The 144,179-nt window shown below is 39.2% G+C and overlaps 3 protein-coding genes across 10 annotated transcripts in view; 2 read left to right on the top strand and 1 right to left on the bottom strand.

Moving 5' to 3' along the window:
- LOC132094846 (kalirin-like) overlaps window positions 1–16,677 on the bottom strand; it is a 214,968-nt gene extending 198,291 nt beyond the window's left edge. For both annotated transcript variants that reach the window (XM_059499476.1, XM_059499477.1), the window contains exon 1: window positions 16,330–16,677. In XM_059499476.1, the coding sequence (XP_059355459.1) occupies window positions 16,330–16,396 (67 nt within the window). In that variant the 5' untranslated portion in view covers window positions 16,397–16,677. The remainder of the gene's footprint in view (window positions 1–16,329) is intronic.
- Window positions 16,678–23,418: 6,741 nt separating this feature from the next.
- Window positions 23,419–128,610, top strand: LOC132094845 (myosin light chain kinase, smooth muscle-like). The gene is made up of 32 exons (XM_059499475.1): window positions 23,419–23,561; window positions 38,302–38,458; window positions 66,338–66,545; window positions 67,063–67,108; window positions 67,435–67,600; window positions 67,677–67,842; window positions 68,229–68,250; window positions 68,954–69,447; window positions 70,296–70,499; window positions 71,137–71,271; window positions 89,361–89,513; window positions 104,041–104,178; window positions 105,911–106,108; window positions 106,252–106,498; window positions 108,505–108,588; window positions 108,917–109,701; window positions 110,680–110,796; window positions 112,155–112,217; window positions 118,387–118,434; window positions 119,076–119,203; window positions 119,448–119,601; window positions 121,158–121,463; window positions 121,935–121,967; window positions 122,545–122,635; window positions 122,821–123,024; window positions 123,636–123,853; window positions 124,457–124,580; window positions 125,451–125,603; window positions 125,863–125,986; window positions 126,132–126,222; window positions 127,003–127,125; window positions 127,794–128,610. Exons 1-32 carry the CDS (start codon window positions 23,521–23,523, stop codon window positions 128,027–128,029), a joined length of 5,457 nt encoding a protein of 1,818 aa, XP_059355458.1. The 5' UTR covers window positions 23,419–23,520; the 3' UTR covers window positions 128,030–128,610.
- Window positions 128,611–130,378: 1,768 nt separating this feature from the next.
- Window positions 130,379–144,179, top strand: part of fmnl2a (formin-like 2a) — a 60,576-nt gene continuing 46,775 nt past the window's right edge. For 4 of the 7 annotated variants that reach the window (XM_059499471.1, XM_059499473.1, XM_059499469.1 and 1 more), the window contains exon 1: window positions 130,380–130,760. In XM_059499471.1, coding sequence (XP_059355454.1) covers window positions 130,647–130,760 — 114 coding nt within the window. In that variant the 5' untranslated portion in view covers window positions 130,380–130,646. Of the gene's footprint in view, window positions 130,761–144,179 lie in introns of all 7 variants that reach the window. The other 3 variants (XM_059499470.1, XM_059499474.1, XM_059499468.1) reach the window with 1 other exon arrangement.

The raw sequence follows: 144,179 nt of genomic DNA, 5'->3' as shown, positions 1-144,179 counted from the left end.
CACATGAAGGCAACAAGCTACATGACTGATTAGCATATATGTCCAATTCAGATTATTTATATGGTCTATCTTTGTCTGTTTCTCCCAGAAGGGTCAAGGTTGATCTGGTTATTTCCTGCTACCCTGTTGAAAAAAAAAAAAAAAAAAAACCTCTCAGGTTATGCATGTAACCATGGTTCCTCGGGGAATGAGACGCTGTGTCGGAGGACGCTTTGGGAATGCCCTTCATCATGACCGGCTCTGAACCACGTGTGTAATCACGTGGCGAACAGGAAGCTTAAAAGCAAGTGCAGTGAAACCTGCGTCAGCCTCTATAAATGAAGCTAGTGCCGACAGGGAGTATGGCCGAAACGCAGCATCTTGTTCACTCGAAGAACCATGGTTACATGCGTAACCTGAGACGTTCCTCCTCAGGAACTCGAGCTACATCGGAGGACGCTATGGGAAAGACTATGCCCATGCTGCCAGACTTTCAAATCTCGCCCTAGTATAGAAGAGTACAGCTAAAGCGAGAGGAGAAGCCAGGAGCCTGACAAGTAAACGGGGACATCCCGCCCAATGGTCAAACTTCAGAAGGAGTGAGTCTTGACCCCCAAAAGAGGGGAGATCAGAAGACTCGAGGCTTTAGGATAGCATCCTGATCCAACGCTTAGCATAAGCTTCTTCTTGCCGGGAGGCCTCAGCCTCAGTGCACTGCATAGGAAACATGTAACCAGAGGGTGTCTGCCCACTGACTGGCCACCGAGAAGGGCGCGGTAGGCCGCAATGACTGCCACGTAGACCTTAAGGGTGGAGTGAGTCAACTGGCGAGCTCATCGACACCCTCCATATCAATGTCCTTAGAGAAAGACAGGCAGAGTATCGTGCCCTCTCCCTGGGAGGAAGGACCGCAGCACAGACTTCCAAAACTGCGAGGGCGGGCACCGGATCTAATAGTTGAGGAAGAAGATAAGGACTCACCAGTCTACATTCCTTCCACCGGATCTATTGGACTGATTACACACGTGGCTCAGAATCGGTCACGTTGAAAGGCGTTCCCAAAGTATCCTCCGACGCAGCTCGAGTTCCTGAAGAGGAACAGCATATGCTAATTAGGTATGCTTTGAAGCATGGCAGCTGGTTAAGAGCTGGTTTAAGCTGGTCATGTGCTGGTCATAAGCTTGTCCTAAGCAACTAGATCCTGCTCATAACCAGATTATAACCAGCTCAGGACCAGCTTTAACCAACTCAAACCAGCTGCCATGCTTCAAAACATACCTAGCCAGCTGTTTTTTTTTTCAACAGGGTAGTAGATGCTGTAACTACACCATCAGGCTGAAAATAACATATTTATCCATTAACGGACATTCAAAAAGGGCCAAAATATTGTTCATCCATAGATGGAAGGATATATTCAATGGATATGTGCTGTATGAAACCAGAGAGAAACAGTAACAAAACATGAACAGTTATAAACCAGTACAGATTCCAAAACCTCTGAAATGAAGAAGTGCCTGGAGAACATAAAACTTACTAAGTGCACCTTTAAAATCATTCAGCCAACTTCTGCTAATAAAATACAGTGGTACTGTGTGCACAATCTGTTTAGTCAATTGTGGTTCAATGGTCTTTCTCATTCAATGCATCCAGAGCATGTGGTGTGGTTGCCTTGGAGACGGCCACATATAAGAAAATGAGCTTTAATTGCTGGTGGCATCTGTTTTTAAATACACTTTTAGAATCCAGACACATGCATGCTAAAAATGCTGCTTGTTAAAACCAAATGGAGTTGAGAAATCCATCATTTCCCTTTAGTTAAGAAAGTGGAAAAATTCAGTTGGCCAAGTGCTTGCCAACACAATGTAGGGCAGCAGCAGTCAAATGCTACAGACCACCGCAATAAGACATGACTTGACTTGATTCATTGTCAAAAGTAGATTCTTTCCCATGTCATCTTAATACAAGTCAGCATTTCAGGTCTTTTACATCTTTACAACTTTTTCAAAGTAGGAACACACACACACACACACACACACACACACACACACACACACACACACACACACACATGCATGTCTGCCATCCCAACCTCAGTATGAAACAACCAGCATACCACAGACTTCAGCATTATTTCCTTAAAGAAGCAGTGTACCTAAAATTATGTTATTATTTACTAAATCTTATTGCCACATATAACCACATTTTATTTTGCAATTTTTGCATTTTGCAATTGTAGCCACAGTGAATTGCCGTTGTAAGGAAAAGAGCTGCATACAAGTCATTCAAATCATTTCTTCTTTTTAGTTCCACAGTAAAACAGCAGTCATGGGGGAAATAATGGCAATTTTTATATAAGCGGTTCCTTTATGATGGGGTAGGAATGTGTGCGTTTGCCTGACTGTACAACATGAAATCAGTCCTGGAGTGCCGCTCTATCCAAAGCTATTATTTCCCTCACCACATACTTTTAGGATGTAAATTCCAACATTTCAGACACTGGAGATTGTTAAATGCATCACAGTAGCCAGTCTGAATGTTTGCATTGGAGTATGTATTTCCACATATACCAACCAACACACTATCAGTTTTTTTTCAGTTTTTGTGAGATGCAATTTATTAGTTTTTATTGATTTTATTCCTTTGCTCAAGGCACTACACATGTATCATGTTAAGAATCTCAAATGAGTCATATTATAAGTTTTCCAAGTGCAATGTAAGTGCGATCAAACAGCAGATTCCAAATACTGCAGTTTCTTGTGGTTTATATGAACCGTCTGCTCTCTGTTCACTTACTGCCTTCATACAATGACACACTCTCTCACATACTTACAGTTCATAGCAACCATTGTGTCCTCCAAAATACCATAGTCACTACAGTTATTGTTACTATAATATAAAATCTGGTATATTTTATATTGTTTACATCCATGTGTAATACAAAAAAGAGAAATACTATATTTTTCACTTTCAGAAGAAAAAGTAAATGATGCAAAACCTGCCACAGTAGAGTGATTGCCAGGGCAATAATAGGTGGTTGCTAAGGTGTAAGGGTTAGTTGCTAGGTGGTGACTTACTTATCTGAATAAAAAGAGCCCATGAAAATCTGGGGTGCATTTCCCAAAAGCATTGTAAGCTAACTATGGTCACAAGTTCCATCGTAAACAACATTGTTAAATGATTCGGTGTTTCCTGAAACCACAGTTCAAACAAACATTTGCAAATAGCATTGCAAACTTGTATGAAGCAAGATGGCACCAGTGTGTTAGTCGGCTTGCCGTCAGCTCCGTCAACTTCTATGTTTGTTTGTGTTGTCATTTACGCTATGTCGGTACTGTTCCGTTGTTGCTACAAGGTCCTATGATCGGAATACTTTGCTGGATCTCAGAAACGCACTGGTGACCCCTGTTCTTTACAATGGATGTCACCCTCGCGAGTGGTTCTCCTGTACAATCAGGTCTCTGCCAGCTCTCTGAAGCCGTCCTAGGTCGGAAGGATCTCATTTATTAGCACGCCGAGGTCCGTTGGAAAAGGAGGCGGTGTGGCTCTTGTTTTTAGGAACAATTTTAAAATTACGGACACTGTTTGCAGGGACTTTTTCCACTTTCGAACTGCAATGTGTAATTGTAGAATCTGTTATGTCACCATTGGTTTGTGTACTGATCTATAGGCCCCCTAAGCCTGACAAAGACTTTATAACTGAATTCTCTGACTTTCTTTCTCATTTTTTGTCACTGTATGATCGTCTCCTTATACTTGGTGACTTTAATATTCATGTTTGATGTCCGGATAGACCTATGGTTAGCGAATTCTCTGGTGTAATAGATGCCTTTGGCCTTACGCAACATATAGATAAAGCTACTCATAAACTGGGACACACACTTGATTTAATTTTATCATATGGTTTTAATGTCGATAATATTTTGATTGAGGAGGCCACTTTCTCTGATCATAAGCCTATTACATTTGACATCACCCTTTTCAGTTTCCAGCAAACTGTCAGAGTTCAGGATCATTACTGTCGCCAGATAAATTCTCTTACTGCAACTCAGTTTTCTGATAGTTTTTTTGAGTGGAAATGTTGCATCTATTATTGCAACAGAGGCATCGTTCTCCTCTAGTCCGGATGAATTAGTCACCCTTTTTCACTCATCTTGCTCTTCCACACTGAAAAAAAACAATAAGTAAATTTACTTAATTTGTATTTGGCAAGTTTTTGCACAAGCATTTTTCAAGTAAATTTAACACATTTGGAAATTAAGTAAATCTACTTAACTAAGTTAAGTAAAAATAAAAAAAACAAATAAGTACATGTAACTTGACCTGTTAAATTTTATTGAGTAAATTTAAATTAAATAATATTAAATTAAAGCATTTAGCATTTAACTTTTATCCAAAGCGACTTACAGTGCATTCAGGCTAACAATTTTCACCTATCATGTGTTCCCGGGGAATCAAACCCCGAACCTTGCGCTTGCTAAAGCAATGTTCTGCCACTTGAGCTACAGGAACACTTCAAGACCTTGTGAAAAATAAGTCTGTCTGATGTCATTAATGCACATTCTATATTGTTGATACAACATAGTAAAAATGATGGAGATCAGACTCTGTTCAGGAAACAGTTGTGTGCCTAGCTAGTTATGCATTGTACTATGCTGGTTAAGCATGCAGCCAGTTAAACTGTGCTGTACTGGAAATATACACATGGTCTCTACATATGGCTTGATAATTACTACAATGTCATTCTATACTCTTAAGTTATGAACCAAAGCAAGAACTGCACAAATCACATACACTAAATTACTTATTTGGCTTAAAAAAGGTAGCAACTTTGGGACAGTATTCATTTTGTACTTACGATAATTTTTTGGTAATTTGTAAGTTACTAAAAACTCTGAGGAAGCACTGGCACATTCAAACCCTAAACTTGAATTTGGTCATTGTGAATTGCTGCGTTGGCAGACACCACTAACTATTTTGACAGATAGTAGATCTAAACCTTACTGAACTTGGTTACTAATAGTAACAAGGTAAAACTTTCATAAGGGCACTGAATCATTTCTAACCCTACATCTAAAGTGACATGGATCAGGTTGTGTGAAGCTGGCTCTGACAGCTTCTTTGTCTTTCTCTCCATTCTTAAATGCTACATTTAGTTCTTACTGGCAGTCAGCCGTATGGTTTACTGTGCCAAAGCTCCCGGTGAGTTCATTAATATACCAGCTGTGCTCCACAATCCCCCAAATACACACACTATTCACACATCTGAGTAAAAAATAAAGGCTGGGTGCTCCATGCCAGTGACTCAGTCCGACTCAACCATCAATGATTACACCAGTGACAGCCAGAGTGCTCTTATAGTTGAGTGAGGATTTTCCACCCAGAGTGCTGGTCATTTTCTTTGCTTCTCTAAAGAAGAGCGAAGCAGGAGTGAAACAGCACATCACAGAAAGCCTTCTCCAGTGGTCCATGTTCCACAATCACACACTTGTTTTTGGTAGGAAACCAGCTGCATGTTACTTATCTGTAAGACATTTTCCCCACAGGATTTCAACAAGAGGGTCTTTCTCTCTCTCTCTTAGAATGGATAGTTTTTCCAGATGTTTCCAGAAAGCAGAAATATATGAGGGCTTTGGCAGAGTTTGTCAATGGGGAGCGCATTTCTCTCTCTAGACAGACATGAGGAGGGTGATATCATTGCAAACCATCTCAAACACATCTCAGAGTTTTATAACGCCCTGAGAGAAGGAGCAGAGATTTACAGCCCTCTGCACACATCAGTGCACCTGCGTAGAGCCTTCATGTCTCATTTAGAGCTAATGCATAATAATACCTGCATGATTTGTTGATTGACTCTTGTGCTTTGGAAGCACTGAGAAAATTTTGTAACTGTCAGTACAAATTGCAGCATATTTAGACACAAAAATTGCCCACTTACACATCTAAGCAACATGCAGTTGTAACTCCCCTGTTTAAAAAAAAATAAAAATTCAATATGCTGGTTTGTTTTGGAGCATGTCAGCTGGTTTGAGCTGCTTATTTACATTTACTGTATTCATTTAGCAGACACTTTTATCCAAAGCGACTTACAAATGAGAACAATGGAAGCAATCAAAATCAACAAAAGAGAAATTATATGTAAGTGCTATGACAAGCCTCAGTTAGTAAATGCAGGTACAAAAGGAGCAAGTTATAAGCTGGTTATAAGGTTATAAGCTGGTCATGTGCTGGTCCTAAGTTGGTCCTAAGCAACTAGCTCCTGGTTAGGACCAGCTCAGTTCCAGCTTAAACCAGCTGCTATGCTTCAAAACATTACAATTCCTACAATGAGCCACTGATTCACCAAAATGTAAAGTAGCTTTGAATTGCCAAGAGGATATATTGGTTGATACTGTCTTGGGGTTAGTCAAAAGTAAAAAAAAATCAAAGTCAAAAAGTCAAAAGTATTACACCTTAAACAGCAGTTAGAGACACCAAGTTGTACTGTAGTTTCATGTAACAGAAGTGGCTCTGGGCAATTGTTGGCCAGTGTTTTTTACACTGTGAAAATACATTACAACCCCTCTCTGTAACAGAAAAATTTCAGCATTTCAGTCTCATGATGTTCACTTCATGATATTCATGAGATTCTTCAAACCACACTGAATCTCAGGACTGGGTTTGAATGCACTTCACAGAACTGGAGTCATGGAAATAACGTTTTGTAAACATCATAATTGTTGGAAATTTGAAAAACTCACTCCTGACAGCACGGTTTTTCTGTTTTCTGGGATTTTATAAACACAGGCTGTTTATAGATTCAGTGTGCTGCTGAAGAGTGCCAAGAAATAGTCATCCATGTCCACATACAGTACATGCTCGCATACTGCTACGTTCATTGTTTATCGCCTTCAGCTGAGCGGGCGTTGACCCTAGAAAAACATATGCACAACCATGCCAGCTCAACACACTGAAGCCACAATGCTTTACATTAAAACATGCTTCCTCTACTACCTTGGTTAGCTGGTCCTCCAAACTGGTCTGGGACTTGTCAGCTTGGCCTGGCTAATAAACCAGCTGGACCATCGTAAACCAGCCACAGGTTCTGTGTGGTTCTGTCCCCTGCACAAATCCTCTTCCCCTTATTACATATAAAGATATACTTAAGTGGGTAAAAAAGCACTCTAAATTTAGTTAATTGCATATAATATAAAGCATTTTCATTGAATTGCTGTTAACATACAAATATGTGGCAAAAAACATTCTATTTGCTTGGCATATTCTTTTATTATTTTTAAGTACTCTTTCTGAAAGTATGCTAAAGTACTTCTTTTTCAGGAGCAGCCACTGATTGGAGCTCTCTGTCACAGACATCCTCCATCAAGCATCACTGTGTTTATATCTCTCTGTCCACTCGCCTCTCTCCCAGTGAAATATAACGCTCTAAATGCATTAGCCAAGCAGCTCTTCTTGCATCAGACAGTCTGTTCACTTTAGCTGGCTTACCCTACACTTTCATGCTTGTGTGTGAGTCTGTGTGTGTGTGTGTGTGTGTGTGTGTGCTGAACACAGCAGTCTCCTGCCCTGCAGTGCTGAACTCCTCACAATTTCATCTCAACAACAGAGCACTCGAAAATTACTGTACCTGAAAGAACACAACTAGTCTGCATTGCACTGCAGGGTGAAGAAATGATCATATGCAAAATCAGAGAAATTGCATTTTTACATGTTCTTAAGAAGATGAGAGTGTTGCTAAGAGTTCCAGCACATTGCTATGGAGTCATAAAGTGGTCTGAACGGTTTTAAAGTTGGCACGAAATAAAAATCTAGATTTTTATAGGCATGTTATTTATTGTGAAAATTCTTTTATTGAAAATTGATCAATTTTCCAACTGCAAGCGACTCTCTTGTTCTCATTGTCTCTGTCTCTGAAATCATCTCTCTCTCTGTTAGCAGTAGATTAAAAATGCATGAGTACTCTCTGGTTCCCTGCATGAATCCTCGTGGAGCCTGTGGCCATGTGAACGTGTGTGTCTTGCCTAGGTGAGGTTAGCTCATGGTACCCCCCACCCGGTGAAAACAATAAAGAAGGAATCATGTTCTTTCCAATGGAACTGTTTCAATAGGTCAGGTGTTTTCATTTCCTCTTTCTATCAAAGCTGTGCACCCTTCAGAAAAACCTGGCAGACACAGACATCCATAAGAAAGAAACATCTCATATGAGATCTCAACTGCTTCAACTAGACATGAAGATTTAATAAAGTCGAGGCCTTTTGATTCAATTCTACTCTTTCTCAGACTTTCTCATGAGAAACAGATCCTAGTAACCTGCTCATGTGTTTCAGAAGAGATCTCAACGGTGTCTCAAACTAAAAATTTGGACATTATCAATCAAAGTTGGCTAATAAAAGCTAGAGATCTCAATAGGACCTATACTCATGAAATTCTTCCAAGATCAAGTGATCTGAATGATCCTATTCATATTAATTGTATACTCTTACTATATGTCAACATTTGCCTCATTTGTGTCTGTTTATATTTGTACTGGAGCACCAAGGAGAAACATCTTAGACAAAGCGAATACATAAAGAACTGAGAACATAACATATTTGTGTCTGTTCAAATGAAGATGTTTGAATGGTTTTCATTTGTCTGATAGATGCTAGATCAACTTATGAGAAGCTTATGGTGGAGAGTGGGGAGAAAAAATGCATTTCACACATCATTTGACTGCACATATGTTTGGAGTAGATCTGCAGGACTGTGCTTACATCTCAATGCTTCTTTTCAAGATCAATGGGGAGCAACTGAGAAGCAGTTTCAAAAGCCTGGGTGTCTCGTTTCATTAAACAACATAAATCATGAAAGCGTGGATATGTTCTCAAACTTCTCTGTTGATTGACTACAGATTAATTGAAACGTCAAATCCAGCAGAAACAGCTAGAGCAGGTGTTCTGATGAAGTGTAAAATGCATCCAAAATAGACTCTACTTTTTCCACCTGAACCCCTAGATAGTTTTCTGCATTTAAGTGAATAATTTTGTTTATTTAGCAGCAGATATATACTTTTTAAAATAAATGTCCCAACTACAACTAAGGGTTCTACAGGACACATTTACACATCATAGCAGAAAGCAAATTTCCTACAATTTCCACAAGAAATGTTAAACTTTCTAGCTTCAATCTAAGCACACAGTCAAGGCTTTACACAGTTCAGACATCAAAATGCTGATCTGAAGAGCATGCAATGCAACAACAACCCTTACACAGCCAAAAGTGTTTCTTGAGAAGAAGAGGGTCTTATCCATAAGAAAACTAAAATCACAAATGAGATTTATATAATATATCAGTAAAATGAGACTAAAATATAAGTGAGAATTTATATTTTTCACAAAGCAGGATTTGGACTTTATAGGGATTTTCACACTGCATTTAACCCCAGTTTACTGTCGCTTTTAACCTTGGGTAGAGTGTTTTACCTTTGTAATTCAGAAGATAACCTGGGGTTATGAAACCCTGCTCTGGAGTGCGTGTCTTAAATCTCAAACTTTGTACAGTCACAGAAACCCTTTGCACTGAAAAACAGCCAACATTTTGTGTGCTGTAAAACAGCCAGCGTGTCAAAAACATTTCTCACTGATGCAAAAGCGCAACACAACTGGTTATTTAAATCACTCATGTGCTGCATTTATCCAGTCATGGCTGTTGACGCCACAAATATGCAAATAACGTTAACCCACAGCTTAGGATGACTCAGGGTTAACTATTTCAAATGTGTTAACCCGGGGTTAAGAATAATGTCAAAACTTTTGTCAGCACACATCACCTTTGGTCTGATTTATCGTTGAGCCTTTTAAAGGCCTGCAGGTGAGACATGTAGTTGAAATGTGCATGTGTAATAATCTGTCATCACACACTAGGAATAAGCAGAATTAGCTGTTGGAATGGCAAGTGGAGCAGCATCTTTATCAGTGGAGCACAGATGCAGACTCACATGCCTCGAGGGAATAGTTGCCTCAATCCATCTAAAAGCCTCATTCAAAGCCGAGGTTCAGCTAATGAGATCTGACTCCATTAGCCTGCAGTGCTAAGTGTCCGTCCATGCTTACGTAGCGCAGGAACAGACTGCGGAAATGGGGATCCCTCTCACTAAAGCCCAACTCCCTCAACGTCATATCATGACTCTATAATCCACTCAGATCTGCTCTCACTCGCGCTATACACCCACCGCCTCTAACCAGCCAATTAGCCATCTGCCACACTGTGTGTGTGTGTGTGTGTGTTGGGGTTAGGTGTTACTTATAGTTTTAGTTAAGAGAAAACTAAAAAAGATCAAATTGTCCCCAGAAGCGAATTGAAATATCTTGGACACATCCTCATTTGGCAAACGTGTATGTCTGTGTAATTACTTAGCAATGTGTGTGTGATTCCTTAGCTATGGTTTGTGGACAAATGTGTCCCCAGAAGTGAGTTTGGGGACGTCCTGATTTAGAAAAAAATGTGGGTGGGGTTTGTGTTTGGTTAGTCTGAAGTAATAATAGTGATCTTTATATAAAACAATTGAAGTCTAGAGTGTGTTAGCTAGACAAAAGTGTGTGTGTGTGTGTGTGTGTGTTTGTGAAAGAGAGAGATGGAGAGGTAAAGACATTAAATAAATGGAAAATGCAAACTGGGAAACAGAGAAAACCACAAGAAATGAAAAGCAAAAGAGGTGATGTGGCAGACAGACAGACACATGCTGGCCGTCAGTGGAGTGTATTGTGTGTGTGTGTGTGTGTGTGTGTGTGTGTGCACGCTGATGCTGGAGCATCAGGCTCTATTGTTCTTCCTCACAATGAAGCCCAAGGGTGGTGCACAGACAGCATGGTGTGGGGGAAAGGGGGTGTTCACACACACACACACACAAACACACACTCTTTGGCAGGAAGCCAAGGCTTTTTCCAGCACCGGCTGTGCGTGTCTCTTGCTGTGTGTCAGTCTAATCAGGCTGAATCAGACTGTGGCATTGTAGGATTTTATCTGCAGTTTCCAGCCTTGTCTCATGCACATATGAACACATATAGAAGCATTCAAGCAAAGCATGTATATTACAACTGATGTTTGAATTGTTATCTTTCTCTCTATATATATACAAAGATTATAATAAAAATATAAATGAAATACACTTGAAGAGAGTATATTTTCATGACAATGTTTCTTAAAAAACTTAAATATCCCTTTTGTAAATATGTTAATTTAAAAGATATTTCAGTAATAGTAATAAATGCATTACAAAAAAAGTGAGCATAAGAGACTTCTTTTGAAAACATAAAAAAAGAATTGCAACCCACACTTCATCATAGGAATGTATATCACATTTCAAAAGAATTATGTTGCCACTCTTCCCTTGTATGTTTACAGTGAATAGCGGCATTATAACAGTGACTGGCCAACTGGCGAGTATGCTTTATTTACTTGCCAAAGCCAATTTCCACTTTTCCCTTCTGACTTCACTGAGTGGAAACAGATCCAGATCTGCCAAAAACCAAACCAGGTCTGCACCATCAGTGCAGCATCACATTTAGGATAAAGGCTGATTCATGCTTTAAGAACAAATCAATTCTCATTAGCTCACCCTCATAACTAAGCTCTTGCACTATGCTCACACTATGCAGAAATCCAATTAGATTTTCAAATCTAAATTTCCCAAATGTTTTGGTCTGAACAGTTATTGTTTGAGAGTGACCTTTTTTGTGGTTTTCCAATAATCATTTTTACTTTAGTGAAAAGTACAACAACTGTTTGTCCATTGCTGTCACAGTCAAAACATTTTCCAGCTACTGGAACATGTTTGTCAACGTTTTGCCAAAAATTGCCAGTTATGCCAAAATCTTCATTTGTTGCAGAAGGTTATCAAAGTTCTCACCACAAATCAAGTTTTGACTGTCTGCACTGATGAAATCAGATCATTTGTTAAGAAATAGTCAATAATCAGTTGCCTTAGTTATGACACAAGCGTCAGTACAATGTCAAGAGACGTAAGAGAGCATGACATAAACTACAGAGGCACATCAGGCAACATAAGCATCTGTATTTAAACATGCATGCATGCTTATATGAACTCAATCTCAATTCATTACACGGTGAAAGCTACGTGTGAGTGTAAAAGAATGAAATGAGGCACTGATGTACTTTGTCTATGATGTTATAGTCTGGACCGTCTGTTTACTTCCAAAAATCCAGAAATCATTTTTTTTATTGGATTTCAAACCACATACAGCAAAAAGTATTATTATAAAAGAGTAGGAAACGCCAAGAAATTTTTGCTGCCTGCTGAACAAAGCCATCACTAAACCCTGTCAAAAACAATGCAGCGCTTCCAGACTGGATTATTAAATAATCTTCTTCATGGCCCTTAAAGCCAGGCCTACCTCCAACCAATGTATTAATCAGGTGATTAATTATGTAATGAATTAATAATCACTTTACAGGGGACAACAAAACACAGATGCTTCACAACGAAAATCCTTTCATCAGTGCATGATTCGCCTCATCTGATGTTGTGAGGCAGTTTCACACAGTCACTTATTAAGCAGTGCTAAAGAGGACTTCAGAAGGAAGTAAAGGCTTATAACAGGAATGATGATAAAGGAGGAGTCCAAACATGACAATCAACACAGTTATTATGAGAGGAGAGAGGTCGTTCTCTAATTTCTCAGCAGCTAAACTCTTCATACCAAGAATAGCAACCAATTTAAATCAGTACCACAAAATAGAATGTTCATTTGGTTGTAATATATTCCAATATAAAGTATATTCTTTTACATTTATTTCCATAATAAAAACTCTGTTTAAAAGTGTACATAGTCCTGTGCTTGTATAGAGGTTAATCTAACCAGAAATACTGAATACATGTGGCTGAAGGTATAAAACCCTCTTCAGATCGCTGAATGTAGTGCTTGTGAATGGATTACTGTTCACTCAGCCATGTAACATCTTTTTTCTAGGAGGGCAAACACCCACTACAACTGGATGTGGCAAGAAGAGAGAGGATTTATGGCCCCATTCACTCGGTCCCTCTCTTCCTCCATTATTTCCTCCTGTCTTTTTGTTGGCCCCAGGGGCACGGGCTGCCAGGATGTATCTGTATATCCATAGGCTGTGTTCTGCAGGCAGATGTCCTCCCCTCCACCGGGTAAAACCACAGTAAAAACCCCTCTGCTCTTTGAAACCTCACCCAGACCTCCAAACATCTGCAGATCATTGGTACTGGAGATCTCAAAACCATTGCTCTACGCAACTCAACGATGTCTTTATGATCAGGCCTAAAAATAGCCTGCTTTGTTCTTTACTTGCTCTAGGTGAGAAAAAGCCTCTTTTATATTGCCATGGAACTAGGGATGTAACAATTAACCCCGGGCCAGTTGAAAATCGATTAAAAAATGTTACGATTCAAATCGGTTAAGATGCTAAACAAATCACGATTTAATTAGGGGTAGGAGTTTATATAAATGTATGTCTGAGGGGAACTTAATATCTTTAAAAAAGTTTAGATGGTATTTTTTTCTTTTCCTCTTGCCTCTGTATAAAGCATATTAAAGTTCATAAGTGCAGCGCTGCTTTGTTTACAGCGGTAACCGAGGAAACGATTTAAGCGCCACCTGCTGGCAGAGAGTGAATCTGCGTCTCGTTCAGCTCGTCTTCTGTTTCTGTTTCATGCAGATGTTTTTTTTTTATTTTTTTTTATGAATACTGTAGCTTCACAAAACTGAAGTCAAATTATTCTGTTTTTACTTCAAATTTAATCTAATTTAGATTAAAAACTGCTCATGTTGCATCATGTATACAGCATCTTTGTTTGGATCATGATTAAAATGCAGTGGTTGCCTTTAATTTTAAACGGAAAGATCACAGACAAAGCCTTATTTTGTTTATATGAAGATATTTCATTCATTTGTGTTACTTATTTAGTTTGGGGCTTGTTTTAAAATTCTAATTTGTTATTTATATTTACATTATATTTGCATTTTGTTATTTAGCAGACACTTTTATCCAAAGCGATTTACAAATGAGGACGAAAGAAGCAATCAAAACCAACAAAAGAGCAATGATAAGCAAGTGCTATATCAGTATATTATTATAGCATTATATTTCAATTTCACAAAGAAACATGCAGTAGTTTATCCAAGCAATAATAAAATGACATTTAATTTCTAATTTGTCTTAAATCTCATTAAATTTCAATCTTAAAAATGTAAATTGTGAATCGAATCGTGAAATCAAAATCATGAATCGAATCAAATGGTTAGTTGAGTGAATCATTACATCCCTACATGGAACTGATGGTGAACCATTTGTGCAACAGACATGAGAGATATTTAAATCGTGCAGCTTGTTGAGGAAGTTTGCTATTACTTTGTGATTAGTTTTACATACAAAGCAGATTAAATGATAATCCCACTAACATTGATGGAGGGACGCCAGAATATCCAACACATCTCATGGCAATTTGTAACTATTTTACATTTTGGTGAATTGGTGGCTAGTTTACACCCCAGTCATGGTTATTTTTAGGGGTGGACCCTCATGCTTTATGTTTTTCATACAATTCACATTGCACAAATTCATACAACTTCGGCGCCTCATAAAATAGCTACGTTTTCCAATGAATTAGGGATGGAATATTATAGAGACTTTGTTGTGGTCACCTTGAACACACTATCAACCACAAAACAACACCCTGGCAGTGCTTTATTATGGCAGCAAGCTCTGCAAAACCATGAAAGAGAACCTTTAGAATATGAACAAATCTGTTTCAATCTGTCAACATTTCCACACTCCCAATGTCCGTGAATTCCAACTATTATTCTTTCTGTAGTTTGCGGGTTTTCTCTGAAACTCTTTGTTATTTATCAGCCTGTGCTTGAAGATATGACCTTCAGCTCTTAAACTGAGATACTTCACACACTTCCTCCAAAGAACCTCACCTTGAACCACGCTTACATTCAAAAAAGACAGAAATAAAGGCATGCAGCACAGTTGTGTAGATGAGGTAACACATGTAAAAAGTTTGTGATTATATGTTATGCAGTGTGTGTAGATGTGTTTTCTGCTTGTGTGTGTGTGTGTGTAAGAGAGAGAGAGAGTGATTGTAGTGTACCAGAATCCTGACCTATAGCCCGCTGTGTAAAGCTGCAGGGTTTATGCATCACTCCTCAGCAGGGGTCTTACAGCCTGGACCACTTACTTTAACATTAGCATTTCTACCAGCCATTTCCTCTCTGTAAACTCCAGAAACACTGCACATGATACAAGCTCTTGCCTCTATTCTGACCCTGTACGTCAAGGACTGTTGTGACATCATTGCTAATATATGACAACTGCACTCAACTCAACATACACATTATAAATATTTATGTTCACATTGCAAAGAGAATAAGAGCAAGATAAATGACTGAAATACACATTACCATGAATTTGCTTGTTACAATAGGCATGTGGCAACAATTACAGAATTGCAAGACCTAAAATCTGTAAACTCCTGACTTCATTGACTAATCTTTAAAAGACCAAGAGCTCATAGAAGAGACTGATTTTTAAGCAATTTAGCTATAAAAGCCTCTCTTAAACTGGGGTAAAGCACGCATCCCAGCAAAAACTTTGTGGCACTTTCAACACTCACAAGCAATGAGCTTTTAGATAAATGACACCAATTAAACACAGGTGTGTTTGTAATTAGCACCTTCCCAATCCCTGTCCCATGAGCCCAGCATGAAGCCCAGTTAAATACACAAAAGTGACAGTGATTTGACACTTAGTCAGACTTAATATATGGCAAGGAACCAGCTATGTTGTCTACTACAAAATACAAACCGATAACCACAATCCTGAGAAATAATGCATGAGAAGTTATCAAGTGCTGTTCAGGAGATATGGGCTGGGCTGGGTTTTCAGAGCAATGCAGCTTTCAATCCCAACAGGACAACGGTACTGAAGCTCAGCATCCCTCAAGCATCCTTAAACCATGATTTATCCCATTAGTTTCAATTTAGTCTTTTTCTTCAACCTCATTTTGAGTATATTAAAGGTCTATCTCATTCTCAATGCAGTTTCAATTTAGTGTTCTCCACACACACAAAAACTACATTGCCAAAACAGCGCCAAATAAACGAAATACAATAACCAAATGGAATAATTAACAATAAATGTAATAAAATATGACTAAATATCTATGAAAATAAAAACAATGAGCACTTGGTAAATCCAAGAGGAATAGCCGACATTGCGAATGTAACTGGGAGTTTATCATCATGAAGAAAGGATGATAAATAAGACAAGTGCGCCGATATTTGTAATGTGAGAGCTCACGGTCTCTCCATCTCTCCTCTCATCTACCTGTTTTGAAGAAGGCATCCGTGTCTGAATCATTGGGTCCGTCCTCCGCCGCTTCAGCAGAATTCATCTTTTCTCTTAGGTCTCACAGTTCAAGATAACGGGGGATATATCCAGATTCAGCGCTCCATCATCTCTATATTTCTGTGTTTTGACGGCACAGCCCTGGATCGAGCGACAAAGCGCAGCTCCGCATCGCCTTCTATTGTCTCCAGATGCGCCTCTCCTCCTCCGATCGCTCTTTAGGCTTCTTGTGAGTCGGTTCTTTTGAACTGGTTCATCAATCGGACTGATCGCTTCTTTCGCGAATTGATCTGATCCGGTCGGAGCGGTTCTCAAAAGCACTGAACTGTTGTTTCGGTCCTGTCCGACGCTGATTGAGTCAAGAGCTGCTGAACATGATCCTCATTGCTCGAGTTTTCAGATGTGTTGATTAATGGGGTGCAGAGTAAGTGAATAGAGTTAAGAAATAGCAGGATTTGTATAGGAAACAACTTATCTCAGTGTTATTTTCAATTTGCAAAGAATTAAACAAGACTTAATGGTAATCTCGATTAGTGTGAACTATAAAACACATAAAAAATAATGCTGTAGGTGAATTAAGGCTGACACAGCAGGCTAAAACACAATAAATAATTGCATTGCATACATTGTTTAAAGATTTCCAAATGTTAAATGGTACGGGTCGGGTGTGACGTAAATTACCGATGATGATGATGATGATGATGATGATGATTTTTTGAATCTCTACATTTAAATGAACTGTTCAAAAGAACCGATTCGCGAAAAACGAGTCGGATCAGCTCCACACAAAGCGGCGCGCGGTCTGAGTGTGTCAGACGGGACAGAGCGAGATCCTGACCGTCAAAGCGAATGATGTCATGAATCCTGAATAGTGTGAGCGGTCTTATTGGTCACTCTTTTCCTCTCTTATAAATATTTCTTTAAAAAGTTAATGAGATATTTTAGAAACATAAGCATACTCGCTCAGATGGCCTCCCGGAGCGCCAGAGACTGTGCTATTTTTCCAACAATGGAAAGTAGAAGGGAAATGTGTGTGTGTGTGTGTGTGTGTGTGTGCCCTCCCTCTGTATCACGCCCCCTTCACTCAAGCAATCTTCAGGCTGTTGATGAATCCTAATGCTGAGAACATGTATTTTCATAATAAATAAGAAGCACGTGTGCATTGTGTTGTACGTTCGTGTGCGCTGTTACTCTACAAAAATGAAATAAAATAAAATAAAATAAACACACACACACATACACATAGCCTATAGGCTACAGTAGGTGAAAAAAATATTGGACACCATTTTTCTCAGTAAATATATTTCTATAATACTTTTTCCCTGGGTCATTCCACTTATTACACAGAACGTAACTTCTGAAGTTATTAATCTGGTGAAAAATGGCAACAGCACCTTTATAAATCTGTTTACTGTGTGTTTTATCTCAGTACATAGATTTAATGGTATGGTTATTATTACTTCATAAGCTATAGTAGCTAATAATGGGGAAAAAGTGCAATTTGTTTTGAATAGATTTTTTTTTTTGTAGTTTTTGTTTTGTTTTGTAGAATTAATATTTAAAATACATTTCGTAAATGCATTTTAAAATAACGGTTTGATTATTTAGTGTTGAAAGCTGTTTGTTTCTGAAAACATTTCAAACTCTGTGGGGTCGCTTTAGAGGAGCGATATTGAGGATTTACTGCCCCCTGGCGACTGACACTAAACATCACAGTTGAAATCAATTATTTTGGGTGGTTTAGAAGCACTGTGCACCTTATTTGTAAATGTCTCCAAGCATCAAATCGTTAACTAGAACGATATAAAGCTAGGTACAAAGACTAGGTAAAAACTATATGTGTCCCTGGAGCACAAAAGCAGTCATGAGTTTTACGGTATTTTTGTAGCAATAGCCATAAATACAGTGAATAGGTCACAATTATTGATTTTTCTTTTATGTCAAAAATCATTAGGATATTAAGTAAAGATCATGTTCCATGAAGATATTTTGAAAATGTCATACCATAGTTATAGTTTTATATATATATATATATATATACATATATATATATATATATATATATATATATATATATACATATATATATATATATATATATATATATATATATATATATATACATATATATATATATATAATTTTTGATTAGTAATATGCATTGCTAGGACTTTATTCAGACAACTTTAAAGGTTCAGATTCCAGATTTTCAAATAGTTGTATCCTAGAAATACATCAGTGAAAAGCATATTTATTCAGATGATGTATAAATCTCAGTTTTGAAAAATTTAATCCAGTTAATGCCAGTTTGAACTGTAATAAACGAAAGAAATAAACCCTTGTTTACTTCGTTTCTTCTTAATTTCTTTTTTTTCAGTTATGATTAGGATTCTGCTATTTTTTTATTGTGATATAAACACTTTTGTATTTAAAGTTAAGCAAATATTATACAAATAAAATAAAACATAAATAAAATAAAATAAAAAAATTCAGATCAATATTAGTAATTTCACCTAGACGCATTGTAAATTTATCTTGCAAACCATTATTGATTTTTTTTTCATGATAGATAAATACATACATACATACATACATACATACATAATGGTTTTACAATAATTATATACACAGTGTTTAAATATATATACAATGTATCCTGTTTTTGATCAGGACCAAAATGGGAACCCGATGTGATAACTCAACAAACGTCTCGACATTTTGCTTCCAGTTCTTCCTGTTACCATGGACACTTTTGGCAGTGTATTCTACAGTGTGTGTGTGTGTGTGTGTGTGCGTGTGTGTGTGTGTGTGTGTGTGTGCGTGCGTGTGTGTGTGTGTGTGTGTGTGTGCGTGCGTGTGTGTGTGTGTGTGTGTGTGCGTGTGTGTGTGTTTGTGTGTGTGTGCGTGTGTGTGCGCGCGCGCGCGCGCGTGTGTGTGTGTGTGTGTGTGTGTGTGTGTGTGTGTGTGTGTGCGTGTGTGTGTGCGTGTGTGTGCGCGCGTGTGTGTGTCTGTGTGTGTGTGTGTGTGCGTGCGTGTGTGTGTGTGTGTGTGTGTGTGTGTGTGTGTGCGTGCGTGCGTGCGTGTGTGTGTGCGTGTGTGTGTGTGTGTGCCAGGAGATCTGTTGCAAGCTGACTCTAAGCGGGCACAATACCAGCTTCCTTCAGCCACCCAACAGGCCCCTGTAACTCAAACATTCAGCAGATGGTTTAGCTATTTAAATGCCAGAATTATACACCACTTCACATACAAGACTCTATCTAGCTGAAATCTCTGACAAAATACTGCAGTATTCAAATAAAACGATAATGTCTGAGTGATTTGCATTATGTTTTTTAAACTAAAGGTATTTCTTGAAGCAGGTGGACTTCTGAGAAAGCGAATCGAACACTCTAGTGCTTATCAAGTGACTTTCTACATGCTTTGGTTTTCTTCAGCACAGTTTTCACACCATAAACTCCAGTATATGGGAAGGTTAAAGCGAGTGCTGACCCGCATCGGTTCGCTGTGAGAGATGAGCCGTGCTGAACAGAAGCAATGACATGTTTATGGTCAGGTGTTGAGGAATGGCTCCCCGGGTGAGTTTACTGTTATTGGGTGAGATACTCAGAGAAGTGTTTCATCACAAACATCTGTTCATTCTTTCTCTCATTCTCCCCCTGATACAGTTGTTTCTCATCATGTCCATCACAGCAGTCTTACCTTCTTTATTTAATAGTGTTGTACTATATTGATGTGAATGGGTGTACAATGTTCGATCTATTACTATAAACTCCAATTTACATCACCAGTTATGATGACTATAATGTTCAATATGGAGTACTATATGGTGACTATAAATATATGCAATCTGACTGTATACTACAACCAGGTCCCTTACCCTTTTTGAAACATACATTTAAGAGACCGCAGTGGGTCTCTGTGTCTCTTGAATCGTTCCCGATTCAAAGGTGCTTTATGTGGCATTCCTGTAGTTCAAACAATAGAATATGACGCTCTAAAGGTCACTGATTCGATTCCCACAGAATTAACTGATCAAATGTGAACCATGAATGCATGTACTGTAAGTGGCTTTGGAGAACAAAGCTGTTCAAAAATACAGCGGAAGGGAAGAAATAGTTGAGGAATATCCTATATTGTAAAATATGTGGCCAGGTTTATTTCTGTCGATCATGTTACACAGCAACAAGATTTGAGTTTTGTTTAGTTTCTGTACTCGAGTGCCTTTAACTGTATTGAATGTACACTGTACAGAGGGAATGAATTCTTAAAAGCAAACTTAAGAAAACTGCATTAATGTAATATTAATTGAAGGGGCACTTATTGAACGAGAGTGCATGTTTAATCACATTTTAAATAATTATGATTTAACAATCTTTTGTCATGCTTTGAAGTACACTTATTTTGATGTGTTGACTAGCATACTGGACATCTGTGATATGAGCAACATTAATTATAATGTTAACTACAGCATGCTTTTCAAAAAATAAATCCTAAGTTAATATATTTTTAATGTACTGAATAGCTAATTCATAATTACAAATTTATTTAAATACAAGTTTCAAAAGATCAAATACACTTAGTGTATACACTTGGTCATTTTAGTGTATCAAATACACTTTAGTGCATTTTAATTTACTCGAAATGCTTGTCGGCACATTCAGCAGCACACTTGTTGTAGCATGTTTCATGGTACGAGTTTCAAATATAATAGAAATATTTGCAAAATTACATGTAAAGAAATGTTTCTTACATACAGAAGTAAAGAGATGGAAAAGTTTCAGCTTTTAATAGAAATCTAAGCTTTTTTAACTATTTATTTAAAATTTGCAATGATTGTGTAGTTCAGTTGTCAAAAACAACTTATTCTCCAATAAGTACTATTTTTAAAAGTATGCTAAAGTGTCCTTTTTTGTTTTTTTTTAGAAGGGTCAGCTTCACATTACTCTTCCACTTGTTTCAAACTTGGTATTTAATACTTTTTGACAAACAGAGTCACTATTAATTTGTGTTATAAGCAAAGGACTGTGTAAAAAACAGGAACATCAGTGTGTGTATAATGACAGATTTTGTAACTTTTTGACCACTGTATCACTTTATTTTACTGTATGAATGCAAGATCAGCAAGTTACCGTGGCTGTTATCAGAAGTAATCAAACCTGGCAGCACTGCTGACTCAGGCTGGAAATCTCTGTGGGAACTGCAGTGATAAGTAGATAAACGAGAATCAAAGCACTAACCACAACCAGAGCCAACAGGAAGACAATTAAATCTGAACTGTGGAGCCTGAAGATACAAGAAAGAAGTCCCAGTGTGCTGAAGTCCCAATACGAACAACAAGTCAAAGCTTTTCTTTGTTCCCTAGTTGGTTTACTGTTTATTGTCACCTGTGTCTTATTCAGTTCCATTGCTAATGGCAATAACAGTTTAACAATTATGTTATCTGAATAATTAACACACTGTTTGTCTTTAGACATATAACAAACACTAGAGTCACATGTAAACAGTGTTAAAAAGACAAGGGGTCTTTAAATAATTTAGCATATGAACATTTAAATAAATACTTAAGCCATGACTGTACACTTCTGCCATTATATACTCATCCTCATTTTTGAGTGTACTGTCTCTTTAAATGTACAGAATCGCCATATAATCCTCTATCAGTCCATCAGTTTTTTTCTCTCTCTTCCAGGCAGATGTTTTGTTTAGGGTCCAGGGCAGTTCTCCCAGTGAGTGTTTACTTTCTGTTTCCTGTGGACGCTTTGTGTCCCTCGAAGTGCAGCCCATGCTGGGGAGCCTCCTCTTACTGGAACACATTTGCAGATAAGAGTCTCCACACGCCTATGTTTACAATAAACACCCAAATAATGTAAACTACACGCTTTCAAAAGAGACTACATTTGGTGAACTCACATTCTTTGATGGTGCTCTTTGTTTGAATGCCAGTATTTCTTGAAATCCTCCAGGTGGCGCAATAGTTTCCTCAGTAAAGATTCTCAAGAACTCTGTATATCTGAGCATCAGCAGTGTGTTTATGAATGTAAGTGTGATGCTTGTGGATGTACAGTAATTGCAATCTCATCATTTTTGTAGGAACTAATCCTTTAATTCTCATATAGTCATTATCAATGGCTGACTGCTCCTTCACACCAACAAATCTGTTTTATCAGTTTGTACACTGATATATTGAAGCCATCATTCAGAGAGTTCTTATTTTGCATGACACACAGTCACTTCTGTTTTTTGCACAAGTCTTTCTGTCCTGCCATTAGTCAGTGTTGACAGGAAGGACCGTGTGGCTGGCGACGTTTAAGATCCCTCAGGTAAGAGACTTCAGCAGGTGTTTTTTTTTTGTTTCGTTTTCAGTCAAAATCCATACGAACCCAAACACACGGAGACATACAGTACACAAGATGGCTATTCCACAACATTTTTATTTTTCAATCTTTATACTGTCACTTTGAATCAATCAAATGCATCTAAGCTGAATAAAAGTATTATTTTATTTTAACTTTTAACTTAACCATGAACTTTCAAATATACATAACAAAGTTTTTGACAGTATTAGATACATAATATAATACACTGCTATATAATGCTATAATAAATACTGGTCACACTTTAGTTTAATGTCCAATTCAACTATTAACTATGACTTTTGCCTCGATAAACTCAGTTTTTTTTTTTTTTTAATAGTTAGAAAGTAGTTGTTAAGTTTAGGTATAGGGTTAAGTTAATATATAGAATATGGTCATGCAGAATAAGACATTAATGCTGTATGTAATTCATAAGTACTAATAAAGAGGCAATATGCATGCTAATAAGCAACTAGTTAAAGTGAGAACTGGTCCCTAAACTAAAGTGTTACCTAAACACTGCTTCATACACATATCCAAAGGAAGCCTTAGGTATGAATATTGCATAGCCCATGAAAATCATGTACTATATTCACATTCCTCTGGCTTTAAAGAAAAACAGAAAAGCAGCAAGGCACACATCTCATTTTTAGTGTGTGCAGTGTTCAGTCCTCCCCCTTCTGCTATAACCTGGGACCAATGAGGAACTCTCAGCCTGCGATGTTAGGATCCATGCCAGCAAGTCGGGTGCCGACAGGGAGAACACGTTGAGAGCAGATCAGAGTCAGGACCACTGTGTCCCGCTGAACTCCTGTGAATGACGGACACTAATCTCTCCAGTCTAACACAGCTGTCTGGGTGAGTTTACTCTGACTCTTTATGTCCTCAGCTTAACATGGGATGACGTTTCCCTGTAAGTAATCTTAATCTCACACTCAGATATTGGTACAGCTAATGCACTTCTTGAAGGGAGAGGAGACTGAGTACTTTTTGGAGAGTTTGGAAGTTTGACATTAACATTAGAAAGTTTGGCTTTTTTATGTATTTATTTATTTTTTTTAGTCAATAAGAATTTTACATAAGATGTTCATTATGATACAAGGTGAAATGTACATCGGAATGCTGTTTTGTTACATGCTGAGTTTTAGAATAACTGTAACTGTGTCACCAAAACTCACTTAAGACACACTTTAAAATTTCACATGTTATTGCAAATGTCTATAGTTAATGTGATACTCCACACCTCTGTATACACAAAAGAAAGAAAGAAAGAAAGAAAGAAAGAAAGAAAGAAAGAAAAGTTTAGAAGTACCATTAATCCTTAGCCATTTTTTTTTCTCTCGGTGTAGTCAATTGAAAAATCAACAAAAAAAAACAGCTTCTTAAAAGTCACTGAAGCAAAAAATGATTAAGAAAATTAGTTAGGAGACAAGGTCCTGCATCATAGATGCTTACTTTGCTATTTAAAATCTAGTTCATATTTAAGTGTGAAAAAAAGTTTTGATTTTGATGAACGCATGAAATATGTGGATGTCTCACAATAGACTGTAAGAGGTATATCATGTGGTCACATTGCAACATTATCATGTATAATTACTCCTAATCAACATAAATGTGACGTTGATTCCGGTCGGATGTCTTTGATCCAATGCTGTGGTTAAATTCCCAGAACAGGAAAAGTGTCCCAGTGAATGCATGATGTACAACAATGCCCATGAGGATGAATGAAGCCTCTGTTTCACGAGGTTAATGAATAGACTTTTGCTCTTTATTGAGTTGATTATGTACAGTATTAAGGGTGAGTTGTATTAGAGGGCGTTGCTTACTATAATGCCCCTTCCTGCTGTAATTACCCTGAACTGTGACTGGTATGATCAGTTTTTAGTAGCCTCCCCTCCCTCCAGATGTGTTAGATTCAATGCTTTAAATGGTCATCTGCAGGTCAGGTGCTGCTCTTTATTGTGTTTCAGAGCTGGTGTGATCAGAGGACAGCATCAGGCTCATTCATGTCTTTTATCTGTATGTGTTGTGAGTCAATGAATACAACTGTTTCCTCTTGTTATGTGTAGACAAATCTATACAAATTGCATTTTGCAAGTCGCCTCACTACCAGTTTGTGCTTTCTCTCAGGACAGGGCATTTTTGGGGCTTGATTACATTGTTTTACCTGAGGCAGAACCACACATCATTCAGAGCATGTTTAACCCTCGTACCCTCAACAGTCAACAACAGTCATACTACAACTTTTTTTACATTTTATTTTTTTACATAATACAGCATAAACAACAATCATCTGGTCGTCACCAGCTTCTATAATTATACAACTCTATGTCTCGGATAACACATAACAGATTTTGTTGTTATTATTTATCCAGAAGCAAAGGAAGCCAAAATGCTGAAACCATGACTGAGCCACGTTCTGCTCCCTAGTTTCCCTGTTGTGAATCAGAACAACATGAATTTGGATAAATCAACAAAGAAGGTTGTCATCAGTCTGACTAGAAATATAAGGCCATTTCTGAACGATTTGAAATCAATCATTCTTTATTTTCTGCATTCTTCGGGATGATTTACAAACAGAGAACACTGATGAAAATGGAAAACTCCTGTCGGGAGCTTAAGTCTTTGAAAATTCACAGCTTGGTGGGTGTGTGACAGAGAGAGAAAGAGAGAGAGACATGATAGACATTTTTAATGTTACAAAATATTTTAATAAAAAATTTTTTTATTATGGTTTCCCAAAAATATTGCATAGCACAACTTTTTTCACCATCAAAAATACTAAGAAATATTTTTTGAGCAGCAAATCCTCAGACTAGAATGATTTCTGAAGGATCATGTGACACTGAAGACAGAAATAATGATCCTGATACTTCGGCTTTAACCTCACGGGAGTAAATTATATTTTAAAGTATATTAAAATACAACAGTCTAAATTGTAAATTGTACTGTATTTTAATTTAATAATTGCAGCCTTTGTGAACATGACTTTCAAAAACATTAAAAACACTCATTCAAACTATTGACTAGTAATGTACATTAAAATAATATTTCATTATTTAATGTTAAAAACATTGAACCAACCCTAAATGGTTAGTAGTGTATCTTAGATGTTAAAGTACAATCCAGAAAAGACCGTGAGGGAGGATAAAGCCTGTTCTCTGGCAGCTCTGGTTTGCGTTCTTAAAGTTACATTTGAACAATCCACAATATTTGTAGAACAATGTCATGAGAACAGACTGAACGGTCATTATACTCTGTTTCTCCACAAACACTTCAAACCTACTGTCAAACACTGTGCTGCATGGAAGGGAGACAATTTGGCCTTGTTATGCTGCCAAAGGATCCTAAAACCTTGCTGTCATCGAGTCACCCATGAACTCCCTCTTTACACTGAAGTACCCAAGAGACAAATATGATGTCATCTGTCTGATGGCCAAAACTGATGATTCCAAGGACAACGGACAATTCGACAACTGAGGGAGATGGAATAACCATTGAAAGATGAAACATTCATTCATTCACTGAAATATTCCCTCTCTTGGTCATTTAGGAGATTTATAAACCATGAGATCTAAAGTGTCACTTGTTCACTCATTCAGAGCTGAAATCTGGACTAATCATGCTTTGAGGATTGATTTGGACTTGATTTCATACTGAGATCATCATCTTGACATTTGTGTTATAGGAATGCCATACTAATCTGCAATCACGCTTCTGGTTCTGATTATAATTTAATTTTACTTGAATGTTGCGTTAACAGTTAATGAGCAGAGAGTGTGTGTATGTGGCATCCAGGAACTAAGTGTTGCAGAGAGAGTAAGATGTGTGCTCTCTCATTCTTTCACAGTGACCTCACTCAGTTCAGGTCTTTAACCTGTGCTGTGGATGAACAGACTCCTGTGTGTGAATGGTTTGCCTCGTGTGATCACACTAGCTCTGGGAGGTAAATGACCTGACGGTCAATAAAAACCCCACTGAAAATACATTTAGGCTACATTTACACGACAACGGAGTAGTAAAAAACTGAAACATTTTTGCATTTTTTTTTTGCACCCTTGCATTTTTACAAAGTTTTATTGTATACACAACATTTTCAAATTGATTCACATTTACACATACATGTATCCACGAAAACGACCAAAAAATGCTGTATTACGTACACCAGGCCAGTAGTTGGCGCTGTCACTTGTTAGTAAACAGTACCTGTAGGGAATGGAAGATTATATGTGGTATATGATGCGTCTCTGCTGTTGGTGAAGTAAATCCACACTTTGCTGAAGAAGTGTTAGTATGTTCGTTCACACTTGCCTTTGAAATCGACACGTACTGCGCATGTCTACATACCTAACACATATTACACACACGTATGATGTCTCTGTGTTCAGAGATTCCTGTATTGGGTGTTCACATGGAAACGATAACGGTGGCGTTTTCAAAAACATGCACTTTGAAACATGTTTCAAATATACTGTGTGTTTTCAGTCCCCAAAACACCATTGTCGAGCACCGAGGTGCGAGGACCCTCTTGTATCTGATTTGTTTATTATTAGGGCCCGAGCACCAATGGTGTGAGGACCCTATTGTATCTGCTCTGTTTCTTATTATTATTCTTCCGCTTCTCCAAAATGAATCGCATTTTTGAGGGCTTAAACATGCTCAAAAAGTCATGAAACTTTGCACACGCGTCAAACCTGGTGAAAACTTTCGTCTAATATAGGATTCAGAAGAGGGTGTGGCGAAATGGCTCAACGGCGCCACCTATACTAAGAAAATCAACAGCCTTCCAGCTATGTTTCACGTACATGCACGAAAATTGGCACACACATGTAACACACCAATACCTACAAAAAACACTCTTGGACCAAAATTCTAAACCCAACAGGAAGTCGGTTATTTTTAATATTATGAGCAAATTTTGTGTCATTTTTGTCATTTCCATGCGTTGTATTTTAACAAACTCCTCCTAGAGATTTATTCAGATCAACACCAAATATGGTATGCCTAATCTAAAGGCCTTTGCGATGTTAAATTGTGAAGATCTTGAGTTTTCGTTGAAGGGCGTGTCTGTGGCGGCCTGGCGAATTTCGATGATTCGCCATGAAAAATAAAGTTGCTCTAACTCAGACATACAATGTGCAATCTGCCCCAAACTTCACATGTTTGATAAGACTCCGAACCTGAACAGATTGACATGCCCACATTCAGTTATAGTCACAGCGCCACCTATTGGCAACAGGAAGTGACATATTTTACACTGTGACGAACTACTCCTAGAAATTTTATGACATCAATGTCTTTTTTATGGTCAGTCTAATCTAAAGGCCTGTGCAAAGTTCAGTTGTGAAGATCTTGAGTTTTCGTTAAAAGGCGTGTCCATGGCGCCGTGACGAAGTTCGATGTCTCGCCATGGGAATAAAAGATGTTATAACTCAGGGATAAAATATCCGATCTTCCCCAAACTTCACATGTTTGATAAGAGTCCTGGCCTGAACAGATCTGAAGGCCAATATTCCATCGGGTGTGGCAAAATGGCTCGATAGCGCCACCTATACACTTTCAACGTAGTGCGCCTCGAGCTATGTTTCATGTACATGTACGAAAATCGGTACACACGTGTAACACACCAATACCTACAAAAAAGTCTCTTGGTACGAAATCTCTAATCCCAACAGGAAGTCGGTTATTTTGAATTTTCTCTGGAAAATTTGTGTTGTTTTTGCCATTTCCAGGGATTGTACTTTAACGAACTCCTCCTAGAGATTTATCAGATTGACCAGTCTAGTGTGCATGTCAGAGACCCCACTGTGTATTAGAAAACTGTATGTGAATGATAAACACAAACAAACAAACAAAACAAAGTGTCACTAAATGTACAATTTATTTATGTACCTTTAAAGTACTAATATGTCATATTTAAGCTCAGGGTACCACTCCAGTGACATCTTTGCATTTATTTATTTTAAAGAAGCACTTATTTTTTTATGTGTTTCTAACATATTAAAGCACATGTCGAGTACTTGATTATCATTTTAACTATGTTATCTGATATTACAAGTTTATATATTTTACAATTATAAATGCAATTGTGTACATTTCAATAGAAATGAAATAATTTGCATTTTCATTTCAGATTTTAGCGTACATTAAATGCTTTCCAGTACATAGATACAGTTCAAGTAATCATGAAATTACATATAGAGATGTACTTAACTGAAAAAAAACCTCAATTGCATTAAATATACATTTAAAATATAATAGACACTTACTTTTTAATTGTAATTGACATTCATTGGTCTTCAAGCTGGCGCCGATACAGGATGGCTGCCTCCGTGACATGCTCTGCATATGTTTTTGTCTTTTTGTTAGTTTGTCCTGTCTTTAGTTATATTCCTGCAATCAGTTTCACCAGGGATGAACTGCTGAACATTCGGCAGAACGCACCACAAGATGTTTTTCCGGATTTCAATTATTCAGACGTTTTACTGAATATTGTTATCGGAGGAGCAGCGGCGCTGATCAAACGCTTCAGGACGCGCAGGCGGGGAAAGCGAGCTGGCGCGCTCGTCAGACTCAGGAAGCGCGGATTTCGAATGCCGTTGCCTAGCATCCATCTGGCAAATCTACGCTCTCTACCCAACAAAACGGACGAACTCCTTCTGCTTTCTCTGACAAATAAGGATTTCTCTCACTCTGCTGCTCCGTGTTTCACGGAAACCTGGCTGAATGACGCCATACCGGACAGCGCGCTCCATCTGCCGGGCTTTCAGCTGTTTAGAGCGGATCGCGACGTAGAATCAACGGGGAAATCGCGCGGCGGCGGGACATGCTTTTACATCAATGAACGTTGGTGTACAGATGTAACTGTGTTAAAGAAGATGTGCTGTCCTGATCTAGAAACGCAGTTTGTCAACTGCAAGCCGTTCTATTCGCCGCGGGAGTTTCACTCGTTCATTCTGGTTAGTGTTTACATTCCCCCGCAAGCGCAAGTAAGTCTGGCTTTACAGAAACTCGCTGAGCAGATCACAGAGACAGAACAACAACACCCGGACTCTGTTTTAATCATTCTCAGGGACTTTAATAAAGCCAATCTCTCCCGTGAACTGCCAAAATACAGACAGCATGTTACCTGTCCCACCAGAGACAGTAATATATTGGATCACTGTTACACAACAATAAAGGATGCATATCACTGTGTTCCACGAGCAGCTTTGGGACGTTCTGATCACCTTCTGGTTCATCTTATACCGACCTACAGGCAGAAACTAAAATCAGCTAAACCTGTATTAAGGACTGTAAAAAGATGGACTAATGAAGCAGAGCAGGATTTACAATCTTGTTTTGACCTCACTGATTGGAGTGTTTTTGAAGCTGCTGCCACCGATCTGGATGAACTCACAGAGACCGTAACATCATATATCAGTTTCTGTGAGGATATGTGTATTCCTACCAAGACTCAACTAAATTACAACAATGACAAACCGTGGTTCACTGCAAAACTCAGACAGCTCCGTCAGGCCAAAGAAGATGCTTACAGGAAGGGGGACAATGTCTTGTATAAACAGGCTAAATACACACTGGAAAAGGAGATCAGAGTGGCAAAGAGGAATTATTCTGAAAAAATAAGGACTCAGTTCACTTCGAACGACTCAGCATCAGTGTGGAAAAGTCTAAAGAAGATCACCAATTACAAGACACCACCCCCCAGCACTGTGGAGAATCAACGACTGGCAGACGATCTGAACGAGTTTTACTGCAGGTTTGAAAGAACACCCATCACCTGCCCTGAACACCTCTCCACACAACCGGTCACACCATTAACAGCTCCTGCAACCCATCCTGAACACCTCTCCAATCAAGCACTCTCACCATTCACACCTCCTGCATCCCCCCTCTCCCCCACACCTGCAATACAGATCAGCAAGGATGCAGTGCGTCAGGTCTTCCGGAAGCAGAAAAGGAAAAAAGCACCAGGTCCAAATCCTGTGATGACCAGCTGGCCCACATCTTCAAAAAGATCTTCAACAGATCGCTGGAGCTGTGCGAAGTCCCTTCATGCTTCAAACGCTCCACCATCATCCCCATCCCAAAGAAACCCAAAATTACAGCACTAAATGACTACAGGCCTGTGGCTTTAACATCCGTAGTCATGAAGTCATTTGAAAAACTGGTGCTGGCCCACCTGAAGGACATCACTGGACCCTTGCTGGATCCTCTTCAGTTTGCCTACAGAGCAAACAGGTCTGTGGACGATGCAGTAAACATTGGACTGCATTATGTTCTGCAACACCTAGACAGACCGGGAACCTATGTGAGGATCCTGTTTGTGGACTTCAGCTCGGCTTTTAACACGATCATGCCAAACCTCCTCCTGCCCAAACTAACTCAGCTCTCCGTGCCCACCTCCGTCTGTCAGTGGATCAACAGCTTCCTGACAGACAGGCAGCAGCTAGTGAGGCTGGGAAAATACACATCCAGCACCCGTACAATCAGCACCGGAGCTCCCCAGTGCTGCGTTCTCTCCCCACTGCTCTTCTCCCTGTACACTAATGATTGCACATCTAAGGACCCCTCTGTCAAGCTCCTGAAGTTTGCAGATGACACCACACTCATCGGCCTCATTCAGGACAGTGACGAGTCTGCTTACAGACAGGAGGTTAAAGAGCTGGCTGTCTGGTGCACTCTCAACAACCTGGAGCTTAACACGCTCAAAACAGTGGAGATGACTGTGGACTTCAGGAGAAACCCCCCTGCACTCCCCCCACTCACCATCATGAACAGCACTGTGACTGCAGTGGAGTCATTCAGGTTCCTGGGCACCACTATCTCTCAGGACCTGAAGTGGGACATTCACATTGACTCCATTGTGAAAAAGGCCCAGCAGAGGTTGTACTTCCTTCGCCAGCTGAGGAAGTTTAACCTGCCACATGATCTGCTGAAACAGTTCTACTCCACCATCATCGAATCCATCCTCTGCACTTCAGTAACTGTCTGGTTCAGCTCAGCTTCTAAATCTGACCTCAGAAGACTACAGAGGGTAGTCCGGACTGCTGAGCGAATTATCGGTACAACCCTCCCATCTATTCAAGAACTGTACTTATCCAGAGTGAGCAAAAGGGCTGTTAAAATCACTCTGGACTCCTCACATCCAGCACACTCCCTCTTTGAACTGTTGCCATCTGGTCGACTCTACAGAGCACTGAGCACCAGAACGACCAGACACAGGAACAGTTTCTTCCCTCAGGCAATCCATCTTATGAACAGCTGATACACACTGAACACACTGAACACACTACACTTTATATTTATATACACATACACTTAATTTATCTAACACACATACTTAGTATACACTTACATTTTGCACATAATATACATGTACATACATAACTGCATTTTTGTAATATACCTGCCTACAATTGTCAATTTGTATATTGTCATTCCTTATCTACGTATTTGTATTTTTTGGATTTTTATATTCTTTTATTATGTGTTTTATGTTCTGTCGCTGTCATTCTGTTGTACTGCGGAGCTTCTGTCATGAAAACAAATTCCTCGTATGTGTAAACATGCCTGGCAATAAAGCTCATTCTGATTCTGATTCTGATTCTGACATGCAACAATTTAGTGTTGACAAATTCAGAATATTCAGTTTGCACTTAAATATATTATTTTAAAGTTTTTCACTTGAATCATAATAGTTTCAACATAAAGTAGATGTTTTACCAGTGCCAAGTGGTTTTGTAGGGTTCTTAGCAGTGTGAATATATATATATATATATATATATATATATATATATATATATATATATATATATATATATATATATATATATATATATATATACCTGTATATATTTAAAATGTTTGAGAATGTCCATGTTCTTGTGGCAGCAGCAGCCAATCGCTGCTGTCATGACGTTATTTTTCTGTAGCTCAAGTCACATGGCATTTGCATTACGTTACTGGATGTATCTATAGTCCAGATTAAACATTTGTAACCAGGTGAAGAGTGATTTCAGATTTTTTGATCCACATATCATGATGTTTTGTTAAACACTTTCCTTTCCTGAAAGTCCTGGCCTCACAGCCTGCAGATAATATCATTAATATGTTTGTTGAATCAGGTCATTATTGACTGGGAGCCATTCTAAACAGCATCAGCACAACCCCCCCCCCCCCCCCCCCACACACACACACACACACACAGAGTCAGTGAAATATGTACTGTGCAGTGGTAAAGTGATAAAGCTCTGGCTCTGTTCATGTTATCAGTGCCTAAACAGACACCTAGAAACAAAAAACATATAACTGACTGAGGCTTTGCTGATAATACACCATTATTTCTAAAGAATGGCATGTTTACAGTCACATACAAAAATACACCTCACCATATATGGCCATATAATTTACAAACATGTTGTTTGTCTGGTTAGAAATTAATGTTGTAGTTTTGCATCCATAGAGTAGTGGTTTCAAGACTTGTGTGCTGAATTTGTACCAGCTAGTTAATACGCAGTAGTTCTCAGTTGATGAGTGACTAGATAGGGTCATGAACAGCAGCTAAATACAGTCACAACTGTAAATGATAAAAGGCAACTAAATATACAATCTGAAAAGATTTTAAAACAGGCATCATATACTTGCTGACCTTGTCTATTTTTTATAGAGAAACACAAGGAGGTCTATATCAGGTGGAGAAATCTATCCATTAGCATTTGTATTCATCTCTCATCGCAGTTGCTTTTCTGATGCATGAATCACTGGAAGTGCTGGATATGGAATCTGACATCTTTGCTCATGGGACCACAGAACTTTCTGAGCCAATCACCAGGGCCATAAATGCCACGTGAAAGGAAAATAACATCAGTGAATACAATCAGTCTACAGGATAGGAGGAAAAAAAACCTGTTTTTTTTTTTTTTTTTTTAATTTAAAGTTTTGTATGTACATAACTCCTGAATAAAAATTAAAATAGTTTGGACTGATTTAAAAAAAAAAAGTTTTGAACAAATTTGATTGGTTTGTCGATAGTGAGCGCAAATGCAGGTGAAGCGGTTTTATAAAGCGAGTCATTGAGTCGTTCATTTTAAACGATTCGTTCAAACGGCCGATTCATCAAGAATGAGACAGATGTTTTTGAATGGGTCATTGAATCTTTGACTCAAACGATTTGTTCAAAACACAAATCGTAGCGCCCCAGTGCAGTGATGGGGACACTATACAGTCAACAAGCACCGTCCTTCGGATGAGTCATTAAACCGATGTCCTGACTCTCTGTGGTCAGTAAAAATCCCAGGATGTCTTTCGAAAAGAGTGGAAGTGTGACCTTGGCATCCTGGCTAAATTCGCCCATTGGCCACGGACCATCATGTACTCCTAACAATCCCCATATCTGCTGATTGGCTTCATCACTCTGTCTCCTCTCCACCAGTAAGCTGATGTGGTGTGTGGTGGGCGTTCTGGCGCAATATGGCTGCCGTTGCATTATCCAGGTGGATACTGCACACTGGTGGTAGATGAGGAGATACCCCCCTGACAATTTAAGCGCTTCGTGTGCCTAGAAAAGCGCTATATAAATGTAATGAATTAAATAGACCAAAACAGTCATTATTTCGTCTAAAATGTAAGTGACTTAATATTATTAACTTGTTTGTTAAACTGTCTTATCAGTGTCACATTTTCAATCGCGAGGTGATGGTAAATTAAGTGATGGTCAATTGTCAGCTCTCTTGGTCGTCAGGTCGTGTGATGTATGTTGCTGAACTGTATTCAAATGTTATAAATATAAAAACACCACATATTGAAATTTAACTGCAGTATGTCAATTTATTTTACTTGTGTGTGCTGCGCTCATAGACTTTAGAAAACGGCGCTCATTTGTTTGATTTCTTCTCGAGAAGCTGCGCAAGCCTCAAAAGTTTAAGGTCCTTGCACCCTGACTGAGTCCGAAATTGTCGCATTCGTCGGATGCGAAAAATGCAGAAAATCGAACACCCGAATTAATTTTTATGACGGACGGAAGTTTCAGAGGCTGCAAACGTATAAACCGTGAGGTCGTATTTAGTTATAAATATATATATATATATATATATATATATATATATATATATATATATGATGTTGTCAGGGCACGAACAGCTGCTTCTGCATACTGAAGTTCGCTGGCTCTCCAGGGGGCGGGTGTTACAGTGGTTGCATGAGCTGCGAGAGGAGGTGAAGTGGTTTTTGACAGAAATCAAATCAGATCTGGTGAAGCATCTGGATGACACTGTGGCTTGCATCTCTGTCCTATTTGGTCGATATATTTGACCGCTTGAATGGCCTCAACCTGTCTTTGCAAGTCTGCGAAACTCATATATTGCTCCTTGCAGACAAAGTGCACGCCTTCACACAAAAACTAGACCTCTGGCATGGCCGCATCAGTCGAGGGAACTGCGACATGTGTGCACAGCAAACGATCAATTGATATGCAGGAACAGCTTATTGAGCTGAAGACTGACAGTAGACTGAAGGAACTCTTTAGCTCCTGCCCTCTTTCGTCATTCTGGGCAGCATTGATGCAGGAATACCCTCAACTCTGTGACGTTCCCTTGAAGATTCTCCTTCCTTTCGCGTCAACATATTTGTGTGAGGCAGGATTCTCAAAAATGACTGCACTCAAAACGAAATACCGCAATCGTGCACAAATTGAGGATGATTTGAGGCTATGTTTATCAAACATTGAGCCAAGAATTGAGGATCTTTGCAAGGCAAAGCAGGCTCAGGTCTCACATTAACATCACCTACCTGCAAGCTTCTGTACAAAATGCAGATGATGCCTACTATTAGGCCTAGTAATAATAATAATAAAGCATAAATTAATATCAGAGTTCTGATGCAATTACCAATTATAGCAATAGCCTAGTAATGATAATAGGCCTACTGTTGATAATAATAATAATAATAATAATAATAATAATAATAATAATAATAATAGCAACAATAAAGCATGTAACCTCATATAATTAAATAACAATAGCCTAATGATAATAGGCCTACTGTTGATAATAATAATAACAACAATAAAGCATGTAACCTCATATAATTATAAAGCAATAGCATAGTAATGATAACAGTCCTACTGATGATAATAATAATAATAATAATAATAATAATAATAATAATAATAATAATAATAATAATAATAATAATAATAATAATAATAATAACAACAACAATAAAGCATATAACCTCATATAATTATATAGCAATAGCTTAGTAATGATAATAGGCCTACTGTTGATGATGATAATAATAATAATAATAATAATAATAATAATAATAATAATAATAATAACATAATAACAATAATACAGAAATGCTTTGCTGATAGATTTTGCTCCATCCCATAGCACGAAGTCACACGACTTTTTGATTGTGAATTTATTCGCAAAGTGCATTTCCATCTCCCATTATTCGCATTAACCCTTTTTCCGGACAAGTCAAAAACCACCTCAGGCGAATGTAAAAACTTTGTTTCTTAATTGAAGCATTTTTATTCAAAATTCAGCATTTCCATCACTCGATTCTGATGTGCATAAAAGCAGGGTGATGGAAACCCAGCTATTGATTGCAACAAGCTTTTGAATGGAACACATAAGGTATGAGAGATTAGACAGAGTAATATTGTAATATAAGGCTTTAACTGAGGTTCCTTTTAGTTAAATAGTAAAGAAACATAACAAAGTAAAGTAGCTCACTCATTTAAATTTGTAATAGAGTACTTAATGCAGGTTTCGGAGATGTTTCTATTTGCTGGACTGGAATTATAGGGTGCTGGACAGTGTCTTTGCCATAAGGAGTTTTTAATGTGTTTACAGGTCCAAATAAGTATACACTCTTGCAAAATATATAAATATAAATGCAAAATATTCCTAGATCTACACAGTTGCCTTGCAATTGGTGGTTACTTAATATAACTACCACAAATCACTTTGTATGAGCTCAAGTAGTAGTTGAGAACAGGCTGAAGATTGACCAGTTGGCCGTATCAAGAGTTCAGCATAACACTGGCATGTATGACTCAAAAACAACCATGTGAAAGCATGTCTGGTGTCTGCCAATAAGCACAATGGTGAAAAATCTGAACAGAGAGAGGCAGAGAGAAAGGAAAGCCCATTAAACATCCAGCTGTATTTACCTATCCTGTGAGGTTGCATGCCTTGCATGCATGCTGTACTCTGTCACATTTAAACCCTTTAATTAAAGTTATAAAACATCATTTCGGGAGATCCAGATGAAGGAATAATTAATGCACGGTGACTTATTAAGGGTGCATTCAGATTGGAGCTTTTTATACAAGTCTGTTTGTTATCAGAGTTAAGTTTGTTTTGGTTATAAAAGTACTCTTCAGAATTCGGATGCTAGTCACTCATGGTGGTAGTAGATTGATTCTGTTGATTACCCAAATAAATCAAATGTAAAACATCCTCTATGTAAGTCTGAAGTACACAACCTGTGCTGACTGCTCACTGCGACTGGCTAATGTGTTGTGGTCACCCCATGTGTTACAATCTGCAGACCTTAAAGAGGAAATGGCTGTGTTTTCACTCTCTGTTTAACATGCATTGAGTGTGCCTGTGCTTGTATGTGTAAAATATGCAACGAAATTTGTCACGGTATAGTCTGTCCACTGGATTTAGGAAAGTCCTACCATATGGTTACACTTTAACTTAGAGGTCAAATGTGACATGTTTCAGCATAGATCTTTTTGCTGCATGCTCATAAATCAGCTTAAATTTTCGGTTGTGAATGAGTTCCTGACTTTTTAAGGGAAGATGCAGATTTATGAGTACCGTACGTATTGTATCACTTGGTCTGTGGTCAGCTAGAAGGTTTCCTTGGATAATGAAGTGAAATTCAGGTTTAAACTTGACTACATGTTTGTGCTAGGTAATATAATTTTTTTCATAAGGGTTGATTAATAAATATTTTTAACGTTATAACTTTCATGTTATAGCACATACTAGTTTTTAGTGTTAGTGTAAATGGGACATGTTTGTGCCACTAGCATTACCAACTGGAATTCAAATGGGTTTCTCCAAACACTTCTCCATCAACCATTAATTCAACCAATCAGTGAATCACTTATTGTCTTCACATTAAGCTGCAAGGAGAAAGCATAGAAAAAGAGAAAGGAGACAGTGGTTATGTGACAACAAATACATGCAATAAATAAATAAATGAATAAATAAATAAATAAACAAATCCTTATGACCACTATATAGTAACTGCATTATGAAAAACACATTGCTCTAGAAGGCCTATTAAAAGGATAAACATATATAGTCCTTAATTCTCTGTGTGAACATGATGAATTTAGTATAGGTCATGTGACATTCATAACAATCCTGAAACTCAATGGAGGGATCATTATCCATGTAAAAAAAAAATTCTATGTAAACTACAGTTGGTTCATCATTTTAATTAATGAATTGTCTTTTTATTGAGAATGCATTGTATTTTTGTACCTGTTTAGTTTTATTTTTAGTCTTTCTACTACTTAAATTAACTTGAAATTAAATTTAAAACTCTTCTGATGTTCTTGTGTTTGCAGAACGATGGGTGATGTTCAGTTTGTTACGGGATCTCATGTCTCCAAGACGACTCTGACTCTGGGACGAGGTTCCCCCGGCAAAGAGCCCCCTGTTTTTACCCTCCCGCCACGTAATACCCGCATCTGCCAAGGGGGTACCGCACGCCTTGAAGGGAAGGTGAGAGAGATTCTTTATAGCCATCCTAGTCCGCCAGAAACTGATCCCCAGTAGTGTAATGAAGCAAACACTGTGTCTGCAAATGATTTTCATTCAAGACTCCCAACAATAATCTATTTTAGAAACTAACTCTATTCCAACACCTAGAGATCTGCCTTGCTGTCTGCAGCACATATAACAGAAGGCAGTAGTCAACAGATGGCCCTATTTTTCTAGTAGTTTACAAAAATATGTGACCCTTCTTTTGAAATATCAAGCCGTCCTCCCTTGTCCTTAGCTGATAGCAGAGAAATATAAAATATTATGCAAGATTATATGATGAGTTTTTCTTTTGAAGATTCTTATCAGACACACATCTGTGTTTCATTACACTCTGACAGTGCGGACAGGAGGAGATGCGTTTGGACACTTCTTTGCGGTCTCAGACTGACACAGCAGGCAAATACAGGAGAAAGCTGCAGTGTGTGCTGTAAAGTCTCAAAAATAAAGCTTCCAAAACTCTGTTTTTGCAGTGATGCCATTCACCTTTCAGGTGTCAATCATTTCCAGTTACTCCACCGGCCTCGACCCGTTCCCACGGCTCTTGGCCCCGCCCCACTCGTCACACCCACCAATTCACTATCTCTGCAAATTAGAATACTTCATAAGACCAATAAAAGTATGTTCATTTACTGTACCTGTACTCAATACTTGGTAGGGGCTCCTTTTGCTTTAATTACTGCCTCAATTCGGCGTGGCATGAAGGTAATCAGTTTGTGGCACTGCTGAGGTGGTATGGAAGCCCAGGTTTCTTTGACAGTGCCCTTCAGCTCATCTGCATTTTTTGGTCTCTTGTTTCTAATTTTTCTCTTGACAATAGCCCATAGATTCTCTCTGGGGTTCAGGTCTGGTGAGTTTGCTGGCCAGTCAAGCACACCAACACCATGGTCATTTAACCAACTTTTGGTGCTTTTGGTAAATGGGTGCAGTGGTTTTCAAAAAACTCAATGGACCAACACCAGCAGATGATATTGCACCCAAAATCATTACAGAGTGTGGAATCTTAACACTGGACCCTCAAGCAACTTGGGCTATGAGCTTCTCCACCCTTCCGCTAGAATCTAGGACCCTAGGACATTAGGTTTCCAAATAAAATACAAAACTTGCTCTCATCTGAAAAGAGGACTTTGGACCTCTGGGCAACAGTCCAGTTGTTCTTCTTCTTAGCCCAGGGAAAGACGCCTTTGACGTTGTCTGTGGTTTAGAAGTGGCTTAACAAGAGGAATACGAAAATTGTAGCCAAATTTCCTGACACGTCTGTATGCCTTGACCCCAGCCCCTGTCCATTCCTTGTGAAGTTCACTGGAATTCTTGAATAGATTTTGCTTGACAATCCTCACAAGGCTGCGGTTCTCTTGGTTGGTTATCATCTCATCTTTTTCTTCCACACTTCTTCCTTCAACTCAACTTTCTGTTAACATGCTTGGATACAGCACTCTGTGAACAGCCAGCTTCATTGGCAATGAATGTTTGTGGCTTACCCTCCTTGTGAATGGTGTCAATGATTGTCTTCTGGACAACTGTCAGATCAGCAGTCTTTCCCATGATTGTGTAGTCTAGTGAACCAAACTGATAGACCATTTTGATGGCTCAGGAAACCTTTGCAGATGTTTTGAATTGATTAACTGATTAGCATGTTACCATATTCTAATTTGTTGAGATAGTGAATAGGTGGGTTTTTGTTAAATGTGACTAAATGTGGCTGAAGTAAACAGAATGGCATGTCACCCCATGGAAGAGAGGGGCAGAGTGAGCAGAGCTCAAATGCATTTAAAGAGGGGGGTTTGGCGTAGTAGGGCTCCAGCCATAGAGGCTGAGGTGGAGGCTGGGGCTGTGGCCTCAGAGGGTGCTTTGCCATGGCCTCCCGAGTCCTATGCTCCGCCATGGCGCCCCAAACAGGTACCACTCTTGGAGGGCCACTGTCCCATGTGTGTCCTTAGGGACCTCCAGAGTGGCTACCCCCCCTCCCCTTTGGATGTTATGGCATGAGGACACGTCTTCTGAGGGGGGCATTATGTCATACTCCAGCCCCAGAGTTCGCTCCAGTGTCGGATCCAGCCCCAAAACTCATTCCAGTGCCAGCTCCTCAAAAGTGCTTTGCTGTGCCTGCTCCTCCAGAGCGCTTTCCAGTGCTAGCAACACATAAGCACTATCCTGATCCCCAGTTCAGCCCAGGAAGGGCTCATATTCCAGAGTTAAACCCACGGGGCTCCTGATCCCGAGTTAAGCCCAGGGAGGGCTCCTGTTTCACCCTTTAACCCAAAAAGGTCTCCCGTTTCCCCTGTTTGGTTGTCCGGTATTGTTGATGACAACTTTGTGCCACCTGACGGTAGTTTAGTGAACGTCTTTAACACACGATTAACATGCAGTTAAAGGTGGGGAAGCGATTTCTTGTAGCCAATGTGGAGATTTGAAATCACCAATACAAACACGCCCCTATTTTGATAGCTTCACTCCACACATACATACGCAACCCTGGCAACGATTTTTTTTTTCTGTGAAACAAAAACAAAACCAATGTTACTACATGTCTACATTGATCGCAAGTGGCATGGCGTGATAAAATTCTATAGAACTCATTATAATCAGTGAGGCTGTCTACACTATGATATATGTCTACACTATGATATATATATACCAATCTATGGTCTAAACTGGATACGGTGCGGCACGAAATGACAAATACGACAGAAAACTGCAGCTGCATTCTTTTTATGATGTATTGACACAAATTTCAAATGATTTTCAACAGTTGCTTTGTCGCGTCCAGTGTACTAGACAGACTTTAGCTGTCACATTGTTACAGTCGCAGACACAGTGTTACTTACCTATCGAGAAGAAACAAAGCAACCTCAGCATCTGATCGCAGGCCTTCTGCTCCTTGAGTTCTCTACAGCACTGGAAAGCTGATCTGAAATTTACACGGGTCCTACTTCTTGCCTTAAGCCTTCTTTTTTTCTGCAGACATTTTCCTCTTTTGTTTTTTATCTGCCATCTCTATCTTTCTGTCGCTTGGCTCTGCTAATGTTCCTCCTGAGCACTGAATGCTCTCTCCTCCACATCATGAGTAAACCCGCCCCTTACTGCTGATTGGCTACAATTTTGTTTTGCCCAAATCAGTTTTCTGAAGTGTTTTTGAAATATCTCTTACCCCACCTTTAATGCCGTGGCCCTGCTGCAGCCATACACACGGCAGTAATAGTAATTTTGGTTGTCCACCTACTGTATGCAAATTCTGCACAGGCAATTTCATTGGCTTTTTCTCAAAGATGTCAGATGTGTTTGGGCCACCAAGAGTGAGCCATAGTGTCTTACACTGGACACAACATCGGAGTGAATGACAGAAAGGGAAATCGAGTTGTCTTTCTTATTTAGTGTAATTTTTTGACATTCAGAATATCAGACATTCAATTTAAGGTCACACAGTCTTGAGTTTCTAAGAGTTTTTGCTACCTGTAGTATTTCCATATGGCATGGGTTTTCTGCAAGTATAACTCATAATTGCTCCTCAAGCGTAAAGTGTTCTAGCAGACACAGGAAACCCCTGAGCACAGATACTGCTGCTGATTGGAGTGAATTTGTTAAGGCTGTCAGTGGAAAGTCTGTCAGGATCTCCTCTATCTTCATGTATTAGCACTTTGGCAGAATTTATATCCATTTTTACACAGACGGTGTCTGTTTTTGTTCTTAGCTAACATTCCTAGGCTGAGAACAGCACCTGAAAACAATCTTTCTTAATTTCATTTCAGCTGTTGACTGAAGTCAGTTTTTTATTTGAATTTGTAGCAGCTTAAAGGTGCAACAAAAAATATTAATTCTAATATTAATTAGGATACAATAATAATAAATGGTGATAAATACACATCTGTTCCCCTAATCTACACTGTCTGCATCAGGAAGTGATGCTTGTGGAAGTTTGAAACAAGTTATTTTTGCAGTTTAATAATAATAAAAAAAAATATTCCTCATATTAAAGGGCTGAATGTAACTTTGAGATTGTGAGTTCTCATTTTGTTGTGGTCTGTTCTAGCAGTTATGTGAGACAGCAGAAAGAGCACAAACAGGGATTAAAATACCTTTGTCTTGTGACTCCTTCCTGTTTTCTTTCAGGGCACTGAGAGGTGAAGTCAGGCATCAAAAGTTACACTGACGCATGGTTTCACTGCAGTATTATATCATATGAATTCATTTGACAAAACATATGACCTTTTTGGAGTCAACTCAAGTCACCTTTATTTATATAGCGCTTTATACAATACAGAATGTGTCAAAACAGCTTTACAGTGTTAATCAGGAAAGTAGTTTATCGATAATGCAAGAGGACTGATAATACATTTTTCAGTTAAAGTCAGTTCATCATTGATTAACATCATTGATGTCATCATCCAGCTCAGTTCAGTTCAAATAGTACTTGTGCAATCAAGTCGACAATATTGCCAGAAATTAAGTGTCTTTAATTAAGTAATGCTTCCTGCATTAAAGTTTTGACCACACAATGTGGACACTGATGCCCATCTGTGGAATTGCTAAGGTGTATAAAGTATATACAAATAATAAACTAGTTTAATAAACTCAATAAATTAGCTTAAACAATGAAATATGGTTGTTCTGTTGTCCACAATGGAAAGTTTTGAGTGCTTCTCTGGACTATAAGAAGAGACAATAGATGCTGGTAATAATCAATGAATACTAACGAAAGTTTAATGTGCCACTATGGGTAATGAAAGGTTCATATTTTGGTTTTGGATTTCCCAATAAAATTTCAAAATGCATGCATGGTCAAAAACATTTCATTGTCTAATAATATGCATTCATTTTACCTTACTTGCTCAACAACTCCAATGATTTTCATTTCATTACACCAATGTTCTTTTTAGCAACATATGACCCCTTTAAGTTAATTTAATAGTTTAATCAATTGAAAATACATGTAAATGGCTTAAATGATGCGACTATAATATCTCTTTAATAACAACAACAATAAAATAGGCTAATAATAATAAAAGAAGGAAGGAATAATTGACAATGTGCTGTTGAATTACAGAAAAAACAAACAAACAGACAAAAAAAACAACGTACCATCACAAAGTTATTGTTTTGCAAAGTTAATATAAGCTATTCTATGTCTTAAGACAAGTTCATTTAGAACAAGTTCAATAAAACATCTTTATTTTATTTTTATGGGCAGAGGAGAATAGCCAAAATAAACAGAAACAAAGAAAAAACAATGCAACACCTCCTGATCGCCTGACTAATGCACATTTTAATCGCTACATGCACAAATTAGCAAACTTTTTCAAATAGTGTAAATAAGGAATTGCACAGAACCTTGTTCATCGGTAGCTGTGTGTGTGGGCATCGTGAAATGCAGCAAATTGTGAAAATGAAGTCTCAAAATCCAAATGAACAGATCAAGATTGACTCAAGCAAGATGTCAATAAATGCACGCATGTCACCTGATGCACAAATGCACTGATTCCTTTTTCGTGAGCAATTTATTATATATTAATGCAGAACAGAACATTTTAATTCGCAAACATGTCTGTATTTGTTTAAATCGCTGCACAATCATTTAATCCCGAATTCCACAGACTCGAACTGAATAGCATTTGTTTGTAGTTTGTAAGGTACATGAATAGAATTTATGTAGTACATGGATTATTGTGTGTTTGAGTCTAATAGCATCCCATAAATGTCCTCCTGACTACCAGCTATGGAGTTTTGTCATCTGTAGAGGATATTATGTTTTAGCGATTTCTCTCAAATGTTACATGCCACAGTTACAGTCTGGATGTCCTGTACAGAGCACATTTTTCGGGGCTTTTCAGACATACCAAATGATTGGATGTTTCACCATGACCACTCCCTTTCCTTGGTCTTTAAAAATGACTGACATTAATTTAGTGAGCAAGTGTAACACCCTTATGGAAATGTTTTAAATCTGACTAATTTTCAAATTGCTTGTCATAAATCAACATCTCAGGAAGAAGTTATGGGGTTTCAAATCAAAATATGACCTTCTGTAATGGAACAGGACATTGATTTCATACATGAACATTCATACAGGACACCAGAACTTAAAGCATGTTTATTACATTTTGGGGATACACAACAATTGGGTAGAGAACAAATCATATATCAATATTCCTATTAAATAATAAATATTAGATGTTATAATGAAAATCTTGCTAATTGTTACTCCCATTATTGCACTTATTTGTTCATTCCATGTTGCCTCAAAACAATATTCAAATTAGATACAGTTTATAGGCACATTGTATACAATGAAAAAAAAAACTGTTTATGGCCATTTTACACACATTTTGCATAAAGAAAAATGAAAAAAAAAAAAAAAATTATATATATATATATATATATATATATATATATATATTTTTTTTTTATGTATATTTTTCAAAAAATATATTTTTAATTGTTTTGTTATGCCCTTAATGTAAAGACATGACAAAATACTAAATTCACAATTTTCTTTTTTTTTTTTTCTGGTAGTCAGGATAATATAGTAGTGTTTCATGTTGACGTCAACATGAAAGAGCTTGGGATTTGTTTTAAAAAATTACTCATTTAAATAATTCAGAGTCGACTCTTTCTTTTGAGAAACAATAACTTTATACTCGGTGCACTTTTAGATTTAAAACTTTGCAGGATGTTTTCATTCACAGTGTTACACATTGCATGAAATGTAATTTAAAAAAATTATTTTCAGCATTGTACCAGATTCAAACAACCTAGGCATGGAAACCTATCAAGTTTCATCACAAATATCTTAATTTGTGTTTCAAAGATCAACCATAGTCTGTCACAGTGTCTGGGTTGTGTTCCCTGTTTTGCCTTAAGCAGGTTGTGTTTCCACTAGGTGTCCTCCTTTTCTCACGGTGTCTGTCTCCTTATCACTTCCTGCTCCCTTATTTGGTCACCTTCCTCCTGTTTAGTAATTGATTGTTCCCCACCTGTCTCCTGTTCCCTCATTATCCTTCTGTGTATTTATACCCGGTCTGTCTGAGTCTGTGTTGCGTGTCTGAGACTGTGTCTGAGTCCGTGTTTAATGTTTGAAACTCATGTCCGTCAGCTCTTGTCCTTGCCTTGTGTTCGTGTCTTGTTTATGTTTGGATTTGGATATTCTGGTTTTGACCCTAACTGGACTGTTTACCCCTTTTGGATTATCCCTAAATAAACACCTTACCTGCAATTGGTTCCCTCTCCTGTGTTGTCTGTAACACCGAACATGACAGAAGGACTCCGTCACACTAAGGAACCAGCGGTATGTCATTTTTCCGTTCCCCAGCCAAGATGGCGGAGCGGCGAACCAAGTACCTTCGGTTGACCGCCCTCCGCCAAGAGGGCAATGAAGTGGGTGCCCTGGCTCAGTTGTTCTGGTCCCTGGCCGAGGGCATGGGCTACAACGATGCGGCCCTCAAGGACTATTTCAATGGTGGGCTGGATGATCCAGTGTCTGAGGAGGAGATGGCACAGTTAGAGACACTGGAATTCTGGGAATTCGTGCGCTACCTGCAGCATCGGCTTCGGTGGGATGCCCCAGCCACTTCTGTCTCTTCCGGCGGGGTGGTCGTCAGCCCAGCACCACTGCCCAGGATGGCAACCAGCCAAGCGCCACAACCCAAGATGGCCGCCAGTCCAGCACCACAGCCCAGGATGGCCGTCAGTCCAGCGCCACAGCACAAGATGGCCGTCAGTCAAGCACCACAGCACAAGATGGTCGCTAACCCAGCGCCAATGCCCAAATTGGCCACCGGTTCAGTGCCACAGCCCAAGATGGCCGTCAGCCTAGCGCCACAGCCCAAGATGGCCGTCAGCCTAGCGCCACAGCACAAGATGGCCGTCAGTCCAGCGCCACAGCACAAGATGGCCGTCAGTCCAGCGCCACAGCACAAGATGGCCGTCAGTCCAGCGCCACAGCACAAGATGGCCGCTAACCCAGCACCAATGCCCAAATTGGCCACCGGTCCAGCACCACAGTACTAGATGGCCGCCAGTCCAGCGCCACAACCCCAGATGGCCGCCAGCCCAGCACCACAGTATCAGCGTCAGGGCCAGTCACCGATGACCGTCCAGCGTCAGGGCCAGTCACCGCTGACCGTCCAGCGTCAGGGCCAGTCACCGCTGACCGTCCAGCGTCAGGGCCAGTCACCGCTGACCGTCCAGCATCAGGGCCAGTCACCGCTGACCGTCCAGAGCCAGGGCTAGTCATCGTGGACTTTTCTGAGTCAGGTCAAATCACTGGGTGGCCTTCTGCTCCGCCCTGTTGGACTCCGGCATCGACCACAGGGGCGTGGTGGTCATCTGCTCCTCCCTGGGGGACTCTGGCGTCGACCACGAGAACGTGGTGGTCCTCTGCTCCGCCCTGGGGGGCTTCCGCTCTGACCACACGGACATGGTGGTCTTCTGCTCCGCCCTGGGGGGTGCTTGCCCTGACTACACGGTTGTGGTGGTCTTCTGCTCCGCCCTGGAGGACTCTGGCCTTGACCACAAGGGTGTGGTGGTCTTCTGCTCCGCCCTGGGGGGCTTTATGTTGTTTTTTCCTTTTGTTTTTGTGTTAATTTCTGTCCCTGTTCCTTTCTGTTAGTCTGGCCCTCCGTCCCTCCCCTGAACCTCCTCCGGTCCTCCTGTTTTGTGTTTACATTCTGGTGCCTGTTCCCCATGTTTTTCTTTTCTGGCCCTCCGTCCCTCCCCCTGAGCCTCCACCTGTCCGCCTCCCTCCTGGTCTCTGTTTTGTTTCTGTCTTGGAGCGTCTGGGAGCCGCTCCGTAGAGGGGGGGTCCTGTCACAGTGTCTGGGTTGTGTTCCCTGGGTTTCCACTAGGTGTCCTCCTTTCTCACGGTGTCTGTCTCCTTATCACTTCCTGCTCCCTTATTTGGTCACCTTCCTCCTGTTTAGTAATTGATTGTTCCCCACCTGTCTCCTGTTCCCTCATTATCCTTCTGTGTATTTATACCTGGTCTGTCTGAGTCTGTGTTACGGAGTCCTTGTTTAATGTTTGAAACTCATGTCCGTCAGCTCTTGTCCTTGCCTTGTGTTCGTGTCTTGTTTATGTTTGGATTTGGATATTCTGGTTTTGACCCTGCCTGGACTGTTTACCCCTTTTGGATTATCCCTAATTAAACACCTTACCTGCAATTGGTTCCCTCTCCTGTGTTTTCTGTAACACCGGACGTGACATAGTCTTGCAGTTTTGGATCAACATAAGGGTAAGTAAAATTATGACTAAATCTTCATTCATGGATCAACTATCCCTTTAACATGTACAGTCAAAATAATCTTTCTGAAAAAGCAGTGATTAATGTTTGATGTTTAATGTTTGATAATGAGGTTATGTATATATGCACACACACTTTGAAATGTTTTAAATGTTTTTGGCATGTACTTTGGGAATCCTTGAACCCCATGAACCTTGGGAACCCCACATATACTTTTTCTTTTTGCTAGATTTATTGTGGAGTGTAAAAGTTCAGGGCACCATGTGCAGAGACCTTTTTCTAGTTCTCATGAGAACATGTTACATTGAGATCTAACACATCTCACCGAATCAGACTTGAGGACTTTAGTTTATCTGTTCAAGAGCCGCCCTATTAAACAGGAAATGACTGTCTGACTGACATGTGAAGTGTTCATCAAAAATCTGTATATGTTTTATAATACTCTTAAGGGTGGGTTTTTCTTAAATTGATTATAGTAGAATATAGTACAAAGTTAAAAATCTTATTGTAGCATATGTTTTTGACATTTTACAAGATGCATCAGCAGTGCGTAAACAGACTGTGCAGTCTGTGTCCATGTTGTCTGAGATCACTGACCACACACACACACACACAGAGGGACAAGGACAAAACCATAAGAAACTACATTATTACTTTGATAGTGTAGAGGGAGACATGCTTTAAAACTCTTCATAGGACCTCAGCAAGATCCAGTTCAGCAGCAATCTAATCAGGAAGGAGAATCCACAATAAACCTGCCAGACACCTCTCTCACAGGGACGGAGAGGCACATAGCTCATTTCTTATGGCTGGAAAGAGCAACAGTGGCAACAATACATCATGTTTCAGACGTTAGGTCTTATTTTAATTTTGGAAGACTGGAAGTGTCTGCGGTTATTCCATCTATATTGTATAGAAAAAACGTTCTGAAGATAAACAATATCAGTCATTATGCTGTAAGTATTTGGGAGTGGTGTCTAATATTTTGAAACAGGTTTGGTTTTGTTGATTTTGAAACTTTAGTTGGTGAGGGGCCCTTAAACAGACTGGGGAGGTAGAGGGTAAAATCAGGGTGACCAAAGAAGACACCTAGCTCCGCCCCACTTATAATATTAGATTCTTGCAGCAAGCGTTAATTATATATGTGATTGCTTAAAACAGCTCGCCTCTTCTCAAAATGGAACATACTTTTAGGATAATTAATGCACTTATAACATGCAAGCATAAGTTTAATACTATAAGTGTGTCACTAACCTGTACAAGCCATAGTGACAGTAGTAATGATCACTCTGTGAAAGGCAGTGAGACACTTGACTTTCTGAAAATTGGGACTGAACAGGAGCTTATTGGAAACAGATGTGGTCGACTTTTACTTCCATTAACTTATTGCTTTTCCTCTCTCTTTCTCACTCTCTTATTCATCCTTTTCTGTCCTTTTTCATCACAGCAGTTCTAATACATCAGTTGTTTCTAATTTCTCACTAATACTTGTTCACCAAAATATGTTGATATATATACAGTATATTATTAAGTAAGGATAAATATTAATAGTATAATATATAATATAATAATAGATTTTAAAACATGCCATTGTTAGGAAATCTAAACAATAATATATCTGTAGCAATATCTAAAGTCAGCTGACTACCTAGACACCTTTTTAAGGGCAGAAACATACTCCAATACTCAAGGGGGCAATAGAGTTCACCTGAACAAAATCTGTTATTATGGAGTTAGTTAACTAGAAATTTAAATGATTTGTCTGATTCCGTGAATTATCTGTTACCATTACAGCAATTGGCCTAAACCAGAAATTGTTCACAACAATATTACTTAGAGTATGTTTTAGTAACAGAAATGCTCCTGGTGCAAAGGGCAAAGGTTGATCCATAAAGAAAAGAAAAGGAAATATAAATATATAAACCCATAACTTTTAAACTGCATTGAAGGAGTTCACTTGTATGCTACTCTAACTCACCCATTACAAAAATTCTAATGCGTTTTTGTAAAGAAATGTGAACATACATTTAGTTCAAAAGGTTTTACATTAATGAGAATCATAAATTCACTCTAATGTGTTCAAACATAGTGTACCTAATGATGCATTTATATAATAATCATTGTGCTCCGATATTTTTTTTTTTTTACATGAATATTAATAAGCAAGCTATTTTGGTAATATCTATACAGAAAAGAGCCTGAGTTCTGTGTAAGAGAGAGGAGCATGTGTTAATAATATCAGTGTGTTTGAGTGCTCTGGGAGCCTTTGGACTGATTGTGCTGCAGTATTTCAGGTGTGTGACCTCGTCAGGTTTACTACAGTTTCACTAACAGTGAAGGTGAAGCCAGGAAAAAGTGATAACCGGAAAGAGAGAGGGAGAGAGAAACATGAGGTTGAGTTCACTGTCAAACAACAGCCTGATGTTTCGGCCCACTACTCAGTGGAATGTGAGCGGTGTGTATCAGTTTACTGCATAAACCTTCATGACCTGAGGGGCGTTCAGAGCGACCGTGTGCCACCCGTTGGAGCTATGAGAGGCGTTCACAATGCATGAAAGGGAGGACTGTATTAAATTAATCTCAGTTCTGCTTTCCTTCCTCAGCACTAATTCAGCTTAAACCATTTAATGCATTTGTTTTCATTTTTGGTTGTGCATACCCTAAAGCCTCATCAGTCATGCTAAGTACCCCTGAACTCCACCAAACTAAAAATGAAACGTGTTATAATAAAACTTGCATAAAAAAAAAAATAAATTGCCACAGTAAATAACATGCAACAAACCATTTGTTTTCCAAACGGATACAGTACATTCAAGCCAAAATATTAAAACGTTGCCAGATTTACATTCATCTGTTTAAGTGAATATAAGCAAATTTTTACTGCAACTCACTGGACATTTCATGCTGAATGCTGAAAGCTGAAATGTCACCACGGGCATGTTTTTCCAATGAGGTTTCCAATGAAAGTGAAAACTTTCACTCATATAAGACAAATGGTTTAGTAAATGCAAGTCTAGTTTATAATCCTAATAGTCCGATTACACTTCGTTCATAAAGCTGTGAGTGGATTGTTTATCAGAGTGTGTGGCATGTGTACATTACTGAACGGACAGCTCAGAATACACTAAATTGAGCATACAGTGACTCTTTTATGATATGTGGTTAGTAGCTATGTGCTATGTAAAGTTTTGGCTGTATTTCAGTAACAGCAGGTCATTAGTGAATATTTGTCTGAGGCCTCATAATGAGAGTCAGGTGGGACATCCCCAATACTGACTCCAGATCAGTTCAGAGAACGTCCGAACTTTGCATGGAGTATCAGTCTGCACTCTTATTTATGAAATCACATCTCAGACTCCAGAACAACATCCATCAAAATTGTTTTAGTTGGGTGGTTGTCATCATGTTTAGACTACAAACAAGAGATGTCTGTTGAAAAACAAATTATATCCCATTAAAAAGCATGCAAGTAAGAACATTAAAAAAACAAAACAAAACAAAAAAAACTTTCCAGCTGGACATTCTCTGCATTGTGTCTCGGTTTGGCTTCTAGATGAGAAATCTTGTGAGACGCCTCGGAGCATGTCTGAGCAGTTCGATGTTCCCTGGAATGCATTTTGGGCAGCGGTTTAAAAGGCTCATTAAAAGATGAGTGGGATTTGATTACTTGTGATCCTGTAGCATAAGAAAATAAAAATAATAAGAAAACATTTATTATTGATATATTAGAACAAGCTGAGTATGTGGTCTTGTCTTATGCTGTTGTTTTTGTGGTTGAATGTACACATACAGTGTCCCTGAGAAGTATTTGACCACTTACTGTAAGTCACAATGCATTAATCTCAAAGCACTAGACACAGAGAGTGCATTTAGTAGTGTTTATTAAGGTTTGCTAAGCTATTAGTACTGTATGAGCATAATTGTTTCATGTTACATTTACTATTATAATAACTAAAAATATATAATACATAATTACATGCAAGTAACCCTATAAATAAAACCCTAATTCTAAGTACATGTAGTTATTAATACTACTCAGAACATCTATACATTACACCGTAAATGGGACGAACCACTATTTTTTTCAGCATGTAACTCTTCCTGCATTGACAGAGATTATAACTCATGCAGTTTTTTTTTTTTTTTGAAGAGAGGTGTGATATTAGTTTTCTAGCATTTCCCAAGGTCATCTAGAGACCAGAATATGATACAGGCTTGGGTAACAGACTTACACCAGTAAAAAATCACCCAGGACACTGTCAGCCCAACACTTTGCAAATTGTTCAAAGCAATTCTCTGCCAACTGCCTAGGGGTGTGTTTCCCAAAAGCATTGTTAGCCGATTATTATAACTTATTACTAATATAGTGTCATGGTTATGCTCTGTTCAGTTCTGTTTTTCAGAAGGGGCAGTAGGGTGGCCTAATGGTTAGAGAGTTGGACTTGTAACTCAATAGGTTGCAGGTAGAGAGGTTGCACTCCTGCGGGACCAAACGCAACAGAGTGTGGAGTGGGACAACGTTATATTTGTAACACGTGTTTAAAGGGGTTGTGCAATGTAGCTAATCACAGACTCCGTTGATTTCTGGAATGCAATGGCCAATCAGAGGTGATTAAGTTAGAATCTACTCACCGCAGTGCTGAAATTGCGTGCTCATGAATCCTCTCATTTTAACACACTAGACAATGTGAAAGATTAATTGTGCATATATTTATTGTGTTATAGCAACACAATAAATATATGCACAATGAATCTTTCACAGTGTCTACGCTAAGTGTGTTGAAATGAGAGGATTCATGAGCCTTTATAAGATTGCGAACAACTGAGATGTCAGCTTTTAGTGATAATAAAGGGAGCACAATGCTCGCATTCTGCCATGCCAAACCATGCACACAGCAGCCAATGCTTGTTTTTCTTTTAAAAATAACAGTGGTTTGTGAATGTTGATGCTTAGCCTAAATAACAAATATTTTATCAGGACTGTTTATGCTGGGATGTTGTGGAGCTTAGGAGATGTTACAGAAACATTTCATGTAAATTTCTTCGATGTACTTAAAAAAAAAATCTATATAGATTACTTTTATGCGAGAGGGACAAAACATGAATGTTGCAGACGGGAATGGGATCAGAGAAGATATATTTCTGCAGGAGTTGGTGGGGCAGTAAATGACCAGTGCTCTCTTCCACCCTCAATACCCCTTCCCTTTCCTTTCCTTTCCTTTCCTTTCCTTTCCTTTCCTTTCCTTTCCTTTCCTTTCCTTTCCTTTCCTTTCCTTTCCTTTCCTTTCCTTTCCTTTCCTTTCCTTTCCTTTCCTTTCCTTTCCTTTCCTTTCCTTTCAGAGGTCTTGTCAGTTTCTATACCTATTAGTAAATTATGCAGTTCATCTGCTGTTAATTTTTTTCATTAGTTCCCTTGTTTATTCTGTTTAGGCTATATGTACTCCCTGTGTCTTTCAGTTTTTTTGTCTTATCTCGTCAGTGTTCCTACTCCCTCATCTGTTGCATACTACAACCCAGTTATGACATATTTCAACAATTCCGAATTTCCCAAAACCATGCTCCCAACAAACATTTACAAATAGTGTGACAAGTTGTGTTGTTGGAAATCCAGCTCTCTATTTAGATCGTTAGTAAAAAGCAAAATAAGTAAGGAATAATTGCAGATGGGCCGCTGAATTCTTAGATAATAATGCATGTCCAAGGTGATGATGTGACCATGACGCGACGCGAAGCGGAGTAGGATTATTTTCTTCCACATTTCATACAGCGCCTCCATTGCTAATTCCAAAATATAATTTTAGACCTAGTAACAGAGGCTTGAAATGTTGATAGCAGACTAATGCAGTTACTAATATATTCGGGAGAGAGAGAGAGAGAGAGAGAGAGTACCTCTGTGAGTCTGTGTGTCTCTCAAAAGTGTTCGGAAGCAATGTCTTTACTTATAGTGAAATTTTATGTTAATTTTATTCAATGAACAGCGCCATTGTTGTTACCTCATTTGTGAGAATACATGGAGTTTTTAATTTGTTAAACTATGTTACTGATAAAATTCCCAGAGTAGCGCTAACAACATTAGGGTCTATGTTAACGTGTTCAAACTATGTGCGTCTATAAGGGAGAGGTAGAGTAGGCTATTTTTTCCGTACATAATAAAACATAATTTAATGGCAAAAACATGGAAATGATCTGTCATTTTTATCCTATTCTTTACTATAACTATATAGTTATATACTATATACTATATTCTACTTCTTGTTACAAGTATGGAAGAACCATCACTTCTAACACAAAAGACTGCTTTTTAAGTTATCTTCCTGATGTATCCAAATTCCTTAGCATATCCAAAACCTCAGAACAATGATGTAACAGAAACTATGGACTCTCTCTTTTCTAGCACTTTAAATAAAGTTGCTCCTTTACGCTTGAGGAAGGTTAAGGAAAACAGTCTGACACCATGATATAATGAGCATACTCGCACCCTAAAGAGAGCAGCCCGAAAAATGGAGCGCAGCTGGAGGAAAACAAAACTAGAGGTATTTCGTATTGCTTGGCGGTAAAGTAACATATCCTACAGAAAAGCATTAAAAACTGCTAGATCCGATTACTTTTCTTCTCTTTTAGAAGAAAACAAACATAACCCCAGGTATTTATTCAATACAGTGGCTAAATTAACGAAAAATAAAGCCTCAACAAGTGTTGACATTTCCCAACACCACAGCAGTAATGACTTTATGAACTACTTTACTTCTAAAATCGATACTATTAGAGATAAAATTGCAACCATTCAGCCGTCAGCTACAGTATCACATCATACAGTGCACTATAGACCCCCTGAGGAACAGTTCCACTCATTCTCTACTATAGGAGAGGAAGAATTGTATAAACTTGTTAAATCATCTAAACCAACAACATGTATGTTAGACCCTATACCATCTAAGCTCCTAAAAGAGGTGCTTCCAGAAGTCATAGATCCTCTTCTGACTATTATTAATTCCTCATTGTCATTAGGATATGTCCCCAAAACCTTCAAACTGGCTGTTATTAAGCCTCTCATCAAAAAACCACAACTTGACCCCAAAGAACTAGTTAATTATAGACCAATCTCGAATCTCCCTTTTCTGTCCAAGATACTAGAAAAGGTGGTATCCACACAATTATATTCCTTCTTAGAGAAAAATGGTATATGTGAGGATTTCCAGTCAGGATTTAGACCGTATCATAGTACTGAGACTGCTCTTCTTAGAGTTACAAATGATCTGCTCTTATCATCTGATCGTGGGTGTATCTCTCTATTAGTTTTCTTGGATCTTAGTGCGGCGTTTGACACAATTGACCACAACATTCTTTTGCATACACTTGAACACTTTGTTGGCATCAGTGGAAGTGCATTAGCATGGTTTAAATCGTACTTATATGACCGCCATCAGTTCGTAGTAGTGAATGTAGATGTGTCCTATCGATCACAAGTGCAGTATGGAGTACCTCAAGGCTCAGTACTAGGGCCGCTACTCTTCACGCTTTATATGTTATCCTTGGGAGATATCATCAAGAAACATGGTGTTAGCTTTCACTGTTATGCTGATGATACCCAGCTCTATATTTCTTCGCAGCCCGGTGAAACACACCAATTTGAAAAACTAATGGATTGCATAGTCGATATAAAAAACTGGATGACGAGTAATTTCTTACTGCTAAATTCTGAAAAAACAGAGGTGTTAATTATAGGACCTAAAAACTCTGCTTGTAATAACCTAGAACACTGTCTAAGACTTGATGGTTGACCTGTCAATTCTTCGTCATCAGTTAGGAACCTAGGTGTGCTATTTGATCGCAATCTTTCTTTAGAATGCCACGTTTCTAGAATTTGTAAAACTGCATTTTTCCATCTCAAAAATATATCTAAATTACGGCCTATGCTCTCAATGTCAAATGCAGAATTACTGGTTTCGTCTGGTCAGAGGAGAACTGGCCCCCCAACTGAGCCTGGTTTCTCCCAAGGTTTTTTTCTCCATTCTGTCACCGATGGAGTTTCGGTTCCTTGCCGTTGTCGCCTCTGGCTTGCTTAGCTGGGGACACTTCATCTACAGCGACATCGTTGACTTGATTGCAAATAAATGCACAGACACTATTTAACTGAACAGAGATGACATAACTGAATCCAATGATGAACTGCCTTTAACTATCATTTTTGCATTATTGACACTGTTTTCCTAATGAATGTTGTTCAGTTGCTTTGACGCAATGTATTTTGTTTAAAGCGCTATATAAATAAAGGTGACTTTGACTTTGACTATATTTATTTGTTTGGCCAGTGTCGTTGTGGGTTTTGTTCTTTTACTGTTTTAGGCTGTAAGGACCTTTGACATAACTCAAATCATATGGCGAAGTGATACAGACATGTAATGCACTCGAGATTTGCCAGGAACTATGTTCGCTGTGCGTTTCCCTGAAAATGATTTCACACCTTAGAACGTTCATCAGCCAATCAGATTCAAGCATTCAATGGCCATGTAATGTAAGTAAGCTATGTGCTGATATATCGTGCACAATCTTTCTTTCTGTATATATGCAAATTTTATTTGAATCCTTTTAGCTTGTCAAAAGAGTAGTAACCATGTCCTCTAGTTTAGAGCCCCTGGGGAATCCCAAAAGTATGACTTAGTAGGATGCCACAGTGGAATCATACTTCTGGAAAGAAATAGTTCATGAAATAATTAGGGCAATATATTTCTCCACCACCTGTATAACATCATTAGCAACAGTTCTATTGTTAGCTACAGTTTCTATCGTCTAGCTCTGCTGAAGACTTACTTGCCCTACTTGTGCTGTCAGTATGAATTGTGTGAGAGAAAACAAACAAAAAAGCAGTTTTTGTTCAAGCAACCCTTTGTTTTTCTTCCCCTCAGCATAAGATATGAGATTTTTGAGGTAGAGATCCTGACCACAAGTCTTCAAACTGAGAGTGTGTTCACAAGAAAAACCAGCAGCCGACAGAGGAAATTCCAGCGCTGCTCTGATTCAATAGAGAATTCAGAGCTAATATTGCTATTTTTGGGCAAATCTACACTAAAGTGGACCTGTCACCAGGAGGTAACTTTTGACTGAAAGGAAGAACGGCTAGTCTTAACATGCTACTAGAAACCCTGGCTGTATGGTAAAGTTTTTCTTCTCATCTTAGTCTTGGAATTTTGGAAGGGCATCTGGAATCAATCTATTGTCTACTAAGCCATCAAACCGTATAAATTTGTATATTCGATCTGAAATCCATTGCAGCTTGGAGTGGTTACCAGTTTCCTCTGATTTTTGTTTAATGTAAAGTGGATGTTCAATACTGCTTGTTTGCACATGGAGAGGAAGGTTGTGTTTTGCGATTTTACTCTGGTTCTCTTCCAATGTGCAATGTTAAACAATTTCACTGAGATCTGTGGAAATGTGACATGCCAGCATTGGTAAAAGAGAGGCTGAATGGAGGAAGATCATACATATGGTGTCTTTATTAGACATGTTCAGCATGCAGATTTGTAATGATTGACAGAACTGAAAGAAAAAAGCAAAAAGAGATCCGTGAAGTGAAAATGAGAGTGTATGAGCTCTGAAGCACAGTTGTACTGCTTCCATCCTAATGACTCAGGCATTTGTGCTTGTTCTATTATAGACGGATCAGGTGCTCCTTTCATCGTGCTGATCTATAACCGATAGACATTTCAATGCTGCAAAAGACAAATACTTCTCTGGATGAATAAAAATAATGCATGGATAGTGTAGTACATGCTAAGGCAAGTTCAGTCCTAATTTCATTAAACAAGTTGAGAAGGTTTGCAATGCTATTCAGTCATAACGTCAATTTATACTTAACAGAACATTTCTGCAGCTGTGTAACAATCTGGTTAGGTTTAAAAAGGAATGTATATATTTCAGCATGAAAGTGCATATATGGAATTATTATAGCATTACTGTATTACCCTAGTGGTACCGTAGTCTTTGAAGAAGTGCCCTGCTTCTGGAGGGCCAGCATGCCAGCAAGCTCCAGCCCTGATTAGATTCCTGCAACGGGTCGGGTACCCACGGATACCCGCATAAAAGTGGCTGAAACGGGTGGATTTTGACCTTCCTAAAATTCACGGGCGGGATGCGGGCAGATGAAAAATATGTACAATATTTGTATGTCTAAATTACCATTACACAAATGCAACAACGATATGACATTTGACCCATCACGTCACCACCACTGCGATAGTGAGACAGCGCTGCGAGAGAGAGAGACTTTTCCACAGCTGGATTTGTAATTCAAGAACGGAGAACGCAACTAAAACCTGGGACTGTGGACGGTATCCTTTTCCTGCACATTAACCTTAAGGGAAATTAAATGCATAGTTTTTGAGCGACAGGCTCAGGATGTATTTTTTCTTGTTCTTTTTTTTTTTTTCATTAATAGATCTATTTGCGTATAGTTATCAGGTTCCATAGCCTTCTTAGGTGCCGATGGTAGGCTAGCCTACTTGATGGGCACCAAACAAATGCACTTTCGTTTCATTAGCACATGTTGAGAGAGGTGCGAGATAAAAAATAAAGCACTTTAATTGGAATTATTTTAGCGTGTGTGATTTATCGCGGGTGGATCGGGTAACGGGCCAAATATTAATGGGTCTGGGCGGGTGTGGATTTAATTTTTATATTATCACGGATGACGAGTCAGATCTGGTGCTGAAATTTGCTGGTACCGGCGGGCACGGGTCTCCAAAAATGGACCCGTGAAGGACTCTAGCCCTGATTAAACACACCTAAACTAGCTATCAAGGTCTTTTAAATTACAACAAACATCCAGGCCCATCTGAAAGCTGAAAAAATAATATCCCACTGTCTTGTGCTTTCCAGTCTGTGATTTTTGAAATTAAATCTAAAAGTTGTGCTTGGTGGCCAGTTTGTGTGTTAATGTATGATTTTGAACAACTTTCTGTTGTAATTTTGAGCATGAAGTTAGAATTGTAGTCATTTTTGTTTATCACCAACAATTTCTATGCTGCTTCATAGTGCTCAATAGTTCATAGTTCAAGTCCTCCTGGGAAGTTCGTATTTATGAGTTGACAAGTTGAAATTATGATGCAAGTGCTCTTCAAGTCACTTTGGTAGGAAAAAGATGGCGATTTAACTTTTCTACAAACAATTCAATCATTGTTTTAAACTCTACATCTACATTACAATGAATAAAGAATGTGCATCATTGTGTTTTTGCTTTTTTTCTGTTTTTAGTCAAGTTATGAAGGTGATGTAAACTGAATTAATATGTTCTATGGTAATTATACAAAACTATAAAATGATGTATAACTTTCATAGTTTTATTTTATATGGCAAAAAAATTAATATTGATTCCAACAAAATTACTGTTAAAAAGGAAGCTACATATCTATAGTATTTGGCTGCATCCCACTCAGTAATGCTAGGCTTAAAGGAAATTTTGAGTTTCCCACTCATAATAATGACTTGTGGTGTCATTCATGGGTGTTCAACTCATAAATATGATCTATCCAACTTCAATGCATCATCAGAAGTCTGTCCAAAATAAATTCAGGGAGTTACCTTTGGGTGCAAACAAGGCAGTGAGGCAACAAGTCATCTGGCTAAGCTTTTAGACATACAGTAGCCTTGGATTACAGAAAAAAAAAACTTCCAGGCTGTTGTGTTATAGCAGGCTGGAGCTTAACTCTGGAAGAATTTGATCCCCCAGGAGCTGGATTGGTGCACCTCTGGTATTATTATAGCACTTTATCCAACAATCCATGGTCGTAATTCTACCATGATTCATTTTTGGCACTTTTTCATAAGTATTTATTTTTATTTCAGGCATAACCATACATACTTAAAGAGAGGTGCTACATCTGATATGAAATTTCAATAACACTTTAGAAGTGTATGTTTCCAAATATCTCAAATGTGTTATGTCCCTCGTTAATTTGATGTTATTTTTTTAGCATGTGTGTGTATTAAGATGGTTAAGTGTTTGCAAAAGAGAGAAAAAAGGAAAAGACAACAACCACTTATTAATGATGAGTGAAATAAAGCAATCCAATAATGAAAATGTAAAATATTTACCACTCAACTAGTAAATCAACAAACATTGTGGTGGAGAGAAAAATTAACTGTTACAAACGTGGAACCCTTATGGCTCTGGGCTCAAAGTACAACGTTGGAATACCGGAATCAGCAAGATGTGACCTTTGATTACTAAGTGGACAAAACCTCACCATGGTGTTGTAAGACCCAGCTATCCGGGGACGGAGGCATTGGAAGCAAACCAAAATCTTCACAATTAAAAGAACCAAAGACTTAAACTAATTCAGTCTATTTGCATTGAATTTTATTATATTATAAAAGTTTCACAATTTGAGTTGAATTACTGAAATGAACTTTTCCATGACATTCTAATTTATTGAGATGCACCTGTATATGTTGCAATCAAACTTGTTGCAGAATTTGGTCATTTATTTTGTACCAGGGTTGGCATCTTCTAAGGTCCCCTGAGGGGTTGGCATCATCTCTTCTCATGTGTTCTGGATCAAGACTGAAGCTTGTGTAAATCCTAGTTACCACTGGATGTCAATCCAGTGGCAGAAACAAATAGAGACATAATAAGCGTAGCTGCTGTTTTAACCAATCAAAAATGATTTGTTCAACTTCAAACCTAGTTAAGTAATAATAATGTGCATTTGATCAGATACAACTGCAGTCCAAGATTATGAGATGCATTATTTGAATGACTGGCCAAAGAGAGACTGCCCTAACCATCTCTGGATAGAGATTGAATCTGGTGGCTACGGTGACTTCAGAATAAGAGAGAAACATAATATTAGTGTAGGTGCCATTCTTCTAATGATGTAGCAAGTACATTGTGTGTTATGGGAAGTGTTCCCGGTTCCAGTTTTCCTAATTAATGCAGCCTATGTGTAAGCCAGGTTAAAGAGGTGGGTATTTAATCTAGATTTGAACAGAGAGAGTGTGTCTGAACCCCGAACATTATCAGGAAGGCTATTCCAGAGTTTGGGAGCCAAATGCGAAAAGCTCTACCTACTTTGGTGGACTTTGCTATCCTAGGTACTACCAAAAGTCCAGAGTTTTGCGATCTTGGCGCGTGACGGTGTGGTAGAAGACTAGTTAGCTATGCTCCTTCATGGCTCCTAAGCCATTAAGGGCCTTAAGTAATACTATTCTGTAACTGATACAGAACTTAATAGGTAGCCAGTGCAGAGACTGTAAAATTGGGCTTATATGATCATATTTTCTTGACCTGGTAAGGACTCTAGCCGCTGCATTTTGGACTACCTGTAGATTGTTTACTGAAGATGCAGGAAAAACACCCAGCTGTGCATTACGATAGACCAGTCTAGAGGACATTAATGTATGAACTAGCTTTTTTGAAGGTGATGTAACATGTTTCATAGCCTTGATTAAAGACCCACCTCTTTAACCTGGCTTACACATAGGCTGCATTAATTAGGAAAACTGGAGCTGAGCACTTCCCATAACACACAATGTACTTGCTACATCATTAGAAGAATGGCATCTACGCTAATATTATGTTTCTCTCTTATTCTGAGGTCACCGTAGCCACCAGATCCAATCTGTATCCAGAGATGGTCAGTGCAGTTACCTGGATCCAGCCCAGATGGTGGATCAGCACCAAGAGAGGACCTCTACAGCCCTGAATGTTAGCGGAGACCAGGACAACTAGATCAGCCCCAGAGACATATCCACAGTAAAGACTTTGTCTCCCAGATGGCCACTAGGACAAGACAACAGGTAAGAGATGATTTTTCTGCACAATCTGACTTTGCTGCAGCCTACAATAGAACTGCTGGTTTCGTCTGGCCAGAGAAAACATATGGCCCCCAGACTGAGCGTGGTTTCTCCCAAGGTTTTTTCTCCATTCTGTCACCAATGGAGTTTTGGTTCCTTGCCGCTGTCGCCTCTGGCTTGCTAAGTTGGGGACACTAAATTTCCAGCGATTTTGTCTACTTGATTGCACAGATAATATTTAAACAGAACTGAGCTGAATGATGAATTCAATCATTGAATTCAATGATGACCTGCCATTTTGCTTTATTGACAAACTATTTTCCTATTTAATGCTGTTTAGTTGCTTTGTTACAATCTGTATTGTTAAAAGTGCTATATAAATAAAGGTGACTTGACTTGACTTGTAATCTGCACCTTTGATAGCTCAGCTGGTAGAGCGGAGAACTGTAGTTTGAGTGTTGGCAATCCTTAGGTCGCTGGTTCAACTCCGGCTCGAAGGAGGTCTTTGGGTGGTGTTGGCGCAGTCAAGTCACCTTTATTTATATAGCGCTTTAAAGAAAATAAACTGCGTCAAAGCAACTGAACAACATTCATTAGCAAAACAGTGTGTCAATAATGCAAAATGACAGTTAAAGGCAGTTCATAATTGAATTCAGTGATGTCATCTCAGTTTAAATAGTGTCTGTGCATTTATTTGCAATCAAGTCAACGATATCGCTGCAGATTAAGTGACCCCAACTAAGCAAGCCAGAGGCGACAGCGGCAAGGAACCGAAACTCCATCGGTGACAGAATGGAGAAAAAAAAACTTTGGTAGAAACCAGGCTCAGTTCAGTGGCCAGTTCTCCTCTGACCAGACAAAACCAGTAGTTCAATTCCAGGCTGCAGCAAAGTCAGATTGTGCAGAAGAATCATCTGTTTCCTGTGGTCTTGTCCTGATGGTCATCTGAGACAAGGTCTTTACAGGGGATCTGTATCTGGGGCTCTAGTTGTCCTGGTCTCCGCTGTCTTTCAGGGATGTAGAGGTCCTTTCTAGGTGCTGATCCTTCTAGGCAGTGACCCACTGATCTGGATACAGACTGGATCTGGTGGCTACGGTGACCTCGGAATAAGAGAGAAACAGACTAATATTAGCATAGATGCCATTCTTCTAATGATGTAGCAAGTACATCGGGTGGTATGGGAAGTGTTCCCGGTTCCGGTTTACCTAATTAATGCAGCCTAAAAATCCTTTAATGGATTTGGATATTAAAAGCATATTAGTATGTTATGTGTAAGCCAGGTTAAAGGGATGGGTCTTTAATCTAGATTTAAACTGCAAGAGTGTGTCTGCCTCCCGAACAATGTTAGGTAGGTTATTCCAGAGTTTAGATGCCAAATAGGAAAAGGATCTGCCGCCCGCAGTTGATTTTGATATTCTAGGTATTAGAAATTGCCTGAGTTTTGAGAACGTAGCGGACTTAGAGGATTATAATGTAAAAGGAGCTCATTCAAATACTGAGGTGCTAAACCATTCAGGGCTTTATGAGTAATAAGCAATATTTTAAAATCTATACAATGTTTCATAGGGAGCCAGTGCAGTGTTGACAGGACCGGGCTAATATGGTCATACTTCCTGGTTCTAGTAAGAACTCTTGCTGCTGCATTTTGGACTAGCTGTAGTTTGTTTACTAAGCGTGCAGAACAACCACTCAATAAAGCATTACAATAATCTGACCTTGAGGTCATAAATGCATGGATTAACATTCCTGACATTTGACATTTGACATTGAGAGCATAGGCCGTAATTTAGATATTTTTTTGAGATGGAAAAATGCAGTTTTACAAATTCTAGAAACGTGGCATTCTAAGGAAAGATTGCGATCAAATAGCACACCTAGGTTCCTAACTGATGACAAATAATTGACAGAGCAGCCATCAAGTCTTAGACAGTGTTCTAGGTTATTACATGCAGAGTTTTTAGGTCCTATAATTAACACCTCTGTTTTTTTTTCAGAATTTAACAGTAAGAAATTACTTGTCATGCAGTTTTTTATATCGACTATGCATTCCATTAGTTTTTCAAATTGGTGTGTTTCACCGGGCCGCGAAGAAATATAGAGCTGAGTATCATCAGCATAACAGTGAAAGCTAACACCATGTTTCCTGATGATATCTCCCAAGGGTAACATATAAAGCGTGAAGAGTAGCGGCCCTAGTACTGAGCCTTGATGTACTCTATACTGCACTTGTGATCGATATGATACATCTTCATTCACTGCTACGAACTGATGGCGGTCATATAAGTATGATTTAAACCATGCTAATGCACTTCCATTAATGCCAACAAAGTGTTCAAGTCTATGCAAAAGAATGTTGTGGTCAATTGTGTCAAATGCAGCACTAAGATCCAATAAAACTAATAGAGAGATACAACCACGATCAGATGATCGTGGAGACCAACTCTAAAGAGAGCAGTCTCAGTACTGTGTTACGGTCTAAATCCTGACTGGAAATCCTCACATATACCATTTTTCTCTAAGAAGGAATATAATTGTGAGGATACCACCGTTTCTAGTATCTTGGACAGAAAAGGGAGATTCGAGATTGGTCTATAATTAACTAGTTCTTTGGGGTCAAGTTGTGGTTTTTCGATGAGAGGCTTAATAACAGCCAGTTTGAAGGTTTTGGGGACATATCCTAATGACAATGAGGAATTAATAATAGAAGAGGATCTATGACTTCTGGAAGCACCTCTTTTAGGAGCTTAGATGGTATAGGGTCTAACATACATGTTGTTGGTTTAGATGATTTAACAAGTTTATACAATTCTTCCTCTCCTATAGTAGAGAATGAGTGGAACTGTTCCTCAGGGGGTCTATAGTGCATTGTCTGATGAGATACTGTAGCTAACGGCTGAATGGTTACAATTTTATCTCTAATAGTATCGATTTTAGAAGTAAAGTAGTTCATAAAGTCATTAAGCTGTGATGTTGGGAAATGGCAACACTTGTTGAGGCTTTATTTTTTGTTAATTTAGCCATTGTGTTGAATAAATACCTGGGGTTATGTTTGTTTTCTTCTAAAAGAGAAGAAAAGTAATCGGACCTAGCAGTTTTTAATGCTTTTCTGTAGGATAGGTTACTTTCCCGCCAAGCGATACAAAATACTTCTAGTTTTGTTTTCCTCCAGCTGCACTCCATTTTTCGGGCTGCTCTCTTTAGGGTGCAAGTATGCTCATTATACCATGGTGCCATACTGGTTTCCTTAACCTTCCTTAAAGGAGCAACTGTATTTAAAATGCTAGAAAAGAGATCGTCCATAGTTTCTGTTACATCATCAAGTTGTTCTGAGGTTTTGGATATGCTAAGGAATTTGGATACATCAGGAAGATAACTTAAAAAAAGCAGTCTTTTGTGGTAGAAGTGATGGTTCTTTAATACTTGTAACAAGAAGTAGAATTTACAATTTTGGCTATATGAAGTTTGCACAAAACTAAATAATGATCTGAGATATCATCACTTGGCTGCATAATTTCAACACTATCAACATCAATTCCATGTGACAGTATTAAATCTAGAGTATGATTTCGACAGTGGATAAGTCACATGCCTATGGTGTGAGAGACCCGGGTTCGAATCCACTGTGAGACACCAATGTGTCCCTGAGCAAGACACTTAACCCCTAGTTGCTCCAGAGGCGTGTGACCTCTGACATATATATAGCAATTGTAAGTCGCTTTGGATAAAAGTGTCAGATAAATGTAAATCATAGAGATTCTTTGTACTGCTTTTTGGTCCAATAAGTAATATCTCTGTCTCATCCGAATTCAATAGGAGAGTAATATTGATCATCCTATTTATTTATAGATAATTAGATAATTTTGAAGTTTCATTTGGTCTTGTTGAGATATATAGTTGAGTATCATCAGTATAACAATGTAAATAAATTCCGTATTTTCTAATAATATTTCCAAGGAGTAACATGTATATAGAAAATAGCAGAGGACCTAGGACAGATCCTTGTGGCATTCCATACTTTACTGGTGATAATTTAGATGACTACTCATTAAAGTCAACAAAGTGGTAGCAATTGGACAGGATCTAAACCATCTTAAAGCCTGCCCTTGAATACCCATATAGTTCTGTAATTGATCTATGAGTATGTCATTCTCTATGGTGTTGAACGCAACAATAAGATCAAGTTAAACTAGCAATGAGATGCAGCCTTGGTCTTATGAAAGAAACAAGTAATTTGTCATTTGAATATGTGCTTAATTTGTACTAATAAATGGCTTATATTCTAGTAATATTCATGCTACTAAGCAACTAGTTAAGATACCCTAAAATAAGTATTACTGAAATTTCTCTTGTTCATCCAACAACACACACCCATGCAGTGCTCTCATAACATAAGTAGCATAACTCTCTGCCATTTGGTCTATACGCAGGACAACACTGATAATCAGTTACTGAGTAACTAATAATGAAGGCTGTTCCCATTTCTGTTCATTGGGTTTTAAGCATGTCCAAAATGCTGTTCATATTTGTCTCATTGGAACTTTCAATTATGGAACACAGTCTTGGCTTGCTTTAAACACCCACCAACTTCCTTTGGTCAGACTTAGGAATGTTAGTGACAGGATACTTGGCATATATCTGTGTCTCACTCGTTTGCTTGGACAGTTGTGTTGATTAATTACTGCTGATCTAATCACTGCGTTTATGCGGTTGAGTGCCTTTGCAACAGAGAAAGACATAATTACCTTTATGTATGTTTTGACTAATTTTACATTTCTTGGAGAGTTTATCTGTGTGTATATGTGATCTCTGTCAGGTGCGTGGTTTTCCAGAGCCCCAGGTTTGCTGGTTTAGGAATGAGAAGCTACTGATAGCAGGAGATCATTATTCTATGGAACAAAGTGCCCGTGGAAGCTTTAGTCTGGTGGTCCAGGATGTCCAGGATGACGATGGAGGACGGTACACCTGTGAAGCCGTCAATGATGCTGGGAGCTGCCAGGTCACAGTGGAGATCATTGTGGAAGGTAAAGCATCACCTTGATAGGACTCAGGTTTATCTTGAGTGGGTGCTCTAGAAAGAGATGGGAAAACAATGCATGTTAGGATTAAAACATAATCTATTCCATAGACTAAGAAATAAGTAAATGAATACAAATAAGATAACACATTTTCAGAAAGTATATACTGATTTAGGTTTATTTATAAGTTTATTTCTCATTTTACACTCATTTTGCCAACAGTAAATATATCCACATTCAGAGATGCAGCACATCTGTACTGATTTATAGACTAATAAATCCTTAATAAACTTCCTCCAGCATACCTCACAAAAACACAAACATATGGAACTATTCAAGTATTTTACAACAAGCAGCAGATAATAGCAGCCCTGCTCAAGCCATGTTTACAGAGGAAGGAGAAACTGAGAAAGAAGAGTGGGGGATATTTGCTTTTTATGTTTCTAATGAATTCTGTGTGTTTATGGACAAGTGTATACTTTCTATTTAGAGTATAATGAATATTCTTTTCCATCCCACACAGGGAATGCAGGGAAAAAAAACAGTCTTCCTTCCTTTAACAGAGCAGGGTGAGATACATACTGCCTGAAAAGAGAAAATTGCATGCTTGAATATGACACACACAACACACCGAATCATTGATTGATTGATTGGTTGGTTGGTTGGCTGATTGATTGGTTGGTTGACTGATTGCTGGTACTGTCATTTTTTTTCATTGCTGATATGATTTGATGATTTGCAGTGATTCATGAGATGACAGCAAATATGTTTTATGTTTTTTTTTTTTTTGAAGAACAAGAAACAGCATATTAATGTAATACATTTGTATTCCTCTATTTAGTCTTCTGAAGTACTAGTCTTACTGTTTCTAATGTTTTCTTTCTTCTGTCGGCAGTGGATCTCTGGGTATTCCTGCGGTAGAGAACAGACCCAGTATCTGGGGTGAAAGCCCCCCAAAGTTTGTGACTAAACCTTCTCGCTTGTATCTCAAATTGGGACAGAGCGGCAAATTCTCAGTCAAGATCACGGGACGACCCCAGCCACTGGTGCAGTGGTATAAGGTGAGGCACTATTAAAGATCATCTGAAGTCACAGGTTTGGTCGTAGTATTTTTCTCCACTGCATTTCCTCTTTCAGGGAGAAGAGAAGATCCAGCAGTCAGATCACTTTAACATATTTGAGAGGTCAGGAATGCATTTCCTGGAGATACGCCACATGTGCTCAGAGGACGCTGGTGTCTACACTTGTCTGGTGGCCAACAGTGCTGGGAAAGCCTCTGCAGCCGCTGAACTCATTGCTCAAGGTAACACAGAAGGATATACTGTAGAGTGATAGAGAATCAGATAAGGCTGAGCGCCAATTTCTCCAGGGGCTTTGATTAAAAACGTTTGCTATCTTTTGTGAAGTGTTTTGTAAATGAATAATTAATTCTCAATATTTCAGCTCACAGTTTATTGCAACTTTGTTTTTTTCATATTTTGAAAAGAGTTGTTTGCATATTACATCTCACAATTGCAATCAGAGAGGGCCGCCAATAAGGCCGGTGCCTCGGGTCCTTTTTGGTAACCGAACAGATGTCAGAGCAATAACTACAGTGTATGGGTTTCATTACTGTCTATCTAGCTCAGCGAAACAGCTAACAGTTCAGATTCTGAAGTTTTTATAGTTTATTCTGTTGTTCTTTTGCAGATGGAGTCACTGAAACAGTCACGTAAGTAAAGATCTTTTATTTAGTCCTGTAATTTACTGCTTGCCACCTAAAAGTGACAACAAAATACCAAATTTCAAAGACCAGACAGAATTTACACATACCTGTAGTATTTCATTTTCATTTAAAGTCTAAAGAAATGAACTGTACTTTCCGATAAATATTTCAAAAATATTATATGTCTTCTACTGCTAATCACATCCAAACCTAAAGTTTCTGTTTACATAAAATGAGAGTGTATATTTACTATGTATATATAATAAATAAACATAGTACAAACACATATTATGTAAACAACAACTTTTGTTTTGGATGTGATTAATCTTGATTAATCATTAGACAGCACTAATGTCTACATTTTATGTAATCTACATGTTGAATCATATAACTGGCATCAACTTGGTGGACAAAGTTTTATCTCATGTGCAGTATGACCTTAAAAACAATTCACTAGTAGGGATCCCCCATCATAAAATTAAAAAAAGTAATCTATGTAGTTTCTTGAGTAAAGTCCCAAATTATATGGAAAATATGAGTTGTTCTCTTAGTAATTACAGTACGGTATTTACTGTATTGTACTGTTATAGTATTGTATTTATATATTTATTTGGTCCTCTGATGGTCCCCAGACCCCAGTTTGTATCTTTGCATCTTTACAGTCAGCAATGATTGTTCACTTGACTGTTCATGATCTTTCTCTCCATAGCATGCCCAAACCATCTCGAGATCTCTCTACACAATCTGTGGTCAAGCACAGCACCAATGGTCTGGACACTGAGCAGAAAGCTTCTAGCACATCCGTCCGAACTGCAACCACAGAGACACGAGCACCACTGTCCACTACTACTGTAGCCAGTGTTCATTCTGTGACCAGAACAGAGGCACCAAAAATAACACCATCACCATCCTCACAACCTATCAGCATTTCCACAGATGGAAGATCAGCAGCTGGTCAAAAGACATCGATCTTTGTGAATGAAAGAAGTCGAAACGTTGTAAAGAAAGAGTCGGATGGCAAAAGAAGAACTTGGGATTCGTTCAGAGCTCCAGAAGAGATTCCTGAAACATCACAGCAGGAGTCCAGCGGAGACTCAACCAAAGACAGCAAAACAGACTTTCTAGAAACTCCACCCACTTTTGAATCCCAGCCTGAGAGCCAAGAGGCTGTGCAGGGTGAAAAGGTCACGTTCAGATGCCAAGGTGAGTTAATGGACTGAAATGACCGGAATCAGCTATATAGTTGCAGGTTATTTAGTTCTGGTTTTGATGCTGATTAGTCAGAATACAGCTAAAAATCACTCTAAAATCAGTCTAAATCACTGCCCAGCAGCAGCTCATATGTCTGCTCTATAACCTCTGGCCAGAAGATGAGACTTAATCAATTATTTTGTGTAACCTGTACCAAATTGTATTAAGTATGCAATACAATTACTTTTAAGCACATTTTAAAACACTACATTTTAAAATAAATGTAAAGAATTATTTTGATGGATTGACTAAATATATTAAATCACAAAGTAGTTGATTATAATTTTATCTGTAGTGTGCTGTTCCAATTTAATATATTTTAAATATAATAAATTGCAGCTTCATCTACAAATGTGTAACTATAAATATATTTAAATACGTGACATAGAAATTTTAATAGAAATAACATTAAAGTATATTTTAACCTTAACCTTAAATACTGGTACATTCAATAGTTCACTTTAACCATATTTCAAAGACAATATAAGTAATTATAAAATTAAATGCGCTGTAAAGTTGGTTCAAAAACACTCAGCTTAATATAAATGTAAACAATAATACATTTTTTTATTAATTAATTAATTAATTTTTTTATTTTTTTATGAAAAAATTTGCCTTACAGAGATAGTTTACCACGATTATGTGAAAGGTAATTGCTGGGGAAAACGAATGTATACACATGAAACATTTACATACCATTTTGAATGAAATATTTAAGAAGAACTGCAGATGTTGTGGGAAGTTGTGTTACTTTGTATGACAGATTTAGGTAAATGTTGTGCTGATTTGCTCTCTCTCAGTGTCTGGGTCTCCAGTGCCGACAGTGAGCTGGGTGAAGGATGGAGCTCCTGTCAGACAGAGATCAGGCGTCAGCACACTACAGGAGGGCAGTCTGCATGTCCTGTGTCTGGAGAGCGCTCACATAACTGACACGGGACAGTACGGCTGCACTGCTGCTAACAAAAGAGGAAAGACTGAGGCCCACTGGAGCCTGACTGTCAAACGTTAGAACTTTATACATCTACAATTATGGATTGCCATTTAAGTACAACAATAAAAATGACAAATGATTGTTCATTATAAGGTTACATGTTAAGCAGTGTCATCTCAGTCCTGTAGTGTGTCATTATTAGATTTTTATAATTCTTCTATTATTTTTCTACATACATTTTATAAGCTTATATTTTTTCAGAGGCTATTTTATTTTATTTTATTTTTGCAAAGAAGTTGCAGCTCATTGTTTTTGAGGAAACTGTCTGTAAAACATTTTTAGAGATCTTTTGATGCTCAAAAGAACTGCACTTATTTAAAACAGAACTTTTGTTAAAAACATTTTCCATGCCTTCACTAATTATTTTGATCAGTGTATTATTTTGATACATGCTTGTGTGTGTGTGTGTGTGTGTGTGTGTGTGTGTGTGTGTGCGCGTGTGTATATATATATATATATATATATATATATATATATATATATATATATATATATATATATATATATATATATATATATATATATATATTCATGGACACTATTTTTAACAAGCATTCAATATTAATATTAGTATTAATTATTATTATTATTAGTGTGACAGTGCCACCTATTGGTTAGTTTCAGATGTTCATTATGTTTGTGTGTTGTAGGTGTGAGGGTGGAGGTGAAGCCCCCTGTGTTCAGCTCTCCTCTGAAGGATTGTTCAGTGTTAGAGGGACAGGACTTCATGCTGCAGTGCTCAGTGGAGGGCAAACCACTGCCTGAGCTCACCTGGCTGCACAACGGTAAGAGCATGCACTGTTTGAGAGGCCTCTTATCCAGTAGTTCTTCAGTTTAGCGCCCAACAGAACTTTAAAATGTTGTGTAATATCAGTCAGATTAGTTTCAACCTGTACTGAATCAGACGCCTCACTGTCTGTTCACTGACGCCGTGCTCATTCACTGCACTTATCTATCTTATTCTTTAAACCTTTAAGCATTGTGTACTAGTCTATCAATATTATTGGCTCTTACAACAAATTGATGTGTGATGTTTTGCATTTACAATTTACTTAGATTAAACCTAAAATAATAAATTAATTATTGTACATATATTCAGCCCTAAATATCACATAAAACCATTAGAAAAATGGTTTGTTACTTGAAATAAAATTATTGTTAACTGAAATAAAACAAAATATAAAAAAAAATCTTAAATTTGATGTACTAAAATAAGTAAAACTGAAATAAAATCCATAAAATATACAGACATATTAAAACACTGAAGCTAAATATGATAATAGTATTTTGATTACAGAACAAAAAAAATAAAATTACAATAATGCATAAAACAAACAAGCTGCCATGGTGTAGGATTGTTTTTAGCCTAAACAACTTGTGGTCCAGACTTAATGTCAGTTGTGTAAAGCAAGGCAAGTTTATTTATATTTGTTAATTTCTATAGCACATTTCATACACAATGGTAATTGAGTGCTTTACATTAAAGGAAGTAAAAGAATCAAAATAATACAACAAGGAATTCTAAACTTTTAAAATTATTTAAAAATGTATTTAAAAGAGTCATATGATGTTGCTAAAAAGAACATTATTATTATTATAATTATTTTTTATTTGGTGTAATGAAATGTGTTCATGTGGTTTAAGGTTAAAAAAACACATTATTTTCCACATACTGTACATTATTGTTTCTCCTCTGTGCCCCACCTTTCTGAAACACATCGATTTTTACAAAGCTCATCGGTCTGAAAAGCGAGGTGTGCTCTGATTGGCCAGCTATCCAGTTCATTGTGATTGGCCGAATGCCTCAAGCATGTGATGGAAATGTTACGCCCCTCACCATACTGTGATGCCATCGCCTGACACAATCAGACAAAACCAATAAACCCCTCACAAACAAAGCATTTGTTGCATCCAGTGGACACATACACTGAACAAAATTATAAACACAACACTTTTGTTTTTGCCCCCATTTTTCATGAGCTTAACTCAAAGACTTTTTCTATGTACATAAAAGGCCTATTTCTCTCCAAATTTTTTCACGAATCTGTCTAAATCTGTGTTAGTGAGCACTTCTGCTTTGCCAGGATAATCCATCCACCTCACAGGTGTGGTAAAGTATATCAAGATGCTGATTAGACAGCATGGTTATCGCACAGGTGTGCCTTAGGCTGGCCACAATAAAAGGCCACTCTAAAATGTGCAGATTTATCACACAGCACAATGCCACAGATGTCGCAAGTTTTAAGGGAGCGTGCAGTTGGCCTGCTAACTGCAGGAATGTCCACCAGAGCTGTTGGCTATGAATTGAAAAGGCGTTTCAGAGAATATGGCAGTATATCCAACTGGCCTCATAACCACAGACCACGTGTAACCACACCAGCCAAGGACCTCCACATCCAGCATCTTCACCTCCAAGATCATCTGAGACCAGCCACCCAGACAGCTGCTGCTGCAATCGGTTTGCAGAACCAAAGAGTTTCTGCACAATGTCAGAAACCGTCTCAGGGAAGCTCATCTGCATGCTCGTTGTCCTCATTGGGGTCTCGACCTGACTGCAGTTTGTTGTCGTAAACGCCTTGAGTGAGCAGATGCTCACATTCGATGGCGTCTGGTACTTTGGAGAGCTGTTCTATTCACGGATGAATCCCGGTTTTCACTGTACAGGGCAGATGGCAGACAGCCTGTATGGTATGGTGTGGGTGAGCGGTTTGCTATTGGCAGGCATATGTTATGGTCAATGAACACAGGTGCATTTTATTGATGGCATTTTGAATACACAGAGATACAGTGACAAGATCCTGAGGCCCATTGTTGTGCCATTGATCAACGACCATCACCTCATGTTGCAGCATGATAATGCACAGCCCCATATTGCAATGTTCTGTGGACAATTCCAGGATGCTGAAAACATCCCAGTTCTCGTATGGCCAGTATACTTACCGGACATGTCACTCATTGAGCATGTTTGGGATGCTCTGGATAGGCGTACATGACAGCGTGTTCCAGTTCCTGACAATATCCAGTGGACCAACATTCCACAGGCCACAATCAACAACCAGATCAACTCTATGCGAAGGAGATGTGTTGTACTGCGTGAGGCAAATGGTGGTCCCATCAAATACTAACTGGTTTTCGGATCCCCCAATACAGTAAAACTGCACATTTTAGAGTGGCCTTTATTGTAGCCAGCCTAAGGCACACCTGTGCAATAATCATGCAGTCTAATCAGCATCTTGATATGCCACACCTGTGAGGTGGATGGATTATCTCAGCAAAGGATAAGTGCTAACTAACACAGATTTAGACAGATTTGTGAACAATATTTGAGAGAAATTATATCTTTGAGTTCAGCTCATGAAAAATGGGGGCAAAAACAAACGTGTTGCATTTATAATTTTGTTCAGTGTAATTACTGATTATAATGACTTATACTGTTTTTTTATGTGTTGTGTTGTATTGTTGTATTGTGTTGTATTGTGAGAAAATACAAACAAGCGCTACTCCACACAGCTCAAAACTTGCATTTGAATCATTAGTGGAAAATTATTTTAATACAAAAAACAGTCTGTGAGTCAGAACAGCTGGCAGATCAGGAAACAGTCTGTAAAATGCTCTGCGTATATCTGAATTTTTGGGTTAAAATGTTCTGGAACAGTGTTGTAAATAAAACGAAGGAGCTTGCGGCAACCGATGTTGTCGAACCCAGGCTTAACTCTGCTTTGTCCACGGTGAAAGCCAATCCGGCAATTTACAGCACAAAGTTTATGTATTTCCTCAGCGAACAGCACAGATCAGCTCAAGGCATGATGAAGTGAGAATTGTCCTCTTTTGGAAGGCTAAACAAAGTAGTGTTGCTTTCACAATGAAACACACTGCAGCTCCATAACATGGCGGCGCCTCAACAACAATACTATAGCAAGAATATAAGTTATGGCATCTTTCTTTGCATGAATATTTGGCCAGCGTTATGCAAATGTTCCCACATCGTGACGTAGACGTGGGGGCTTGTTAGTTTTAGGGGGGTGAGGTTGACTCTTAACTTTTATGAAGAATATTTCTTTGGATTTGAGACTTTAGTCTTTGCAACTTTACAGATCTTCTTTATGCACCAAGAGCTTGTAACACTCCAAAGAGAAAGGAAACTTTAAATCCCCTTGAAAATTAATTTAAAACAGTTGAAATAGTCAAAATGATTTTATATAACCTAATCTTCAGTGCAGTCAGTTCGGACATTGTACAGTGCTCGCAAAACATATGACTTTTTAGTCTGGATTTAAAAGTGGCTAATGTTTTAGCACATCTGATCTCTTCTGGAAGCTGATTCCAACTGCGGGCGGCATAATAGCTAAAAGCGGACTCCCCTTGTTTTGAGTGAACCCTTGGTATTTCTAACTGACTCGATCCTAATGATCTGAGTGTTCTGTTAGGTTTATATTCAGTGAGAATATCTGCAATGTATTTAGGTCCTAGGTCACAGTAGGCCTTATTGATTTATAAATGAGAAAAAGTACTTTAAAATCAATCCAAAATGTAACTGGAAGCCAGTGTAAGGACCTGAGGAGTGGTGTGATATGCTCAGATTTTCTGGTTCTAGTCAGCAGTTTTCTGGATCAGCTGCAGCTGTCTAATGGTGTTCTTGGGAAGGCTGGTGAGGAAACCATTACAATAGTCCACCCTGCTGGCGGTAAAGGCATGAACAAGTTTTTCCAAATCTTGACTGGAAACAAAACATCTAATTCTTGCAATGTTTTTGAGATGATAGTATGCTGATTTAGTTACTGCTTTTCAATTCAGTTCAAGTTTATGTGTATAGGGCTTTTTACGATACAAATCATTACAAAGCAACTTAGTTTCTACAATATTTAGTAGTAGCTTATAAGTGGTAACTGTCAGTTAGTACACATATGAAAAATTAATACAAGACGTACTCAGCCAGACGATGAACATTATTAACAGCAATTATTATATGATGCAGTCACACTTGTAGAAATATTTGTTAACCCTGTTTGTTGATACAGGGTTAGCATCTTCTGGGGTCCTCTGAGAGGTCAGCATTATCTCTTCTCAGGTGTTCTGGATCCAGACTGGAGCTTGTGTAAAACCTAGTTACGCGAAACAGAGAAACAAATAGAGACATCATTAGCATAGGTGCTGTTCCAACAAAGTAAAATTAATTAGTTTAACCCAAGCTAAAGAATAAGAATGTACATTTGATCAGATGCAACTGGAGTCACAATTTAAGAGATGCATTATTCGAATGCTTGGCGAAAGAGATGCATTTTTAATCTAGATTTAAACAGAGAGAGTGTTTCTGAACCCCCGAACATTATCAGGAAGGCTAATCCAGAGTTTTGGAGCCAAATGTGAAAAAGCTCTACCTCCTTTAGTGGACTTTGCTATCCTAGGAACTACCAAAAGTCCAGCATTTTGTGACCTTAGGGAGCGTGATGGATTTTAATGTGCTATAAGGCTAGTTAGGTATGCAGAAGCTAAACCATTTAGGTAAGTAATGATAATTTGTAACGGATACAGAACTTAATAGGTAGCCAGAGCAGAGACTGTAAAATTGGGGTAATATGATCATATTTTCTTGACCTGGTAAGGACTGCATTTTGGACTACCTGTAGCTTGTTTATTGAAGAAGCAGGACTACCACCTAGAAGTGCGTTACAACAGTCCAGTCTAGAGGTCATGAATGCATGAACTAGCTTTTCTACATCAGAAACAGGTAACATGTTAAGTAGCTTGGCAATATTTCTAAGATGGAAGAATGCAGTTTTTGTAACATGGGAAATATGATTTTCAAAAGACAATTTGCTGTCTAAAATAACACCCAGATTTTTGACTATAGAAGAAGTAACAGTATATCCATCTAGTTGCAAATTGTTATCTACAAGATTCTGTGTACTGTTTTTGGTCCAATAGTTAATATCTCTGTCTTATCCGAATTTAATAGAAGAAAATTATTGGTCATCCATTCTTTTAAATTTTTAACACACTCTGTTAGCTTAGATAATTTTGAAGTTTCATCTGGTCTCATTGAGATATATAGCTGAGTATCATCGGCATAACAATGGAAACTAATCCCGTATTTTCTAATGATATTACCAAGGGGAAACATGTATATTGAAAATAGAAGGGGACCTAGGATGGATCCTTGTGGCACTCCTTATTTTACTGGTGATAAATGAGATGACTCCCCATTTAAATAAACAAAATGTTAGCGATTAGACAGGTAGGATCTAAACCATCTTAGAGCCTGCCCTTGAATACCTGTATAGTTTTGTAATCTATCTATGAGTTTGTCATGAGTATGTCATGATCTATGATCTATGGTGTCGAACCCAGAACTAAGATCTAGTAAAACTAGCAATGAGATGCAGGCTTGATCTGACGCAAGAAGCAAGTCACTTGTAATTTTAACAAGTGCAGTTTCTGTGCTATGGTGGGAAATTCTTCATACACATTTTTTTTGCAGGAAGGAGCTCAATTGAGCAGAAACAACTTTTTAATATTTTAGACATAAATGGAAGATTTGAAATAGGCCTATAATTTGCCAGTTCACTAGGATCTAGTTTTGGTTTCTTAATAAGAGGCTTAATAACCGCCAGCTTAAATGGTTTTGTTAATAATATTGAGAATCAGTTTAGTGGGTACAGGATTTAATAAACATGTTGTTGGTTTAGATACTGCTTTGACATGAGTACTGAAACTAAGACCTGTCTCCAGAATCACACCAGCATAGCTGTGATTGGTTCTTTCTCATTATTTCACTTAGTGGGAGCATATACAGACTTAACAATAGTGGTGCAAGAATTGAGCCTTGTGGGACTCCAAATGTCATGGACGTCCACTTAGACTTATGCTCTACTATACTCACATAATAACCTCTCCCTTCTAAATATGACTTGAACCATTTGATTACCATCTCAGAAAGCCAGGGCCAGTTTTCCTCTCTAGTCTAGTCTCTCTAGTAGTATGTTATGCTTGACAGTGTCAAATGCAGCACTGAGATCACTGATATTTTGCCAGAATCAGAATTAAAGAAAATATAATTTATAATCTTAATGAGCGCTGTCTCTGTAATGATGAGCCAGAGATGTTCGGATCCAAATGGAGCGCTTTATTAAAGAATGGTCAAACAGGCAGAAATCAGGAATGGCGTCAGGTGTGTCAGGGATAACCAGAGTCGAAACCAGAAACAAGCAGAGATCGGGGCAGGCAACAGAGAATCAAAGTCGGAGTAATCAGTCCAAAGATCAAACACGGTAATGACAAAAACAGGGAGAAACGGTCGGAAATGTTAGACAGGCTAAACAAGACTTCGCAGTGAGTGAGAGTGAGTGTGCTGTTTTTATGTGTGTGTAAATGAGGTGCAGATGTGGCAAGGAAATTGGCTGATGAATGAGGTGCAGGTGTGGCAGGGTGATTGTGATGCAGTGACTTATGAGGAATGTAGTTCGGGTGTGGTGCAACAGTATGAGAGGTGCTAGTGTCCAAGTGACATCTGGTGGTTGATGTGTGGAATGGTCCTGAGTGGAGTGCCCTCTACTGAAGTTCATGGGCACTCCATCTAATGATCGTGACATGGGCCGGCCATGGGCTTAACTTGGGAACAGGGCTTAACTCGGGAACAGGCGCCCGCCCTGGGCTTAACTCGGGAACAGGGGCCCGCCCTGGGCTTAACTCGGGAACAGGGGCCCGCCATGGGCTTAACTCAGAAACAGGGCTTAACTCGGGAACAGGGGCCCGCCATGGGTCTAACTCTGGAACACGGTTTAACTCAGGAACAGGGACTCGCCGTGGGCTTAACTTGGGAACAGGGCTTAACTCAGTAACAGGGGCCCGCCGTGGGCCTAACTCGGGAACAGGGCTTAACTCGGGAACAGGAACCCGCCATGGGCCTAACTCGGGAACAGGGACCCGCCGTGGGCCTAACTCGGGAACAGGGCTTAACTCGGGAACAGGAACCCGCCGTGGGCCTAACTCTGGAACAGGGACCCGTCGTGGGCCTAACTCAGGAACAGGGCTTAACTCGGGAACAGGAACCCGCCGTGGGCCTAACTCAGGAACAGGGCTTAACTCGGGAACAGGAACCTGCCATGGGCCTAACTCGGGAACAGGGACCCGCCGTGGGCCTAACTCGGGAACAGGGGCCTGCCGTGGGCCTAACTCGGGAACAGGGCTTAACTCGGGAACAGGAACCCGCCGTGGGCCTAACTCGGGAACAGAGACCCGTCGTGGGCCTAACTCGGGAACAGGGCTTAACTCGGGAACAGGAACCCGCCGTGGGCCTAACTCGGGAACAGGGGCCCGCCGTGGGCCTAACTCAGGAACAGGGGTCCACCAAGGCAGAGCAGGTGGCGTGGGAGCCCACCAGAGCGGAGCAAGTGAAGCTGGAGCCCACCAGGGCAGAGTAGAGGACCACCACAGCCGAGTAGATGGGACAAAAGCCCACCAAGGCAGAGCAGAGGACCCCCACAGCCGAGAAGACGGGACAGAAGACCACCAGGGCAGAGCAGAGGACCACCACAGCCGAGAAGACGGGACAGAAGCCCACCAGGGCGGAGCAGAGGACCACCACAGCCGAGAAGACAGGACAGAAGCCCACCAGTGCGGAGCAGAGGACCAACACAGCTGAGCAGACGGGTCTGCAAGTCTGCTCAGGTGGGACTGAAACAGAGAACATAAACAGGTTAATAGCGGCCTCCGTGGCCGTGATGAGATGGTAGCTGGCCTCTGTGGCTGTGACAGGGCGGGCGGTGAGTACATGGACGGGCTCCGTGGCCGTGACAGGACAGACAGTAACTTGGTGGATGGCCTTCATGGCCATGACAGGATAGGATGAGAGTTCTGGACGTTCGGCTGAGACGTGGCGAGGCTCTGGTAGACCCGTGGTGACTCAACTTAGTTCATGAAGATCATTGGTGACTTGACTTAGTTCATGAAGATCATTGCTGACTTGACTTGGCTCATGAAGATCATTGGTGACTCGACTTGGCTCATGAAGATCATTGGTGACTCGACTTGGCTCATAAAGATCATTGGTGACTTGACTTGGCTCATGAAGATCATTGGTGACTTGACTTAACTCACGGAGTTTAATGGTGACTTGCTTTGACTCATGAAGTTTAACTGTGGTTTTACTTGACTCATGGGTGTTAATGGTGACTTGGCCTGACTCTGGACGGACAGCGGAGACTTGACCTGACTCTGGATGGTCAACAGTGACCTGACTAGACTCCGGGAAATAAACAGGGACCTGATCAACGGTGACTTGACTAGACTCATGAAGTTTAACTGTGGTTTTACTTGACTCATGGGTGTTAGTGGTGACTTGACCTGACTCTGGAAAGTCGACGGGGACCTGACTTGACTCTGGAAAGTTGACAGGACCTGACTTGACTCTGGAAAGTCAACGGGGACCTGACTTGACTCTGGAAAGTTGACAGGACCTGACTTGACTCTGGAAAGTCGACGGGGACCTGATTTGACTCTGGAAGATCAACCGTGGCTGCCATCTTGCGCGGAGGCGCTGGGCTGGCAGCCATCTTGCGCGGCGGCACTGGGCTGGCGGCCATCTTGCGTGGCGGCACTGGGCTGGCGGCCATCTTGTGCAGAAGCTCAGGTACAGGGACCACCGAACGGATAAGAGCTGGATACCTTGTAGAAAAGACCTCCTCAACTGTAAAGGGAGAGCCACAAAACTGCAATACAAAGTCAATAAACTGTCGCAGGGTCCAGCTAGGGTCTTCTTCTGGTTATCTTAGCGTCAAAACCACTCCAGAAACAGTCCTTTACCGACTGCTCTTTCCGAATATCATTCTTCCCCACATGGATGATGATTAGATTTGCAGTCGTGGCCTTCATCAGAATGTTCCGAAGTTTCTTGTTCACATCAGAGACAGTTGACTCACCCACTACCAGAGTCTTGGGCTCGGCTGCGCTCTGAGCCAAATGCAGCTGTCTGCTCGACCTTGAGTGCCTGTTAGTAGCGATGCTAGCTGCTGGCTGATCCGATCCAAGTTCAATCACATGTGCAGCTTCTTTTTAACCAGTAGAAGACAGTGATGTTGTATCTCCCCAATGATGTTTTCAAAAACCCAAAAAAGGAAAAAAGTACTTTACAAAGATGCATTTAGATGACTCTTTTTAGTCTAAATATTTCTGACCTACCATGCCATAGAGAGATAAATTGCTAGATATCTGTCTCTGCCCATGTCTGAAACAGAAGGGTTATGAAGGTTTGTGTGTGTGTGTGTCACTCTGTTCTCTTTCCAGCTAAAATAGGCATTGCCTATATTTATACTTTGCCTATAATTGCTGTTCATGTGAAATTGTGAATGCAACCACAGTCTTATAGCTGAGTTTTATAACGACGACTATAGCAATAGTGCTGCTCTAATTTTGTTAAACTTAAATTGCATTGACATTCTAATTTCAACATTTTAGCTTCCTAATGAGTCTGAACAATGCTGCCAAACCTAAAACATTAAAAACATACAACAATAATCTAAAATGTCACATTATCCCAGCATCTAATAACAATTTAAAACAAACCTAAATATTTCATCCATCCATTCTCCAAACCGCTTGCGCTATATGAGGTTTACAGGGATTTTGGATATATAAAACTTAATTTTGTGGAATACATCTCACTGTTATATCTCCAACACAAAGCTGTTGTTCACTGTTGAAAACAGCCCATTCCCGAATCTCTGTGATATTGGTCTCTAGATGTGACTTGGGTCCCTCACTGTCTATGGAGTTTTTCAGCTCTTTATTAATGCCCTTTTTATTATTGTCTATTATTGTCTACTCCACAAGCTCCATGTGCACTATATCATTAATGTCTGTACACTCTTAACAATACAAATTATTTATAGGCATCTTTGGTTCCATAAGAACTTTGAACTTCTGTGGAATCTTTCCATTGCGCAAGTGGAAAAAGATTTTGAGAAAGAAAAAGAAAAAGAAAGAGACAAGAAAAAGTAATAATGATGCTTATTTGAGCAAACAATACTAATAATGATGTAAATTATAGCATATGCATGCTAATATTATTTTTGTAAATAGATTTAATGTACAAAATGGGCTGTTTCTGCCACTTCAGTTATTTACCATTTGGTTCAGCAGTTTTAATTTTATATGAACAGTAAATTCTAAGCTGTTCTGGAACACACTGACTGTAATACTGTGGTACACTACAGCCTGGATGAATATCTCTTGAGTTTGACTCTGGGTTTCCCTGAGAAACTGTGAGCCGCAGCAGGGGCCTTTGAGCAAATATGGGACCTTACAACCATATAAAGGCAAAACATGCATAACTCACCCTGAAACATTACGCGCAGATGGACTCGGTAAGTCAGATATCTAAGAGAGAGAGAGAGCAGCAATCGCTGGAAAAACGGGGTTTTTACAAAAAAGAAAGTCGGAAAAAGAGGAAGAAGAAGCTTTTGCTCATGATATTGAGAGGAATGCTCTTTGAATCCCGGTGGTCTCAGACATGGTTTTAAGAAGGAAAACAACTTACAAGCAAAAGCATTTTACAATGAGAATCCTACTGCAAAGAGACATGAGTAGCATGCTTATATGCTGTTCTGTTCTTTCATAATTTGACAGATGCAATAACATAGTTATCCTACCAGTGCCACCAGAGGGCACGATCACTGGAGATCAATTTAGACCGAACTGTGTGTTGGTTAAATGCCTGAAATAAGGTCTGTGGTTAACACGAACTCAATATATTTCTGTTCTACAATACACTCCTTGTGTATTTTTGCTGTATTTATTTATATTTTTTTACGTTTTTTTTTCTTTCTTTCTTAAAAAACTGTCTAAATGGGAATACAGAGGTTTTTTGAGACATTAAACATAATCACACTGAACAATAAAACCCATGCACTCACTAGTCCTCCTGTTGTGTTTATAGTCATGCTCATTTAAACTCTCAGAATTTTACTTCTGCTGATTGAACTTGTTGGTTATCTGCTGATTGGCTTTAAACTTGTGTTAATTAGATAGCAATAATAATGTTCCCTTTCAGTCGGTCACATTCTACGTTACGTCAGAAAGAGACTGACGAATGGGCTCTCGCTCGAGAGTCCAATCACCTTCGAGTGGTTACAAAACGAGCCAATGGTGCGTCGAATACCTTGGTCTGTGGAATTTGCATCGCGAGCTCCACCCCGCAGGGCGGGTATATAAGGAGCAGCGTGAGCAACTCGCATTCAAGCTTTCGCTTCGGAGCTGAGCACATCGCTTGCTGCTTTTACCAGAGTGTTTACAAGTGAATCAGTTGGTGTTGGTGTGACGGCATGATTCAGCGGTTTGTCTGGGTTTCCTTCAATTAGCTTCAGCGCTTCAGCGCCACTGAAAGAGCTTTTGCTCTCACAAGACAGTAACGGATTGAATTTGCATCTTTTTAAAGACGTCATTTCGCCCGTGTGTTTCTGGGTGCGGTCGATATATCTCTCCTCGTGCCAGCAACGATCGCTGTGTTTCACGTGTCTGGGCTTCAGCACGCTGACACTGCATTCATGAATGGCTCATGTTCTCATTGCGGGGACACGACCATATCTGCGTTAAGATTGAGCCTGATTATCTTAAAGGTACAGAGTCCCCTATGCCACACACCGTTCTAGCTCCTCTTCTCATGAGAGGGCTACTTCGGCTGGTGGCCAGGGTGATCTGAGGGTTACCATGTGGGCTTCCCTGACAAGCCAGCCTCCTCGGGCCACACCCCCCTCACAAACGCCACAGCCTCTCAGGCTCCTGACATCTCATTCGGGGCTCAGGAGGAAGACCTTATGTCGATCGCCGCATCACAAGGCGGGCTTGAGTCCTCAGGAGATATGGATTCGGCTGCGTTGCCTCCCTCGGGAGTGCCAGCGTTGCCCGAGTCCGATCCCGAGCTGACAGCCATGATTTCCTGGGCAGCTGAGAGCATAGGGTTTGACTGGAATCCTCCACCCTGCCCTGAGTGCTCGAGGCTGGATGACTGGTTCCTGGGGGCTGCTTGTGCTGATCCTCAGCACCCCCAGCTGGTTCCTTTCTTTCCGGAAGTGCACCAGGAAGTGACCAGTTCATGGAAGGCACCTTTAACTGCCCGAAACCATTCTGGTGCTTCCTCTGCCTTCACTGCCCTCGATGACGGAGCGGCCAGGGGTATGCTGGGATTGCCCCAGTGGAGTGTTCTGTTGTGATGCAACTGTGTCCTCAGAACACCTCCGCATGGCATGGTGGTCCCAAGCTTCCCTCCAAGGCCTGTAAGTTCTCATCCACGCTGTGGCCAAGGCTTACAGAGCTGCGGGTCAGGCTGCTTCTGCCCTGCACGCCTTGGCCACCCTTCAAGTCTACCAGGCCAAGCTGCTGAAAGAACTGCACGAGAGCAGTGCTGACCCAGGGGTTTTGCAGGAGGCGCGCACTGCTAACAACCTCGCTCTCCGGGTGACGAAGGTTACTGCGCACTCCTTGGGTCAGGTGATGTCCACCTTGGTGCTCCAGAAGCGCCACCTATGGCTGATCCTGGCAGTTCTCTGCCGCCCAGAAGCAGTCTGAGGCCATCCTGCCCTGGCGGCCTGCTGCTGTCCTCTGCCGCCGACGCAGCCTCCTCAGCCTCCTCAGCCTTCTTGTTGCCGAAGGCGCCCCCCTGCGGTCTCCGCCACTCCCGCTCAGCCACAGCAGCCTTCACTCTGGCCGCAGTGAGGAGACGGCCGCAGAAGGGCCACACAGCCCGTCTCTGCTCCTAAACCTGCCAAGCATCAGGCCAAGCGGAGTTCCTGAGATGGGTGACCCGGAGTTTGGGATGTCAGCTAAGGGACGCTACGCCTCCCATGCCGGGGCTGTCTGCTCCACCTCGCTGCCCCACTGTTGGTACGCCTGTAGTTCCCTTGACCCCGCTGGCTCATCTGAACAATCAGGCTCGACTACGCGATTCAGTTCGCCCAGCGTTCCTCCAGGTTTCCGGGTGTTGGTGGGCAAAAACGCTCCTGTCATGCGTGTGGAGGTCGCGACCCTGGTGGCAAAAGGCGTGATAGAGCCAGTAGCTCCAGCCGACATGAAGTCCGGCTTTTACAGCCCTTACTTCATTGTACCCAAGAAAACAGGTGGGTTACGGCCAATCCTGGACTTGCGTTGCATTGAACCGAGCTCTTCACAGACTCCTGTTCAAGATGCTAACGCCAAGCACATTTTCGAATGCATTCGTCCAATGGATTGGTTTGCAGCAATCCACCTGGAGGACACGTACTTTCATGTCACCATTCTTCCTCAACACAGATCGTTTCTTCAGTTTGCTTTCGAGGGGAAGGCATTAGATTAGATTAGATTAGATTAGATTCAACTTTATTGTCACTGCACATGTAAGGTACAAGGCAACGAAATGCAGTTAGCATCTAACCAGAAGTGCAATAAGCAGGTAGTACAGAATATACAAGGTCTACAATATGTACAATAACTATACAGATAAGTATTATGAACATAATTTACAGATTTTAAATACTATTAGCATGATAAACAGATAGGTGTGCTATGAACATACTATACAGGTGGATTATGTAAAAGTGTATGTACACTATAGGCAGAAATATGAACATATGAACATAATTACACTATTGCAATGGACAGTAAAGTGCATAGAAAATATTTCAGTTTGCAAATGGATTATTAAGTGTTCCTGGATGAACAGACAGTAGTGCAAGTAATAACAAGTTACTGTTTTTTTTGCTTGTTGTAAATAAATAAATAAATCCGTCAGATGTAGTGTTAAATGGGGGGGGGGTCTGTGTGTTGTGTGGGGGGTGTTGAGGGGTGTCAGAGGGCAGAGTTCAGCAAGGAGACAGCTTTAGGGAAAAAGCTGTTCCTGAGTCTTGTGGTCCTTGTCCGGAGGCTCCTGAAGCGCCTCCCGGAGGGCAGGAGGTTAAACAGTCCATGGTCAGGGTGAGAGTAGTCCTTGAGAATGCTGCAAGCTCGTCGTAGACAGCGTTTCCTCTGGATGTCCTCAAGAGCAGGAAGTGGTGTCCCTGTGATGCGTTGGGCAGTTTTCAACACCCTCTGCAGTGCCTTGCGGTCAGTCACTGAGCAGTTCCCTTACCAGACTGTGATGCAACTGGTCAGGATGCTCTCGATCGCACCCGGTAAAAGTTCACCAGGATGGATGAAGACAGCTGGTTCTTCTTCAGTGTCCTGAGGAAGAAAAGGCGCTGGTGAGCCTTCTTGACCAGGCTGGAGGTGTTTGTGGCCCAGGATAGTTCCTCCAGGAAGGTGGTTCCCAGGAACTTGAAGCTGGAGACACGTTCAACAACCATCCCGTTAATGTGGATGGGGTCATGCATGCTTCCTTTCTTCTTCCTTAAGTCCACAATGAGCTCTTTAGTCTTATTGGTGTTAAGGAGCAGGTTATTGTCAGCGCACCATGTGGCCAGGTGCTGTAGCTCCTCCCTGTAGGCAGTCTCATCGTTTTCTGTGATGAGGCCAATCACTGTGGTGTCGTCTGCAAACTTAATGATGGAGTTGGATCCATGCACAGGCTTGCAGTCGTGGGTGTAAAGGGAGTAAAGGAATGGGCTCAGCACACAGCCCTGTGGTACGCCAGTGTTAAGTGTGATGGTGATGGAGTGGGTGTGGCCTGACCGAACATGCTGAGGCCTGTTGGTCAGAAAGTCCATAATCCAGTTGCAGAGGGAGGTGTTAATGTCTAGGTCTCCAAGTTTTGTGGTCAGCTTGGAGGGAATGACGGTGTTAAATGCTGAACTGAAGTCAACAAACAACATCCTAACATACGTGTTGTAATGGTCCAGGTGTGTGAGTGCAGAGTGCAACACTGTGCATACTGCATCCTCTGTGCTCCTATTCCTATGGTAGGCAAATTGTTGTGGGTCCAGTGTAGGTGGGAGGCAGTCTTTGAGGTGAGCTAGGACCAGTCGCTCGAAGCACTTCATAATGATGGGTGTGAGTGCTACGGGGCGATAGTCATTCAGGCACATTGGGGAGGAGTGTTTCGGTACTGGCACAATGGACGTGGACTTAAAACATGTTGGCACAGTTGCTTGGGTGAGAGACAGGTTGAAAATATCTGTTAAGACCCCTGCAAGCTGCTCTGCACATGCCCTAAGCACACGTCCAGGAATGCCATCTGGGCCAGCAGCCTTGCGTGCATTGATCCGGCTCAATGCAGTGTGGAAATCTTTGGAGGTGAGTTTGAGGGTTTGGTGGTATGCTGAGTGTGTGATTTTGGTGGCCGTCTCCTTGCTGTCACTTTTGAAGCGACCATAGAAGTCATTTAGCTCATTAAGGAAGGAGACGTCCGTGACAGTTGGAGTGTAGTTGCTTGACTTTTAGTCACTGATGATCTGGATGCCCTGCCACATGCGTTGGGGGTCAGAGTTGGAAAAGTGTTCCTCTACCTTCAGCTTGTAGCAGTACTTGGCCTTTTTGATGCCCCTTTTCAGGTTAGCCCTGGATTAACTGTAGGCCTGAGCGTCATCTAACCTGAAGGCAGTGTTGCGGGCTTTCAGCAGAAGTCGCACCTCCTTGTTCATCCATGGCTTCTGATTAGGATATGTTGTTATCTGTTTCTCTGTTGTAACACTGTCAATGGTGGTGTTGATGTGATCCAGTACAAAGGAGGTGTAGATATCAATGTCCGTGTGAGAGCCACAGGCAGCCTGAGAAGCAAACATACTCCAGTCAGTGTGTTGAAACCTGTCTTGAAGTAAAGAGTCTGCTCCAGTTGGCCACACTTTGATGGTCCTCACTGATGGCTTCACACGTTTGATGAGGGCTGAATACTTAGGGTTGAGAAACAAAGAAAGGTGATCAGATTGTCCGAGGTGGGGGAGGGGGGTCGCGATGTAAGCTCCATTAATGTTTGTGTAAACATGATCCAAAGTTTTGTCTCCTCTGGTGTGGCAGGAAACATGCTGGTGAAATTTGGGGAGCACTGTCTTTAATTTGCAGTGATTAAAATCACCCGCGACAATAAAAGCAGCCTCCAGATGAGCAGTCTGTTCTCCCATTCAGGTTGGTCCTGTCTCCCCGCGTCTTTACGAAAGTCGAGGAGGGAGCCCTGGCTCCTCTAAGGGAATGAGGTGTCCGTATCCTCAACTACCTAGACAACTGGCTGATTCTAGCTCACTCTCAAGCACGGTTGTGCGAGCACATGGATCTGGTGCTCAGACACCTCGTCCGGCTGGGCCTTCAGGTCAACTGGGAAAAGAGCAATCTCTCCCCTGTGCAGAGGATCTCTTTTCTCGGTATGGAAATAGACTCGGTCACCATGTTCACGTGGCCTACGAACGAGCGCACACAGTCACTGCTGAATTGCCTGAGACAATTCGAGGGCAAGAGAGCGGTTCAACTGAAACTGTATCAGAGGGCATATGGTATCCGCGGCGGCAGTCATACCACTTGGGTTACTCCATATGAGACCGCTTCAGCACTGGCTTACGACCGAGTCCCGAGATGGACATGGCAACTGGGCATGCTCTGAGTGACCATCACTCTAGCCTGCCTCCGAACCTCTACCCCGCGGTTGGTCCCCTCGTTTCTACGGGCTGACTTGTCCCTAGAACCTGTGTCCAGACATGTTGTTGTATCAACAGATGCCTCTGCCACGGGCTGGGGTGCCATGTGCAAGGGGCATGCTGCTTCAGGCTCCTGGACGGGACCAGTGGCATGTCAATTGCCTTGAGTTGCTAGCAGTATGGCTTGCTCTGCACCGCTTCAGGTCCCTGCTGAAGGACAAGCACGTTCTGGTCCGTACGGACAACACTGTGCAAGAAGTGTTGAAAGAAGTTTCTTCTGCTCATCAAGCCTGCATTTATTTGATCAAAAATACAGAAAAAAATGTAATATTGTGATATATTATTACAATTAAAAATAATTGTTTTTAAATTTATTATACTTGAAATTATCATTTATTTCTGTGATGCAAAGCTGAATTTTTAGGATCATTATCACATGATCCTTTAGAAATCATTCTAATATGATGATTCATTATCAAAGTTGGAAACAGTTCTGCTGCTTAATATTTTTAAGAACATGTGATACTTTTTTAGGATACTTTGATGAATAAAAAGTAAAAAAAAAAGAAGCTATGTTTTTAAAATGTAAATATTTTGTAATAACAACATACACTACTGGTCAGTAATTTGGGGTCAGAAATTTTTTTTCTTCTTTTTAAATAAAATCAATATTTTTATTCAGCAAGGATGTGTTATATTGATAAAAAGTGATCGTAAAGAAAATCTATTATTAGAATATATATTAGAAAAAAAAATTATTTTGAATAAATGCAGTTCTTTTTAACCTTTTATTCATCAAATATATTAGACAGCAGAAGGCTGGAGTAATGATGCTGAAAATTCAGCTTTGCATCACAGGAATAATTTTTTTTTTTAAGTATATTCAAATAGAAAACTACTATTTTAAGTTGTAATAATATTTTACAATATTACTATTTGTTCTGTATTTTTGATCAAATAAATGCAGGCTTGATGAGCAGAAGAAACTTCTTTCAAAAACATTAAAAATAGTAATGTTTCCAAACTTTTGGTCTGTACTGTACATATATATATATATATATATATATATATATATATATATATATATATCGTCACTCTATATTCTCTTTATGATCAATCCTAAATAACTTTGTTAGCTGCAATTTTATCCACATAATTTGCACTCTGTCCATCTCAACTTTTGCATCATTTATTAAGTGTCATCCACATCTCTGTCTCAGTGGGATGTTACGTTACAAATTTCTCAGCACTTGATTTGTTGGTCAATTGATATGTTACGTTACAAATTTCTCAGCACTTGATTTGTTGGTCAATTGCTGATGCAGTCTTTTATTGTTCTGTATTTTCAGATCAGCCTGTTCCATATCCCCACACTGTTTTTGAGAACAGTATGGCTCTGCTGACAGTTAAGGCAGCTGTTCTGGAGGATGCAGGCATGTATTCTTGTGTCGCAGTGAATAATCAGGGCACAGCTGTGTGTACAGCTCATGTGCTGGTTAAAGGTAAGACACACGTCCCCTTTCTCTGTATTAGTATTTGGCAGTATATTTAGAATAAAAAATTGTTGGATGCTGAAGGCATGTGTGGCATGGATGTCTGAATTTCTTTGCATTAGACAGAAAAATTAAAACTAGGACGATTTACTTGAAGTAAAAATAGCCCAGACATACTTTAAACCTAAACATTTCCCAAAAACATTGTTTTAAATTAAATTAATGCAAATGGTATTGTGACAGTTTGTGGGTGAAAAATGTTAGTGAATCATGTTTTTGTTTATATAACCTCTGAGCCCAGGCTATGCAGAATGGTCCAAAAAATGCAATCCTACTTTTATCAAACGTTAAAAAGTTATGAAAACAAACAACAAAAATGAAAACAACTGATTATAACATAATAGCAATAACATACTTATTATAAACAAAGTTTATATCAACAAAATAAACAATCCTGGTTTTTTTTGGAACCTTTTGTCACGATCGGTGTTACAGAAAACACAGGAGAGGGAACCAATCGCAGGTAAGTCATTTATTAAAGGGTAATCCAAAAGGGGTAAACAGTCCAGGCAGGGTCAAAACCAGAATATCCAAATCCAAACATAAACAAGACACGAACACAAGGCAAGGACAAGAGCTGACGGACATGAGTTTCAAACATTAAACAAGGACTCCGTAACACAGACTCAGACAGATCGGGTATAAATACACAGAAGGATAATGAGGGAACAGGAGACAGGTGGGGAACAATCAATTACTCAACAGGAGGAAGGTGACCAAATAAGGGAACAGGAAGTGATAAGGTGACAGACACCGTGAGAAAGGAGGACACCTAGTGGAAACCCAGGGAACACAACCCAGACACTGTGACAGTACCCCCCCTCTACGGAGCGGCTCCCAGACGCTCCACGACAGACACAAAACAGAGACCAGGAGGGAGGCGGATAGGTGGAGGCTCAGGGGGAGGGACGGAGGGCCAGAAACGAAAAACATGGGGAACAGGCACCAGAATGTAAACACAAAACAGGGAGACCATGAGGGAGGAGGACCGGAGGAGGTTCAGGGGGAGGGACGGAAGGCCAGACTAACAGAGAAGAACAGGGACAGGGGTGAACACAAAAACAAAAGGCAAAAGACAACATGAAGCCCCCCAGGGCGGAGCAGAAGACCACCACATCCTTGGGGTCGAGGCCAGAGTCCTCCAGGGCGGGGCAGAAGACCACCACAACCATGTAGTCAGGGCGAGAGCCCCCCAGGGCGGAGCAGAAGACCACCACGTCCTTGTGGTCAGGGCGGAAGCCCCCCAGGGCGGAGCAGAAGACCACCACAACCGTGAGGTCAGGAATGAAGCCCCCCAAGGCGGAGCAGAAGGCCACCACCACCGTGTGGTCAGGGCAGAAGCCCCCCAGGGCGGAGCAGAAGACCACCACAACCGTGTGGTCAGGACGGAAGCCCCCCAGGGTGGAGCAGAAGACCACCACGTCCTTGTGGACGAAGCCAGAGTCCTCCAGGGCAAAGCGGAAGGCCACCACAACCGTGTGGTCAGGGCGGAAGGTCCCCAGGGCGGAGCAGAAGACCACCACAGCCATGTGGTCAGGACCAGAGGCCCCCAAGGCGGAGCAGAAGACCACCACAACTGTGTGGTCAGGACGGAAGCCCCCCAGGGCGGAGCTGAAGACCACCACGTCCTTGTGGACGAAGTCAGAGTCCTCCAGGACGGAGCGGAAGACCCCCACAACCGTGTGGTCAGGGCGGAAGGCCCCCAGGGCGGAGCAGAAGACCACCACAGCCACGTGGTCAGGACCAGAGCTCCCCAGGGCGGAGCAGAAGACCACCACATTCTTGTGGTCGAGGCTGGTGTTCCCCAGGGCGGAGCAGAAGACCACCACTTCCGTGCGGTCGGATCAACGGGAGGACGAGACTCTGGTAATTCCATGGTGTCTCTACTGGACTCCGGAAGATCGGTGCTGGCCTGACACTGCTCATGAAGATCATTGGTGACTTGCATTTGCTCATGAAGATCAATGGTGACTTGCCCTTGCTCATGAAGATCAGAGGTGACTTGCCCTTGCTCATGAAGATCAGAGGTGACTTGACTCAGTCCTTGAAGATCATCGGTGACTTGACTCAGTCCTTGAAGATCACAGGTGACTTGACTTGACTCTGAAAGGTCAACGGTGACTAGCCCTGACTCTGGAGGATCAGCGGTGACTAGCCCTGACTCTGGAAGGTCATCGGTGACTAGCCCTGACTCTGGAAGGTCATCGGTGACTAGCCCTGACTCTGGAAGGTCATCGGTGACTAGCCCTGACTCTGGAAGGTCATCGGTGACTAGCCCTGACTCTGGAAGGTCATCGGTGATTAGCCCTGACTCTGGAGAGTTCCCTGGCACCTGACTCGACTCTGGAGAGTTCCCTGGCACCTGACTCGACTCTGGAGAGTTCCCTGGCACCTGACTCGACTCCGGAGGGTCAACTGACACCTGACTCGACTCCGGAGGGTCAACTGGCACCTGACTCGACTCCGGAGGGTCAACTGGCACCTGACTCGACTCCAGAGGGTCAACTGGCACCTGACTCGACTCCAGAGGGTCAACTGAGACTCTCATCCTGTGCAGCGGCGCTGGGCAAGCAGCCATCTTGGGCCATGACTCTGGAATGGCGGCCCTCTGGTACTGTGGTGCTGGGCTGGTGGCCATCTTGTACTGTGGCGCTGGACCGGTGGCCAATTTGGGCATTGGCGCTGGGCTAGCGGCCATCTTGTGCTGTGGCGCTGGACTGACGGCCATCTTGTGCTGTGGCGCTAGGCTGACGGCCATCTTGGGCATTGGCGCTGGGCTGGCAGCCATCTTGTACTGTGGCGCTGGACCGGTGGCCAATTTGGGCATTGGCGCTGGGCTAGCGGCCATCTTGTGCTGTGGCGCTGGACTGACGGCCATCTTGTGCTGTGGTGCTAGGCTGACGGCCATCTTGGGCTGTGGCGCTGAACCGGTGGCCAATTTGGGCATTGGCGCTGAACCGGTGGCCAATTTGGGCATTGGCGCTGGGTTAGCGGCCATCTTGTGCTGTGGCGCTTGGCTGGTAGCCATCCTGGGCAGTGGTGCTGGACTGGCGGCCATCTTGGGTTGTGGCGCTTGGCTGGTTGCCATCCTGGGCAGTGGTGCTGGGTTGACGACCACCCCGCCGGAAGAGACAGAAGTGGCTGGGGCATCCCACCGAAGCCGATACTGCAGGTAGCGCACAAATTCCCAGAATTCCAGTGTCTCTAACTGCGCCATCTCCTCCTGAGACACTGGATCATCCAGCCCGCCATTGAAATAGTCCTTGAGGGCCGCATCGTTGTAGCCCATGCCCTCGGCCAGGGACCAGAACACCTGAGCCAGGGCACCCACTTCATTGCCCTCTTGGCGGATGGCGATAAACCGAAAGTACTTGGTTTGCCGCTCCGCCATCTTGGCTGGGGAACGGAAAAATGACATACCGCTGGTTCCTACTGTGACGGAGTCCTTCTGTCACGATCGGTGTTACAGAAAACACAGGAGAGGGAACCAATCGCAGGTAAGTCATTTATTAAAGGGTAATCCAAAAGGGGTAAACAGTCCAGGCAGGGTCAAAACCAGAATATCCAAATCCAAACATAAACAAGACACGAACACAAGGCAAGGACAAGAGCTGACGGACATGAGTTTCAAACATTAAACAAGGACTCCGTAACACAGACTCAGACAGACCGGGTATAAATACACAGAAGGATAATGAGGGAACAGGAGACAGGTGGGGAACAATCAATTACTCAACAGGAGGAAGGTGACCAAATAAGGGAACAGGAAGTGATAAGGTGACAGACACCGTGAGAAAGGAGAAAACCTAGTGGAAACCCAGGGAACACAACCCAGACACTGTGACACCTTTAGAGAATCCTGAATCATGTTCTTTATCTAACACCAAGATAAAGCAGATGGTGTTGTTTGAATTTTAAAAGTGATTATATGATTCTGTCAGATGTTCCAAATACATTTCTTCCCCCAAAACTCAGAAGGCATTTGAGTCATAAAAAGCAAGTCTTTTTAACTTCTCTCTTACACTGCAGGAGGAGTTTTCTATGTGTTCAGCTGATCAGTGTGTTTTCTGCGAGTTATTTTAAGGTCCTTAGGATTAGAGAAACATCTGCTCTCTTGTAGTCTGTGAGGCTGTCTAATGGTGGAAGTTCCATGTTCAAGTGGGTTAAAAATGTCAAATACCAGTCTTTTCCCACACACATACATTCTTGAGCGGCCGAGTCTCAGAGGACAGCTTGAAGAGAAATTACACTTTCTCCCTAAAAATCAGTTTTATGACTTTGTCACTAATGTGTTTTCAGACAATATGCTTTAATGTAATTGCGTGATACTGCATTTAGAAGCAGGGAATAGATAGGAAGGAGTATTTCAAAACAGTGTATAAGGACATGATTTAATTATTACCTAAATACTGGCAATGCAAACACTGCATTTTTCACTAAACCTACCCTTGAATTGTCATGGCGGTGTTTTCATTGTACTATAGCTGTGAGTAATAGCTTTCAAGTAACACATAAAATCATGAAGACTGTCCAGTTTGCTGTCTGTGCTAGATACATGCATCTGTGTAAACATTTAAGAACATTTTAAAGTAAAAATAGATTTTTTATCTTTATCTAGTCACTTTTGAATTTAAAAAAATCACAGCTTCATTGGAATGGTACGAAACTTGATGACTTTTATGGCATTTGGAATGTGAACACTTAAAACACAAAAAATGTAGGGCATGATTCAAGCAGACTAAAAATGACGGAACATAGGAATATTATTAATGGGAAATAGATAAAAACACAAAATTCAGAGAAAAATTCAGTGTACAATCTACAAATCTGACACAGTGGTCTGCACACCTCAGACCATTTCCTTATAACTTCTAACCTCACAGTTACTCCTGAAATGGCACACACTCAACAGCAGGTCACCTTTCGATGCAACCTACGCTCAATCTCTCCCTCTTGCCCATCCTCTTTGGTTTCATCCTCACTTCCTTCACTCTTTCAGTTTTCAGCACTGGACACGAACAGTGCTACTGACACTCTTTGGTCCACTCTTAACTCTTGCTTGGACAACTTTTGCCCACTGTCATCCAGACCAGCACATACCACCCCATCTGCCCCCCGGCTGTCTGATGTTCTCCGTGAACACTGTTCTGACTCTCGCACACTTTTCAAAACTTTTCTTTTCTTCTTTGTCCTCCTCCACTTCCTCCTTAATCGACTCTTACAGCCGATGACTTTTCAGTTTTCTTCACAAATAAGACAAGAACCATCAATGACCAATTCTCAACACCGCAGACTGATGATAACTTCATAATTACTAACACACAATTTATCTTCTCCTTCTCTCCATTCTCAGAGACGGACGTTTCCAAACTTATCCTTTCCAATCATCCTACTACTTTTCCACTTGATCCTATCCTCACTCACCTCCTTCCAGCCATTTCTTCTTCAGTCATACCTTCACTTACTCACATAATCAACACCTCACTTCACTCTGGTACATTTTCCTCAGCATATAAGCAGGCTTGGGTAAGCCCACTGCTTAAGAAACGTCTCAGGTTATGAATGTAACCATGGTTCCCTGAGTAGGGAATGAGACACTGTGTCCTCTAGGGGGCGGTATGGGAAACACCTCATCGTGACCCATGTCTGAAGCACCGGGAGAATAAATAAGCACCGGGAGAACACGTCAACAACTTCTTCGTCTGAAGCTTGCATCAAAAGCATGGCAGGAAGCTAGAGGACGCAGTGTCTCATTCCCTACTCAGGGAACCATGGTTACATTTGTAATCTGAGATGTTCCCTTTCAAGGGAACTTCGAACTGCGTCCTCTAGGGGAGTGCAGGCAAGAATCATGGCGAGCACTAAGTACCAACTCTACCATTTCCATGGGAGTTGCCCCTGGGACGTAAGAAGGTTGTCTGATCATGAGAATCAGAAGGGTAAGAGTACTGCAAGCTAGCCAAAAACCCGGCGCATCAGAGAGGCGAAGGAAGGGCCTACTTTACCTGATGCTGTTGGATGCCAGGTGCTCTGGGAAAAACAGAGAACTCAAATCTCATGTTAGATGCGAACTCAGTATTCAGAAAGAGAGTAGTGCGCTCATAGGAAACCTTTTTGGTAAAGGGGAGCATTGCTAAACTACCATAAGAACAGCCCCTGGAGCGAGGAATTCAACTCCTCACAAGGGGAAAGAACTCAGGCGCTTAAGGGGAAGCGCCAGGCTCACAATAGCCCTTCATGTTGAGGGAAGCGATGCTTGAAGTGTATTAATAAAAACACTTGGTGAAGCCCAAGGAAATAAGGTCTAACCATCTCGAAGAAAGGGATTGAAGCTGAGTGCGTAACCCTTACCCTACCGCATTTCAGAAAGCGTGCAGAGTCTTGCGTGCACACTTACCACTTATGTGGATTTTAGAAAGTGTTCGGAGTGTTCAACGTACACACTCACCACCATATGGTTTTCAGAAAGTATACAGAGTTTAGTGTGTGTATTTAAAGCTTCCTAAGCTTCGCAGAGGTGCCGAGCCGCATGGGAGAGGCAAGCTCAAATTTGCAAACCTCTGGCGAGGGGAGCATCACCTGAGACAGCATTTACAAGAAGACTTCCATAACTGCCACCTCCACTTCCCACTTAATGCGTCAGCAAGAAGGGATATCCAAGGAACCAGTAGGCCCCTCAGGGTGACTTGGCCAGACATCCCAGAAATTCCTTGCAGTGCCGTGCCGGGCCTGACGATCAAGAAGGTTCCCACAGAAACCTATGATCTGGCCGCCTTATACCGGAAGCATGAAGCCGGAATCAGGCCTATCATACCGGCTGGACATAATGCCAACACGTGTATAGTAAATACTGTGATTGAGCACTGCAAAGAAACTCACACACATAACCACCAGCAATTTAAAACACACACATATATATATAAGGTAAAATATATATGGTAAAAACCCCCAAAGGGAGCGAGCAGATACTCAAATATCACTCCGATCCAGACAAAAGTGATGACACCTTGTCTGGATCACCTCCCTTTGCCTATGCTCCTTTGACCCACGATTCCTCCTACACCTACCCACAGGTGGGGGAGGAGCACGAGCCATGACACTAGCTTTCTGTGCCTGCCTCTGATCCTCAGACTGAGACAGACCAGGACCCCTATTTTGTTCGGGCTCAGACCTGGTTGTTCATGAAGGATAGAAGGCCGCTGAGCATGCATTCACTTCCCTGAACGTATCGACCACTGTCTCAATGGAGGTACTGAAAAATTTGGAAGACGAGACCGGAGCATCAAGAAGAAAGCCTTACTTTCTTCCAGATATCTGCCAGGGTGGTGCAACTCCGCTACCTCATCCTAAAATTGTTTCTGCGCATCACCTTGATATTGCATACTGGTATGCTGGAATCGTTGGATGCACAAGAAAAATGGCCTCTTCCATTTCCTCTTCCAGTGCTTGCTTAAAAAGGTTTTTTATGTTTTATTTTAAACAAAATTTAAGCCGAGGTGCAGCATAAACAAAAGGAAATTTCTTATAGGGAAAAATTTCCTGTCAGATCCTTTATATGTTCTCACCGCGACACAACGCGCAGCATTCATTCAGCTCCCACAGGAGCTAAACATGCTCCGCCCATTCACTAGATTATCAAAGAAATCGAGCAAAAACTGCTGCCGTGTATGTATCGCTATTTCCGCGAGAGGCGAATGCACGCAAATACAAACACTGGTAAATATTGAAATACATCCCCTCTGAGTCTTGCGAATGCATCACAATGAGCGGAGCAGAGCACATTCAACTCCCTCGAGAGCTGAACGCTTGCACTTTCTCTTCACTACACACACACACCACAGTATGCGAGCTGTGAGAACTGCAGGTATCAGAGCAAAGCCTCTGGCGAGAAACATGCACTCCTAGATGCTGTATGCTTAAAAAAAAAAAAAACAGTCAATGAAGATGAAGAAGAGGGTGACGTGTTCTCCCGCTGCTTATTTATACTCGCACCAGTAGTGACGTCAGAGGCTGTCACCGGCCAACTTGTGTTTTTTCAATGTATGATTCAGACATGGGTCACGTCGAGGTGTTCCCCATAGCGCCCCCTAGATGACGAAACCATCTCTAAATCCAGCACTTTTAGAAAACTACAGACCGTTATCCCTACTTCCATTCATTGCAAAGACACGTGGGCGAGTTGTGTTCAACCAACTCTCTATGTTTCTTGTACAGAACAATCTCCTGTACAGCAACAAATCTGGCTTTAATACCAGACACTCAACTGAGACTGCCCTGCTCTCGGTTACTTAAGCCCTGCGACTGGCAAGAGCAGCTTCCAAATCCTCAGTACTAATCTTGCTGGATCTGTCTGCTGCTTTTGACACAGTCAATCACCAGATTCTCCTGTCCACCCTCATAAAGATGGTCATCTTTGGAACCGCACTCCTGTGGTTTAGATCCTACCTTTAAGATAAATCCTTCAGGGTGTCTTGGAGGGGTGAGGTTTCTAAGTCACAATTTCTTGCTACTGGGGTTCCTCAAGCCTCAGTGCTTGAACCACTTCTCTTCTCCATCTACATGACGTCATTTGGATCTGTCATTCAGAAGCATGGCTTTTCCTATCACTGCTATGCTGATGACACTCAACTCTACTTCTCATTCCAATCAGATGATCCGACAGTAGCTGCTCGCATTGCAGCCTATCTGAGTGACATTTCTAGCTGGATGAATGACCATCACCGTCAGCTCAACCTTACTAAGACAATTAGCTAATCAGCTAACCCATTGTTTCATCACAACTACTCTATAAAGCTGGGTTCGTCAACCATAACTCCTTCCAGGACAGCCAGAAACCTAGGAGTTGTGATGGATCATCAGTTAAGCTTCACAGACCATATTGGTACAATGACGCGGTCCTGCAGATTTGCCTTATACAACATTAGGAAGACTAGACCCTTCCTGTCAGAGCAAGCCGCACAACTTGTTGTCCAAGCTCTTGTTCTCTCCAGACTGGACTCTTGTAATATTCTCCTGGTGGGCCTTCCTGCATGTACTATCAAGCCTCTGCAACTGATTCAGAATGCAGTAGCGAGAGTTATTCAATTAAACAAAAAAGCTCACGTTACTCCTCTCCTTATCAGGTTACACTGGCTACCAGTAGCCACTCACATCAAATTCAAGGTACTAATGATTACAATGCAAGATGACCACTGGCGCGGCACCAATATAGCTAAACTCACTAGTTCAAACTTAAGCGCCCTCCAGAAGCTTGCGTTCTGCAAGTCAAGTCACCTTTATTTATATAGCGCTTTAAACAAAATACATTGCGTCAAAGCAACTGAACAACATTCATTGGGAAAACAGTCAATAATTAAAAATGATAGTTAAAGGCAGTTCATCATTGAATCCAGTGATGTCATCTCTGTTCAGTTAAATAGTGTCTGTGCATTTATTTGCAATCAAGTCAACGATATCGCTGTAGATGAAGTGACCCCAACTTAGCAAGCCAGAGGCAACAGCGGCAAGGAACCGAGACTCCATCGGTGACAGAATGGAGAAAAAAACCTTGGGAGAAACCAGGCTCAGTTGGGGGGCCAGTTCTCCTCTGACCAGACGCAACCAGTAGTTCAATTCCAGGCTGCAGCAAAGTCAGATTGTGCAGAAGAATCATCTGTTTCCTGTGGTCTTGTCCTGGTGGTCCTCTGAGACAAGGTCTTTACAGGGGATCTGTATCTGGGGTTCTAGTTGTCCTGGTCTCCGTTGTCTTTCAGGGCAGTAGAGGTCCTTTCTAGGTGCTGATCCACCATCTGGTCTGGATACGTACTGCATCCGGGTGACTGAAGTGACCCTATGACGTGGATACAGACTGGATCTGTTGGCTACGGTGACCTCGGAATAAGAGAGAAACAGACAAATATTAGAGTAGATGACATTCTTCTAATGATGTAGCAAGTACATCGGGTGTTATGGGAAGTGTTTCCAGTTTTGAGAACGTAGCGGACGTAGAGAATTATAATGTAAAAGGAGCTCATTCAAATACTGAGGTGCAAAACCATTCAGGGCTTTATAAGTAATAAGCAATATTTTAAAATCTATGCGATGTTTGATAGGGAGCCAGTGCAGTGTTGACAGGACCGGGCTAATATGGTCATACTTCCTGGTTCTAGTAAGAACTCTTGCTGCTGCATTTTGGACTAGCTGTAGTTTGTTTACTAAGCGTGCAGAACAACCACCCAATAAAGCATTACAATAATCTAACCTTGAGGTCATAAATGCATGGATTAACATTTCTGCATTTGACATTGAGAGCATAGGCCGTAATTTAGGTATATTTTTGAGATGGAAAAATGCAGTTTTACAAATGCTAGAAACGTGGCTTTCTAAAGAAAGATTGCGATCAAATAGCACACCTAGGTTCCTAACTGATGACGAAGAATTGACAGAGCAACCATCAAGTCTTAGACAGTGTTCTAGGTTATTACAAGCAGAGTTTTTAGGTCCTATAATTAACACTTCTGTTTTTTCAGAATTTAGCAGTAAGAAATTACTCGTCATCCAGTTTTTTATATCGACTATGCATTTCATTAGTTTTTCAAATTGGTGTGTTTCACTGGGCCGCGAAGAAATATAGAGCTGAGTATCATCAGCATAACAGTGAAAGCTAACACCATGTTTCCTGATGATATCTCCCAAGGGTAACATATAAAGCGTGAAGAGTAGCGGCCCTAGTACTGAGCCTTGAGGTACTCCATACTGCACTTGTGAGCGATAGGATACATCTTCATTCACTGCTACGAACTGATGGTGGTCATTAAAGTATGATTTAAACCATGCTAATGCACTTCCATTGATGCCAACAAAGCGTTCAAGTCTATGCAAAAGAATGTTGTGGTCAATTGTGTCAAACGCAGCACTAAGATCCAATAAAACTAATAGAGAGATTAGTTACACCCACGATCAGATGATAAGAGCAGATCATATGTAACTCTAAGGAGAGCAGTCTCAGTACTATGATACGGTCTAAATCCTGACTGGAAATCCTCACACATACCATTTTTCTCTAAGAAGGAATATAATTATGAGGATACCTCCTTTTCTAGTATCTTGGACAGAAAAGGGAGATTCGAGATTGGTCTATAATTAACTAGTTCTTTGGGGTCAAGTTGTGGTTTTTTGATGAGAGGCTTAATAACAGCCAGTTTGAAGGTTTTGGGGACATATCCTAATGACAATGAGGAATTAATAATAGTCAGAAGAGGATCTATGACTTCTGGAAGCACCTCTTTTAGGAGCTTAGATGGTATAGGGTCTAACATACATGTTGTTGGTTTAAATGATTTAACACGTTTATACAATTCTTCCTCTCCTATAGTAGAGAATGAGTGGAACTGTTCCTCAGGGGGTCTATAGTGCACTGTCTGATGTGATACTGTAGCTGACGGCTGAATGGTTGCAATTTTATCTCTAATAGTATCGATTTTAGAAGTAAAGTAGTTCATAAAGTCATTACTGCTGTGGTGTTGGGAAATGTCAACACTTGTTGAGGCTTTATTTTTCGTTAATTTAGCCACTGTATTGAATAAATACCTGGGGTTATGTTTGTTTTCTTCTAAAAGAGAAGAAAAGTAATCGGATCTAGCAGTTTTTAATGCTTTGCTGTCGGATAGGTTACTTTCCCGCCAAGCAATACAAAATACCTCTAGTTTTGTTTTCCTCCACAGCTGCGCTCCATTTTTCGGGCTGCTCTCTTTAGGGTGCGAGTATGCTCATTATACCATGGTGTCAAACTGTTTTCCTTAACCTTCCTTAAGCGTAAAGGAGCAACGCCTTGTGGTGCCATCCCAAAGAGGTTCAAAATCACTCTCACTGACCTTTTCCTGGACCGTGCCCAGCTAGTGGAATGACCTCCCAATCTCATTCCGAGTCTTTACTCATTTTCAAAAAACATATAAGATTCACCTTTTTTTGCCAGCACTTGACCAACTAATACTAGCAGTTACCTTGTCTTGTCTATTCTATTCTATTCTATTCTTGACAAAAAATAAAAACATAGCTACATGTTCTGTGCTAGACCAACAGAGACTTGTCATGGCACTTGTATACTGTTGTTAACTCATTGGTCAGATTGCTTCTATTGTTCTCATTTGTAAGTTGCTTTGAAAGTGAAAAAAGTGACGTGACATACAGTCAAGTATGGTGACCCATACTCAGAATTCATGCTCTGCATTTAACCCATCCAAAGTGCACACACACAGCAGTGAACACACACCCGGAGCAGTGGGCAGCCATTTATCGTGCAGCACCCGGTGAGCAGTTGGGGGTTCGGTGCCTTGCTCAAGGGCACCTCAGTCATTGTATTGCCGGCCCGAGACTCGAACCCACAACCCTAAGGTTAGGAGTCAAACTCTAACCACTAGGCCACAACTTCCCCCATGACTTTGGATAAAAGTGTCTGCTAAATGATTAAATGTAAATGTGACACAATGCAGAAAAAAAGTACACAGCAATGACAGGGTGAAACTAAAACATCAAGAGGGCAAACCCAACACACACACACACACGCACACATAGAACTATGAACTGGTTTGACTAACACAGCAAATGTGTAAAATAAAAGCAATAATTCAACTACAATGCAGTAAACAAAGTGTACAACAAGGTTACAATCCAAAGCATCAAGAGTGCAAAACAGACACACTCACTCAAACAAAACCTCACTTACACACACTCACAGACACACTCACATGAATTGGTATGGCTACAACCATATAGCCAAAGCAAGTCAGAACTGAAATAAGAGGCTGAAATCCGATAAAACCCAGAAGGATAAAGCTCTGATAAAACATTTATGTTCAGTTTTGTTAAGTTTTTATAGAATTGTGAGTTTTTTTGTTGTTGTTTTTTTTATTTTTTTTTTTATTTTTTTCTGAAACAAACTGCTTTCTCTGTGTTCAGGTTTAACTGCAGTAATAATAATTCAAAAATTGATGCTTCAAATTAACATTTCAAACCACTATATATACAATTTTTGTATTGTTTTCAATGGGCAGAAATTAATAAATAATAAAAAATAAATAATTAATAATTAAAATATTAATTAGTGCCATGAAAAATATATTACATTGATTTTACTGGGGTGTAAAAAGTAAAATTTCAGGTGAAGATCACAAGTGTGACTCCCAAATAAGGGCTAGTTTAGTCTTGAAAATCTAAATCATGCAGCAATAAGTACTTAACGTGCAGTCTGTTAGATATCACATAATTTATTACATGGGATAAGTTAATTGGCCTCTGCTGATTCTGCAGCCAATGAGCTGTTTGTGCAACATTTAAATAGTGTTCACTGAAAGCTGGTCCTGCAACACTGTTCCTCTTTAGTCATTCAGACATTTTTACTGTAAATATGAATGTTTAAATTATTTAGTGGAAAATATGCTGTGTCCAGTTTTGTAAAATAAATGCAAACATAACTTTATTATTACAATCTACACTTAAGCAGCTTCACAAGTGCTGCCGAACTGAACGTTAGCATGGCTGTAATTTGGTCATAGGCAGCCAGTTCATATTTTAACTGTAAACATCAATAATTCTAATGTTTTAATGAGCACCGCAGACAGTGTGTATCTGGAGACTGAGGTTAAGTTGTGTAACACCTAAACTAGTAAAATTAGCATCAATATGTCAACCTAAATTCATTCATTTCTACAAATATTTTTTTTATATATACTAGAAATAGCTCTTTATTTACAATTGTGGGGTTTCATATAGTTAAAATCTGAAATCTGACCTGCTGAGATTCATATTACTGAAACAATAATGATATAATGAGGTTGATGATTAAAAAGTATGAGATATATTGCCATATATATGAGATGAATAAGTAGTTCCAGTATGATGTGTGTTCACACTAATATTGGGGAGCAGATTAAGAGAGGACCAGTAGCGTCATATAAAACAGCTGCATTCCCAACTGACCTTATGATATGGCATCTCCACGGCCTGCAAATCCATTAACATCATCTAATAGTTCTAACATGTTTGACACAGGATGTCGCCCAACTTTTCTCATGTGGAATAATCATGTGACTGACTCTGAAGAGGATACTGTCAGCAAAGATGCTGCTGTGTGTGCATGGACTTCTGAAGATATAATCAGAATCAGAAAGAGCTTTATTGCCAAATATGTTTGCACATACTGTACAAGGAATTTGTTTTAGTGTCACAAGCTTCCAGTTCACAGAGACAACAACAACACAACATAAGATGCGAATAAAATACACATACATAAATATATAAAAAAAAATAAAAATTTAAAATAAAATGTATGTACTAATAACCGATGATGGAAAAAAATATAAAATAGATCTGTGGTATTTTAACAAGCTAATGGTTTTAGAAAATGTTTTATAAATTGTAAATTTTATAAATTTGTCCTCTTTTTTGAAAACTAAAATATGATCACCCTAGTTTATGTAGCGTGTATGTTGCTGTCCAGCTAAAGCAGGTGTTAAGAGGTCTGCTGCTCCTCCTGTGACTGATGTGAGGAGGCCGTCTGTCCCGGTGTTCCTCAGAGGTCTGCAGGATCTCAGAGTCATGGACGGCTGTCAGGTCACAATGACCGTGGAAGTGACAGGTATGAAAAGTCAGCTTTTGGAGGAGAGCGTAGTAAGAATTTTTTTTTTTTTTTTTTATAATGTTTTTATATTATATTATATTATTTTATTATTTTATTTGTTTTATTATTATTATTATTATTATTATTATTATTATTATTATTATTATTATTATTATTCATAATGGATACCATTGTCAGAAATGACCTTTTTCATTAAGTTGTAACATTTTCCTGCTGGATTTTATGTTCAGAGTCATTTTAACTTTTATGAAAACCATTTAATATAACAGTTTGATAGCATTTTTATCACATAATTACATTAAATCATCCATTAATTAAATAAATAATATACATGACATTGCATACCATTATATTAAATATTTAATTAAATATAATTATATTAAACTATACAGTTTATTCAATGTATACTGGGTGTTTTCATCTTTTTTTCATGTACATTTTTTACAGAGTCAAATACTTATATTCAGTAAGGATGTGTATATATAATTTAAACTTTATTCTGGTAAATTTGACTTTATTCTCTAAATATATATATATAATACATTCTGTTTATATTTATTTAGTTTTTTACTTTTTATTTATCAAAAAAAAAGTATATATCATTTCCAATATTGATAATAAATCAGCCTTTTAGAATGATTTCTGACAGATGATGTGAAACTGAAAACTGGAGGAATGATGCTGTAAATGCAGCTTTGCATCACTGGAATACATTTCATTTGAAATTATATTAAAATAGAAACCATTATTTTAAATTGCAGTAATATTTTACAATATTACGTTTTTTTCTGTATTTTTATTTTTTTTATTTTTATGCAGCCTTGATGAGAAGAAGAAACTTCGGTAATTCAATGCACTGTGAATTAGCAAGAACTAACGATCAATAACTGTATTTTGTAATGAACAATAACAAAAATAACGGATACAGTAATTAATGTATTGTTCATTGTTTGTTCATGTTAATTAATACATGAACTAACAGAACCTTATTTTAAAGTGTTACCGAAACTTCTTAAAAAAAAAAAGAAAATGTAAAAGTCCTACTGATCCCAAACCTTTGAACAGCAGTGTATATAGATGTTGTCCAAAATGTTTATTTATTTATTTGTTTGTTTATTTGTCTCTCTGTATGAAATTGTAAGGCTTTTTCTGTCACTGTTGCCCTGAGCAATTCATTGATGCAGATCATATACCAATGCAGGTTTGCAGTCAAATCTGTCCTATACATCATTGTAAAAAATTGTGGGAAGAAATTCCGATATCTATTTCACATATTTCTTGATACTGTGTCTTTTGCAGTGTTTAGCTGTAATGAATGGAATTTCCTTTGTACTCCCTTAAGAGGCATCATTTAACTCAGAATTTGCGTGTTGTGTCTAGAGTCTATGTGTTTGTGCGTGTTTGAGCAGAGGATTTAACTGTGGTGATTATATAACTGAGAGCACTTCCTGTGTAACGCTGAGGGCTCTCCTGACTGTGTATTTGCATGAACATGCGACCTCAGCAACTTATGAAGTCATATGAAAAAATTAAAGCAGGTGTTTTTTCCTCGCTATTGATGCAACTTAAGTGTCCCAATGCTTTAAGTGTCAGTACTGTGGCTTGTAAATCATTTCAATAAAATCAGTCAAGTGCTGTTGATTATTCTTTATTTTGTCCCACTGACCTCCATTCATTGTCTCTAACCCTAATATTCTTAATCATTGCAAGTGTGATGTGTGTTTTGTAGGAAATCCTGCCCCTGAGGTGATCTGGCTGCATAACGGAAAAGAGATCCAAGAGTCTGAGGATTTCCATTTTGAGAGGAAGGGCTGTCAGTATACTCTCTTCATACAGGAAGTGTTTCCTGAGGACACAGGGACTTACACCTGTGAGGTGTGGAATGAAGCCGGAGTCGCTCGGACCGAAGCCTCACTCACTGTACAAGGTACAAATCACACTGAAACATCACTTAATTATATACATTACCAAAGTAGGTATGATTTTCAACTAGATACTGATGTGATCTTGTCACAAATATGCTGATATAATAGTTGAATATGGATGTGAATCTTGGTTTGTTGCTCACAGAGCCTCAAGATGGAGTTCAGCCTTGGTTCATCACTAAAACCAAGTCCACTGCTGCCTCCCTGGGTCAGCATGCTCTGCTGTCCTGTGCGATCGCTGGTGACCCCTTCCCAGAATTCCTCTGGATGAAGGATGGGCAGGTGATATCTGGAGGCAGAGACTTTGAGATCCTTCAGAAGGAAGACGTTGTCTCATTGCTCATCAGGAAAGTGAAGACATATCATGTTGGAAACTATGAGATTCATCTCAAGTAAGAATTGTTAAAAAAAAAAAAATCTAAGCTATTGCTCATATAGTTTAAATTTGTTAAATGTATAATTAAATGTTTGTTATTTGGAAATGTTGACTCACTTTGAGATCTTACAGTTTTTAAGCTGCTTTCATACTAAATGTTATGAAGAGAGATTAGACCCAAAGGCGAAATGCAATAATTGTCTCTTCAATAGTGAGAGAAAACAGTCCAAACAGAAATACTTTAAATTGAAAACAGAGGAGCAGCCGTAAGCGCTGAGGTTTCAGGAATGTAAAGTAGACAGTCTCTCAATGAATGTAGTGGCAGCAACCAGATAGCGAACAGAATCCAGCGGGCTTTGTCCTCTGATCTCTTTAAGCATGCACGGCGGATGTACTGGGCGCCGGTTAGCGGCAGGCGGCCTGGACAGAGAGTAGAGCAACGTTAGAATAGAACAAATAGCCAGACCGTTCTCATCCCAAGGCGTCATGTACTGACCCTTTTGACATTTCGTCAACATCCTACGCACATGGCACCCTCTAGCGTCAATATTAGAAGCAGATAAAAATGGGCCAGAAGGCGCCTCCTAGCGGTCTAACCCTAACCCTAACCCTAACCTTAACCCATAATCTGTGTCTCATATTGACGCTAGAGGGTGCCATATGCGTAGGATGTTGACGAAATGTCAAGAGGGTCAGTATATGACGCCTTGGGATGAGAATGCAATAAAATAGCGATACGAGACTTGAATTGTCCGGGACAGGACTCGGACAAGACAAGAACGGATAGTCAGGAAACTGCCACCTGTAAGCATAGCGAAATAAATAATCTGGCAAAGAAACAGGAAAAGGAAGGGCAAGAAGTAGCAAACATATTTAGGGGAAAGAGAGAGCAGGTGCAAGGGGGTAAGCGCAACAACAGGTAACAATTGGAAACAGCTGAGGGTGAGTGAATGAGCGTGTGCGTGTAATGAGTTTGTGTGTGTGTGTGTGCAATAACCGGGAGGGGGGGATACCAGACTCATGACTGACTCATAACACTAAATCTTTACTTGTCACAATTTCGGAAAGACATTTTTTGCAAAACACAACACACAATTATCTATGGAATACACACAAATCTAACAGGAATTAATGTTACTGCAAAAGGTGTTTGCAAATGGTTGCTTTTGAGATATGTTTGGGATATTTTGAATGCCGTGCTTCATTTTGAAATAAATGTGAGGCATTTTGCATTTTGTATGAGCAATTATTGGATTTGTGTGTAATGTTTTGAAAAAAAAAAGGACTTAAAGATTTAAAAATGTATGGAAACATAAAAAAACTGTAACAGTTATTTGTACCCAAAATTGAAATGTTTTACTTTCAATTAATAACGTTTAAAAAGGTTTTTTAAGATTATTCTTTAAGGTTTGGATTTTAATTTAATTTTGTTGATTTTATGTAAAGATATGAAATGTTTGACACTTAGCCCAAAATTAAATAGTATCAAATAAACTCTGCCCCAAATAAAAACTTTTTTTTTTTTATTCTTCTATGTTTTACATTGTGACATTATTTTTATGACCACTTCTTTTCTTCTTCAAATTTTAATGACCATGCAAAAATAATAATATAAAATAATAATAAAAATAGAAAAAATATTTTAAGAACTTTTTCAATTTTTAAGTATTGCTACGTCATGTTAGTATTTGTTGAAATTATTTAAATTTATTCAGATTTTAATACCAATACCATTGCATCAGTGAAAGAAACTGTAAAAAATCAGGATTAAATAAAGATCATTTACAATGAGAAATGCACATTGTGTTATTTATGCAAAAAATCTTTTTTTTTTTCTTTTTTTTTTTTGTGGATAAAATTCATGAGATCCATGCTTTTAAGTTCACATGCAATGAAATTATGCTCGGAAACAGTGTTGACATATCAGGAATGATTGTGTTTTCTTAGTTCCTCATTTACTTTAAAATTCAACAGTTTACAATAAATGAACATTAGCGGTCAAATTTCTTTTGTTGATCTCAGGAATAAAGTAGGAGAGTGCAGGTCAGTGGCTGCTCTGCACGTCTGCGAGGACCCCATGTCATCTGCTGACGATTCTCATAAACGGTACATTCTCCTTCTACTCTTGCTCTCCTCTGCCCCAAAGCTATATTTACAGCCCTTACCCCTGGAGCCCTGCACTTAATCTACATAATCTCTCTTTATGACCAAACGCTCTGTTTATGCTTCCTCTCTCGGCTGTGCTGTTGTGTGGGTTCATCTAGGGGCCTCATTTGGGTCTCATTTCCCTATAAGGTCTCTGAAGTCATCTCTGATGCAACTCTGTCGTGTTGAACTAACTCTTCCTCTCGATTAAGCCGCTCTCCAGTGTGGGCTGAGCTAGCTGGGGCTTTAACCATCTCTGTGTTTTTTTTCTTCATTCTTCCTGCAGCAGTCGAGGGGTGGAGAGGACAGCGGCAGGCAGGGGAGGACAGCCGGAGACTCCCAGCACTGCAGTGTCACTCTCTGAGCCACTCTGGCAACACAGCAGTCAGGATCAGGAAGAAGAGGAGGGCTGTGCCACCCGTGGGCTTCTCAAACGGCGCGTGGAGACAAAGGAGCATCGGGAAGACCAGATCCGACAGCAGGAGGCCGAACAGATTGACTTCAGAACTGTGCTCGGCCGCAAGGTCACCACTAAGAGCATCTCTGAGGAAGACCTGAAGGAGATCACGGCCGAGCAGATGGACTTCAGGGGGAACCTCCAACGGCAGATCAAGCCCAAGACCCAGACAGAAGAGGAACGCAAAGTCAACTCTCCACAGCAGGTGGACTTCAGAGCAGTACTGGGAAAAAAGGGGAGCCAAGGTCCAAAACCCGGTCTCGGATCCTTAGTGAAAACACAAGCCAACAAAACTGAAGCTGTTGACTTCAGATCCGTGTTAGGTAACAAGAAAAAACAACCATGCCTGGACAGGAATGGAGAAAGCCAAGGCGATAAAGACACCCGAGGAAAGAAAAACGATGTGAATTGTGTGGATGGAGGGATAAAGGAAAAAACAAAAGCAGCTGGAAAGAAAGAGCTCGTTTTTACGCAAAAACTGAGTGATGTGAGGGTATTGGATGGGGAACGTTTGCATCTGCAGTGCCAACTTTCATCTGAGTCTCCTGCTAAAGTGACATGGACGCTTGATGGAAAACTCATCAAACCGTCCAAATTCATCATCATTGCTGATGAGGGTCAGTGTTGCATTTCACATTTGATATTACATAAGAGGACTAATTTGTCATGGATGAAGTTTGGCACTGGGAAGTTTATCAGCCCTTTTGAAAAATCCAGCATATACTGGTTAGGTATAGTATGTTTTGAAGCATGACTGCTGGTTATGTGCTGGTCCTAAGCTGGTCCTGAGCAGGAGCTAGTTGCTTAGGACCAGCACATGGCCAGCTTAAACCAGCTTCAAAATGTACCTAACCAGCATATGCTCATTTTTTCAACAGGGACGGCCTCGATTCGTTTATATGCTTGTGTACGTGATTCAAACATCAGCAGACCAGAGGTAATCATGGTTCGATATTCATTTTATACAACAGCTCTCTAAACAAGAAGTTAATATTGAGTACCTGGTTTTTCAAACAGTTAACTTTTGGTCAGTAATTAAAATAGCTCAAAATAAAGCCAGTGCTGGACTAACTTTGCCGCTGATAAACATAACTTTCCTGCAAACAAACACTCCTTGAATGCCACTTGTCCAATCAGACACTAGGACCAGAACTAACTGTTCATAACTAAATCTTTCAACAGTGGTCACGACAATAAAATGGCAGGAGTGTAATTGGATGAGTGTTTATTCAAGCTATTTCAGCATGCAATAGGGCTATCAGTAATGATGTTTGAGATATCAGAAGAGAAATGTCGTTTGTAGTTGTAGACTGAGGGCTGTGGTTTGGACCCTTGTGCCATAACTAACCCTGTGTGTTAGTTTATCAGTGTTGTGACCAAGAGAAGTTAAAATATGCATGTATGGATTACTGCAATATTAAATGGAAGTTCTGCTTTGGGAACTACCAACATAATCTATAATTTGCCCCATATGATGTCTTTGACATCATTCATGCCTCAGAGACTTTCAAAACAAGTTAACCATGTCTTAGATGAAGGGACTTGTTTAGCTATATAATAAATTTGTGTGTGTGTGTGTGTGTGTGTGTGTGTAGGTGGTAAGTGCTCTCTGAGCATTGATAAAGCTCTGCCTGAGGACGAAGGACAGTATGTATGCAGGGCTGAGACTAACGAGGGCAAGACAGAGTGTTCCTGTATGGTCCTAGTGGATGGTGAGTGTATCTCATTACATACCAGTGCAATAAATGTGTTTACAGCATGCTCTTCCTGTATCCACTCTATAAAACTCTATAGAGAGATGAGGTGCACTGTACCCTGTGTTCAAAAGTGTCAAAAATGTAGTTGTTTTCATTTTTTTGCACAAACAATTTGATATTTTTCATTGAAATCTTTGTGGTCTAGGAGAGTATTATGCTTTCAGTCTGTCTGTTTTGGGCTGGACATTGTGTTTGTCCATTTCCCTTGAGTCCTTGTCTGAGCTCTGCATCTTCCGGTAATTACTGAGCAGATCAGCCTGCATAACGTCCCTTGCATGTCCTAAGATCTCCTTTTTCCACTTTGTAGAATATGTCTTTACAGCTTTCTCTAAATATCTTTGTCCCATTAAACATACAGTCATCTCTGGATCTCTGTTTATCCTAACAGGATTTCTGTCTCTCTTGTTGGATGTGTCTCTACAACTGTCCCATTCTCTATGTTCTGGTTTTCAGGTCTTTACAACTGTTTTGAATCTCTTTATTCCATTTTAGAGGATGTTTTGAGCTGTCTTTGGATCTGTTTATCCAACTTAACAAGACATTTCCTAACAGTCAGTCTTGATTTAGAGAACTGTTTCTAGGTCCATTCGTCCAGGATAACATGTTCTGACAGTCATCTCACTTTCTGTTCTGCTATATGGGACATGTCCCAACAATCATCTTTAGATCCATCCATTTCAGATCTTTTTGTCCTGTTTATGCCAGCCAGTACCTGATCTTAGTCTATCCCTGTGTTTGTTTCCATATCCCTCCATCCCTAAAGCTATCTTGTTCTCTCTCTTTTGATTCCCAGGACTTGTCTTTACTGTTTATATATTTATAGATCTCCTGTCCAGATTTCGCTGTCCTGCTTTACTGGGAATGTCCCTACAGTTGTATCTACTGTATGTTCTGCTTAACAGGCCATGTCTCTGCAACCATCACTAGTTCGCTGTGTCCTACTTTATAGGACATGTCCCTAGTCATCTATCAGTCTCTAATTTTAAAAGACGTCTTTACAGATGGCTCTAGACATATCTGTCCGGCTTAACAGTGACAAAATAAAGACACCTTGACCTGGAGATATCATTATTTTCAATGGCAGCATGCTGGTTTTATTTAATTGCTTTAACGTTACTCGTCACTTGCAATAATGGCTAATACCGCTTCTCCTAATTCCACTTTTTAACCTCAGGTTCGACTTTAGTCGAAGTCGTTAGTTTTGGTCTTAGCAATAGAGGACGCATAATACACTGATTTCATGGTGGTCACATGCACTTGATTCTAATTTTGTTCTCCATGTTACTCTATGTATTCTGTCTGTCTGTGTTCAGATCCCAGTGTTTCCACACCAGCTGATAAGCGGAGCAGGAAGCCATCTACCCCGACCACAGAGAGTGAGTTTCCAAAATATGTACTTCCTTTTTTATATCCCAATATGGAGTGGCGTGGGAGATGTGAACCTTTCCCACTGCAGCACACACACACACACACACACACACACACACACACACACACACACACACACACACACACACTCACACACACTACTATGTTGCTTGTATCATTTATAGACTATCACTAGGGATATATCACTGAGAATAATTGTTTTTTAAATTACTTTGTTAGGTCCACAAGTTAAAGAAAAGTTTGACAGTTGTGTTTAGCATTTTTTATATATATAAAAAATATGCTTAAAATTTGAACATTTTTTGTTGTTTTTTAAACTGCTTACATACTAAATCTTTACTTGTCACAAAATTTCTGAAAGCTGACACAGAAGCACACAATAAATCTGCAAAACCATACACTAATTATCACCCTTCTTTCAATTTCATAAAACACTTTGTGCAAAACAAAACACACAGTTCACTATGTAGCACACAAAAATCTAACAGTTTTAATATTTGAGGCATTTTGCATTTTGTGTGTGCAGTTCATGGACTCAATGGTGTGTAAAGCTTTGAAAAAAGAGGCAAAGGTTTTGAAAATGATGTAAGCAGTTGAAAAACTGTAAAAACTCAAACAAACAAAGACATCCGTCTGCATGTTGCCTCTTTCATAATTATCTGCAGATTCAGGGAACGATGAAAACTGTAGTGAACAGAATAAAATTTCAGACCGGACTATTATTATTATTATTTTTTTGCATAGCCCAGAGGTTGTAATATATTATAGTATAGTATAGCATAGACTAGCATACTATAAAACAACCTCTCTGTAGGAGGTCAATCTTCACTATTAAACCAGTTGTTCACATCTCACACTCTTCATCAGAGGAGATGTTTGACAAGGCTGCTGGAGACTGCTGCCAATGTCTGATTTTACATTTTAAACAAACTCAACAATTAAGAAAGAGGCAGACAAAAATGGAGAGTGAACAAAGGCTTGCTTTAGAGATATGTTTCTGACAGTAGTGAGAAAGAGAGAGATCATGACTCTTACTGCATGACTGCTTGGCAAAACCCGCTTTGGATTTCCATGTATGGGCTGGATCAAGACTCTTACTCCGCGAGGAGTGTTGTATGAGTTTTCTAACATCAGTGTTTTTAACATACCTAACATTCTTCAGTCTTGTCTTGTAAAGGTTTTTATATACTAGAGAGTCTACTTTTTGCCTTCTCTCAGCAGGCTGTTATGTTTTGCACTGTATGTCTTGAACTTTATCTTCAGAAGTGGATAAAACCGTTGATTTGTGCACTCATCTCTTAAGAGACATGTATCATATGCCTCAGGGATATTAATGAATGTTTACTCTTTAAAGAATGAAGTGAGGCTTTCTCTATGAAGAAAAAGTTTTGGGCTGTAACAAGCACTGCAGTCAAATCTTTCATGATCATTTGTGGGCGTTTATTTGGCTGACAATCTTGAGTGAGTGGTAATGCACCTGCTGACCATCTAATGCTTCAAATCAGCTCCTTACAACATTTCATTTTGATTTATATTCTGCTGTACACACGCATGTCTGTGGAGACAGGACACAGGAACACAGATGATTAGCCCTAGTTTCCAAGCTTCCAATTATCAATTTTATGTCACAGAGTCAGTCTTTATGAGGTAGTGACTCATGTTTGATGCTTTATTTTTAGAGAGGTATTTTACTTATTAATTATATATATATATATATATATATATATATATATATATATATATATATATAAAACATGCCATAGTTTTATGTGTATCTTTTGCTGAGAATAAACAAGCTAGCAATTGATGGCTGAGGCTGACAGTAGAAGGTTCCCAGTGATTTTGTATCAAGTGAAGGTTAGGCAGGTCCTCCACCGAAGAGGTTACATTCGGTCATTGAGTTGTTTGCAGTCATGGAAAATCTGTGAATAAAAATCGTGAAGCTATAAAAATAAGCAGTGGTGTCATGGATAATGGAAAACTCTAACCTCCAAGTACCTCTGAATCGCTGGTGGATTGGAGTCCTTATTGTGCTATGTTCCTCTGTAATAATGGCTTAGTTCGGTTTTCTATGTTATTAGTGGTGCTTGCAAGCTTCATTGTTACCATTACACAGAAATTGGTTATTTGAAACCAACTCATCCCACTAAGTATGTGCTACCATTGATTTGAATGTTCAAATCCTTTGGCATGTGTAACCCCTCTCTCCCGGGTCCTTACTGCCACACCTCGTTCTTGCTCCGAGTGGGCCTCGAACCCTGGTCTCTGGCATGGGAAGTGGACGCACTAATAAGGAGGCTAAATGACTGTAGCCACTAGTGTCAGTCGCTAATGCATCTCTTGAGATCAGGGGTGTTAGGTTTACCCGCACAGCACCTACTCACCGCCCCCCTCCCAAACCTCACTCCCATCTGGGTCACGGCACCAATGCAACTGTTCTACTATGTCAGATTTTATACCTTTAACTAAAAGTTCTTATTTTTATTATGTGTCACCATACATCACCATATATATGTTTGAGTGAATACAGTGGATTCACTGTGGGTTTCTTTCTTTTAGTCTGTCTGCTTATTTTCAGCAGTGGTTGACAGTGTGAAGTGGTGTTATATTGGATGATTTGTTGAAGCAGAAAAGGGCAGAGATTATCTATTTCTCTAAGTGTCTTGACTTTGTCAGGCCTTTAAACAGATATGTTTGATCCTGTGGCCTCAGACAATGTAGACTAAACATTATGAAACATAATATAGCGGGATGCTGTTGCCCTGTGTGTGTCGTTTCAGTGGTATCCTAAAGCATTTGCTCTGACTTTGCCTTTACTCACTGACTCTGTATTGGTCTAATAAACCTGTGATTTACATTTATGCCTAACCACAAAGCTTACTGGATTTTGTTGGATCTTTATGTTAACTGTTAAGGTTTGACTGGGCATTTTGAATATGATATCTTATGTTCCCAATGATCTAGATCCAACTGCCAAATTCAGCCTAATTTGTAAATGTTGCCATTTGTTGGTCTTGAGCAGTTTAAAGATTATGACAATAATGCTTAGCACAGAGAATAAAGTATGTGAGAAACATATTTGACATTAAGATTACCTGCTACCATGTACAATGACTTATATTCAGTTAATTTGTTTATTAGCTTACCAACATAACATTACTATAAGCTTTTGCATGCAGAATATGTAAGGAACATCATCTTTTTTGCATATTTACTGCTTTGAGTGGGTAGACTACATTTTTTATCTGATGTGAATGACAACAAGGAAATTAATGATTTAGGTAGGTTTTAGGTATGTTTATTAGGCTGTATAGTTTTAAGGTCACATCTAAAGTGTTCTCATGAATTGTATTTATTTCATTATTTTATTTGGTCCACTGGAATTTTTTGGGAAGTATCTGATAGCTTTGTTGGCTGAACACCCAGTACAAAAGTTCAATCAATTGAAAGGGCTGTACTTCCCATTCTTGTATCCTTATTTTCATGTCAGAGTGTTTACACCAAATGAGTAGTTTAAATGGTGTATTCAGTTACCAATGCTGATTTGTTTATTTGTTGAATGTTTACATGAAGTAGTACTGTTAACCACTTAGTATTGCTTCCCTTTCTGTAGACACAAAACACTAACGATTTGAGAGTGAGTCATTAGATAACTTCAGCGTTTTTAAATATTTAGCCCTAGTCCAATCTAGTCTAATCTTTTTAGTAATTTGGACAAACATTTGGACAAACACCGAAATGTATGAACATACTGTAATGACAGCATAAATAAATAAATAAATAAATTAATATATATATATATATATATATATATATATATATATATATATTGACACAAACACACATTTATTGTATATGGTAAGGTCAAATGATTATTCGCGATTAATCAAATCCAAAATAAAAGTTTTTGTTTACATAATTTATGAGTGTGTACTGCATATATTTCTTATGTGTATATATATATATATATATATATATAAATACAAACATATGCATGTATATATTTAAGAAAACATTTATGTTTATATATTCATTATATTTATATTTAAAATAAAATATAATAATATAAATATATAAATGTATATACATGTAAATATTTTCTAAATATATATAGTATACTTTATGTGTGTGTATTTATGTATACATAATGAATAAACACAATACACACAGATTTCCAATGCCTTTACATAATATATATATATATATATATATATATATATATATATATTATGTAAAGGCATTGGATATCTGCAGATTTTACTATATTTGTGCTACAATTGATTTATTCTGAAAGTACTATATGATTAACTCCATTATTTCTGTTTATAAGTTAGGGTTAGGCTTAGCTCGAGGTCTGTTTTGCCCACATTTTAGAGATTCAGGTGAAAGCTCACTGAAAGGCCATTTTGAGCCAGAAACAAAAATAGCTTTGTGTTGGAAAGAGGATGTTTTCATTTCCACGGCTAGAGAGAAGGGATGGCTTCTCAGAGAGGGATGAGATTGGAATGTCTTACAACTGACAGAAAAAACTCCTCCGAAGTTTGACATCGCTGCAGATCAGAATAGCTTAATTGCCACCGCTGCAGCTCTAGGCTTGTGTTTATTGGCTTTGCCATCACATTGTTTCATGACAGCGATCAGATGTCAAATAAATAGTGCCAAAAGCTATTTCCTGGATTCTAGTTGGAGATATTTTTAGTATGACCAAAAAAGGCAAAGAGCAAAGAACCTTAGCAGCTGATCTCTCCTAGAACATCCAGAAAAAAACATCTCTCCTTTCCTCTCATTCTGCCCTCCCTTCTTCAAGTTTTCTAAATGTGAGAGTGCATGTTGTCTCAGATACTCTATGAGTAGATCTACTGGTCAGTGTTAACATTTGTGTGTGTGCGATTTGAAACTGAAGGTATATCAAATGGAAAATAATTTAAGATAAAGTACCATCAGCTGGTCAACATCATGATTACGGCATTTCATATAAATCCCCATATCTGACTTGCATGGCCGTAGCCAGCTATGAGGTCACCGAGGTCCGGACCTCTGTAAATTTTTCATGTTCGAAAATAACATTTGTTCTCTGATTGACTAATTTGCTGCTAAACTTCTCATATGAAGGTATACTTATATAATTAATGTATAATTCAGAATGTTTAGTGTCCGTGGTATGAAAATGATCGCTGTGAGACGCTTCCTAAGTGAACGAGTCTTCAGAGAGTTGTGAGCGAAGCATGAGACGCAGCCTCTGTGTTGCCAGATCCAGCTATTATAAGCGTTTTTGACTTGTTTTCCCGCTAAATTTAACACTTTAAAAAGTTAATAAAGTAGAAAGTTGTGGTTTAGGGTCAGCGATAACTTTATCTTATATAATTTCCAAAATATTTGAAATAATTTCGGTTAATTTTATTTATTTATAGGTTTCTGTTTATTTTAATAGCAACATCTGGCAACATAGCATCGCCGCCATTAGTCTGGTAAATTAGTTATCAAAAAAGGCAGCGGCTATTTACTCTAAGTGCAAATATCTATAGATTCTATTTATACTATGTTAAAATAGCAGGATTTTCTGCTATTTACACTACTCACTGCAAATAGTGGCAATTATCTGCACCTCAGTATTGTAGTACATTATAAAACAGAATGCAATAATAACTAATTGAGTGTAAATGTAATGGATGCCACCTTATTGGGACAATAAAGCCCTCCCTACACCTACCCTTTATTTTTCATTGAAAATAAATGCTTTTCTGATGTGATTTGACATTTGAAAAGGGAGAAAAAAAATTGCCAAAAGGCGAATTCGAACCCGGATCAAACTTTGATGCAATAAATAGGGTATGATTTAAAAATTAGTATCCCTCCAAAAGCATTTACATTTCTGTCTCTTTTCAAGTGTTATATAATTAGTTGTATTTATTGGAGTTATTATAGAAACCTCCTGGACTTCACTAATTTTCAAAGCCTGGCTACGGCCATGCTGACTTGTGATGCAGCCTGGAATTAATATGACATGTTTGTTTGTTTGTTTACACCAGAGCACTTGATTTGTTGGGTAGTTCACAATCACTTCTCTGGACTGAGGTTGTATGTCGAGCTTATTTTCTTTGTTAACTGTGATGTGATAATCTGATCTGTGTTTATTTCTTCTGTTATTCACTTCAGATGAGGCCAGAATAAAGAAACCCACACCCAAAACGCTTCCTAAACAAGGTAAGGTCAAATCAATCACGGTCTGCATGCTTTAAAGATACAATTCTGGGTTAAACTACTTTCAGTGTATTTTCTTCTTTTTTTTAAGAATTTTTTTTAGAAAACAAGACTCAATATCTTAAGTAATTTTGCTTCTCAAATAACATATTTAAGATTAAAGAATGTTCAGCTATTTATACTAAAACAACAAGACAAAAATTGCCAAATGTGAACATCATTTTTTTGCAATGTAAACCAAGTTACTGACAAAGATTGATTAGGATTGCAGAGTATGAGCAGAGGTTCCTCCATCAAAATGATGATTTAGATTGTGCATCTACAGTAAGAAGAATGTTTATGTTTAATGTTATTGAAACGTTTGATCCTGGAACAGTTTTAGCATTTAAGTATTTTTAGCATTTAGTTTCCCAGAAGTTTTTGTGCATTTAAAATTCCAAGCACATTTGATTTGATGTGCTTCAGGGGGAGCACAGGTGAACTTCTCATAGCAGCACATACTTTAAATCTCCCTTTATATTTTCTACAAATGCAGTCTGCTGTGGGGTTGTTCAATGCATTTCTAACTGCTGTGCAAGCAAATGGATCTTCATGAAACATAAACAGAGCCCAAGCTGTCTGTATAAGTGGCCTGTGTGTGTCAGGTGCTCCTCCTCAGATCCTGCAGTTTCCTGACGATATGAAGATCCTGGCGGGTCAGGAGGTCAGTCTGCTGTGTCAGTTCACTGGAGCTCAGCCCATCAGCTGCACCTGGCTCAAGTTCCGCAAACCAGTAAGAGTCCTTTCAACTTTTAACATGTGCAGAAACCCTGACCGAGAGAGAAACACTTCTGAATGCTCATGCTTATAAACACACAGATGCACATTCATTCACTGACTCACCAATCCGCTTTCAATGCTTTCAACATTCTGCTATTTCACAATGATCACACTAGTATACTCTAATGTTCAAAGTAGCCTATGTCTGCAACTGGCACCCGTGTATGTGTTGTTTATGCACACCTCTGCTCCTTCAGATTCAGGAAGGTCAGGGCATCTCGATCGTGAGCACAGACAGCAGCAGTCAGCTGACCATCACAGAAGGCCAGCAGGAGCACTGCGGCTGCTACACCATCGAGCTCAAGAACAGCTGCGGCGTGAGACAGGCCGCCCTCAACCTCACTATAGTAGGTAAGTGTGGACGCTAGTGAACACTGGGGGGAGGGGGATGAATTAGGGGTGGGATGCAATAGGGATTAATCACCCATGTTTTTGTAATTTCAGATGCATCTGAAAACACACAGTTGATATTACCAAAGAAGTTAAAGTAAATATGTTAGAAAACTGCACACTTTCAAGGACACTGATTTAATAGATGGGCGAAGTAAGAATGTAAGGTGCTCAGAACAACTCACAGGGATTGCACCCAGTTCAAAACAGCAGTCCAGAACAGTTGACTGAAGGCTTTTACAAATTTGCCTCGATGAAATACGGTGTTTGACAAAAATTAGCAAATGGAAAGAGAAAGTGTGATCTATTAGCTCTCTAGGTTATATAAAGCATATGATCAGAAAGACAGATGTTGTGCTGAAAGATGGACAATACACAACGTTCCAGCCCAGGATAAAGACATTATGTGCATTAAAAATGATTTGGGACAAGTATAATGTGATTTTCAGTGCTGTGGAATTTTAGTTTTAAAAGTATTGCATTACAATAATTAGATAGAGTTAATAATAAAGTTAATCCCTACAAAAGTAACTAATTGTATTACTTACAGTAGTTACTTTTTATGGAAAGTACTGTGTTGTTTTAATTTTGGGTTACTTTTTCTCATCTGGATTGGGCTTGCTCGTATGTCTTTAATATATATATATATATATATATATATAAATATATAGGTGTACCCTAGATGAGATTTGTTAGTAAACTATAGAAGCCTGTTTCCACCACTGAATAAAAAATTAAACAAGATAATTGTGACTTTTTAATCTCACAATTCTGACTTTCTTTTTTTCCTCACAATTATCAGTTCATAACTCACAATTTTGACTTTCTAAAGTGCAATTGCAACCATCATTAGCCAGAACTAGTCAATAAAAAATGCAGTGCAGACATTTAATATGTATTGCGTTTAAATAATCAAAAATCAATTTAGTTTACTGATAATTCAAGTTCGCAAATGATTGAAAATAAAATAAATTAAATTAAAACTAAATTTGTGTAAATATTTAGTGACAAAAATGACAGATTTTGACAGTTTTACAGATTCACATTAAGAAAGAATGTGTTAACAGGAATGCCATGCAAACATGCTAGTTTATATCATTTGAAACTAGCAGCTGAAAAGATCATCAGTTCAAAATAACAACATCTTCAAAGGAACAATATTTGGTAATAAGTACAGATACATTTAAAATGTACAAAGTCCAATAATAAAGTAAATACACTTCATTGTTGTCCACCACTTGCTGATTACAATGACAATCATTTCATAGAACGAGTTATGGCTAGAAATCTGAGCTGTACTGCCTGGCATTAATGGATTAGAAATGGTTTTGACATTTGACCTTAAACCTCGGCCTTAGTTTCAGGTGCATCTTTACAGACAAAATTGACAGTCCACTTATAGAAAGTCCACACGATGCTGGGCTGAAATGCTGGCTGCCAAGCAGTGCACATGTGGGTGAGCTGGCTACTTTAGTCAATTTTAGGATGCAATCCAGCTTCTGTCTTGGTCTTCCCAGATAAGCCCGACCCTCCTGCCCGTGTCCCGGCAGCCTCAGACATCCGTAAGTCCAGTCTCACACTGTCCTGGTACGGGCCGACATACGACGGGGGCAGCGCCGTCCAGACCTACAACCTGGAGATGTGGAGCTCTGTGGACATGAAGTGGACAGATCTGGCGTCCTGTAACAGCACCTCCTATAACGTGCAGAACCTGCTTCCAGACAGACAGTACAAGTTTCGAGTGAGAGCAGTCAATATTTATGGTGTGGGAGAGCCCAGCGCTGAGTCTGCGCCCGTGCAGGTGGGGCCGGAGGCCGAGGAGGGTGAGCGCCACCTACAGTATTACAGGAGTCACAAAGAATGGATTACAATCTTCACTCATTTAATCCCAAATTTTGCTCAGACATGAAAATATCAAAATGATTTGTCATTAGTAACCCCTAATGTCCACATTTAAATAAACTGAATAATTGTGAATTAACATATTAATACTAGACACCTTAACGATAACGTATCCAAAAATCTTTATTTTAACATACTTTACTAGCCTTTTGTTTTGGAGCTTCGATGCAGCCATCAACTGTTCAAGGTGCAAACAGGAAATAAACTGCTCTGGTCATGTGACAGTTTGCACTAACCATGTGACACTGCACATATTTAACACTTTATTTTTCCATACGGTCACTATTAAACTGGTTAACTTCAAATAAAAATAGGCTAATAAATAAAATGAAGTAAAATATAACATTTATATAAAACAAATGTGCTGTAATAAAATGCGGTTTCTTTTACAGAAAATAAAGATGAAGCGGAGCCCTCAGATGATGGTATGTGTCATCATGTTTGTGAAATGAAATCTTTGAAATCGTACGTGTCACGTTTCTGTGCTCTTTTTCTTTTTGTTTTTGTTTTTCTTCCCTTTCATTTAGATGAGACGGTGAGGTTGTACATATAACCAAACGTGTCGGATACACGGGGGGCATTGCACTGTAAATCTCAAACAATTGCATAGTTCAAATTATTTTCAAGTTTTTACTTTTAATAAATTGCTTAAACATAGGCATTTTTTTCAAATCATTTGACCTTATGAATATAAACAAATCTAATAATTACAAAAATTAACTACCTTATTTTTTTTTATCCCTGAATAATAATAATAATAATGTCAGGGGTATCTTTACAAAAGCACTGACATCATGTTGATGTGTATTTCTCTCAGAGAGGTCATGAAAGGCACACGTTTTTGCTTTAGTTTTGTGCTGTTAAAATGTGATATTTCATTCTGAATTATTACAGGAAGGTTTTTCAAATACCCTCATCAGCTGAGAAAAATAAGAGTTAAATATTGCAATTTGACAGATTATAGACAATCCAGAATGATAGGGATCCATTCCCTCTCTTCAGAGTCAGAGAAGGAGCCGGTTTACAGGAGTGTGACGATCAGGACAGACGTGAAGGTGAAGGACCTGTATGATGTGGAAGACAGACTGGGCACGTGAGTATGAAATAACATCAAATACTGACCTTATACCATTAAGGAAACAGTAATGACATTCTGCTGGCATCCTTCTACTTTTCGGTTGTCCTATGATCTGTCAAAAAAAAAAAAAACAGGTGTAAGAAGACAGGATCTGAAAGATTGCATTTTTTTCATTCTTCTTCCTTTCTCTCTTTCTTTAGAGGGAAATTCGGGACTGTTTTCAAACTGATAGAAAAATCCACAAAAAAGGTGTGGGCTGGGAAATTCATAAAAGCATATTCTTGCAAAGAAAAAGACAATGTCAGACAGGAAATTGCGATCATGAATGACCTGCGTCACCCAAAGCTTGTGCAGTGTGTCGATGCTTTCGAGGGAAAGACTGACATTGTTATGGTGCTGGAAATGTAAGTGTATATGTATTTAATGAGCTTTAATCTTAACTTAGTGAATGCAAATTGATTGTTTTCTAGTTCTTTGGCTTTCACCAGCTCATATCAAGCCTGTAAACAACAGCTCAAAAAAAGAATGTTATTATTTTAGTGATATAGCCGTTGAATTATTAGCATTATTGTGATTGTGTTTAAATACACATTTGTATGCATTTCTTTATACAACACAAATGTTTAAACAGAAATGATCAATTGCAATAGAAATTATTGTCAAGTAACAGTATGTCAGCCTGTCATGCAAAACACTGTTCTAATTCAATGTGTCACTTTTAGTAGACATTTGTTTAGAAGTGATTAGGAAGCGATTAAGTGTCTTGTTGGCTGGAGATCGGTAAGTGAAAAGTCAGTAAAATAAGAATTTGCTCTACATGTTCATTTGTGTCACTACAAAGCACATCATGCCATTTCGATTCCTGAACTTCCTAGGATGAACTGAAGTTTCAAGTTTCTAAATGAAGTCAAATAGCACATAAACAGAGTTTTGTCAAAGATGATTACATTTCTGTTTGAGGCTGTCAGTAGTTCACAGCTCATACTGTATGTGAATGTGTCTATGTGTTCCTCAGGGTCTCTGGAGGGGAGCTGTTTGAGAGGATCATAGACGAGGACTTTGAGCTGACGGAGAGAGAGGTGATCAAATACATGCTTCAGATTGTGGATGGAGTCAGTTTCATCCATAAGAAAGGCATCGTCCACCTGGATCTCAAACCTGAGAACATCATGTGTGTCAATAAGACCGGCAGCAAAATCAAACTCATTGACTTTGGACTGGCACGCAGACTGGGTCAGTAGAAAACCCTCATACTGTGTTTTTATAGAGTGTAAGAAAAGTGATGAGGATGTTGAAGATCTTGATGAAGGGGTTTATTGCAGCATAGCAGTGACAAAGTACATGTCGTACCTTGGGTTCAACGGAGTCAGAATGAAACCAGAACATCCTAACCTTTTAAAGATTTTCAGTTTACTACCCTTCATGTAAATGAAGTTGCTCCCGTTGTAACAGCTGTAGTCTGTATGTTAATTAAGTTCTGGCACCCCTTTGTCTGAGATGGTTCTCAGTGTCCCACACCTGTCCCAATCTAACAATTGGTCACCATTTGCTCATGATGTGATCATCCCAAATGGTCTACAAACAACATAACTGTTGACTTTCTTCTTCTCTATAATAATTAAGCCATCTTGGGAAATGAGCATGATCAAACATATTGTGGAGTGGAAGCTGGGTCGAGGCTGACTAGAATTTCTTACAAGGGTTTTAACATTTGGAAAATATCATTGAAAACATTTATTTATATATTTATTTCAAATTGAAGTTCTAACAACATGTATAGTTCTAAAGTGGAATGATGGAATTGTGGGTTGTCTTGTGTGCTTCGTCTGGCTGTAGAGAACGCTGGCTCTCTGAAAGTCCTGTTTGGCACTCCAGAGTTTGTGGCTCCTGAGGTCATCAATTATGAGGCCATCAGTTACGCCACAGACATGTGGAGTATAGGAGTCATCTGCTACATCCTGTGAGTACACAACCATTGTGAAGAGAAATTACCTTTATGACAATGACATCTGCAGACTTTATCCCATTTTCTATGCAATGCAATTTCTCATGCTTATTTTATGGTAAAATTCTGTGGAATAAATGCAGACATAAGCTGAGAGTACGACACTCCTATTGGTGACTGTTTTCAGACATTTAACTGCATTAACATGAATTGCAAAGATTATTAATTAAAATGTAATATAGTTTAAATTTATGCAAAATGCACTTAGCTGAACCTTAGAGTATTTTAATGACCCACTTAAGGACTCAAGTGCAACCCTATTTGTAATTTCATAATTACTTCTAATTTCTTTGAAATAGATTTAACGTTTTGTCAAATGTACTGACAGACATTCAAGGTAAACTAAAATATAATTTAATGTCATTTCTATAGAAATCTGGAGTTGCAATTATACATTTTAATTTAATTGACTTTACATATAATATCCTATATCACACTATAGTTATAATTATGTATAATTATATATACATTATAATCGAGCACTTTACATGTGCTTCAGTACGTTAGTCAACATTTTTTAAGGCACAACGACAGATTATTAAAACAATGATTTAAAATGTATTTTAAAAGTAAAACTTTCATTTGACTTTATTACAAAATGCGTTTAAAAAAATCTACTTAAATGAGTTAAGAAACATAGCCGTGCAGTTTACATTTATTATTTCATTATTATAATAATTTTCTGCAAGTACAGTATAATTTAGAATATTTCAATATCGATATTTCATTTTAGAAAATCTGATATATATTAAGTGCCATATATATTACTGTATGGTTTGTGTAGTTCTACGTATTTGTTCTTTGATTGTTTCTTGTTCTCTTTAGCGTCAGTGGTTTGTCTCCCTTCATGGGGGACAATGATAATGAGACGCTGTCTAACGTGACCTCAGCCACGTGGGACTTTGAGGACGAGGCGTTTGACGAGATCTCAGATGAGGCCAAAGACTTTATCAGTAACCTGCTGAAGAAAGACATGAGGTGAGTGCCTTCAGAAAATACTTGAAAAACAACAACATTAAAAAACACCTTTTGCTTTGTCCTTGAGTCATTTTGAACATCTGATTGAACCGATTCCTGCGTCTTGAGTCATGCATCTGTTCTCTCTGAGGTGCAACAGGAAGGTTCAGTTCTCTGTCAGAGGCCACACGTCTTCTTTTAACAGTTTCATCAGTGTCTTTTTCTCAGAGTGTAATTAACATGACACACAGTTACAGTGTGTGTGTGTGTGTGTGTGCAGAGCTCGCCTGAGCTGTGATCAGTGTTTCCAGCACCCCTGGCTCAAACAGGACACCACCAACATGGAGGTCAAGAAGCTTTCCAAAGAGAGGATGAAGAAATACATTCTGAGAAGAAAGTGGCAGGTCAGGAGCTAAACGATTGTCATCGTTCTTTTTTCTCCTTGTATCAGGCCTGTTGATGGTCTGGATAAAATGAGCTTCTCGCAGTGTGTTTCATACAGTGAGTTTTGTATATAAAGTCATAAGTGTTTTGCTCTCTCTTCTCCAGAAAACAGGGCATGCGGTTCGAGCCATCGGTCGACTGTCTAACATGGCATTGTTGGCGGGTGTTCATGCCAAAAAAGGCTCCCCCACTGAAGGTGCACAACGTTTCTGCCCTTGCATACAAGACTAATACTGACTCAGCCAGTGAATTGTTAACACAGTAAGCCCTTGTGATAGAGAAGTGTGCTTACTGAAAATACTGCATGTCAATCTTAAAATGTGTCAAATTGTGCAGATAATATAATATATAAATTAAATAGAAGACCACTTAAGCGTAGAGCATGTTTTTTTTTACTTAATATTGCTTAATATTGCTTTTAAAAAAGTGCCCTTTTAGTAAAATTTAGAATTTTAAAATATATTTGAAATGTATTTCATCATTTAACAGTTTGTTTATAAATGTGCAATCACGAATATATTTGAATGCATGACATACACATTTAAATTGAAATTACATTAAATTATATTTTAGTGTACCTTAAATGCTTATCCGTATACATTCAGCAAGGTGCTTTAACCATATAAGTAATTATGAGATAATAAAATATACCTAAATTCAACTTGAATAGGTCAAAAGAGCACACTGCATTTAATATACATTCTAAATAATTTACATTTAATTGTAAACATCATGCAATGAAGTGTCTAAAAACATTACAATTACATTACATTACATCCAATTCCCACTTAATTTCAAACTGTATTTTTTATTATTTTCGATTATTTCATTTTAAGCATGCTGAAATGTACCTCTATTTCACAGATGGAGATGAGATGTTTAACCTGGTTAGTGCTGTTAAAACTGCAGCTGACCTTAGAGAGTTATCATACTATATGTCTTGTATTAAAGTGGTGTTTTTGTGTGTCGAAAACAGAGGATAAACAGTTTTCTGCTGAATTGGTGGAGAAAACTCTAATGAAACCCATGTTCAGCTCTGTTATTAAAGACGTTGAGGTGGTGGAAGGCAGTGCTGCTCGGTTCGACTGCAAAATTGAAGGTGAAATAAATTGATAAGGTCTGGTGCATTGATTAAATGTGAATAACTGTGGTGTGAAATAAAATGCAAATGTTAAAGATGACTTTCCAATATGATAGACAGCTCACAGCCATTTTCCAGTTCTAGAAATATTATGAATAGCATTTAATTTAGAAAAAAAAAAAAAAAGAAAACTGTTGTACTTTTCCATTATATTTGGTGCCACTAGAGGCATAGACACGCTTCATCTTTAAGTGCACTACTTCTAAAATGTTTAGGTTGGTAAGATGTTTTAATGTTTTTTTTTATGCAATAAAAACAGTAGGATTATGAAGTAATATTACACTTGCAATAACTGTTTTCTTTGTGAATCTAAAATGTCATTTATTCCTGTGATCAAAACTGTATTTACAGCATCATTACTCCAGTCTTCAGTGTCAGACGATCCTACAGAAATCAGTACAATATGCTCCTCGAGAAACATTTCTGATTATTAATATCAATGTTGAAAACAGTTGTGCTGCTTAGTGTCTTTGAGGACACCTTCATGCAAAATAGCAGCAGTATTGTGTAACTAAATCCCTTTATCAGTTTTGATGTGTCTTTGCTAAATAAAATGTAAAATCTGCTTGGCATGCATGCATTTATTTATGTTTGAATATGTGTATTTTGTAATTGTTTGCTCTCAGGTTATCCTGACCCTGAGGTGGTGTGGTATAAGGATGACCAGCCCATTAAAGAGACGCGCCATTTTCAGATCGATTATGACGAAGATGGAAATTGCAGTCTTGTTATTTCTGAGGTCAGCGGTGATGATGATGCAAAGTACACCTGCAAGGCCATGAACAGCGTCGGGGAGGCCACCTGCACCGCCGAACTCATCGTGGAGGTGATGGGAGCAGAAGAGGAAGAGGAGGAGGAGTAGAAGGCAACCGCTTTGTCATGTCTCTCTTTTACACATGGTGCTTTTATTCTCACTATTTTTCAGACTTTCAGATGATGAGGACGATGAAGACCTCAGATTTCCTTCATTGCACTTTCAGTTGCTTCTTTATGTATTCATGCAACAGCCAAAGTCAGATAACGGATTTGTTTATCACATGACATCAATTTTACTTCACTTGTTCTTCATTGTCATTCCAACCAAGCTTTTCTAAACTCACATGTGTTTGTGTGATGACCATCGCTCGTGACTGTGTTGAGCTGAGCTGCACTTCCTGTCTTTGTTTAAGCACTGCAAACTCATGTTAGGTTGTGTGTTTTTGTTTGGAGACATTTTCCTCCTCTCACCATCTGTCACAGTAGCAGCACTCAGCAGATATTTGGAGACACATGTTTATTTTATTAGGAATGTCTGTAGATTATATTTCTTTTATATATATATATATACATGTTTGATTGCCTTGTAATGAGAACACTACAAATGTAGTTATTCACTTTTAAAGAATAAATTCTGATCACAAACATACTGTAAATTGTTGTTCTCACATAAAAAGTCATTTGAAAGTTTTTTTTTTTTTTTTTTCAAATGACTGAATGACAATCTAGTGCATCCTTGCTGCTTTTATACAACTAAGGAAAATATTAAAGGGCACAATTCATTAAAACATTATTTTACTAAACGGATTCCAAAATAAAGGAAGAGTGAAAATGTAACCGCATCATGTCCCACTGTTCACTAGATGGAGCTGTGGTCTTGTCTCGCGATATTTTAGACAAAAAAAACATTTGTGACCCTGGACCACAACCCCCCCCCCCCCCTTTTTTTTCTTTTTTAATTGAGATTCATATATATCAAACTGAATACATAAGCTTTCCATTGAAAATAAATTTAAATATTGAGAAAATTGCTTTTAAAGTTGTAAAAAAATAAATATAAAATAATAAATAAAAAATCTTAGCAATGCTAATAGTTTTGATATATTTACGGTATAAAATGTACAAAATGTCTTCATGGAACATGAGCTTTACTTAATATCCTAATGATTTTTGACATAAGAGAAAAATCAAGAATTTTGACCCATACAATGTATTGTTGGCTATTGCTACGAATAGACCAGTTCTACTTATATCTGGTTTTGTGATACAGGGTCACAATTGAAATTCTGCAACAGAGACGAGACTTTAAGCGAGTACTGGGAGAAGTAAACAACACAACATTTCAGGTCCCATTGTTGAGTTTACTTTGAAATAGAAGACTGAATGTGAATGAGTTCAGCTCCTTTCTGTGTGACAGCAAACATGGTTTACAATGAGGGATCATTTGTGTCCCTGTATGGACTATATGCACTTTAAGGACATTGCTTCCTTCATCTAGCTCACATAATAATTTTGCATCACCTGTTCTGGAACAGAAATTTTATTCTTCCTCCTTTATTTTTGGTTAAGTCCTTGTTTATAAGTTTATAAGTCCTTGTAGTGCCTTTAGACCTCTTAAGGGTCTAGGGTTTCAGCAGCTGTGGGCTGCCTGTGTCTCTTGTAGTCTGGTCTCTCCTGTACCACACATGGAGCTCGACAATGTGTCTGAACATACAGAAAGATTTTACTGTGTCAACGTGACTGAGCATTTAACCATACATTATCACATGACTCAATCATGGTGACTAGTGATGAAAGGATCATTGTAAAGACTTAAGTAAGTAGTTAGCAAACAGTGTAACCATCTATGAGTCCAAATTCACTTTTAACAAATGTATATTTAAATGTAAAGACTTTTTCTTCTTGGAGACAAAATAAAGGAGCAAAAGTGAGATATAAAGACACAACAATGAAAAGTCACAATTGCCTTATTTGCCAAATTAAATTAAATGAAACTTACAATTTTTCAAGGCTACAGAATAAGGATTTTTAAAGCTTTAGTGACGTGTGATTCCACAGGTGTCTCTTTCTATCTTTCCTCAAGCTGTCGGCTAGAGTTTAAAACAACTGTGAGCAATGTGTGTTTTAATTATTTATGTGCCATATTTAGAATTTTGACTTGTTTGTGCAATTGTAATTCCCCTTGCGTGTTTTTCTTCCCTTGTTTGCTCTCTATTATGTAGCCTAATGTTATCACTGTAAAAAGAAAAGAGAGCGAAGAGAACTGTATCTATTGTATTATGCGCATGTTGTACATTGACTATAAGTCAATCATTCAAAGGACTGCTGACAATGTTTTTGCGATGATTCAATCAATCAGCCACTGTACCAAGCGAATCTCATGAATAATTAATGAGCAAAGTCTCGCTGTAGCAGTGTTGGGAAGCGCGCTCGCGCTCGCGGGGCGGAGTTGAAGCGCCAGCGCCTCGGAGTCCGCTGAACTTCGTTTCGGAGTCTGGACCATGAAGAACAGAAGATCTCACTGGGAGTGGTGCAAACATTGTGCAATAAGCGAATAGGGCATGTTATTTGTGTGAAGTTATAATGCAGCTGCGCACGGTCCCTGCTGCTGCTGACCTCCGTGAAGTGTTGAAGATAAAGTCGCACAGACAGTGATAACGGAGACCGGACAGATACAGCACAGACCCGCAGAATAAGAGTGGGACTGCGATACTGGAGGAGAGATGGGGAACGCAGGGAGCTTGAACCAACACACGGACCCCAGAGGACACCACATGCCCCTCAAACTGCCCATGCCCGAGCCGGCCGAGCTGGAGGACAGATTTGCGCTCGTCCTGGTCTGTACTAATGACTCTATTATCAGCTCAACAGCACTGGCTTTTCACTTCTTTCTTTGTTGCACTTCTATTCTATTCTACTCTATTCTATTCTATTCTATTCTATTCTATTCTATTAACAGTCAAAGTATATAGATCCCGTTGTAGACATCGAAAAAGATGTCAACTTTGCCATTTTACTTTAGGCTTTAATCCTGTTAGCTGGGTAGCAGTTGTTCTTTTATTTATTTACATTTAAAAGTATATTAGTTTGTTTTGAAGACATGTAAATAGTTGTTAACTTTGCTGCTATTCTGTTTTGTTAAATTGATAGTAGCCTAGTTATTTTATTTATTTACATTCACAAGTATATGGATCCGTTTTTGACATATAAAGCAGTTTGATAGGAAATTTTAGTTCTATTCTATTTTATTCTATTCTATTCTTTACACTGGTCTGTTGAAAGAAGTTTATCAATCAGTTTTGTGGATGTTCATTAGTCATAAAACTGGAGATGGACTGTCCCATTGTAGATGGTATTTGATGGTAATACCAGTACTTTGATATACTCTACTATGGTATTAAATTTAATCATCACATTTCATATGCCATAGTTTTATACTTCAAAGAATACCATGGTACTATAAAGCTATGGTACTTTTTGTTTGAAATGCAGGTGTGTCTCTGGGTGTTTTTGTTCAGAGATGTTCAGTAACCTATTGTAAACAACTTCTGCTTGGATGAAAGAACAAATGCACAAATGCTGTGTTTATTAATATTTCAGTTTGATGTAATTGTGTTCGTAAAGATATGAATCGTTCTGTCTTTGGGGCTGAAAGTGCTGCAGATTTGTTTGTTTTTTTAGATATATATACTAAGGATGTTTTATTTAATATCACACTTTTTAAGACATGTCATCACTGGTTTAAATTCCAGCATCATGTGCCATTGTCTTGGCTGTTTCCATTCTTTTTAGCTTAATGCTGACTCAATTATGGCACAGGAAATGATGTCATGAAGTTGGAATCTGTGATCCTTTGCATCTGTGTGTGTCTGAAGAATGCGAGGAATGTCTTTGATTAATATGCAGCTACCTGAAGTGTGCTAGGCCTGGTTTTATGGGGACATATAAATGTAGGTCAGACCTAATGCTTCACTAGCACTAGACAACCCCTTTCAATTAACACACACTCATTCAGAGAGCTGGGAAGCAGCTAGTGGTGGAATTGGGGGAGTTCAGTCGGAGATGGAGTTGGTTTCTTTCACAGATCCTCAGGCTGTGGCTATTTGACCAATTGAGAAGGCCAAACGAGTCGTTCACTTCTATATCCTTAGGGAGAAAACACTCTCTTTCTCACTTATAAATATTATAACTTATAAATATTATCTTATTATCTTATCTCACTTATAAATACTTATAAATATTTAGTAATAACAATATACACTACTGGTCAGTAATTTGGGGTCAGTCATTTTTTTTCTTTCTTTTTTTAAATAAAATCAATACTTTTATTCAGCAAGGATGTGTTAAATTGATAAAAAGTGATAGTAAAGAAAATATATTATTAGAATATATATTATTAGAATTTTTTATTATTATTTTGAATAAATGCAGTTCTTTTTAACCTTTTATTGATCAAATATATGAGACAGCAGAACTGTTTCCAACACTCATAATAAATCAGAATATTAGAATGATTTCTAAATGATCATGTGATCGACTGATGTTACATGTGACACTGAAGGCTGGAGGAATGATGCTGAAAATTCAGCTTTGCATCACAGGAATAAATTATTTTTTAAAGTATATTCAAATAGAAAACTATTATTCTAAGTTGTAATAATATTTCACAATATTAGAGTTTTTTCTGTATTTTTGATCAAATAAATACAGGCTTGATGAGCAGAAGAAACTTCTTTCAAAAACATAAAAAATAGTAATGTTTCCAAACTTTTGGTCTGTACTGTATATATATATATATAGCAAATCCCAGCTCTGTTTTTCAATATCTAAAGTTTATTATTGCAAAGTGCTATATATACTGTACAGTTGGACATATCAGTATATTCAACTTTACCCATAGTATACTCACATAAAGTTAGGTCAGTCTAAACTGCTTGATTGTTTACATCATCACAATATGTATACTATATTATTATCGCCCAGCTCTAATCTACTATATATGACTACAAGGGATGAAGATATTAAGACATTACAAACATGTCCGATATTCCAGCCCATACATTGCTAATCACACACCGGACTGTAATTTAGCACTTTTATTCCCAATACCTCTTTACTGAGAATCCTAGTTCATCTTTTTCTCTTCAATATACAGTAAATACTTACTCTTGGATTTTTAAGAACGTAGGTTAAACCTATGCAGAAATACAGATAATATGTAACCTAACCATTGTCTAGTGTCACTGTTAATCAGCCTGCAGAGTTTATTTGAGAATGTTTGATTCTGAAGAGTCCTCATGCAGAGTCAAACTATCAGTGATGCAGAGCGCACGTCTCTCCGGGGGAAGTGTCCTGTCAGAGACTGGCGGCCGCTCGCAGAGATGATGTCTTTTTTCTTGGCAGGCTGTGGTTGAGACATTAGGAACACTTTAGCACTGTAATCGCAGCTTTGAGTGCTATTTACTGCTATTAAAGCCCTGGTGCGTGCCAACCCACGGACCTTACTGAGTGAGAAAGATCCTTTTATCGACTCCTGCTTGAGTGCTGCTTTCTTTCTGAGAGGAAAATCTGACGGTTAGCAGATAGATAGAAGAGAGTCTTGAATATAAAGGTCTTGAACTCAAATGACCTGAGGGTCACAAGCCAGCTAGTGTAATCTTCATTGAGGTCAAGCTGGTCAGCTGCAACAAACACAGATCTGAATTAAAACTAACTGTGGATTTATATAGCTTGGGTAAAACTGCATCAAAGTTGCAATAATTGTAATAAGCAATGTGCTACTGTTTAGCAATTTTTGAAGCTGAATAATCGGATTTTTTGTCATTCATTTGAGCAGTAGAGGTGATATTTCTTAATCTGCTTTTATGATGCATCATACATGTTCTCAGAGTTCATAAGTAGCTGCTTGCCGCGTTCTAGCTTTTTTCGTGTTGATGGAAAGATATTTTGAGTCCAACTGGGTCAGGATGATTTTCAGCTCATACTGTATAATGTTTTGTGGAGTTGGCACTTTTTTATTCCATTAGTTAGATCCAGATATTAGATGCTAGATTTTGACATCTCAGGGATTCAGTGTGTGTTTAGGGTTCTTTTAGGTCATTCTTTGCTTTTGGCTGATTTAGGAAGTCAGGTTCATTCATAATTTATCGCAATTCACTCATTTTATAAGAGTTTTGCAATTTGTCTTATTTTGTCTAAAACACAGATTTGACCCCAAATTTGTATGCTAGAAATAAACTCAAAAACAGGGATTGAATACACAAACTGTATATAAATGTATATGTAATATACTGTATACTGTATAGGTAAACATGTAAATCAATGAAAGTTACATAGTTGAAGATTTAGGCTTGTCACGAGACACCAAAAGAGTGCTGTTTCATGGAAAGTGTCATAAGCCGCTCACCCTTAGTTAACATTATCATCTAATATATCTATTACTCATCTAAAACAGTGAAGGGAGTGTCTTTTTAACTAATGTCCACTGAGAAAACCCCTTTAGTCTTGCTGCACGGTTCATGCTGCACTACTGATCTGAAATCAGAGCTCACAGCAACTCAACATGTGACCTCGGCCATGAAAACGAGGCTGTTTGTTATTTGACTTTGTGTGTGTGTGTGTGTGTGCTCTTGTTTTTGTGACATATCACACCTCTTTTTTAGACAGCACGTCGATGGGCAAATGCAATTGTTATTTAAACAACGCGGCGCAGAATGGGAAAATGAGAACTGTGTCGAGATGACACTAGCAAAAACACCTGCTCCTTGTGCCAGGTGTATGATAGGGCCCTTCATGTTTTATCAATTCAGATCATCTCATTTTCAGTCACAGTGATTTTTAACACATTTAATAATTGTACTGGGTTCAGTTGTTTCTTGGTATCATTTTCAGTCTTTGTCCAGCTGTGTTTTTTCTTCAGTGTAGTTTGTGAATTAGTTTGCATTAGTGTGGTCGCACACTGATGTTCACCGTTTCTGCATGGTAAAGAAAGACGATGGGTTTTTACTACAGCTTTAAAGAGGAATGTGTCTCACAATGCAAGTTTATTGCTTGTAATGTCTGAAGATAGTCAGGTTTGCCATGAGTAATTCATCTGAGAAACAACAGGAAAACCTCTGTTCCAAAACACAAGACTTACCTTGATTGAAACAAGTCATTTAGAGATTTGCTTCAAAAATAATGTTGTAGAGATTCACTTTCACCCTTTAAAAATGACCTCATGAGCTTGACTAAAGCCCTGCACAGATGGCTCTGTTTATAAGTGAATCGTGCTGTTTGTCTACCTCATCTTACGCACTTATTATGCAATGTGTCCCTAAATCTACCACTGACTGAAATGTCAGACATTAGATTTCCTAGACCACCAAATCCCCCCAATATGAGTCACATGTTGGCTTACTGTCTAACATTTCTCATTGGGCTGCAGGAAGGTGACATATATCTGTAAAAATGCAGTAGTTTTTCCATGAATCGCTCGATGGAAACGCTGTGGCAGCTTATAGCATTCTGCTGGAGAGAGCGGGATTTTAATATGCATTTACTCAGATCACTACTTGTTTTAATCAGTGGGTTATTATGATATGTGCTCTTCTGTATTATGTCTTTTTTTTGTCTGATTGTTGGGTTGTGTGTGAATATTAAACTTCCAAAGCAAAGGATTGCTTAACAATACCATCAGCCAGACCAGAGTTTCCCAAACTGGGGTTCATGAATCCCCGAGGGTTTGTGACGGGAGACCTGTAGGGGTTGATGAGTTGAGAAAAGGCTAATTCATTAAAACAAATGTAACAAGTTTAAATGCAATGATTAAACATAAATGAGCCTGTCCTCCAACAAAAAACGAGCATATAGGTCGTTTGTGCAAGCACCTTATTACGACCGATATTTACGTTTTAAAGTTAAGCGCCCTCCAGCGGGCGTAAAAATAAAGACAATATCGCGTTGCGTCTGTCGTCATGAATTGACGTATAACGTCATTGCCAATCAAAATGCACGTTTATTTAAATTCAATGTGTGGGCGTTTTACACCGATCTCACAGTATTTCCTACATATTTTACTAGGTGGCTTATTCATTCGAATGACCACACCTAACCCCACCCCTAAACCTAACCCTCACAGAAATCATGCTAAATTATGATTTATTGAGCATATACATTTTTGTGCACATCGAACCCATGATAGCATGATTACATATCAAGGTATAACGCAATAATCTACTAACTGAGCTACACGAAGCGCAAACCAGAGTGCAAATTAAAGAGTACAAAACATTAATATGAAAACGTCCTTTTGCCGATAGGGGCGCAATTGTAGTATACGCTCTGATGGGTCGTATTTCAGGGATTTGGACAAACGACCTATACGAGTGTATTGGTTGGAGGACAGGTTGTAATTTAATTAAAGTATATTTACTAACAGCATGCGCCAGCAAAAACCCTGCAAAAAAGTTCACTTTATTTAAACATTTGCATTAATATTTATGCTATTCTTATGCTTATGGTGCTCAGAAACCTATTTGACATGAACAAAATTAATGAAACATCATGGAAAATGGACTCCTAAAAGGATAACGTACAGTGGATAGAATAGATTGCATTAGATGCTCTTGAAATAATTTAATGAGAAATGTTTGTCTCTTACTTCTGGCAAATCCGATCTGAGTTTTGACAGCTCTTAAGAAAGGTCTTTTCTCCATTTGCTCTCAAAGGAATCACATTATTGTCTAGAAGGAACAACTGAGATATTACAGAGTTGGAGTTTGTGATTGTCTTTTTCCTTCGAGTACATGTTGTAGTGATTTTCGTATCATGTTTACCACAGTTACCTCATTCAACTGTGATTGTGCTTGATGCAAAAAGGAGCCTCATTTGATCTCTCAGTTTGATTGTCTTCCTGTTTAATCATCTGAAGAGAAGGGAAGGCCATTTTTCGAGCGGTGTCAGAGACAGTTTATAAGAGACATGCCACTTCCTCAATCCTCAATACAACTATATAAGGAAAACCCATAACGTCAAAGATGGCGGTTGTGTGCACATGTCCCACCCCTCCCGCTGGAAAGCCAATCATCTGCTTTTAACAGTCAAGCCGGGAAACATTAAAGCCTATCGTCTGGTTCCACTGACGTATGCGCACAGTTGAGGAACCCTTGCGCATGCATAGTAAAGGTATAACCTGTGGGGAAAAGGGCGTTTTAAACCTTATTTTGGGGCAAAGTCATCAAAATTTTCCAGCGATTTTTATCATATTTCACTGCTGTTTCTATACATTCTGTTTTTATGTCCCGGTGACCAGTGAAAGTGCAGTTCTGACTCTATGCCCATTCATTTAGATAGGAGCTGGTCTTGTTATTCTGAAATATCTGCCCGGAGGCGTTGCCAAGATGGCGGCCGAGTGGCACGACTTGCTTGAAAGGACTTTTGGCGGTGTGCAGGCCACACAGAGTGAGCCGAGTCTTGAGCCCTCTATTAAAGGATCAGTCAGTGTGCTTTTGTTAGCCAGATGCTGTGAATTAAACACTGAGACTGTTTTTCCTGTAAAGAGGGGGCAACACCCCCCCCCCCCCCCCCCCCATACGGGCTTTACAGAATCCCCTCTGAGAATTTAGCTCTGGTTAAAAATAGAGAGAATGATCCTAATGAACAAAGAAACTTCACTGAAGTTGTGTTCGCTGAGTTATAAAGTATGATTTTCAGACAATATTTCTATATTTGCATGAGTAACAAAATAAGTAGAGATGGTTTCACATCATTAAACATGAAAGTAACAGAATCAATGATGCAAACTTCAAAAATATCAAAATAAGACATTTTATTAATCAGTTATGGCATATAAAAACGCTGTGTAACCTCGTCCTGGGAACAGTGTGCATGGCTGACTCATGTCTGTATGTAGGTGTCATTTTATTGTGTTCACTTGTTATCCAAAAGCTTCCCGAAAGTCTTGGCTTTCGAATATATGCTAATTTCAGTTTGGAGAGCACAATTCATACACATCATACTCAACATTTGACTTACATGTTATATGAAAGCCTCCATTATGATAACCAGCCTATCTCTTTAAATGCATACTTCTTCTGTAATCGAATGAATTTAGTTATTTGGTAAAGTGATGTAATGTGCAGCCTGCTGTCTTTTCTCTTAGAGTAACGTTCTCTATTGTGTATTTAATTTGTCTACTGTCCTTTTTGTAATGTCAGTTGTTCATTGGAAGAATAAGGCCATTAACATGTGTACGTAATGTGTTTAGAGTGAGCACTGGTGCTAGACAATATGTCGATGACATCAGCGATTCATCATAGAAAGCTTATGTCATAATACTATAATATCTGTCTTTTACCAGTCCTGTTGTGCTTAAGACACCAACTTTTAGTGTTTGCGAAACAGAATTGTGTTGATATTCTGGTTCTAGACTTTGTTATAAAGCTGTAAGTTCAATTCAAATCCAAAACATGTCAGATTAATTCAGTGGAAAGACTCCATTTAAAGTACTATGAAGATTATTTCAGTTTTAGGTGTGCTTTCTTTGTATTTGTTTTTTGTAACTTTAAGAGTTAAGACTTACCAGTCGTAACATCAGAAATTACTTTCCATTTGTTGTAATGCAATATTGTCTGATTCAGTCATTTCATGTGTTTGACTTGATCAAAACCAGTTAATTTAGATGCTATCATGTAAAGCACATTTTACTTGATAAAAAAACACTACCGTTCAAAAGACTTGGGGGAGTTTTTCTTAATAATACATTAAAACCTTTTTTCGGCATTGATTGACATATCAAAGTGATCGAAGAAAAAACTTTGACAATCTAACAAAAGATTTTATTTCAAATAAATGCTGTTCTGTTGAACTTTATATTCTTCAAAGTATCCTGTATCATGTTTCCACAAAAATATTAAACAGCACAACATTGATAGTAATCAGAAATGTTTAATGATCAGAAGATCAGCATATCAGAATAATTTCTGAAGGATTATGTGACACTGAAGACTGTAGTGATGAACACTACACTCTGTTCTGCTTTGCAAGCAAATCTATTTTTTATTTATCTTTTTCTAAATGTGATGTTTGTAAATGACCTCTTTAGGTCAGTAAGTTTTAAAAATCTATCTATTAATATTTTTTATGTTTTGTACTGTTTATGCAAAGTCATGTTTGTCTGTGTTGTGGTCACAGGCCTGTTCTGCTGACTCTTAATGAATTTAAATGAACAATAGCTGCTCACCCTTCAGCAGACGCTTGAGAACAGCTGTGGCTCCTGTGCAGCCGCCAGACAAACACACACTCTTTCTTCAGTCTCAGAGCAGAGCCTGGCACGAGCCCGCAGGAAGTTCCACTCCTCTCTTCTGTCTGTCCATCCAGGGTCCCACGGCGTCATTTAGGGGCAGGCTGTTCTCTCAGCTAATTAGCCATAGCAGGGCAGCATATCAACTCTAGCTGGAGGGGAGAGAGAAAGGCTAGCGATTTTATAGTTGAAGTGCTGAAATTATTTAAAAAATTTAGAGAAATAAAACAAAACACACAAAAAAAGCACATAACAAAATGATTTAAATGTAAAGTAAAATTAAAATGACTACACTTAAAATGAAAACTAAAATTATAAATTGAAAGCTATATATGATTAAAAACTTTTGATTGTTTAGAAATAAAACTAGTGGTATTCAAATCTGTTGTCAAATGTTTCTACAACTAATATGAAATCTAGAAATAATAAAAAATACCTTTCATTAACTGAAATAAAGCTGACATAAAATATAAATATTAGATAAAACATTTTCAAATGACTTGAAATAAAAATAAATGAAAACTTATATATATATATAACTTATATATAAACAAAAATGACAAATGCACATAACAAAAAATACCAAAAACTTAATTTAAATGAAAACTGAAAATATACAATGAAAGCAAATTTAGATTTAATTCATTTTAAAATAACACACTGTATCAGGTCTTCCTTTAAGCCTTTAATCAAACTGTCATACAATGACTTAAATGTATTGCTATGTTTTAATTATATTTCAATATTCATTTTAAAAAATGATAATGAGAAGAACTGTGTTCTGTCAACATTTATCTCTTGTCCAATAAGTTCCATTAAAAATCCATAAAAATAAAAAAAATCATATCAATGCATACCAATGTTGTAAACCTGCCACACTGAAAACAAGGTCACCTAAAAATAATAGTCTAACTCAACTTTTTTTATTCAAGTCAAAAATATATTTAACAGCCCAAAAACATGTATACCAGCAAAAAAAAAAAAAAAAGGTTATGATTTCTAATACTAATAGTAGTGCTTGTTGATTTCAGTAACCTATCAAACCCTCAAGCAAGCAGCAAATCTAAGAGACCCTCATAAAATCTAAGGGTGCAATTTAGCCCATTTTATGGTTGTTTTTTAGCCCTGAAAGACCTGCGCGATCAGTAGATGTGTGCTCCGATGTTTATGCATTTAAACTCCGAGTGCCACACATTGTTGGCTCTTTTGTCTCATGTATTGTGTCACGTTCTGTATTGAGTGCGAGGAGATGATGTCACAGGCCAGTCTGGCATCTTCATCAGTGAACAGTGACTGCTCAGACTGGATGCTGGGCTCTCTGCCATCGTCATTGTCATGCAGTGCATTATGGGAGCTTTCAGGATGACGGTGTCGGCCAAGGTGACAGCTGCGAGAAGCTCCAGCGTGGCCCGAGCTCCATGCACAGATGGTGGGGAAGTGTGTGTGGGTGTTTTCTTTGGCCAGGCCAAGTGTTTGTGAATCCAGATGTTATCCTGACTGTACCAAAGCACAAGAGTACTTAATTTACTCAAAAAGAGAGGGATGAAGAAAAGTGCGGATACGATTGTTGAATAACTGGTTTGTACAGATCCAGCTTGACAAATGCAAGTTCCTGTCATTTGATCTTAGGTAGGTTTGCTTTTGTGTCAATTCAGGATCCTGATATTTGGTGTCCTTGTGCTCGCAATGCATCATGAGGGAAACAAGGTTCACTTGAGTTATAGTGACCATGTATAGTATACAAGCCAGACTGTAGAATTCTGCTTCATTGCAACTTATTCTTAGCCTGGTTAAAACCAGACCCTTTTCAGTTGAAACTGAGTTAGGGTCTGGCAAAGCCTATAAGACGTCTCGTTTCTAAAGGGGCGTCACCGACGGACCTCGTTCAAATGCCTCTGGGCGCAATTGGATAGACCTAAGACCAATCAGAGCGATGAAGGAGATGACGTATGCAGAGCGAATCCAGAGCGAATCCAGTCGGTAAGACAGCGATAACTTCTTTTTTAGATATGAAGGCTTCAAGTGTTGTTCTTTGCTCGGGTTTTAACGCAAAGTTAAAGTTAAAATCACTTAAAACAGACGCGATAGCAGTTTCGAATGAATGTTCCTCTGCAGCATCCATCTTTGTAATGTACAAAATCTGCTTTACCGTCGCTGCGCTGTCGTCATCGTGTAAACCCCGCCTCAACGTTTCTGATTGGTGCCGCGATTTCGGCGGCACAGAAACGAGCTAGATATTTCTCTTTGCCAGACTATTCTGTAGAGAGAATTGAAATTCGCCGGAAGTAGTCTGGGTTTTCCCAGGCTAACTTATTCTGGTTAGGAGCTGTCTACTTAGAGAGCATGAGCCTGACTGTGGGACATGTAAGGCAAACAACATGCTGCTTGCTTTTAAAAATGTCATTTGACATACATTTGTGACCAAGGATATCTTGATTAAATGAAACTAAACTGATTCAACCTTTAGGTTGTGACCCACATGCAGATTTCTATGAAAAGTAGCCTATTCTGTTTATAAATGAGTATGTGTTGTCACAATGCCAACATTTGGTTAGTTGGTACCAATACCAGTAATGTCAAAGTTTGTCGGTCAAACAGCCAAATAGCCTCAACATGTCGGTCAAACAGCCTCAGGGATGGGCCTTGGCCAATGAAAGCTGCCATGGATTCCACGCAAAACTAATTTTAACTAATTAACTAAATTTGTGTGGTTGGCCATTGCGCACATGCGCTCAACAGAAATGTCTGTGATTGGCTGCAATGCTTAACGCTTCAAAACATGTTGGAAATAGGAACCTTTGCTGTCCTTCCCAGAGTGCTTACATAAATACGCTCTGTAACCTGCATCAGCAGGTATTGAACTAAATCAGTACTACCGGTTTTGCAGAAAAGCTGCTATCATTAGGTGCTTTTGCACTGGAGAAACCTTTTCATAGTTCCTAAAACTAATGGTGGAAGTTCCTAGTTTTTGGCATGTTCGTACAGCAGGAACTAGGAACTTATTTAGTTTTAGGAACTGTGTTTGGGGGAACTAATTTAGCTCCTACTTCAGAGTAGAGTCTAAAACAATCCTATATCCTATTGGCCTAACGCATATGAAACACAGGCTACATGGCATTTTGCAAGCAGAGAGCTGTACTTCTCATTTATGTTCGCCTTCAACGTTCTTCAACGCATTCAACGACAGACGCAAGTGCCGTTATGTACCGAAGATTTATAAACAAAACGAACTGTTCAAAAACGTAATACATAAAAGTGCAGAGAGTAATGTTAAGCACCCTTATTGTGCGTTTCACTGGATGTGGTGTGGACTAATATTGTTAGCATTGGTAGCATTCTAGAAACTTTTAAAAACTTTGTTTCTCAGCAGAGTGATATAACCAAGAGGAGAAGGAGGAGGACAAATGATGGAGGAAAATGTTTTAAAGAGCATGCAAGAGTTAAACGAATTGTTAATTTTGCTATGATAGTATGTCCTTTTAACAGTGGAGACATTAGCAGAGAAGGAAGAGAGGAGTGACTGATACACATTACGTTAAGTAGGATTTGCACCAAATCCTTCCAGCAGCACTGAGCTTAAAACGATGTTCGCAGGGAACAACAGACAGCCAAGGGGCAGAAGAGGTACAGGCTGGCCTGGAAGACAAGGGCCAGACAGTGTCTAAACAAAATGTAAGAGTGGAGCAGTGTTGGGGGTAACGAGTTACAAAGTAACGGATTACAGTAACTATATTACTTTTTGGGGTAACGAAGTAAAGTAACGCATTACACTTATAATATTGGTAACTTCACTACTTTACTAGACTATAGGAACGCGCTTTCCTGCCTTACATATGCCGTGTTTGCCTGTGTGTAAAGTTCTGGCTGGGGTTTCCTGATAACGATTGATCTTAGCGCTTAACCCTCAAAGACTCATTATGGATATTCAGAGGCGCCGTAGTGTATGTGATTACGTCATCGCATTTTTACAACATTGATTCGTCAGAAGAAACCAATGCTTTCGTTCCTCTGAGCCAAACAGAAATGATTGTTGACGCTTAGTCCCACCCCCGTGCGCAGATTGGTTCAAACTCTCCCATATTAAACCAATAAGTAGTCTTTTGAACTACTACTTAACATAGCCTATTGCTTTGGAAAATAAACGAAAACAAAGTGAAAGTAAAGTCTGTCGTGAGTGCATGAATACAAACACACAATAACACATTTGCATGAGAAAACTCTCAGAAAAAGCACAAAAAAACACTCGACAGAGTACTTTGACATAAAACAAAACAAAAACAAGGATGAAACACATCTGATAAAGCACTGGGATTTATGTCTTGGGTCGTTAGGCGATGTCCCAGTAAAATTGATTCCGACACAGATTACAGCCAACGAATTGATCATTTATATTATGTATATTATGTATACTAAGTAAATCATTATATAATTATACAGTTCATAAAGATAGTTGCACTATTTTTTTCTGTTGCACTCTGAATATTTCTCACTCATTTTGTGTGTAGTTTGTGAATCATTTGCACTGTTATTGCACTGTATTTGTTGAAGACAATTTGTGCAATTGTTTTTACTATATGCTGCATAGTTTGTGTTTATTGTTCATACTCAGATTGAAAATATATTTCTCAGAAGAAGAAAAAAGAAGTGCAATTTATCTTTAAAATGAAATCTAAATTTGTTTTGTTTTATGCCTTCATTTGATAACCAGAAAAATTTAAATACACAACAGAATTTCTGAGGGGAAAAAACATAATAAATGAAGTTGTTTTTATGCATTTAAATAATTACACATGCTAAAAAAAAATAAAACATACGGTGAAGAAAAAATAAAACATTTCATAGGGCCCTGAACATTTAATTTTTGTTAAACTTTTAATAAATTGCTGTGAAAATGTATGTGTTATGAATTAAATGAATTAGACATGCTTTTTGATGAATACAATTAAATGTAACCATTAAAAAGGAGTTGAGAAAA

Source organism: Carassius carassius, chromosome 19 (genome assembly GCF_963082965.1).
Source record: "Carassius carassius chromosome 19, fCarCar2.1, whole genome shotgun sequence".
In the NCBI taxonomy this organism is placed as follows: domain Eukaryota; kingdom Metazoa; phylum Chordata; class Actinopteri; order Cypriniformes; family Cyprinidae; genus Carassius; species Carassius carassius.
Note: the sequence above shows the minus strand (reverse complement) of the source record. Positions and strands in the feature narration are given on the sequence as shown.

Coding starts and splice junctions, on each gene's coding strand:
- LOC132094845 (XM_059499475.1), top strand. CDS start 23,521: ATGACGGACACTAATCTCTCCAGTCTAACACAGCTGTCTGG. Junction 106,109..106,251: donor AGCCTCACTCACTGTACAAG/GTACAAATCACA, acceptor TGTTGCTCACAG/AGCCTCAAGATGGAGTTCAG. Junction 119,602..121,157: donor CCTCAACCTCACTATAGTAG/GTAAGTGTGGAC, acceptor TGGTCTTCCCAG/ATAAGCCCGACCCTCCTGCC.